Below are 144,179 nucleotides of genomic sequence, written 5' to 3'. Positions count from 1 at the left end.
GAAGCTTTCAGACCAACGAAGTAATGGCCATTACTAGTATGTGTGCCACAGACATCATTGGCCCAAGGGACTGTTCCATACTGTGCTCATGTACAGTATGTTCTAGGCAGTATTCCATTCTTTCTATCTTAACTCTATTAACTCCCTGGTGCAGTCTTTTCTACAAACATACGTGACACTCTGCCAAATCAACAGTTTCGGGACAAAGCAGGAATGGGGTCCTGATTTTAGATGATCAGCCAGTAGTTGTGGGCTCGAAGGGCCAAATGTCCTTGCACCTATTTTTCTGTTTCTAACATAGAAATATAGAAACTTAGAAAATAGGTGCAGGAGTAGGCCATTCGGCCATTCGAGCCTGCACCGCCATTCAATATGATCATGGCTGATCATCCAACTCGGTATCCTGTACCTGCCTTCTCTCCATACCCCCTGATCCCTTTAGCCACAAGGGCCACATCTAACTCCCTCTTGAATATAGCCATTGAACTGGCCTCAACTACCTTCTGCGGCAGAGAATTCCAGAGATTCACCACTCTCTGTGTGAAAAATGTTTTCCTCATCTCGGTCCTAAAAGATTTCCCCCTTATCCTTAAACTGCGACCCCTTGTTCTGGACTTCCCCAACATCGGGAACAATCTTCCTGCATCTGGCCTGTCCAACCCCTTAAGAATTTTGTAAGTTTCTATAAGATCCCCCCTCAATCTTCTAAATTCTAGCGAGTACAAACCGAGTCTATCCAGTCTTCATATGAAAGTCCTGACATCCCAGGAATCAGTCTGGTGAACCTTCTCTGTACTCCCCCTATGGCAAGAATGTCTTTCTTCAGATTAGGAGACCAAAACTGTACGCAATACTCCAGGTGTGATCTCACCAAGACCCTGTACAACTGCAGTAGAACCTCCCTGCTCCTATACTCAAATCCTAACATGTGGTTCCACAACATCAATTGGTTAAATTGTTAATAATAATAATGAATTGGGGAACACTATTTACATTATGCAGGCCAACACATAAACACAAAAGTGCTGAGTGTTAGGATTAATATAGAAAAGGTTGTTGGTTAGCATGGATATATGGGCCAAATGGCATGTTTACATGCTGTAATAATCTATAACTATTTCCAGGAGCTCCAGATGAAGTGCCAAAGATCTGAGTGGGTGTGAATGAAGTTGCTCAGTGATGGACAAGGTGTGTGGCCCCTTGTCATGTGAGTCTTGCTGCCCAGCCACTCACCACATTGTGGAGATAGCAGCAATGCGTTTGCTGCAGCAGTGGGTTCTTAGCTAGTTTGGTCCACCCACAGAGGGCCATGCAGAGATAGCTCCTTCCCTAGACACACGGCCACTGTGTGAAAAGCAGTGAATGAATATGTGTGGACTGAGTTTGAAATTGAGTTTAGTTTATCGTCATGTGTACCGAGGCACAATGAAAAGATGTTGTTGCTTGTTAACCTGTCAGTCTTCCTCTTCTTGCATATGGCATGCACAGCCTAAAGTTGTAGGTCAAGGGTAGATATCCAGGCCAGGACAGCATCAGTTTGTGGGTGGATGGCTTTGATGTCACCAGGGAAAATCTTCAGTGAGCAGTCATTCACGATGTGGGGGATGGTCTGGTCTGGTCTGGATGCCCGCAGTCGCAAGCAGGGCTGTTTGTCATCCCCACATGCAAGTGATGGGCTTTTCTTGCATGGAGGGTGCAGATTCTGTTCAGGGTTAGCCATTGCTTGCGATGGAGGTAAATCCCAGTTGTTCACTGTGGGGCCTGTGATGATCACTCCGTTGTCGGTGTTGGCATCTTTCCAGGCTCTGCACCCCTTAGTCTTGGAGTCGATGTCTTCCGGGGATTTGACTGAAGACCAGAAGGGTTTGCGGGACTTCAGGCGCATGTTGGGCAGATTGTTCAAGTCAGCATGGAGGGGAAGGTCAGGGTAAGCCTTGATGGTAGAGTCAGTGGAAAGACAGTACGTGATTACAATTGAGCTATCTACAGTGTACAAATACATGACAATGGGAATAGCGTGAATAGCGTTTAGTGCAAAGTAAAGTCCACTGACGTCCAATCAAAGGCAGCCCAAGCATCTCCAATGAGGGAGATATTAGCTCGGGACTGCTCTCTAGTTGTTGGTAGATGTGGCAGCTGCGGAAATTGGTGGAGGGTCTTTGCAAATATTCAAAGGACTTGGTGAGTAGATGAAGACAGGGGGTTAGTGATCTGCCCCTGTACAGCTCCAGTGCGTTCCATGGACTCTCTTGTCTAAACTTGGCAATTTAAGACATCTACCATTGTTTAATGCACAGTTCTTTAATCCCCTAACTCACTAGATCAAGTTGAAAAACAGTGCTGGAGGGTTAATCCCCCATTGCCATCCTAGTTCCTGACCCTGGGGGCTCCTATGTGAACTTCCCCCAGAAGAACCTTTCCCCTCCGGGAAGACGATCTCAAAAGGCTCCATGGCAATAGACTGCACTCTTCCAGCCATTGGAGAATTAACCAGGAAACTAGCACATGTTTCAGTGATGGGAGGGGCTTGGAGAATCAGCCAGGGAGACAGAAGAAGGTGTGTTGAAACAACTGGGACTGGCTTCAAAACAACCGTCAGCATAAGAGGAGGCCTCCTCATGCAATTGGCACCATTGCTAAGGTGTGTCCAGGCAGGAGTCCATAGTGCACTCTCTAGCTGCACTCTTTTGAGGTTGTTTTAATAGCAACACATTCTTTTTACGGCAAGCTAAAAATGCTAAAGACCGCAATAGACAATAGGTGCAGGAGTAGGCCATTCAGCCCTTCGAGCCAGCACCGCCATTCAATGTGATCATGGCTGATCATCCACAATCAGTATCCCGTTCCTGCCTTCTCCCCATATTCCCTGACTCCGGAATCTTCAAGATCCCTATCTAGCTCTCTCTTGAAAGTATCCAGAGAACTGGCCTCCACCACCTTCTGAGGCAGAGAATCCCACAGACTCACAACTCTCTGTACTCCCTTAATAGCAATAATGTTCTTCCTCAAATTTGGAGAGCAAAACTGCACACAATACTCCAGGTGTGGTCTCACTAGGGCCCTGTACAACTGCAGAAGTACCTCTTTGCTCCTATACTCAACTCCTCGTGTTATGAAGGCCAACATGCCATTTGTTTTCTTCACTGCCTACTGTACCTGCACGCTTACTTTCATTGACTGATGAACAAGGACCCCCAGATCCCGTTGTACTTCCCATTTTCTCAACTTGACACCATTTAGATAATAATCTGCCTTCCTGTTTTTGCTACCAAAGCGGATAACCTCCCATCTATCCACATTAAACTGCATCGATCCCGACTACGGGTGCCGTCTGTAAGGAGTTTGTACGTCCCACCCCCCCCCCCCCCCCCCCCCAGTATAAAAGGACTGGACAAGCTAGATGCAGGAGGAATGTTCCCAATGTTGGGCGAGTCCAGAACCAGGGGCCACAGCCTTAGAATAAAGGGGATGCCATTTAAGACTGAGGTGAGAAAAAACTTTTTCACCCAGAGAGTTTGTGGAATTCCCTGCCACAGAGGGCAGTGGAGGCCAAATCACTGGATGGATTTAAGAGAGATAGAGCTCTAGGGGCTAGTGGAGTCAAGGGATATAGGGAGAAGGCAGGCACGGGTTATTGATAGAGGGCAATCAGCCATGATCACAATGAATGGCGGTGCTGGCTCGAAGGGCCGAATGGCCTTCTCCTGCACCTATTTTCTATCTGCCCACTCACCCAACCTGTCCAAGTCATCCTGCATTCTCATAGCATCCCCCTCACAGTTCACAGTGCCACCCAGCTTTGTGTCATCTGCAAATTTGCTAATGTTACTTTGAATCCCTTCATCTAAATCATTGATGTAATTTGTAAATAACTGCGTTCCCAGCACCGAGTCTTGTGGTACCCCACTAGACATTGCCTGACATTCTGAAAGGGACCCGTTAATCCCTACTCTTTGTTTCCTGTCTGCCAACCAATTTTCTATCCATGTCAGCACTCTACCCCCAATACCACGTGCCCTAATTTTGCCCACTAATCTCCTATGTGGAACCTTATCAAATGCTTTCCGAAAGTCCAGGTACACTGCATCCACTGGCTCTCCCATGTCCATTTTCCTAGTTACATCCTTAAAAAATTCCAGAAGATTAATCAAGCATGATTTCCCCTTCGTAAATCCATGCTGACAGACCGATCCTGTTACTGCTATCCAAATGTGCAGCTATTTCATCTTTTATGATTGACTCCAGCATCTTCCCCACCACCGACTTCAGGCTAACTGGTCTATAATTCCCTGTTTTCTCTCTCCCGCCATTCATAAAAAGTGGGATAACATTAGCTACCCTCCAATCCACGGGAACTGATCCTGAATCTATAGAACATTGGAAAATGATTGATCATCAATGCGTCTACGAGAGCAACTTCCTTAAGTACCCTGGGATGCAGACCATCAGGCCCTGGGGATTTATCAGCTTTCAGTCATATCAGTCTACCCAACACCATTTCCTGCCTAATGTGGATTTCCTTCAATTCGTTCATCATCCCAGATCCTCTGGCTACTAGTACATTAGGAAGATTGTTTGTGTCCTCCTTAGTGAAGATGGATCTAAAGTACCTGTGAATCCAACTTTGGTCTTAACTAATTTTTTCCTCTTCACATACCCAAAGAAGCTTTTACTGTCCTCCTTTATATTCTTGGCTAGCTTACCTTCGTACCTCATCTTTTCTCCCCGTATTGCCTTTTAAGTTATCTTTTGTTGCTCTTTAAACGTTACCCAATCGTCTGGCTTCCCGCTCATCTTTGCTATGTTGTACTTCTTCTATTTTATTTTTCTACTGTCCCTGACTTCCCTTGTCAGCCACGGTTGCCCCTTACGCCAGCTGGAATCTTCCTTCCTTTTTGGAATGAACTGATCCTGCAGCTTCTGTATTATTCCCAGAAATACCTGCCAATGTTGTTCCACTGTCACTGTTCTGCTTGGGTATCTTCCCTGTCAACTTTGGCCAACTCCTCCTTCATGGCTCCATAATCCCCTTTGTTCAACTGTAACACTGACACCTCCGATTTACCCTTCCCCTCGAATTGTATATTAAAACGTATCATATTACGGTCACTACCTTGTAATGGCTCCTTAATCTCGTTCCCTTATCTAATCCAGTTCATTACACATCAAATCCAGTTCATTACACAACAAATCCGGTTCATTGCTTTAAATTAAGTTTACTTGCCATCGCTGGGGATCACTGGGGATCCCTGGAGAAGAGCTACGACCGCTGGCCCGTGGCCGATAACATCCTGAAGCCGCGGTCTGCGCGCTGTGGAGCTTCTAGCCGCAGGTGCGGCGGGGACTTACCAGTTGGAGCGGGAACCCTCACTGGGGATACCTGGAGAAGAGCTCTGACTGCCGGCCTGTGGCCTACGTCATCTTGAAGCTGCGGTCTTCGGAAGGGAAGCTCCGATTCGGGACATACCTTCTAGATGAGAGGGCCTGGACATCTGGCCGCCCGCAGCAGTGACTGCGGAGGTTATGGTTCCGATCACGGGGGAACAATGGAGGAGGACTGACTGCACTTTGTACCTTCCACCACAGTGAAGAATGCTGTGGTGGATGTTTGTGTTCAATTTTTATTTTGTATTGTGTGTTCTTTTTGATTGTACCGCTGCTGGCAAGTTCATTTCACTGCACTTTATTGTGTATGTGATGAATAAATCTGATTGATTGATTGAATTGCTTATTAGTTCCGGTTCAATTAAGTTTAATTGTTTATTAGATTATCATTTTACTAGTATCAGTAGAAGAGATTGTTTGTCAATTTCAAAGTTCTCATCTAATGAAACTGACAGGATAGAAACATAGAAATTTAGGTGCAGGAGTAGGCCATTCAGCCCTTCGAGGCTGCACCGCGTGTAACGGGTATAGCTTGGACCCAATAGCAGCACACAGGAATGGGTACACCGTACTCACTCAGAGGCTCAGGATTGAGCGAGGGTTCCAAAGAGGGGCAGGCAGGAGACGTAGTTGGGGTAGCGGAAGGTCCGGTAACCAGGAGATCCAACACACGATGCAAAGAAACCAGCGAGGGACAGACGAAAGGAGAGTCGAAGCCAGGCAGGAAGTCGAGGAGCCGTTGCAGGGATACACCAAACAGCCCAGGAGAGAGGCAGACAGAAACCAGGAGGTACGGGATGAAGGCCGTGGTCGGGGACAGAAGGCTGAGGTGATATCTGGGAAGACGACAGGATGGAATGGTCAGGGGCAGGCAGATTCGAATCCGTGTAGGCAGTCGGGAAATCGCTGGAGAATCTTGCATGAATGCTGAGAACAATCTGGCACTGTGTGAATGGTGAGGAGAGTCTATATACTGGGTTAATAGGTGATCAGAGGCAACTGAGTGCAACAAGTGAGGAGAGTTGGGCTGATGAGAGGGGAGTGGCAGGCAGGCAGGTGAGGAGAAGGTGGGACCGGTGGAAAAGTACTGGGAGGTGAAGTGGATGGGAATGAGGAGAGGGCAGACTGTGACACCGCCATTCAATATGATCATGGCTGATCATCCAACTCAGTATCCCATACCTGCCTTCTCTCCATACCCTCTGATCCCCTTTGCCACAAGGGCCACATCTAACGCCGACTGCAACATCGCTGAGCTGTGGCTGCAGAGCGTCCAGCCGCGGGCGGGCGGCACTGGATTTCAACACTGCGGGGCCTGGTGTCCGAGTTCGCCAGTGTCAGAGGTCCGGCCAGCGCGGCCTGAGATCTTTGGACATTGCAGTCTTCAGGGAGGAAGCGGCCGCTTCAGTCCAGGCTGCTGAAGAATGTTCACCCGACGCCGATGATCCAGCTTCGCGGCAGAGGGCCTGAGAACATCGAGTTGGCTGAGGAGGCCACATATAGACCCCGACCTCGGGTGGACTATGAGGGGGAGAACTGGATATCTTTAGTGCCTTCCCTCACAGTGAATTCTGCTGTGGGGGGACGTTTCATGTTGATTTCTATAGTGTACTGTTCTGTGTCTTTTTTTTCTTTTTCTCTTTTTTTGTTTTGTATGGATTTATTGACATTTGATCTGTTCAATTAATTTAATCAATCTCTGTAAAGCACTTTGGTTCAAATACTGGTTTTGTTCAAAAGTGCTATATAAATAAACATTATTATTAAATATAGCCAATGAACTGGCCTCAACTACCCTCTGTGATGTGGCCTGAAGAAGCAATGGCATCTGATTACTCTTGCTGGCTAGAGTGTGGATCAGATGTTTGATAACAGTTGGGAAGAAACAGTCGCTGATTCTACAGGTATGTGTTTTCAAACTTCGGTACCTCTTGCCGGATAGAGAAGTGGGAGTGAGTGGGGTGAGACTGGTCCTTGATTATGATGTGGCTTTGGCAAGGCAGCGTGAAATGGAGGTTGAGTAAATGGAATTGACTCACTTGTGTGATGGCCTTGGCTATGTCCACAACTATGCCAATGAATCATCATGTCCTAGATAGTTTCCCCCTTGAAATTCAGTGGCCAGACATGCCAAATCTAGGAACAGCAGATATAGTTCCACAGTCATCTCAACAGGCTGAAGTGGAGACAGCAGAAAGCACCTTACCCAGGTTTCTTACATCATTCCCTCTACCCAGCACTGTTGTGGGAACAATGTCAATGCATGCCACCATACACAAGCTTGTCCAATCACAGCTGTCTGCATGCATTGGAGTGCCACCTGCATTGGAGTGCATTATTTATACAGAGCGGACAGACAAACTTGAATTGTTTTCTCTGAAAAAAAGAAAGGCTGAGTGGTAATCTGAGAAAATTATGTAAAATTATGTGAGGCATAGATATGGTAGACATTCACGACTTTTTTCTCCCAGAATGTAAACATCAAATACTAGTGATCATAGTTTTAAAATCAGATTAAGAATGTTTAAAGGAGATGTGGGACATGGAACCCCTATGGACCCTTCTCTGCTTGGATCCTACTCTACCTTATTTACACTTCCCTCTGCTGAGACCCCATATAGACCCTTCTTTCTTCTCTTTGCTAGGAACTCTGTGGACCGTACCCTCTGCTGGAATCTTCCATATGGACCATTCTCTCTGCTCAGGCCCTTAGTTATCCTTCTCTCTGCCAGGATAGAAACATAGAAACATAGAAATTAGGTGCAGGAGTAGGCCATTCGGCCCTTCGAGACTGCACAGCCATTCAATATGATCATGGCTGATCATCCAACTCAGTATCCCGTACCTGCCTTCTCTCCATACCCTCTGATCCCCCTAGCCACAAGGGCCACATCTAACTCCCTCTTAAATATAGCCAATGAACTGGCCTCGACTACCCTCTGTGGCAGAGAATTCCAGAGATTCACAACTCTCTGTGTGAAAAAAGTTTTTCTCATCTCGGTTTTAAAGGATTTCCCCCTTATCCTTAAGCTGTGACCCCTTGTCCTGGACTTCCCCAACATTGGGAGCAATCTTCCTGCATCTAGCCTGTCCAACCCCTTAAGAATTTTGTAAGTTTCTATAAGATCCCTTCTCAATCTCCTAAATTCTAGAGAGTACAAGCCGAGTCTATCCAGTCTTTCTTCATATTAAAGTCCTGACATCCCAGGAATCAGTCTGGTGAACCTTCTCTGTACTCCCTCTATGGCAAGAATGTCCTTCCTCAGATTTGGAGACCAAAACTGTACGCAATACTCCAGGTGAGGTCTCACCAAGACCCTTTACAACTGCAATAGAACCTCCCTGCTCCTATACTCAAATCCTTCTGCTATGAATGCGAACATACCATTCGCTTTCTTCACTGCCTGCTGCACCTGCATGCCTACTTTCAATGACTGGTGTACCATGACACCCAGGTCTCGCTGCATCTCCCCTTTTCCTAGTCGGCCACCATTTAGATAATAGTCTGCTTTCCTGTTTTTGCCACCAAAATGGATAACCTCACATTTATCCACATTATACTGCATCTGCCAAACATTTGCCTACTCACCCAGCCTATCCAAGTCACCTTGCAGTCTCCTAGCATCCTCCTCACAGCTAACACTGCCCCCCAGCTTAGTGTCATCCGCAAACTTGGAGATATTGCCTTCAATTCCCTCGTCCAAATCACTAATTTATATTGTAAATAGCTGGGGTCTCAGCACTGAGCCTTGCGGTACCCCACTAGCCACTGCCTGCCATTCTGAAAAGGACCAGTTAACTCCTACTCTTTGCTTCCTGTCTGCCAGCCAGTTCTCTATCCACATCAATACTGAACCCCCAATACCGTGTGCTTTAAGTTTGTATACTAATCTCCTCTCTAATCAGTAACGCTACCCCACCTCCTTTTCCTTTCTGTCTATCCCTCCTGAATATTGAATATCCCTGGATGTTCAGCTCCCAGCCTTGGTCACCCTGGAGCCATGTATCCGTGATCCCAACTATATCACAGTCATTAATAGCTATCTGCACATTCAACTCATCCACCTTATTACGAATGCTCCTTGCATTGAGACACAAAGCCTTCAGGCTTGTTTTCGCAACACTCTTACCCCTTATACAATTATGTTGAAAAGTGGCCCTTTTTGATTTTTGCCCTGGATTTGTCTGCCTGCCACTTTTACTTTTCACCTTACTACCTATTGCTTCTACCCTCATTTTACAACCCTCTGTCTCCACCGTCAACCCTTTAAGAATCAATTGCCTGTCTATCTTGGCCAATTCACGTCTCATACCCTCAAAGTTACCTTTCTTTAAGTTCAGAACCCTTGTTTCTGAATTAACAATGTCACTCTCCATCCTAATGAAGAACTCCACCATATTATGGTCACTCTTGCACAAGGGGTCACGCACAACAAGACTGTTAACTAACCCTTCCTCATTACTCAATACCCAGTCTAGAATAGCCTGCTCTCTCGTTGATTCTTCTACATGTTGGTTTAGAAAACTATCCCGCACACATTCCAAGAAATCCTCTTCCTCAGCACCCCTGCCAATTTGATTCACCCAATCTATATGTAGATTGAAGTCACCTATTGTAACTGTTTTACCTTTGTTGCATGCATTTCTAATTTCCTGTTTGATGCCATCCCCAACTCCATTACTACTGTTAGGTGGCCTGTACACAACTCCCACTAGCATTTTCTGCCCCTTAGTGTTTCGCAGCTCTACCCATATTGATTCCATATCCTCCAAGCTAATGTCCTTCCTTTCTATTGCGTTAATCTCCTCACTAACCAGCAACGCTACCCCACCTCCTTTTCCTTTCTGTCTATCCCTCCTGAATATTGAATATCCCTGGATGTTCAGCTCCCAGCCTTGGTCACCCTGGAGCCATGTCTCCGTGATCCCAACTATATCATAGTCATTAATAGCTATCTGCACATTCAACTCATCCACCCTATTACGAATGCTCCTTACATTGAGACACAAAGCCTTCAGGCTTGTTTTTACAACACTCTTACCCCTTATACAATTATGTTGAAAAATGGCCCTTGTTGATTTTTGCCCTGGATTTGTCTGCCTGCCACTTTTACTTTTCATCTTGCTACCTATTGCTTCTGCCCTCATTGCTTCTGCTCTCTGTCTTTCTGCTCACATATTTAAGAAACCCACCACCTCTTATTTTCTGTTTATTATCTTTTTCTTCTCCCCCCCCCCCCCATGTTGGGTCTGAGTGCTTCCCTTCTCTGCCTCCTGCCTCACACACTGTCTACTAGCTTTCTCTATTTGTGTCCCTCCCGCCAACCGTTCTAGTTTAAAGTCTCCCCAGTAGCCTTGGCAAATCTCCCCGCCAGGATATTGGTCCCCCTCGTGTTCAAATGCAACCTGTCCTTTTTGTTAAGGTCACACCTTCTCCAAAAGAGGTTCCAATGATCCAGAAACTTGAATCCCTGCCCGCTGCACCAGTCCTTCAGCCACGCCTTTATCCTCCACCTCGCTCCATTCCTACTCTCACTGTCGCGTGGCACAGGCAGTAATCCTGAGATTGTTACCTTTGCAGTCCTTTTCCTTAACTCTCTTCCTAACTCCCTAAATTCTCCTTTCAGGACCTCTTCCCTTTTTCTACCTATGTCATTGGTACCTATATGTACCACGACCTCGGGCTCCTCTCCCTCCGATTTCAGGATATCTTGGACACGTTCAGACACATCCCAGACGCTGGCACCAGGGAGGCAAGCTACCATCCGGGTCTCCCGACTGCGTCCATAGAATCGCCTGTCTGACCCCCTAACTATAGAGTCCTCTATTACTACTGCCCTCTTCTTCTTTTCCTTGCCCTTCTGAGCAACAGGGCCGGTCTCTGTACCGGAGGCCCAGCCGCTGTCGCTACCCCCAGGTAGGCTGTCTCCCCCAACAGTGCTCAAACAGGAAACATCCTCTCCACATCCACTCCATCCACGTTTTTACCAGGCTGGGACAGACGGTAGCAGCTTCAAACTGTGTCCGAAAGCTCGTGTCCTGTCCTGCATCACCCAAGGCAGCAGAGATGTTATAGGAGAGGGCAAGCACCATAACAAAGTAGCTCACGATGGTTTGGGTAACATTCAGGAATGTCTATGCATGTCACATCATGAATATTACTGAAGAAGGGTCTTGACCCGAAATATAATCTATACCATTTCTCCAGAGATGCTCTACCTCACCCAATGAGTTACTCCAGCACTCTCTGACGTCATCTATCCATGTTCTCCAGAGATGCTGCCTGACCCGCTGAGTTACTTCAGCACTCTGTGAAACGTCGCCTATTTATATTCTCCGCAGATGCTGCCTGACCCACTGAGTTACTCCAGCACTGTGACTATTTTCCCTTCACCCATCTGCCCAAGCCCACTCTCCCCCCTCCTTTCCTATGTTTCTTTCCACCCATAAACCTCTCTCTGCCTTTACATTTCACTCCTCTTTCAAATCTGCTCTACTTATCTACATGCATTTTTCTTCTTATCTTTTTAGTCATAGAATGATGCAGTGTGGAAACAGGCCGTTCAGCCCAACTTGCCCACACCGACCAACATGTCCCATGTAAACTAGTCCCACTCACACACGTTTGGCCCATATCCATCTAAATCTGTCCTATCCATGTATGTGTCCAAATGTCTTTTGAGCAGTGGTATAGTCCCAGCCTTAACTACCTTTTCTGGCAGCAAAATAAGGCTCAGAATGCATCAGAGAACATCTAAAACCCCTGAGCCCGTTTAAGCGCCCTGGACCCCCACATCAAGGGACTTCACGCTTCGCGCTCGTGATGTGTGCAGCGCGCACATTATTTCAGATTAAATTTATTGTTATCCTGTCATGCCACCCCCCTTTCTGAAAAGCTTCGTACTGGCCTGATATGGACACACTGATATGTTCTGTATTCATGCCTACTATATTCTGTTGTGCTGAAGCAAAGCAAGAATGTCTTTGTCCTATCTGGGACACATGACACTAAACTCTCTTGACTTAACTTGATATTCTTAATTCACTTTGCTCAGTGCAGCCGCTTCCCTTGCTCATCTGGTCGGGGACCAAGTCTTTGGCGTTTGGGGAGTGTCACATGCTGAGAGTGACCGCCCCGATGAAAGTGAGGGCGTGCCCTGGAATCATTGAACTCTTGTTCAACGAGTGCCCAGAATTATTTTCATTGCAGTCTTAGAGAGACGGTGCAACACCTCCAAGCAGCCCTTTAAACAGAGGTGACGCCCTTGGGGAAATTAAGTGCCCTCTAAGGTAAGCTGTGCATTGTTATTCCAAATGTTGCCAAATTTTCCTGTGTATTAAATCCAACGGGTTACCTGCGAACAACGCAACACCCACTCCCAGTACTGGAAATCCATTTTAGACCTTTTTATTTCCGTGCAGGCACCTCCTGTACAAACCCTCTATGCGTGTCGGAACCTCCTCAGTGGACCTCCGGAGAGAACTGGTAGCTCTGCTGCCGGCTTTGTTACTATCTGTTCTCCCCAGTCACCACCGCATCTTGTATAACGGGGGTTCCTTTTAGATCTATCAAAATAATGACCAAGTTCAACATTACTCGGTGCAGCCGCTCGTTTGTGGACGCCGTATCCAATTCTGGAATCCTCCCTGTAGACCCCATCCCCGTCCCTCTATTGTGATACTTTCTAGTTCCCGGGATACTTTTGGATATTCTCACTGGCTGGTTTGCCTGAGTTTTGAAAGCGACGAGATATCTTTGACCACCACCACCACCACATCTCATCTTCCTGGAAAACCCCCTCGTAGACTCTTCTCTGTCTCTCTGTGCTGGGAGCTCCCTCCAAGGCTTCGTGTGCTGTGAACCCCCTCATTGACGCATCCCTCTGTGAATATCTTTGCATCCATCCCTGGCCACAGCGAGGTCCCGCACGACTGGGAGTTTCTAAAGTGTTTCTTTGTTTGAGGAGAGTAGAAGTAATCCAGGGAATTATAAACCGGCGAACATCACGTCAGTGGCATGGAGGCAATTATAGAGGGATCACGGTGATAGGATTTACAAGCGTTTGGATTAATTTGGAAATGGACCAGCGGTGACTTGGACATGAACGTAGATAGGTTGGTACATAATTCTGTGGACAACAGATAAGGGCTGAGAAATTGCAAATTAAGTTTAACCTGAACAAGAGTGGGGCGAAGCAGTTTGTGATGTTAAAAGTAAGCGACCAGGATACAGTTAATGGACGATCCTTTAACAGCATTGACGGACAGAAGGATCTTGGGATCCAAGATCTAAGAGAAGTTTATAAACCTGCCCAAGACATAGACAGGAAATCAGGATATTCTATCACGTTGTGGAAGTACGAAAGAAGGTGCCAATAGCTTTAAGACGCATGGTGTATAGGGTGATTTCACGAAAGGTCACTGGATCGTAGATCCTCACCAACGTGACCGCAAAATCCAACTGGGGTACAAGCGTCACTTCACACCCGTTAAAAACCGCGAAAACGGCCCGTTTTTGAGCTGTAAATAACTGTGCCAGTCTGGGTGACCGTGAGGCACAGTTATCTTACTTTACAGTCCAGAAGATAGATAAAAACGAAGGTAAATACAAGAGTGAACTGAAGGGGCAACAACAGCGGAAGTGGTTAGCGGACATTCGCCGTGGAGATATAAATATTGAAAATATCGGGAATTATCGCGTTTGCTCGCTGCAGTTCATCAAAAGTAAGGCATTATTGACGTTTTATCTTTATTCATTTTATATGAAAAGTGGTAAAAGTGAAAAATCCGTCAGTAAAATAAATAAGTAGTTTGGGTGATTGTGCAGGCTTTAAACAAGAAACATTGAGAAATATATTTTGGAAAATAATTAAATGTCCTGATTTTGTCCAATTAACAGCTGACAATTATCCCATTCCTTATGCATCTGAGTAAAATTTATTTCGAAACGCATTGATAGTTTAGGATTATTTAAATGGTAAATGTAGCTTCAGAAGCGTTTTCATTTTGCATGTTAAAACCCACCTGAGAACCATGGGCGATTTTGCAATTTTACTGATGGATTTTTCACTTTTACAACTTTTTATATAACAAATGAATAAAGATAAAACGTCAATAATGCCTTACTTTTGATGAAATGCGGTGAGCAAACGCGATAATTCCCGATATTTTCAATATTTATATCTCCACGGCGAATGTCCGCTAACCACTTCCGCTGTTGTTGCCCCTTCAGCTCCCTCTTGTATTTACCTTTGTTTTTCTTTATCTTCTGGACTGTAAAGTAAGATATCTGTGCCTCACGGTCACCCAGACTGGCACAGTTATTTACAGCTCAAAAACGGGCCGTTTTCGTGGTTTTTAACGGGTGTGAAAGTGCACGTTTTCAGCATCAATAACATGCACCGGAAGTGACGCTTGTACCTCAGTTGGATTTTGCGGTCACGTGGGTGAGGATCTATGCTCCAGTGACCTTTCGTGAAATCACCCTATAATGTTTTTTGATAGGCCGGAATTGAGGGCTTATGGATCACGTGTGGGCAGGAGATATTGTTCACATTGGCATCATGTTCGCTACATGCATTGTACGTGTTCCTGTGCTGAACTCTTCCATGCTCCATGACCTCAAGTTTACACCCCTCTTTTAGTGCTGGTACCCCCTCCAACACCACTCTCCCCCCCCCCCCCCCCCCCCCCCCACACCCATCTCCCTATGCTAGGACCTCCTCTGTGGACTCGAGTTCACCTCTATATGATAACCCCTGATCCTCCTGCGCTACGAGAAATAAAGCCCTAACCTGCTCAAGCTCTTCCCATACCTCAGGCCCTTGAGCCCAGGTAACATCCTGGTTCAAGTATCTTTTCAAGCTTGACAATGTCTTTCCCATTGCACTGTGACCAAAATGTGAAGACCATACTCAAAATGTGGCCTCACCAAGGCATTATATATTGATGACATGACCTCCCAACTTCAATACTGCTCTTTCAGCACTGGGACCACACACGCACAGACACACGCACACGCACTGCCATCGAAGGGATCTAACAGGAAGGGATCTTCAAGAAGGCAGTTAACATCATCAAAGACCCATACACCCTGACCACGTTCTCTTTTCACTGCTGCCATTGGGAAGAACCCTGAACTTTCAGGTTCAAGAACAGCTTCTTCCCATCAACCATCAAGTTCTTGAACCACCTTGTTCAATCCTAATCACAATCCTACATCAGCATCGAACCATTACAGACTTTGCACTATTAAAATTGCACTACATACTTTTATTTTTGCACAATCATGATCCAGTTTACTTCGAATAACTAATAATTTATCATGTATTTATCTTTGTTGTTGCATATAATGTGCGTTTAAACCTTGCCTTTCGCATGTAAGAATTTCATTATTCCGGTTCAAATGCAAATTTCAAATCCGGTTCATTTACCAACCAAAACAGTCTTGACTCGTGGATTTGAACTCTTAGATTTAATCAATTTAATTCCCTTTCTTCTCCAGAAAGCTGCAAAGCCAGACATGGAGACATTTATATGACTTTCACACACATGGCATTCATTGTTAACAGATTCCCATGGTAGATGATTAATTATTGGCAAGTGAGCTTGTCCTTCTGGTAAGCAGGGAGAGAGGGAGAGAGGGAAATCAGGGGATGTGGGAGAGCAGACACAGAGAGAGAAATAACATGGTAAGAGAGATACAGAGAGGAAAAGGGGGAGAGAGAGAGGAAAAAAAGATGCACACAGTGGGGACAGAGGGACACAAAGAGAGAGAACTGAGATGAAACTTAGGAAAGCATGAGATGGGAGGGGGGGGGGGTTGGGGTGAGGGGGGGGGGGGGGTGAGGTGAGGAGAGAAATCGGGGGATGTGTGAGAGAAGCAGAGACCAACAAATACAGAGACAAAGAGACAGAAATAAAACAGAGAGAAAGAGAAAGAGTGGAATGGAGAGAGAGAGAGAGCAAAACAAAACAAGATGCACACGATGGGGGACAGAGAGAGAGAAGGAGAGAGTGAAAAAGACAGTTTGCGGTGAATGTTCGATGTCCATCCACCATCTGGCCATCCGGACACAGGGCATCATCGGCAACTTTCCCTCCCTCACAATAAAGACACTTTCTTCTTTCAGTGAATGATGGCCGGTGCTGTACCCAATCTGTGTTACAACCGCAGAGATGTGTTGGACATGGTGGCAGCTTATCGCCGTGGAGGTATGCAAGGCCTTCAATTGGCCATCGATGACAAAAACAAACAGTTGAGCAACGTGCATGTTCGGATAGCGGTGATGGGGGAGTCTGGAAGTGGCAAGTCGACCCTGATCAACACTCTGCTCGACTTGGATGATGAAGAGGCTGCCCCAACCGGGTTTAAGGAGACCACCACCAAAATAACACCGTACTCCCACCCCAGCCTTCCTAACGTCCACTACTATGACTTTCCCGGGTTCAACACGCCCAATTTCCCAGTGGAAGCGTTCATGAAGAAAACTAAATTTGCCGAGTATGACCTGGGCATAATTGTAATTGAGCGGTGGACGGCTAATGACCAGTTACTGGCCAAGGCGCTGAAGAAGGCGGGCAAACCCTTCCATGTGGTGCGCTCCAAGATCGACCAAATTGTCACATCAGAGAGGGGCAAGAAGGTTTACAATGAAGACGTGATGTTACAGCGTGTGAGGAAAAACTGCTGTTCCTCGCTGGAGAAAGCAGGGATGGGGAAGACTCGTGTTTTCTTGTATTCCAAGTACAACTTGAAAGCGTACGACTTCCCCGAGCTAAAGAAGGCCGTGGTGTCCGATCTGTCGGACACACAGAAGCAGCTATTCCTGCTGTCGCTTCCCAACACAAGCGAAGATTCAATAAATGAGAAACGCGAGGTTCTGCGAGTGAGCATTGAATGTATGGCGGTCATCTCGGCGGCAACCGCTGTCATTCCCGTACCGGGTTTGTCTTTGGCTTGTGACCTGGTGCTCATTGCCTCCAATATCCTGGTCATGCGGAAGATCCTGGGCCTGGATGATGGGTCTCTCCGGAAATTGTCCCAAAGAGTGGGCAAAAGTCAGGATGATCTGCGGAGAGACACCGAGCACGCATGGGTGTTCGGGGAGATCAAACGGGAGCAGGTGATGCTGTTACTGCAGAGAAGCAAGGTGGCGGCGGCACTGACAGTCGCCGAGCTCGTCCTCGACTTTGTCCCAATTCTGGGCTCTGTCTTCGGGGAGCCAACGTCGTATTGGGTGACTCGCAGAATGCTGACAAATTTACTGGAAGAAATGGTGGAAACAGCTAAAATAGTCCTGAGAAACGCTGAGGCAGCAGCTTCGGCAACTCCTGGTGGAGCCGCGGGTTATTGACGGGCTTGACAAGGCGGCGCAAGTTACCCAGTCCTGGCAACTTCCTCGTGAATCTTCTCTGGACTCTCTCCAGTTTGACAACATATTTCCTATAACATCTCAACGCGGTCTCTCCAACGTCTTAAACATCTGTAACAAGATCTCCCAACTTCAATACGCAATACTCTGACTGATGAAAGCCAATGTGCCAAAAGCCTTTTTCACCATCTTATCTACCTGCGATTCCACCTTCGAGGTGCACCCGTACTAGATCCCTCTGCTCTACAACACTCGATCACTCACTGTGTAGGTCCTACACATGATGACATCCCAAAATGCAACACCTCATATTTCTCTGTATCAACCATTCCTCAGCCCATCTGACCAATCTATCAAGGTCCTGCTGCAATTTTTCACACTATTTTTGCTATGTCCAAAACCACCCACTTTCATATCATCTGCAAACTTACTAATCTTGCCATGCATACTCTCATCCAAATCATTGATGTTAATGACAAACAGTAACAGGCCCAGCACAGAACCCTGAGGCACACCACTCGTCAAAGGCATCCAGTCCAAGAAACAACCTTCCACCATCATCCTCTGCTTCCTTCCATGAAGCCAATTTTATATACGTTCAGCTATCTCTCCTTGGATCCTTTGTGAGATTTTCCAGAGCAGCTTACTTGCGGAACCTTGTCGCTAATGCCCATCTCCGGGATTCTTCTTCTTTATCCTCGGGAATTGCTCGTGCCCCGAATCCCTTCATTCCCTGCCCGCCCATTTGCCGGGCGTAAATGCCTCTTAAACACCACTATTGTATCTCCTTTCACCACCTCTTGGTGCGGTCCGTTCAAATTTGCCCGAAAATTTTATTTCGTAACATCCCACCTGCCTTGCATCTATTACCTCCAGATTATTTAATTTCCATCCAGAGTGAAAGATTCTGACTTGATACACTGGGAGTCACTTTGGAGCCAATGGTCGCCATGCTGACACCTTCACATGTTCTATTCCTGACCACTTCCCTCTTTAGATGTATCTGTGCCTATCTCGCGGATAGGCCAGCCGCCACATAATCCAACATTCGTCCCACCCTGCCACTTGTGTGTATGGACTCTGTGCCATCCTCCCAGTTCTTCCATCTTTGTCACATTTTCTCTGCACAGATACCTCATCAATATCTCCGTTCTTCCTGAACCATGGCTTCCTGTGTACCACAGTTGACCGCATCATCTATTTCCAGCACCTCTACTATCACCCCATCTTCATAGTCATAGAGTTATACAGTGTGGAAACAGGCCCTTCGACCCAACTCGCCCACACCGGCCAATAATGTCCCAGCTATCCTCGTCCCACTTGCCTGCGCTTGGTCCATATCTATCCCTCCAAACCTATCCTATCCATGTACCTGTCCAACTGTATCTTAAATGATGGGATAGTCCCATCCTCAACTAGTTCCTTTAGCATCTTGTTCCATACACCCACCACCCTTTGTGTGAAAAGGTTACCCCTTAGATTCTAATTAAATCTTTTTCTCTTCACCTTGATCCTATGTCCTCCGGTCCTCGATTCACCTACTCTGAGCAAAAGACTCGGTGCATCAATCCAATCTATTCGTCTCGTGATTTTGTACACCAATATAAGATCTCCCCTCATCCTCTTGCGTTCCATGGAATAGAGACCCAGCCTACTCAACCTCTCCCTATAGCTCACACCCTCTAGTCCTAGCAACATCCTTGAAAATCTTTTCTGAACCCTTTCAAGCTTGACAATATCTTTCCTATAACATGGTGCCCAGAACTGAACACAATATTCAATGTGGTCTCACAGACATTTTATACAACTGCAACATGACCTCCCAATTCTATACTCAATACTCTGACTGATGAAGGCAAAGTGCCAAAAGCCTTTTTGACCACCTTATCTACCTGCGACTCGACCTTCAAGGAACCATGCACCTGTACTCCTAGATCGCTCTGCTCTACAACACTATCCAGAGGCCTACCATTTACTGTGTAGGGCCTGCCCTTGTTCGACGTCCTAAAATGCAACCCCTCACACTTCTCTGTATTAAAATCTATCAACCACCCTCCGCCCACCTGCCAATCGATCCAGATCCTGCAGCAATCCTTCACAACCATCGTCCCTTTTCACAAAACCACTAACTTTTGTATCATCTTTTGTGATCTCACCTTCCATCCGCATATATTAGAATATCCTTTGCAATTCTGCCAGCTCCAATGTTCCACCACCAGACACACGTTCCTGTCCCATCCCCTTTCAACATTTCAAGGGGATGCCAACTCCCTTGTCTACCCTTGCAGCCCCACTAACCACCACTGCCTGTCATCCTCAGTTACAGGATTTGCAACACCTTTCCTTTCACCTCTTCCTTTCCCACCATCCAGCGACCCAAACTCATTTTCAAGGAAAGAGAGTGGTTCACTTGCACTTCCTCTGATCTAATGTGGTTTAGTTTAGCTTAGAGATAGGCGCAGTATCAGGCTCTTCGGCCCACTGAGTCTGCATCGACCATTGATTCTCAGACCCGGGCAGTATCCTGCACACTAGCAAAAATTTTACCGAAGCCAATTAACCTACAAACCTGTATATCCTTGAAATATGGGAGGAAACCAGTGCACGCAGAGAAAATCCATGAGGTCGCAGGGAGAAATTACAAACCCAGAGTGTTGTGAATCTGTGGAATTCTCTGCTACAGAAAGCAGTGGAGACCAATTCACTGGATAGATTTAGTTCGTAGGATGGGGTCAAGGAAAGATCGTTCACGTTGCGGCACTGTTTCCACCAATCTTTCCACCACCACGCACAAGAAGCCTGATCTGCATTGTGTTTCCAGCATTTTCAGTTTTATTTCAGATTTTTAACATCTGCAGGGTTTTTTTGATTTTCATATTCAAACTATTGGTATTATATTCTGAATATTCCCTATCTATTGATGTTGTAGTCATGTCATTTTATTAATATCAAGTGTTTGCTCTGACTTAATTTTGATTAAATTAGCAATTGTTTTGGTCTGTACTGCCAGTGACGAATAAATATTGATGTGTATCATGTTTTGAAATAATTGTTTTGCCTTTTTTTATTCTGGAACAACTTTGTAGACCCATCTCTTTCTGCTAGCATCTCTGCTGTTGATCCCATCTCTCTCTGCTGGGACCTTTGATTTGGTGCCTCCTCTCTGTTCTGGGATCTCTCTTGTGTCCTCCCCCCTTCACCCTCCCAATCATATGCTAGGATGTTGCTTCTAGACTCCTTTACCTGTTCTGGGGCTTCTTGTGTAACTCCCCTCTCTCTGTGTGCTGGAACGTCTCCTGTTCTGGGATCTCTGCTATAGTTGCACCTCTCTTTCCTGGGACCTTCCCTGGAGTCTCCTCTCCTTGTTCAGGAACATTCCCCTCTCGGTGCTGGATTCTCTCCTTCAGTCCATTCTCACGTTCTGAGACACTTTTGTTCTGGGACCTCCCCATCTCACTGTTCTGCAATTTCTCCTGGACTTCCACCCCATTCCCTCGCTATACCAGGGCCATCTCACACCCCTCTCCCTGATCTGGGACCTCCTGCAGTCCCCTCTTCCTGTTCTGAGACCTTTGTGTAAACCCTACACTCTGTGCTGGGACTTCTCAGGCATTCCACCCTCCCTGTTCTACCCCCTAATGTAGCCCCTGTCCCTTTTCTGGGCCCACTCCTGTTCTCCTTGCTGGGATCTCGTCTAGCCCCTCTCCTTGTTCTGAGACTTTCCTGTAAAGCCCCTCCCCCTTCCTGGTCTGGAACTTTCTGTGTACATTCTACTCTTTGTGTTGGAAGTTCACACCTCTGTCTGATCTGGGAACCCTTCTGAAGAACCCCGTCCATGCCACTCTTTCTGGGAACTCTGCAACGGTACCCTCTCTCTGCTCTAGGACCTCTTTTGCAGATTCCTCTATCTTTATATAATTTATATCCTGTAACCGCCCCCTCCCACTGAGACGTTTCAGCAGAGCCTTCTCTCTCTGCGCTGGGACGATGTTGGGACCTCCTCATGGACCCCTTCCCCTCTGGTTGCACCTCGCCGCCTGGCTCACTTATAGTTTCCTGTTATTCTGCACGCCAGTTGCTCAAAACCCCTCTGCGTTCCGGGAAACCAAACGCCAGTTTCGTTTTGCTTAGTGCAGTCAGTCTCTGCCTCCCTCTACTGGTCAGAGCTCAGATATATTTACAGTTTACAAATCAATTTTGTCTCAGAGGAATCAAGTGAGAAACAATTCAAATCATTATGCAGTACTCATTAAACCCGAGAGCTTTTAAAAAAAGTAAAATTCCAAGGCAGTTTTGCTGCAATCAGTTTCATGTATTGTATGTGGAATGGATAAGCACCTTGCTTACACTTATAATTACCAAAGGTGACATAAGCTCTGTTAACATCATGAGATTTCGATAACACAAAAATGACTCAAAAAATACATTTACATATGATGAGCCTATTTATCACTATTTCTCGCGAACCCCTATAGCGACCTCTCGGGGAACCCTAGTGTTCCAGGGAACCCCGGTTGAGAAACGCTGTTTTAGACCAATGAGGCATTACTAGACCATGCTTTGAGCGATACAGCTGGTCATGTGGAGGGAATGTCTGTGAGGGAGCATCTTGGAGACGGTGACCAAAACTGCATATTTCAATGTCGTCATGGATAACGATAGGGACTGACCAGAAATAAAGGCATCAAGGCATCTATCTATCCATCCATCCATCCATCTATCCCTCTGATTTTTTTAGCCTCCTTACTCACCGTTCCCCTCAATTCCAAGTGCACCAAGCTTTGTTCCGATCGATGAAATATTGCAAAAGTCATGAAGGTTTAAAAATCGCAAGACCAGCAGATTGGTCTTCTCTCCTGTCTGTCACCGGGACGGTAACTCCTCTTCCGGTGCTCACTGTCACTCAACGGAACAAGGAGAATTAAGCCCCAGAGGTCGGGCTGAGTCTGTAAACCGTCCGCAAGCCGTCCGCCCCAAGGCCGTCCAGATGCCGTGAGTGAATGCAGGGCAAAAGGGGGGGGGGAGGGGGGTTGCCAGGGGACACATATTCCACCCCCCCACCCCCCCATTTTTTGTAATCCGGATTTTAAAACCCGGTGAAATCTCCGCTTTCCGCGAAACAGTGGGGGTGGGACTGCTGAGCGATGGCGCAGATTGGACGAGAGAGTCATCGGTCAGCAGGCAATGGGGGCGGACATAATGATTCAGCGCGATCATTGGAGGAGGGAGGTGTCGGTCAGAGGCGGAAGCTTGGACTGAGGATAGGGCGCGGTGATTGGTGAAGGGAAACATGCAAAAACGCTCTCAGCAGCCTAGGACACAGACCTGGATCCGCAGCCAGGATCGATCCTGGCTCTCCGGTGCTGCAATCGCTGCCGAACCACCACTGGACCTTCCCCGTACCCACCCGAGTTCCCCACTACGCCCGGGGGTGGCCAGAGATATTGGGAGCCAGATGGGCGCTGTGCCTCCAGGCCCACAGCCAGCGCAGAGAAGCAGCGCTAAACCCAACTCAACTCTGCCTGTCCCGCCAGGTTAACCTACAGCCCTGCCAGGACTCACAGGAAATATGGCCCAGACTTACAGCCAGTGCAGAGAAGCAGTGCTAGCTCCACGACTCCAGGCTGGTGTCGCGTCAGTCCAGGCAGGGCTGTAGGTTAACCCGACGAGACAGGCAGAGTTGAGCTGCATTTAGCGCTGGATTGAGCTGTAATTACCGTTCACAGGGCCCATGGCTGAAGCTTCCGAAGCCTCGCGTGTGTGTGTGTGAGTGTGCGCATGTGCGCGCGGCAGCCAATAAATTGTGTCCCCCCTGATCCCCGGTCCCCCCCCCATATTTTGATAGAGATTTCCGTGCCTGAGTGAGTGATCTGTGAGTCCAGAAGCCGTGAGTGAACTGTTAGTCCAGAAGCCGTGAGTGAGTGGACTGTGAGTCCAGAAGCCAGGAGTAAGTGACCTGTGAGTCCAGAAGCCATGAGTGAATGAACTGTGGGTCCAGAAGCGGCCCAGTGCACGGAGGCGGTCCAGAGTGCGTAGCCTGCCTGATAGCTGCAAACCCGAGAACTGTCGTGTTACTTACGGACAACAATGTTCTCGCCAGAGGTCTACTGGGAAGGTTCCGCCCCCGAGAGAGGGTTTGTACAGGGTGTTCCAGCACAGAAACAAAACGGTCCATAGTTTACTCCCAGAACTGGGAGTGGGTTTACATGTGTTGTCCGTGGTTAACCCGTTGGTTACAAAACACGGGAAATCTTGGCAATATTCGGCACAAAATATTCAGCATAAAAAGGCAGATTACCTTAGTGCAGTGCTTCTTAAACTGGTGAATGGTTCACCCAAGGGCGAATGAAATTATTTTGGGGTGAATGAAATTAGAGGGGTGAATGAAGGGTGAATTACTTCATTTATTCAGATTTATATATATGTTTTCCATACTTAAATGCATTGCCATTAAAATGGTTAGTGAGTTCTTATTGGTCTCTCTTCTCTACCTATGGTTTTCTAATTTCAAAGTAGCATGATATTTCCCAAATCGAGAATATTACTGTCTGCCCTCTCCGGTCCTCACCCCATCTTGTATAACTGGGGTTCCTTTTATATTCTCCGTGTAGATCCCATCTCCATCCCTCTATTGTGCCAGTTTCTAAGGAGCCAAATTTCTTCAAGGTAAATTGCCGATATCAGTATTAGTTCCTGGGATACTTTTGGATATTGAGGGGGGGGGGGGGGGGGTTGCTGTTGGGCCATCCCCGTCCGCTCTAGCTGTGACCGACGACACCAGCGGCCCTAGCAGGGACGAGACGCCCTGGAGGGGATGGGGATGGGGAAGAATCAAAGCTGGAAAAAACAGAAGAAATGAAGGTTCAATGCTCCATTGTTTTCCAGGACTGTTTATGCATAGTGACCTGGGCATGTGCAGTTGGAAGAAGTCGGAATACCGAACTCGCTTATTTCAACAGGTTTCCTGTTTCCTGAGTAGACCGATGTCACTTTCCCCAGTTCCTCCAATGTATGGTGTTAATCCGCGTGTTCAAGTCATCAACAGGCGTGTTAGGGTCTCCACCATGGCCATCTCCACCATTTCTAAGTTGGATGATCAGCCATGATCATATTGAATGGCGGTGCAGGCTCGAATGGCCGAATGGCCTACTTCTGCACCTATTTTCTATGTTTCTGCAAGGAGGATTTATGTAATCCGATTAATCGACTTGCCAGACCCAGACCGCCCCTTCCCTCCGTCCCCCCGTCCCCCCTGTGCATGTGTGCCTCCAGCCCGAGGAATGAGTGGGGGGGGGGGGGGGGGGGGGGGGGGGGGGGGGGGGGGGGGGGGGTGAGTGTGATGGCTCGGGGTTCTTACCTTTAGTTCTAGTTTAGAAACAGGCCCTTCGGCCCACCCGCTAATGTTAAGCTCGTGTTAACCTACAAATTTGTACATATTTGGAGTATGGGAGAAAACCGGAGATCCCGGAGAAAACACACACAGGTGGGAGAACGGACAAACTCCGCACAGACAGCACCCATAGGCAGGATCGAACGAACCCAGGCCTCTGGAGCTGTAAGGCAGCAACTCTACCCTTGCGCCACCGTGCTCTGGCAAATGATTCACCTGGGTCTGGAACAGGGATCTGTTCTTGCATCATCATTGGTAAAGAGGCCACATGTTCACGCAGCCAACTGACCGTCTCTGCACTGTCCTATCTCCAAAGTAAACTTGCCTACACTTGTTTTAACAGTCAATCCTCAGAATACATTTATTCCCAGAATAGGGGGGGTTGCACGTAAGGTAATTGGGTCAAAGGGCTCGAGTCCCTGGCCGCGGATAGAGTGTATGCCCATATTCCCCTGCAGCCATTAGATTTTATAACACTGTATGGGGATGCTTTGCACTTTTAATAGTTATTTATTGGGTCTTTTTAAGTATTTATTGCTTTCATGTATTGTCCATATTTTAGTTTATGTATCTATGGTCTGCTTTCGTTCTGACTGTGTTGGCTATTGGACATCTGAATTTCCCTGAGGGGATCAATAAAGTATTTATCATCATCATTATCATCATCATCATCATCATACTCGCCAAGGACCAGACGGAGGCGTCTATCTAACTACCCCATCTCCTTTGGCCCTTCTGACCATCTTCTCCGCATCTTTGAACTGAGGATACAGTCCTTCCCTCCATAAATTTTTGGAGCAGAATTGGGCCATTCGGCTCATCGTCTACTCACACATTCAATCGTGGTTGATCTATCTTCACCTCTCAACCCATCACCCCTGACGCCTTTCCTCTGGCGATGGGGACGAGGGCTTAACCTGCTGCTTTTTTCCTCCTCCGTGTTCTTTCCATAAGGTGTGCATAATGCCTGTAGGAATCCCATTGATCTGTTCCCGGGTACTCCTGGGTTTCACGGGGCAACAGTGGTTTCCCTTCGAATTAGTGGCAGGATCCCGTCCAACCGCATTCTCTAATCTACCACATTCTAAAGTCTGCAACACCTCATTTGCCAATTTCCCCCACCATCTGTCCACCACCCGCTTTAACGATGGCTATACCCTCTGATCTAATCGCATTTGCATACCTGTACCCAATGCCTGTTGGCTGGACCCCAAATGTTCCTTATATATGCCAACCATCAGCGTCTGTTACCCCAGGTGTTATATCCCCTGCCCTACCATACACCGCATTTTATCAGCAACCCCTGCACACTAACATTATCCCACACACACTAATGAACCTTTTAGATCCTTTTAGAAGCTAAGACAAACTTCTTCACTGTCTACCCCCCAACAACCTTGGTGCCACCCGCAATCTTATCCAAATCATTAATATGCATGATAAATAACAGAGGATGCAACACTGATCCCTGGAACACACCACAGATCATAGGCCTCCAATTTGAAGTACAACCTTCGATCACCACCCTCTGATTCCTACCAGCAAGGAAATTTAATATCCATTGGATCACCTCACCCTGCATTGCATGTGATCTCACCTTCCAGGCTAGCCTGCAAGCACGACCTTGTCAAAGACCATGCTAAATTTCATGTAGACATTGTCTACCGCCATGCCCTCATCAATCTTCTTGTTCACCTCTTCAAAGGACTCCATCAAATTCATTAGTCACAATTTCCGGGGTGGGAGATTGCAACCTTCACGTGGTTTGCCCTGTTTCGACGAATGCAATCAACCTGGTGTGCACAATCAAATAAGATCAAATAAAACCTACAACTTTAGGCTGTGCACGCCAGACGCAAGAAGAAGAAGTCACAATTTCCATTGCACAAGGTAACGTTGAATATCTCTAATCAATCATTGCCGTTCCAAATGCAGGTAGAACATGTGTCTCAGATTCCTCTTCAGTAACGTTCCCATCACTAATGTTAAGCTCAACGAGCTGTCATTCCCTCATTTGTCCATGCAGCCTTTTATTTAAGGTACCCTTCAGTCTTCCGTCACCTCATCCATTCGTTACAGCCAAAGTACAGGAGTCAGAGGTCATGGGGCGAAGGCAGGAGAATGAGGTTAGAAGGGAGAGATAGATTTGCCACGATTGAATGGCAGAGTAGACTTGTGTAGGAAAGAACTGCAGGTGGTGGTTTAAATCGAAGGTGGGCACAAAATGCTGGAGAACTCCCCTGACATCACTCAACCCGAAAAGGTCCCCCATTCCTTCTCTCCAGAGATGATGCCTGTCCCACTGAGCATTTTGTGTCTACTGGCGGAGGAGACTTGATGGGCTGAATGGCCTAATTCTACTTCAATTCCTTGTGACCATATGACTTTATGACAATGATTGTCCAAATATCGCTGCCAGATATATTTAGCTAGGATACACTGGATCAGGCCTTAGGGATATATGTACTGTCATATGCTTTATGCATAGAAACAAAGAAAAATAGGTGCAGGAGCAGACCATTTGGCCCTTTGATCCAGCACCGTCATTCAATATGATCATGGCTGATCATCTAAAACCAGCATGGATGATTTTTCCCCATATCCCTTGATTCATTTAGGCCTAAGAGCTAAATCAAATTCTCTTTTGAAAACATTTGGAGAATTGACCACCACTGCCTTCTGTGGCAGGGAATTCCACAGATTCACAATTCTCTGGGTGAAAACGTTTTTCCTCATCTCAGTCCCAAATGGCTTACCCCTTATTCTTAAACTGTGACCCCTGGTTCTGGATTCCTCCAACATCCGACCATTTTTCCTACATCTAGTCTGTCCAATCCTTTAAGAATTTTGTATGTTTCTATTAGAACCCCCTCATCCTTCTAAATTCCAGTGAATACAAGCCCAGTCGACCCATTCTTTCATCATATGTCAGTCCCGCCATCCCGGGAATTAACCTGGTGAATCTGTGCTGCATTCCCTCATTAGCAATAATATCCTTTCTCAAAATAGGACACCAAAATTGCCCACAATACTCCAGGTGGTCTCACCATTGCACTGTACAACTGCAGTAAGACCTCCTTGCTCCTAAACTCAAATCCTATTGCAATGAAGGCCAACATATCATTAGCTTTCTTCACTGCCTGCTGTACCTGCATGTTTACTTTCAGTGACTGATGTACAAGCACACCCAGGTCTCGTTGCACCTCCTCTCTTCCAAATCTGACACCATTCAGATAATAATCTGCCTTCCTGTTCTTGCCACCAAAGTGGATAACCTCACATTTATCCACATTATACTGCATCTGCCAAGCATCTGCCCACTCACCCAATCTATCTGCCCACTCACCCAACACTATCCGTCACCGTGCAGCCTCATAGCATTCTGATGGCAGCTCACACTGCCACCCAGCTATGTGTCATCCGCAAACTTGGAGATATCACATTTAATTCCCTCATCTAAATCATTAATATATATTGTAAATAACTAGGATCCCAGCACCAAGCCTTGCGGCACCCCACTAGTCACTGCCTGCCATTCTGAAAAGGACCTGTTAATTCTTACTCTTTGGTTCCTCTCTGTCAACTAATTCTCTTTCCCTGTCAATACCCCACCACCTATACCATGTGCTCTAATTTTGCACACGAATCTCTTGTGTGGGACCTTGTCAAAAGCTTTTTGAAAGTCCAGATACACCACATCCACTGGCTCTCCCTTATTCATTGTACTTGTAACATCCTCAAAAAATTCCAGAAGGTTGGTCAAGCAAGATTTCTTTTTCATAAATCCATGCTGACTTTGACCACTCACTGCTTTCCTCCAATACCTCTAATACCTCCAACACTTTCTATTTCGTAATATGGGATATCCTTCAAGCCATCACTATCCCCTTCCCTAAATTCCCTGGCTTCCATGATCTCCTCCAAGGTAAATGTAAATGAGAAATGTCCATTTAGACCTAGCCCATCTCCTGGCTTCACAGAATGACAACAATATTGAGGCTTCAGGTGACTATTCTTCCCCTTGTGTCTATCTTGCTCTTAATATACATAGAATCTCTTAAGATTCCCATACGAAACTTTCTATCCTGGGCCTCCTCCATTGCTGGAGTGAGGCCACATGCAAACTGGAGGAACAACACCTCATATCTCATGTGGGTGGCTTGAAAACCAATGTTATGAACATTGAATTCTTCAATTTTAGGTCACAACACAAACCAACCCTACTGTAATTTCATACCCCAAAATCCCACTTTTCTCCCCTCTCTCACCTGGACATATCTATTTCTCCCCTCTCCCTCCTCTTCCACCTACATTCCTTCTTCTAGATTTAAAATTCGCAATTCTTAAATCATTTTGTCTTACACCTTCTGCCTTTTCACCTCTGGCCTTTGTCCAGCATCTGCCCCCTCACCTGATCTGCCTCCTCACCTAATCTTTTACCTGCCAAGCATTGCCTTGCCCCTCCTCTCTTCCAAATTTCTTGTCGTCCCTACAATCCATCTGAAGAAGGGTCCCGACTCAATTTGTCACCTATCCTGCCCGACCTGATTTACTCCAGCACTTTGACACTTCAAAAAAAATAAACCAGCAACTGCAGTTGCTTGTATTCTCTTGACATCCCAAGGCTCTTTGTTCCATGTGCAACATACAATTCAAGATGAGCACAGCTCCAACATATCTCAAGGATTTTAACAGTATCCAATGCAAATAGCTCGCTGATTTGGCACCCCTAAAGGGCTCCTTCCTTCTGCTTGCATTTTAATCTATCTACAAAGTGCACTACAGTACCTCACCTGGGTTACCCCACCATACCTCCCAAACCCATGACCTCCACCACTAAGAAACACAATAGGTTTCTCTCTGAGTCTCATTCTATTCTGACTTGGAAATCACTCTTCATCATCACTGGGCCTAATTTCTGGACCCCCATCACTAACAGACCAGTGGGAGCATCTTCACTGGAGGACTGCAGTGGTTCAAGGAGATGAACTTCAACTATCTTTCCAAAGGAATGTAGGGATGGTCTTGACAACAACGCTTGTAAATGAATACTATGTATTCCCAATATTAGATTCAAAACAATTTGAATTCTTGAACTTCTCTCCTTGGGATGTGGATTTAAATTTGATTGGATGATCAGCCCAGAACCCCGGATGACTAATCCTGGAACATAACTGCCAGGTTCATCATAACTATGTGACAAGAATAATGTGTTGATAGCTGAACTGTTCTCAATGAGAAACTATGATTGACAATACAATTGTAATAGAAATTTAAAAAAATAATAAAATCTTCAGGCAATCTGAAATTATGAAATAACCAGAAAATAGGGAAATGTTGAGCACCACAATTCAGATTCAGATTCAGATTCAATTTTAATTGTCATTGTCAGTGTACAGTACAGAGACAACGAAATGCATTTAGCATCTCCCTGGAAGAGCGACATGGCAAATGATTTGAATAAATAATAATAAGTGTCCGGGGGGGGGGGGGTGGTGATTGGCAGTCACCGAGGTACGTTGTTAGCCTGTACTTCACAATAGTAATGGGGTGGAAACCACATTATAATGCCTCATTGGTGATTAAGAGGCTTTTAGATAGACATGGATATGCAGAGAAGGGAAAGATATAGATCATGTTCAGATGGATGAGATTTGTTTATATTTGACATTGTGTTCAGCATAGACGTTGTGGCCAAAGTGCCAATTCCTGTGCAGTACCTTTCTATGTTCTGTGTTCTCTAGCAAGTGTTCCCAGATGGCAATGCCAAGCAACATCAAAGATTATAGAGGAACGTTCCTCTATAATCTTTGAGCAACATTACCAACAGCAGATAGATGCTAATTTCACCACCCTGCAGTTGCTGACATCACCGGCTGTCAACAATTGCCTGCTGACATCAGCATCAGCACATTATTATGCTCCCTGCACAGGCTCCCCGTGTGTAACTAAGAAGTCAAAATGGATTTTGAAAGCAAGCTGCATCGCAGGGGTGGGATGATTTACACGTTGTCGGCTCTGGAAAGGGATTCACCCAACAAGAGCCAAGTCCCGGCGGTAGGATGATTCCCTTCTTCCGTCTGCTTGCCATCTTGGTCACTGTGTACCAAGGTTACAGCTCGAAAGCAGGTGAGAGAATGCAGTGTGTAGGTGTGACAGGGGCATGGAAGAATGTGATTGTAAACAAATGTGAGTACAGAGATTGTCATGCTGCTTTAACCACAACGAGTAAATGAGGAACCATGATTCTAAATTAGGCTGATCCTATCTGCATTCACATGATCCACATTGTACCATTCCCTGTCTATTCACGTGCCTGTCTGAAACATATCTATTGTATGTGCTTCCACCACCACCTCTAGTAGTATGATCCAGGCACCTACCATTCTCTTTGCAATAAACATGTCTCTGTAAATTTACCCCTTACCTTAAAAGCTGCCAGCCAGTACAGGCAAATGTATACCGCTCAATCTGCTTGTGTCGCTCCTTACAGAGAGATCTTCCCCCCAATCCCTCCACGTGCTGAGCTGCTGCTCTGCTTCCCACACCCTGCCATTCTCCTGAATTGCACAAACAAACCCCAGCGAGGTTTGTCATGTCCTAACACTTCCTATTGATCCACGTTTGCCCCATATCCATCTAAATCTTTCCTATTGGCGTTTGTGCCCCTGACCCTGGGATCTGGTGTGAAATATTTCTGCGTCTGGTGTCTGTAGTCTGTGGTTTGTGTTTGGTGTCTCTGTGTTTTGGTGTCTGTTGTGTAATGCAGGCGACTCCCGCCTTGTGGAGGTTCGGGCGACAGGAATAGGCATTAATGGCATTTATAAATCATTACCAAACAATCAGATTCAGATTCAGATTCAGATTCAGATTCAATTTTAATTGTCATTGTCAGTGTACAGTACAGAGACAACAAAATGCATTTAGCATCTCCCTGGAAGAGCGACATAGCAAATCCTGGAAATAATATCTGGAAACAGGTTAATTCTTACGAATTTTGTGTGAAAAATAAACTTAATATTAAAACACTTAAAAAAAAATCACACATTGATGTACCTGCAAAAAATTAGGCTTTGTATTATGCAAAATGGCGATATAGATCTTTTTCTCAGAATGCAATCTCCCCAACCTGCCTTAACAGTTACAGTATGTGTTTGGTGTCTGGTGTGTGTCCTCTGTTTCTGGCATCTGGTGTGTCATATTTCTTTGCCTGCTGTATGTGCCCCTGCATCTGGCTGCCTGGTGTGTACTATTTCTGGAGAAAAGAGGAGGAACTGCAGATGCAGCTTTACAAAAAAAGGCACACAGTGCTGGAGTAATTCAGTGGGGTCAGACAGCATCCCTGGAAAAATATTTAAGAAGGAACTGCAGATGCTGCAAAATCGAGGGTTGACAAAAGTGCTGGAGAAACTCAGCGGGTGAGGCAGCATCTATGGAGTGAAGGAAATAGGCAACGTTTCGGGTCGAAACCCTTCTTCAGACTGGAAAAATAGATAGGTGACATTTCGGCTTGGGGAACTTCTGGGTCTGGTGTGCAATAATATTTCTGTGCCTGCTTTGTTACCTTTCTGTATCAGTGTCTGGCTTGTAATATTTCTGTGTTTAGTGTGTAATATTTTTATTGTGTAATATTTTTGTGTATGATGTGTAATATTTCTATGCCTGGTTTGTAATATTTCTGTGTCTGATGTGTAATATTTCTGTGCCTGGTCTGTAATAATTATCTGTCTGGTGTCTGTGTTTCACCCTGACTTCTCCCATGTGCTTTTTTCATTTCCAGGAGTCTTCCTTGTGGGGTGTGACAGTGAAAGCATGACACTGAGGGTGACAGAAGATCTGATCACATCCTGTTACTTCTATTCCCAGTCCGAGGCACAGCGTATTACCGTCCTGTGGGAGAGGTTTGATCCTCAGAGAGTGGTGTACAGTTACCAGATCAACCAGAGTCTCTGGCAAAACCAGGACCCCAGCTACCGAAACCGGACACAAATGTTCGAGAATGAGATTGCGGAAGGGAACGTGTCTCTGAAGTTGAGGAACGTGAGTCTGTTGGATGCAGGGATGTACAGGGTTAACGTCAGCGCGTCCTCAGGACAAGGCTTTAAGGACATCAGAGTCATGGTGGGAGGTAAGAGCACAATGTGGCCACTCTCAATACTGTCTGAACAACAATGGTGCCACACGATTTTTACAGCACAGTGTTCACATTATATCACTCCCATTCTTCCTTTTCCATTCAACCTACAAGCCCCAGTTTCCACCACTGGATTCAGCTTCTGGATCAAGTTGAGTTGAAGATAGACACAAAAAGCTGGAGTAGCTCAGCGGGACAGGCAGCATTTCTGGAGAGCAGGAATGGGTGACAATTCGGGTCGAGTCTTTTCTTCAGACTGGTTGACATCAAGTTGAGTTGAGTTCATTGTCATACCCGCCAGCATGGTGGGGATACAGCTACATTGAACATTTTGAAGTTTAAGAAAGAACTGCAGATGTTGGAAAAATAGACAAAAATGCTGGATAAACTTAGCGGGTGAGGCAGCATCTATGGAGAAAAGGAGTAGGCGACGTTTCGGGTCGAGACCTTTCTTCAGTCTTTGTGCAAGGAAATGTAGAATAGTTCATTGTTAGAGGAGGGGAAGGTGACAACGAGGCATACACTCAGTAAAGTTAAGCAGGAGGACAGTGAAACGAGTTGGAGAACTAGGGTGGGGGAGGGATGGAGGGATGGTTCCACAGGGCTGTGTGCTGAGCCCCCTCCTCTACTCCCTCTTCACCTATGACTGCACACCTGTACATGGTACTAACACCATCATCAAGTATGCAGACGATACAACGGTGATTGGCCTCATCAGCAACAACGATGAGTCAGCCTATTGGGAGGAGGTCCAGCTCCTAGCAGCATGGTGCACTGACAACAACCTGGCCCTTAACTCCAAGAAGACCAAGGAGCTCATTGTAGACTTCAGGAAGTCTAGGGGCGGCACGCACACCCCCATCCACATCAACGGGGCAGAGGTGGAACGTGTTTCCAGCTTCAGGTTCCTGGGGGTCAACATCTCCGATGACCTCTCTTGGACCCACAATACCTCAACTCTGATCAAGAAGGCTCACCAGTGTCTCTCCTTCCTGAGGAGACTGAAGAAGGTCCATCTGTCTCCTCAGATCCTGGTGAACTTCTACCGCTGCACCATCGAGAGCATCCTTACCAACTGTATCACAGTATGGTATGGCAACTGCTCTGTCCCCCCCACCCCCCTCCCCCGGACACTCCTCCCACAGGAAAAAAACACTATGTCTGTATACATGCTAATGAAATTATTTATTGAAATCATATTCTATGTCGCTGTTCCAGGGAGATGCTAACTGCATTTTGTTGTCTCTGTACTGTACACTGACAATGACAATTAAAGTTGAATCTGAATCTGAATCTGAGAGAGAGGGAGAGCAAGGGTTACTTGATGTTAGAGAAATAAATATTCATACCACTGGGTATGAAGCAATGCAGAGAGAGAACATTCGGTGCTGAATCCTAGGGGTATGTGACTGGACAATGTAGAAACATAGAAACATAGAAAATAGGTGCAGGAGGAGGCCATTCGGCCCTTCGAGCCAGCACCGCCATTCATTGTGATCATGGCTGATCGTCCCCTATCAATAACACGTGCCTGCCTTCTTCCCATATCCCTTGGCTCCACTAGCCCCTAGAGCATTATCTAACTCTCTCTTAAATCCATCCAGTGAATTGGCCTCCACTGCCCTCTGTGGCAGGGAATTCCATAAATCCACAACTCTCTGGGTGAAAACCCATGTTTATTTTAACCCACGTTTATGCTGAACTGTGTCTCTGACTGGATTATGTGTCGGGTGGAACTGCAGATGCTGGCTTACACTGAAGATAGACAGAAAATGCTGGAGTAACTCAGCGGGACAGGCAGAATGGGAGACGTTTTGGGTCCGAAGAAGGGCCTCGACCCGAAAAGTCACGCACTCCTTTCATCCAGAGATGCTGCCCCTGCCGCTGAGATACTCCAGCATTTTGTGTCTCTCTCTCTCACAAACTACAAACTGGACTATCAGAAACTTTAGAAATATATACAGCATGGAAACAGGCCCTTCAGCCCAACTGAGTGGACTTGTCAGCTGGCAGTTATTGATCAAAGTCTCTCCAGGGACAGGAGAATGTCCAGAACATGCATCAACAACTCACGAAATATGGATATCTCTTGTCTCCCCCTCCCTCACCCTCAGTCTGATGAAGGGTCTCGACCCGAAACGTCATCCATTCCTTCTCTCCGGAGACGCCGCCCGACCCGCTGAGTTACTCCAGCATTTTGTGCAAATGCACCATTTGTTTTTTTTTAATGTTTAATCTATTCTCGCCGTCAACTTTATCCACTTCACAGACTGCTATCTACAACAGACCCCCCACAGAAGATGTTCTGTTCACACAGATAATGCTGATATCAGCTCCTCATAGCTGCCTGAGGAACGGTCTGGACTGGAAATGTCGCCCATTCGTTCTCTCCAGAGATGCTGCCTGTCCCGCCGAGTTGCTCCAGCATTTTGTGTCTATCTTCACCAAAATCTCACTGTAGCACTATTTTTTCCCCAAAACGAATCCCTTTACATAGAAACATAGAAAATAGAAAATAGGTGCAAGAGTAGGCCAGTAGATGGAGGGATTTCAACCCTAGGAATATCTGAAGAGTGACCTTTCGTCGGAATCTAAGCCATTCAGTATTCAGCCATTGGTCTGTAAGATGGTTTAAGGTGTGCACTGGCTCTGCTGCAAGTGATATCCTTTTCTGAGCGAACGCATATGAGAAGAGTGGGTAGACTTTGCCATTGTCAGAACGCTACTTAGCTGGCTAGGTTTCAGATGATTTGGTTGTTCCTGTTGGTTTCATGGACGTTTCCCGTCCACTGTTCTTTCTCCTGCAGCCATCGGTCACTCCCCTCGATTTCACTCCTTCGTCACCAAGAGGAATCACTCGGTGTTGATCTGTGACTCTGCCGGATGGTTCCCTGCCCCCAGCGTGTCCTGGCAGAACTGGTGGGGCCTCAACATCACCAAGTACTCGCAGACCCACGAGACAGACAGCCGGGACGGACGGGTGCGGGTGAGGAGTGCCATGGAGTTCCCCACCGGCTCCAACGGCAGCTACACCTGCACCATCTGGAACCCTCTGCTCTACCAGGGAACCTCCGCCAACTACACCCTGCCCAGTGAGTAGCAGGCGGCACAGCCGGGGGGACTGGGTCACTGGCGGGCAGGCATTGGGTCGTGTAAGAAACAACTGCAGATGCTGGTTTAAACTGAAGATAGACACAAAATGTTGGAGAGAAGGAATGGGTGATGGTTTGGGTGGAGACTCTTCCTCAGACTATTGTAACTCAGGGTTGGAAATTAACTAACTGTTAGGGTTGGTAACACCATACTGTAAGGGTTGGAGTTCACGGATAGAGCCAGTTACGGTGAAGTAACGGTGATACATTTCCAAGTCAGAATTGGATGTAGCTTGGAGGGCAATGTCCTGTTGGTGGTGTTCCTATGCTTTTGGTGCCCTTCTCCTTTTTCCTAGTACAGGTGGCGGATTTGGAAGGTTCTGTCTAATAAGTCATGGTGATATTTATTAGGGAAGATTTATGTGTGTTCCGTCATCCCGTTTCATAGGTGATAATTCAATGTGTGTTCGACCATGGATGGTGAAGGATATTTAGCTCTAACTGATTCCATCCCGGGGCCTCCCTCCCTCATTGTAGGTGCAGGAAGTTCAAAGGTTCAAAGGGTTCAAAGGTTTACTTATTGTCACATACACCATGCTAGATATCAGATACCACTCAACCTCTGGCGTAGAACCATGTTTTGTGCGTAGGGCACCTTTACTGACCCATCATAAGAATTGTCAGACCACTCCTGATGCTGTGACACATGAGCTTCAGAGAGAATGGGAGAAAGAGAGTCACAGACCTGAGAGGAAAGGAGAGAGGGAGAGGCTTGGGGAGGGGATTACAGAGCTTGGGGACCCAGGGAGCTGAAGGCAGAGATGGTAGATGTAACTCCAGACTTGGAGGAGTGAAGATCAGCCGATAGAGATGAAGGTTCTGTAGAACAGGAAGGATGAACACATGGAGGGAGTTGTAAACGAGTTGTAAATGAATCTCAAATCTGGAATTACCCTGCACTGAGGAAACACACGAGATATAGAACTGATGTTTATAATGTGTGTGACTAACAATATATTGAGAGCAACTGAGGGGGTCTTGTGTCTTGTGAGGGGGTCAAGTAGAGCATGGAGAGTGTGGATGAGGTTGTGAAGTGCATGAAGCTCGGTCAGAGCTTTGATTGTGGAACAAGAGGCAACTTAGAACCTGTGGGATCCCACCAACAATGCAAGGGGATTGATGGATCAGTGCTTTATCTCTCTGACCTGTGATCTCCCCTTCCCAAGCCTCTGACCCCCAGCTCCCTGGCCAATGACCTGGAGCTTCCTAACCCATTTCTTTCACTACCCTGACCCGTGACCCTCCATCTTTCTGACCCATGACCACCTCTCAAGCCGAGTGAACTCCGCCTCCCTGAACTGTGACTTCCACCTCCCAGTCCAGTGAACTCTAACTTCCTGACCTGTGACCTCCACTTTACCGACTCATGACCTTCACTTTGCTGGACCATGACCTCCACCTCTCAGGCTTTGTGATTTCCACCTCCCTGTCCCATTTCCCAGACCCAAGATCCCAGCAGCTCCTTAACCAGTGACAACCATTGTCTGTCCTGTGACCTCCAGCTTATCTTCACCTCTCCAACCCACAATCACTGAAACCCCTGAGGTTACAATCTCCCAACACCTGCTCCTCTCCTGGACCTCCCACCCCAACCACCAAGACAAGGGCAGTGGGCAGAGGGAATATGTCCCGTTTCCCTTGACCAGAACCGTCTCGGAACTCCGTTACCAACAACACAGAGGGGTGCCTTCACCAGGAAGACTGGCGCGGGTCAAGAAGGCAGATCGCCACCTGCTTCTCAAGAGAAATAAGGGATGGGCAATGAATGCTGGTCTTGACAATGTTCCACTGCTCTTATGAGATGTGGTTGTCAGCATCTCTTCCGTCTTAGATAGAGACATAGACAATAGGTGCAAGAGTAGACCATTCGGCCCTTAGAGCCAGCACTGCCATTCATTGTGATCATGGCTGATCATCCACAATCAGTACCCCGTTCCTGTCTTCTCCCCATATCCCTTGATTCCGCTAGCCCTAAGAGTATCTAACTCTCTTTTGAATGCATCCAGTGAATTGGCCTCCACTGCCTTTTGAGGCAGAGAATTCCACAAATTCATAACCCTCTGGGTCAAAAAGTTTTTCCTCATCTCAGTTCTAAATGGCCTATCCCTTATGTGGCCCCTGGTTCTGGACTCCCCCAACATCGGGAACATGTTTCCTGCCACTAGCGTGTCCAATCCCTTAATAATTTTATATGTTTCTATAAGATAACCTCTCATCCTTCTAAATTCCAGTGTGCACAAGCCCAGTCGCTCCATTCTTTCATCATATGACAGTCCCGTCATCCCGGGTATTAACCTCCTGAACCTACGCTGCACTCCCTCGATAGCAAGAATGTCCTTCTTCAAATTAGACCAAACTGCACACAATACGTCAGGTGTGGTCTGACCAGGGCTCTGTACAACTGCAGAAGGACCTCTTTCCTCCTATACGCAACCTTTTTTTATAAAGGCCAACATGCCATTAGCTTTCTTCACCGCCTGCTGTACCTGCATGCTTACTTACAGTGATTTGTGTTGTGGGTGAGGGTGGAGGCTGAGGTCCCATCACTAACGTCTCTTGTGCCAGCTCTAGGGAACAGTCCTGACATCCACTCGATGGTGACAGGTGGTGGGCGCTCGGTCCTGACCTGCCTGTCGTCCGGCTGGTACCCAACCCCCAACCTCACCTGGCACAACGAGCAAGGACAAGCCATGACCAAGCTGTCCCAGACGGAGCTGACTGACGACACACGTGGAAGCGTCTCGTTGAAGAGCACACTGCGGCTGGAGGACGACTCCAACGGGAACTACACTTGCGCCATCTGGAACCCTGCGTTAAAGCAAGGACTGAGGTCCTCCTTCACCGTCCTGAGTGAGTATGGCCCACAGAACGCTAGGATTTAATGCACTCCTCGACAGAACAAGATCACACTGGAAGTGACCAGCAGTGATTGGCCTCTTTTTCTAAGCACATGCTGGGTCTGGAACTTCATGCTGAGTACAACCCAAGCCCGGAATTAGCTCAGTGTACATGACCTGGGCATAGTTCAGAATGATCATAGCCTCGGCGTTGGTCACAGTGATCATAGCCTCGGCGTTGGTCACAGTGACGACAGTTTGAGTCTAGAACACAGTGACCACACAGCCTGGGCCTAGCTCAGTGTGTGAGCACAGCCTGGGGCTAGATTAGTGTGTGTGCAGCCCGGGCGTAGGTCACAGTGACCACACAGCTTGGGCCTAGCTCAGTGTGAGCACAGCCCGGGGCTGGATTAGTGTGTGTGTGCAGCCTGGGCGTAGGTCGCAGTGACCACACCCTAGGTCTAGGTCACAGTGACGACACAGCCTGGGCCTAGCTCAGTGTGAGCACAGCCCGGGGCTAGATTAGTGTGTGTGGGCAGCCTGGGCGTAGGTCATAGTGACTACAGCTTATGCATAGAACACAGTGACCACACCTGGCTGGATTATCCCAGGTAATCTCATTAGGATAATGTTACCTTCACCCAGTGATTCTGGAAGGTTTCATGCTGGTGATGCACAGACCCCGACAGGATGGCACACCCTCTCATTGGACCTTACTTCCTTTCCAGTTTCCCGCTATAAGGAGATCCAGTCACACTGGATCGCAGTCGGCGCCATCATTTCCATGTCCATCGTCGTGGTTGCTGCAGTGATCAAAGCAAAGAGCGTCATCATGCTGATCAAGAAAGAGAGGAAAGGTATAGATGTCGCTGCACACACGCATGCACATGCACACGCACAAACACGCACAAACACGCACAAACATATGCACTAATCGAGGTGAACATATCAGCATGAAAAGGGACTGGCCGACAACCAGAAACCTGAGTTAGGATAAATGGCCATTTTCGGGTCTGAAAGTTGTTACGAGTGGGTGTCACAGAGCCTCAGTTGTTCAAAATCTATATTAGTGACAACTGAAGGGGGCCATGTGAAGCCAAATTTACCAATGATGCTAAGACAGGGGGGAAAGGAAGATGTGAGGAGGACACAGAAGGACAGCATAAGGATATAGATAGGTGGATAAACATTTGGCAGAGGGGCACAATGTGGGGAAATGGATGAGGGGAGGCTCCACTTCAATAGAACAATATATATGAGACACAGAACAGTAGTGTGTTGGTGCAGCAGGTAATCAGGAAGGCAAATAAAACTTCTTAACTTCAAAAAAGATTAAGGGAGGAATTCTTGCTTCAACTGTTGGGACCACAACTGGAGCAGCTTTGGAAGGATTTATTTAAGGAGGGATATGTTTGGCACTGGAAGTAGTTCAGAGAATTTCACCAGGTTGGTTCCTGAAAATGTCAGGTTTGTCTTCTCGAGGATAGGCCCAGCAGATTGGTCCTTTATTCAATATAGTTTCCTAGAAGGATTGATGATCATATTGGATCGCATTAGTTTCTTAGGGTTAGGGACAGGGTAATGCTGAGATGATGGGAATCTAGAATTAGACGGCTTTATAAATCTTTGCATTTGGAGTATTGAAGCATTGTCTGGCTGCCACATTACAGCGAGGATGTGGAGACTTTGGAGAGGGTCCAGAAGAAGTTTACCATTCTGATTATTAGCTAAAAGGAATGATTGGACAAACAGATTGTTTTCTCTGGAGCGTTGGAGGTTGCGAGGTTGATAGAAGTGTGTAAAATAAAAAGGCACAGATGGGTAGACAATCAGAACCTTTTTCCCAGGGCAAAAATCTCAAAGATGAGAGGGCATACATAGCTTTAGGGCCAAAGGAGGAAAGTTTAAAGAGAATATGCGGGGAAAGTTTATTTACACTGAGTAGTGGGTGCATGGAAAACACTGCTGGGAGTGGTGGTGGAAAGAGCTACAATAGTGGCATTTAAAAACATTTAGATAGACACATAGATATGCAGGGAATTAAAGTATATGGGCCTTGCGCAGACAAAGGAGATTAATTTAACTTGGCATCATGTTTGGCATAGATATTATGGACCAATGTGTCAGTTCCTGTGCTATACAGTTCTATAGTCTAGGAGGTATCATTTGCCCAGTCAAGACAGAATTGAGAGGGAATTTCCTGTCGTAAGACATTATGAATCATTGAAATACTCTACTTAAGAGACCTGTGGAGTCATTGAATATATTCAGACTCTGATGGACAGATGGTTAGTCAACAGGGAGTTGAGGGTATGGGGAACATGTAGAACAGTGGACATGCTAGGATCAGAGCTGCCATGATTTTGGCATTGATCTTATTGGATGGTGAAGCAGAGCAGGTGGGCCCAATGGCCAGACCTGCTCCTGTTCCTTGTGTTCTTACAGTGGCAGATGGAAAAGTGCTCCAGATGGAGAGGGGGAAGGAGGAGAGGGGGTGAGACTGGGCTGGAGTACGAGTGTGGGAGCGGAGGGTGAGCAGGGTGGGGCGTCACATGGAGAGGGTTTTGGAGGTGATCGGAGTAACGCTTCTTCTGCTGTCTGCAGGCCATGCTGCATTCTCCCCAGCAGAGTGAGGCTACCGGCAGACACGGGAGGTGCGAGGACAGAGCAGCAGGTCCTGAGCAATAGAGGCATCTTGTCCATTCTCAGCCCTGCCCATCTTCAGAATTAGAAACCAACGCCCGAGGCAAGTTTGCACGGTTGGTCTATAACGGAATAAATATTTATACTGAGCAACTCTCTTGTCTTGTTTGATGTTGGGAACCACAGCAGAGGATTGGGTGGCTGAATGTTAACCCTTGGCCCGCCAGACTGCAGCCGAGGGAAGGGCAGCAGAGGTCAGTGGGGGCACTTCCAGGAGTTTGACTGGAGATGGTCTTCCATTGCACATTGATTGGTTAATTGATTGATTGATTGATCGAAAAGGTACAGCATGGAAACAGGCTCATAGGCCCAGCGAGCCCACACCGACCACCATTTGCACTACATGTTCTCATCCACTCCATGCACCCCAAGGACACTTTGCAGTAGCCAATTAACCCACAAACCAACACTTCTTTTGTGATGTGGGAGGAACCCGGAGCACCCAGAGGAAGCCCACCTGGTCGCCGGGTAGACGTGCAAACTTCACACAGATACACTCCACAATCCCACGCCCGAGGTTTGGATCGAACCTGGTAGTCTGGCACTGTGAGGCAGCAGCACTAGCAGCTGCACCACATTGCCAATGTCTGAAGCACACAACTCCAGGTAGGAGTGGACAGCTAGACTGAGGGAGTCCTTTCCAAGGCACCCTCTGCTGCCTGACGTGGACATGAAGGATCGCATGTCGAATTCAGAAGTGAAGAGAGTTCTCCCCTGTCCTTCATAGATATTGGAACATAGACCATAATAAATACAGCACTGGATAAGTCCTTCAGCCCACAATATCTGAACCAATATTGTCTGTAAGCACATGATACATATCCCTCCATTCTGTGCTTATCTAAAAGCTTCTTAAATGCCACTATTGTATCTGGCTGCACCATAACCTGATAGTGCATCCCAGGCACACAGTGCCCTCTGAAAAAATCTTGCCCTGCACATCTCTTTAAATTTTGCTCCTTTCACCTTAAAGCTATGCCCTCTAGTCTTTTATATTCCCACCATGAGGAAACCTTTTGACTGTCTACCCTATCTATGGCTCATAATTTTACATACATCTATCGGATTTCCCCTCAACAATCTGACCTCTGCTTGTTGCTAATACCCGGGGATCTGAGTATTAGCCATAAGCCATTATTAGCCATAATTAACCAATTATGTCCAATCTCTGCATATAGCCAATACTCTCTAATGCAGGCAGCATTCTGGTAAACATCAGCACTCTTCCCAAAGCCTCCACATCCTTCCCTAAGGTAGCCATGAAAACTGAACACAATACTCTAAACATAGTTTAAAGTACTATAAAGGTGCAATGTGACTTCCTGACTCTTGTACTCAGAATCCTGACCATTGAAGGCAGGCATATTTTACACCTTCTTTTCTTTACCATGCCTGATGAAACACTGACTTTTCTGGAGTCTACCCTGTGGTCCCCTTTCTTGACCTCCTTTCAGACCCCTCTCATTCCTTTCTGATGTTCTGAGCCAGAAAGCCCATCTCATCTTATGGGCAATCATGTCCCAGTTCCACAGCTTACGCGGTGCCTGGTCTCTACTGCCCTCTGCTGGTCAGAATCCTGTGGAGCTGTTGCATTTTAATGCTCCATTGGTGCTTCACTTGTCACATACGCAACTGCAAAGTGAAATCATTTTTGGTACCATTTCCAAAGTTGAAAGTTCAGTGAGAAAGAGTGAGCAAAAGGGGGAATAAAGAGACGGCACTCTTCTCTGGCAATACCTTTCCCCTGAATCTGGTCCCCCCATGTCAAAGACCCTGACGTTGCCCTGTGACACAATACAATAGCAATATCAGAGAATGGAGGGATTATAGACCATGTTAAGGTAGATGGAATTGATAGCATCATGGCTGGCACAGACATAATTGGCCAAAGGGCCTGTTCCTATGCTGTACAATTCTATATTCTACGAAGGCACAGCAGCTAGTGATGGATAGATGGGTGTAAGGCATTGTGATGAGGATGGAGTGGATGAGGGCAGGTATTTTGGCACATTGTGTGGGTGCATGAATCATAGCTCAGCCACACGACCACTGTGCAGAAATAAGCACTTTTGCTGTTCTGCACAGTGCCCCAGTTGGCCAATAAAGAATCCTCATCCTTGCTTTCAAATCCCAAATGGATTTCCAGTCAATGATTTAAAAATCTGGAAACAAAAAGCAAATCCAGGAAAATGGCCATAAAACTGCAGGTTTGATATAAAAACCCAACCTGGTTTACTGAGAAGAAGAACATTGAGATCTGCCTCAATTACTACTGCCTGGTAGTCAGCACAATGGCGCAGTGATAGAGCTGCTGCCTCACAGCGCTAGAGACCTGGGTTCGATCCTGACTCCAGGTGCGGTCTGTGCGGAATTCGTTCTTTCTCCCAACGATCGCGCAGGTATTCACCAGGTGCTCCGATTTCCTCTCACGTGCAGGTTAGTAGGGTGATTATATAGTATAGGTATCCTTTATTGTAAAGTATCCTTCTGTAAATTGCCTCCAGCGTGTAGAATGCAAAAGTGGGTTAACAGAACTAATGTAGGGGAGATCGCTGGTTAGCGTGGACCTGGTGGGCCAAAGGGCCTTTTTCCATGCTGTGTCTCTAAACTCTAAACTCTGGTGGCACTTACATCTACCATAATGAAGGTTTTCAAAAGGTGGTTATGGCATCAATCAAGTCCTGTCTCAGAACTGACCTGATCATGCTTCAATTTACCGATCTCCACAACAGGTCAACAGCATGGTGGCACAGTGGTAGAGTTGCTGCCTTACAGCACTAGAAAACCTTGTTTGATCCTGACTAAGGGTGCTGTCTGTACAGAGTATGTACATTCTCCCTGTGACTACATTCCAGGTACTCCGGTCTCGTCCCGCACTTCAAAACTTCAAAAGTTAATCAAAGTCAAAGTCAAAGTCAGTATCCTTTATTGTCATTCAGACCTTTCGGTCTGAACGGAATTTCGTTGGCTTGCAGTCATACATATAATAAAATAACAAAACACACAATAAACACAAATTTAACATCCACCACAGTAAGTTCACCAGGCACCTCCTCACTGTGGTGGAAGGCAAAAGTCTTAAAGTCTTTGTCTCCTCTCTCCTTGTTCTCCCTCTGTGCTGAAGTGATCCAGGCCTCTGATGGTGTGACCCCACCGGGTGATGGTAAGTAAGTTCCGCGGCTCAACCGTGCTCCGCGATTGGAGGTTAATTGGCTTTGGTAGGTTGTAGGTTAGTATATGGGATGATCGCTGGTTGGTGTTGTGGGCGGAATGGCCTGTAAATCTAAAAAGCAGATGCCATCTCCATGCTCTCCACCCTGCTCTGAAAACTGGATGAAAAGAATACAAGGGCCAATCTACCATTCATCAACTACCATTCAGTAATCAACACAGTCATGACCTCCAAACTGATCATCAAGGTTCAAGTTTAGGGCCTCTGTGCCTCTCTTTGCAACTGGATCCTTGACTTCCTTATTGGCAAACCTCAATCACTGTGCATCGGTAGCAACATCTCCCCTGCACACGCCATCAACACAGGTGCACTTCGAGGCTGCACTTCTCTCTTTACACCCACGACTGTGTGGCAAAGCACACCTACAATGTCATCTATAAATTCGTCGACCACACCTCTGTTGTACCAAAACACAGGTGGTGTTCGAAAGAGGTACAACACCTGGTTGAGTGGTGCTGTAACAACAACCTCTTACTCACTGTCAACAAAGCAAAATAACTAGTCATTGACTTCAGAAAGTGGAAGTCAGGCGACCATGTGCCAGTTTTCATTGCTGTTGGTGGTGGTGAGGGGGGGTGGGGATGGAAACAGCTTCAAATTCCTGGGCATTAACAATGCAGATGACTTGTCCTGGGGCAAAAAGGCATGGCAGCATCTTTACATGCCTAGAAATTTAGAAGATTTGTTATTTCACCAAAGGTCTCCAGATACACTTTGGAGAGTATCCTAACTGGTTGCATCATGGCTGGGTATGGCAATTCCAATGCACAGGAAAGCTGGAAGCTGCGACGAGTGGTGGACTCAGCCCAGTCCATCATGGGCACAGCCCTCCCCACCTTCAAATGTATCTACATGAGGCACTGACTCAAGCAGGCGGCATCTATTATCAAGGAACCCCACCATCTGGGCTATGCCCCTTCTCACTGCTTCCATCAGGCAGGAGGTACTGAAGCACCACCAGGTTCAAGAACAGCACTTTTCCTAAAACAACCAGGTTCCTGAACTGACTAGGACAACTTTAATTCTACCTCAACAATGGAACACAATGGATCACCTCCTGCACTACAGTCATTTTTTAATTTTGTTATTGCACTAATGTCTTGTTTTCGCAGTCTTTTTCTTTTCATTGTCTGGCATTATTTATCTTTTTTCGTGTGTTGCCTGAGTCTATGTGCCTGTGATGCTGTTGCAAGCATTTTTTTCATCATATCTCTACCTCGCTGTACTTCTATATATGATATTAAAGTTGGTGTGATTTCATTCAAGGAGGAAGAGTCGGCTACTCAGCCCCTCCACCATTTAATGGCTGATCTGATTGTAAATTCAACTGTGCATCCCACCTGCTGGCATTGACCATTTATCCCCTTGCTTATCACATATCTATCCCTGTCTTACAAATATTCTGACCTTCGTGGAAAGGAATTCAAGATTTGTGGCCTTCTGAAAGTAAATAAAAACACGCCATCACTGCCATAAATGGGAGAGCCTTCATTCTAAACAGTAACCCTAATTGTACATTCTCCCACTGGAGAAAACATCCTATCCACATCCCCAAACCAAGATCTCAGGATCTTCAATTATTCAACAAGTCTCCCCTTCACTCTTCCAAACACCAGCAGATGGCAGGTCAAATCTGACACCTTACAGTGTGGCCAATATGTGAAACAGAACCAAAACAACCCAATAGATCACTCAATCAAGGACCAATAATGTATGGGTTATTAATCTTTGCTTTGATAGTTATATTTATGGACACAGAAATGGGTAAAAAAAAATCAGAAATGGAATCATCTGAAGTGCGGAAGACCACAGAGAACATAGAATGTAGACCAGTACAGCACAGGAACAGGCCCTTAGACGTACAATGTCTGTGCCAAACACGATGCCAAGACCATCTATCTGCTTGTACATGATCTATATTTCACCAGTCCCTGTATATCCATGTTCTATCCAAAAGCCTCTTAAATGGCATTGCTATCGTATCTTTCTCCACCAACATTTCTTGCACTGGATTCCAGGTGCCCACCACCCACTGTGTAAAAAATATTTACCCTGCACGTCCCCTTTAAGAGGTTGAAACTTTCAAGGGAGTTGGATAGAAAGACGAGCGTTGGTCCCAAGAGCCTGTGTGGGACGGCAAGTATGGATGAAGAGTTAGAACTGGTGAGTGTGGGTGAGCTGAACTTTATGTATCTTTGTGTCGTTCCAACTCTCTTCTTACATCTATACCTCTCCCGCCCACTTGGATTCTGATTTCCATATCTTAACCATCGAACATTTCCTGAAACATTTCAGCACTCCGGGTAAACCGGTACCACTTACTGTACTGTTGCTCGGCAACACTGCAGAGATTGGGTCTGGAGTAACGTGCCAGCGAATACCAATGAGCTCCCTGACCCGAGGGGGGGTGGATGAGTGAGAAAGGCTCCCTTGTGCGGTACGTTCGCTGAGTACAATGCAGGGTATTTGTGCTCATGTTGTCATTCCTATTGAAAGAGACGATCTCCTGCAGGAAAAGTGGGTGCACGAAGCAGACCGTGCAAGGATCAGGCAGCACGGTGTAAGGGGAGGCACAGGATGAATGCAGAGATGGAGTTCTCCCAGGCTTGAGAACCAGGGGTCACTGTCTCAGAATAAGAGTAGCAATGTTACAAAACTTTTAGATTTTAAAAATCAAGTCTGCAATTTATCCCATCAGATAAAGCATAAAAAGAAGTTTAATTTGACGCCTAATTCACTTTCATATCTTCAGTATTAAAACATTTATGGCCATTTTCATACTCTGAAATTAGCATCTTGTTCCCTATTGCTTTTCCATTGACTTAAAAGCTGTGATCGAGGAGTCAAAAGCCCATAACTTTCTTAAAAATTAAGAGAACTGAATGAAATTTTATGTTATTATTGATTGAAGCATTCTGAAACAAATATGAAACTATCTTACTTGGATGAGCTGAAATTAAAGCATATAATTAGTTAGTTACCTAATTGTAGCTAATTACAAAATTCAATTTAGGATGAACACGAGGAGAAATATCTTCACTCAAATCTCTGAAAACGTAGTTATTGAGTTCAATCCAAACGGTGATTGATACCGTACATATCTGAATGTTAGAGTATTGGTAGAGGTTTGTTATTGTGACACATACTATGATACAGTGATAACTGTTGCCCTGTGTGCTATCCAGTCAACTCATACTATGCATCATTTATCCTGCAAATCATACTATATATACTAAAGAGCAGAGGGGTGTGTGATAGTGCAGGAGGTAGAAGATCAGCCATGGTTTTGCTGAATGGTGGAGCAGAGTTGAAGGCTGAATTCCCTTCCCTGCACTCAAATGTTTGCAAAGAACTGCATGTCCAGTCAATTATCGGGACTCAGGCAGTTGAGGAGTGTCCTGAGGGCCAGGCATAAGGCAACCTTGGATGAGTTGCCAGGCCTGTGAAAACCTCCAGCATGATGGTAGGTTTCTGCCCCACAGATGCAGAGAGAAGTCTTCTCCACCATCATAGTGTAACAAAGTGTAAGGGTCAACAATTGGGATCAACCTCCACCCCAACAGATCCTCACTCCCACTTCCCAAGGCATCCTTTCCTTCCCAATCCACCACCTGCTGCCCACCTCATTGTCAACTCAAAACCCCTCCCCGTCACAATTTCACCTGTCAACAGCCCCTTTATCCCATTGAGCACATCTTGTCCCTGCAAAACCTTCTCATCCCATGGTGACAGCATTCCACACCAATCCCACTGAACCGCCCTCTCTACCTCCTCAGCCTATTTCCAGGTCACCTGGCCCATCATGACCTCACCCACTTCCCCAACATCTTCTTACCCACCTCCACAATCCAGAGTCACCCCCACACCCTTAGCACCAAAGAACCAGGGGCGGCACAGCGCTAGAATTGCTGCCTTGCAGCGCCAGAGACCCGGGATCGATCCTGACTACGGGCGCTGTTTGAACAGAGTTTTTACGCTCTCCCTGTGATCATGTGAGATTTCTACGAGTGTTCTGGTTTTCTTCCCACACTGCATAGACATACATGTTTGTAGGTTAATTCGATTTTGCAAAATTGTAAATTGTCTCGCTGGTCAGCAGGGACTCGGTGGACCAAAGGGCCTGTTTCCATGCTGTATCTCTAAACTTTAAAGTAAAAAAAGAAACATCCATCTGTCCTGTTGACACAAGATCACCCCGATCACCACAACCACACTTGGTCTTGGTTCCACCCACCCCATCACTTTTCCCCTCAAATTATTGAGTTGCGTTCCCCCGACACTGCACGAGAGTTAATATTTCCACTTGCTTGCTTTTGACAGGACTTATCTTGGGAATGGGGACATGTGCAGGTTAAACATGGAGAACAGGGTTTACCCAAGTAGTAGCTGAGTGACTTCCAAGAGGAAATTGGGTAAATAGTTTAAAATGGAGGATATTAATGAAGAGCAAAGCATAAAACTAATTTGAGAAGCGTGCAAGAGGCCAGCACAAACATGATGGGCAAAATGATCTCCCTTGGTTCTTTAAGCTTCAAGGATTGAAATGCCTAAGGAGGCCATTTTAAGGAGGTCAGTCATAAGGAAGGCAAACGCAATGCTAGCATTTATTTCAAGAGGGGCAGAATACAAAAACAGAGATGTATTGTTGAAGCTCTATAAGGCACTGGTAAGGCTGCATTTGGAGTATTGTCAGCAATTTGGACACCATATCTGAGGAAGGATCAAGAAAGGATCTCTCTGGAGAGTGTCAAGATGAGGTATACAAGAATGATCCCAGGAATGAGCGTTTGACGGCATTGGGCCTGTACTTGCTGGAGTTCAGACGAATGAGAGGGGGACCTCATTAAAACTTACCAAATTACCCCGTTCCTACTTTTTCCCCATATCCCTTGATTCCTTTAGCCCTAAGAGCAAAATCTAACTCTCTTGAAAACATCCAATGAGTTGGCCCCCACTGTCTTCTGTGGCAGAGAATTCCAGATTCACAACTCTCTGAGAGAAAATTGTTTTCCTCATCTCAGTCCTAAATGGTCTACTTTTTCTTAAACTGTGGCCCCTAGTTCTGGAGTCCCCCAACATCAGGAACACTTTTTTCACGTATCTAGCCTGTCCAATCCCTTAAAACATCTCTATGTTTCAATAAGATATCCTCTCATCCTAAATTCCAGTGAATACAAGCCCAGTCGACCCATTCTTTCATCATATGTCAGTCACTACATCCTGGTGGAACTATGGTGCATTCCCTCAATAGCAATAATGTTCTTCCTCAAATTAGGAGACCAAAATTGCACACAATACTCCAGGTGAGGTCTCACCAGGCCCCTGTACAACTGCAGTAGGACCTCCTTGCTTCTAAACTCAAGTCCTCTCGTAATGAAAGCCAACATGCCATTAGCTTTCTTCACTGCTTGATGTACCTGCATGCTTACTTTCAGCACACACAGGTCTCATTGCACCTCCATTGGCCTAATCTGACACCATTCAATGATCTGCCTTCCTGTTCTTGCCACCAAATTGGATAACCTCACATTTATCCACATTATACTGCATCTGTCATGCATCTGCCCACTTACCCAACCTATCTAATTCACCCTGCAGCCTCATAGCATCTTCATCGCAGCCCACACTGTGTAGTGTGTGTAGAATGGTATTTGTGTGCAGGGATCACTGGTTGGCACGAACTCAGTGGGCAGAAGGGCCTGTTTCCGCGCTGTACCTCTAAACTAAACCAAACTAAAAAAAGATAACTTGGAAATGCTCAGCAGGTCAGGCAGCATCTGTCGTGAGAGAATGTACAATCTAATGTTGCAGCCAGAAGTGATGCATCTTCCATCAGAATTGGTCCTCAGTTTGTGCCTGCTTGCTTTCTTGCAGGCTGTGTAGTGTGGCTGCTATGGAGTGCAGGACTGTGTGGACTTGTGTCGCCGTTAGCAGGAACTCGTTGCCTGCCACTTGCTGCTGAACATGTTCACAGGCCTCGACTATCAGTGGCACCAGTTGGTCCAGACTGTACAGGTTCTGGCTCTGAACATTCATTACCCTCAGCAACCCATGAAGGGTGGACAGGTACTGGAAACAGTTCCTGAGATTACACTGCATGCTGCCCAGTGAGATATGCAGCTGTCTGATCTTCGACATCTCTTCCTTCACCCTACTCAATGTCTCGGTGGCTTTCTCCACTTCCTTCTCTAGCTCCGGCACCCGCCTGTCAATTCGATTCATCTCCTCCTTGTTCTTCTTGATGCTGGCGGTCACTTGGCAAACCTCCTCCCAGGCTTCCTCCACTTCTAGCTTCCTGTACACGTGCTCTTTCTCAAAGGCAACTGCCATAGGGATACCTGCAAGAGAAGACATGTGGTCTGCTCGTGCTCATCGGTACGACATCGAGTATTAGACTCATGTTGCAGCTTTATAAAATATTGGTCAGGCCACATTTGGAGTATTGTGTGCAGTTCTGGATGCCCCTTTATACGAAGAATATGGACACTTTGGAGAGAGTTTACCAGGATGCTGCCTAGATTAGAGGGTATTACCCATAAGGAAACGTTTGAACAAACGTGGATTGCTTTCTCTGGTGTGTTGATGGTTGAAGGGAGACCTGGTGGAAGTTTATAATATTGTGGGAGGTATAGATGAGGTAGGCAGTCAGAACCTTTCTCTTGGGTGGAAATGTCAAAGATCAGAGGGCATGGCTTTAAGGTCAGAGAAAGTATAAAGGAGCTGTGCGGGACATGTTTTTTACATAGAGCGTTGTAGGGGCTTGGAATGCACAAAGGGATAGGAGTGGGGCAGAGATGATAGTGCTGTTTAAGAGGCTTTTAGATATGCACATAATTATGCAAGAAATGAAGGAATATGGATCACATGCAGGCACTTGGTATCATGGACATGTGGGCTGAAAGGCCTGTTCCTGTGCTGCACTGTTCTGTCAGAGTTACTGTTCTCCTCAACGTATAGTGGCAGAGAAGATCCTCTCCAACATAATCCAGTCACCACCCCTCCTAATAAATCAATTGGGGTGACCACAGGATGGTAGCTTTAAACAGAAGCATCGGCTTGTGATATGAGAGGCATTAATGGTCTAGACAGTCACAACCTTTTCCCCAGGGTAGAAATGTCCAACACTAGAGGTCATAGCTATAATATGAGAGGGGAAAAGTTTAATGGAGATGTGCGGGGCAAGGTTTTTTTTTTTTTTACACAGAGAGTAGTGAGGGCCTGGAACGCTTTTCCAGTGGTGGTGGTGGAGGCAGGTACGAATACGGCGTTTAAGAGGTTTTTGGATAGGCACATGGAAATGCAATGGATAGATGGATATGGGTCATGTACAGGCAGATGAGGTCAGTTTAACCTGGCATCATGTTCAGCACAAACATTGTGTGCTGTCCTATATTCTATTTTCTATAATGCCAAAAATCAATGTAGAGGGGCAGGAGCAGGCGATGGGTCACATGATATGGAACAAGTGTTGTGGGCTGTGGGGATTCAATTGGTCAAGTTTCCAGATGGTGGAGGATGTTTTCCAACCAGAAATGTATTGGATGAATCAGGACAGAAGGTATGGATGAATCTTTCAGCAGCTGTTGATGTGTGGTGGTGTAGAACAGTCTGCCAGAGTAGTCATACTCCTTCAGCCACAAGGATCTGTGGTGGCACCTGGCACAGCTGAAAGCGTTGCAGTCTCGTCGCACTAGCGAGCCCGATTCAACCTTGTCCTCTTGTACTGTCTGTGTGGAGTTTGCACATTCTTCCTCTTGGATTTCCCTCTGGTGCTCCGATTCCCTCTCAAGGGTTGTGGATTGGTGGGTTTAGTTTAGTTTAGTTTAGTTTAGATACAGCACGGAAACAGGCCCTTCAGCCCATGCCAAACAGTGATTCCCATATCCTTCGCACCAGGGATAATTTACAATTCTTACCAAAGCCAATTAACCAACAAACCTGTTTGGAATGTGGGAGGAAACCGGAGCTCCCAGAGAAAACCCATGCGGTGAAGGAAAGAACATACAAACTCCATACACACAGCACCCGCCGTCAGGATTTCTGGGTCTTTGGTACTGTCAGGCGGGAACTCTATGGCAGTGCCACTGTGCCACCCAATTAGTTGCTGTGTGATTATCCTCGGTGTGTAGGAGAACCTGGGGGGTGAAGGGAGGGAGCTTAATGGGATGTGGGGAGAACAGCTTCCATGGAATATTAGTGAATGGGGATGCTTTGAGTGCTGCTTGGACTCAATGGGCTGAATGGACTCCTATCTTGTTTTGGAAATGTGAACATTTGCATTCTGAGGTGCTGCCACTTACCAATACATGGAATAACGAAGGACAGACCAATTCCTATGTCTCTCCCCGTCCGCTTCTCTCCCCGTTTGGCCCTGGCTGCAGCCAGCGACTGCTTTGCTTGCTTGAGCCACACGGCGGCACTTTGGACCTGACCTTCAGCCTGTTCCCGCCGAGCGGCCAGGTCTTCCAGCTGCTCCTGTGTGGATGCGAGGTCGGCTTGCAGCTCATCCTGCCTCTTGCTCAACCTGCCCCGTTGTGATGTCAGCTCTTCGCAAGCCTTGTCGACGAGGCCAACGACAGTGCCGGCGGCCTCCTCTGCCGCCAGCGTCCCCGTGTGTGCACCTTCAACCTCGCCCTTGATGTCCTCACACATGGAGTCGCTGAGTTCCCCCGAAGGCGCGTTGACCACGAATTCCAGCAAGGACAACAAGTTAGAGATCCCTTTGAGGAAGTGGGGCAGTGTTGCCTCTTCAAAGTTCCGCTGGTACTTCTCATGGTCCTCCATTGGGCTTTGGGTTAGCTGAGTCTGACAGAAACAATGAATCTTAGTCACCATCGTTTGATCGCAGAAGCTAAATCTGCTGACATTGACAGCGCAGTTGCCAATCGGCACTTCCAAATATTCTTTCTAAATACGTCACCCTGCTCCCTGTTCACTGTCGAGAGCAAAGGGCCAGAACTCAGGGCAACAGCTTGCAATAGGAGCACCCGGACCAGGACACCCTGATAGAGAAGCAGAGAGGTAGGAGATAGGCAGGCACGACCAGAGTTAAAATCAAACGGATGAGGAAGCAGAGAAGAGGAACGGCCTATTCTTGTTATCTTCAGGAAACCAGCTGAGCTACTCATAGAATGTGAGCAGTACAGCACTGCTCATTTGGCCCACAATGTCTGTGCCAAATAATTTCTGCCCTCAGGTGATGTATACCATTTATTCCCTGCATATCCGTGCAACCATCTAAAAATCTCTTAAATGCTTCTATGGTATCTCAATCCACCACTGGTCCAGGCAGCGCATTCCAGGCACTCACTACTCTCTACGTAAAACAAAATTCGCCCCTCACATCTCCTATAAACTTTTTCTCTTTTCTTAAAGGTATGCCCCCCCAGTCCAAGACTGTCTACCCTGTCATTGCTGCACAGAATTGTGTATACTTTTATAAAGTAGTGCTTTTGTAGGGGCCTGGGTTGTACAGGGAAGGACTCGTGCTGCCTGGGACATAAATATTGCACCGAATCAGTTCTAAGGATCTGTTCCCCAAATCTCAAGCATGGTATCTAGGAGTTAGAGAGTTATGCAGCACAGAAACAGGCCCTTAGATTCAACTTGCCATGCCAAACAAGATGGTATTTCTGAGCAGGTCCCACTTGACTGCATTTGCCCCATAGCTACCAAAACCTTTCCTATCCACATCTCTGTCCTAATGTTTTTTAATAGTCTTGGTTGAATCCACTTTGACTGGAGCTTGACTAATGTTGTACCATTTTTTAGGAAAGAAGGCGAGGACAGAGCACAGAATAACAGGTCGGTGAGCCCGACGTCAGAGGTGGGAGATATTGGAGGGATTTTGAGGAGAAGGATCTATCAGGATTCTAGAGAGCGTAAGAAAATGAGAGGTGGTCCCATTGAAATGTACAAATTTTTCACCTGATTTAACAAGGGGAGATGTGGATTGACGTTTCCCCAGGCTGGGCTCTCAGAATAAGGGGTCTTCCATTCACAGAGTTGACACAAAATGTCATCATCCAGGGGGTGGTGAATTGGTCGAGTTCTCACCTCCAGAGGGTGCTGGAGGTTGTCACTGAGTGAGTTTAAAACAGATATTGATAGTTTTGGGGGATATGGGATTAGTGCAGGAATGTGGTGCTGAGATAAAACATCACATGATCATATTGAAAGGTGGAACAAGTGCAAGCAGCAGAATGGCCTCCTCCTGCTATTATGGGAGTGAGAAGAAAGAGATGGATTGATGGAGTTTTTCAGAAGTGAGAAAACTGAGCAATTAGGGCTGCACGGTGGTGCAGCGTTAGAGTTGCGGCCTTATTGTGCCAGAGACTCAAGTTCAATCCTGACTATGGGTGCTGTCTGTACGGACTCTCCCTGTGACCATGTGGATTTTCTCCGAGTGCTCTGGGTTTCTCCTACATTCCAAAGACGTACATGTTTGTAGGTTAATTAGTGTACGGGGTGATGACTGGTCTTCGTGGACTTGGTGGCCCCAAGGGCCTGTATCTGCACTGTATCTCTAAAGTCTAAAGCCTAAAAGCAAACTGACAGAGGTGGAGACACAAGAGACCGACACAAGAAACTGCAGATGCTGGAATCTGAACAAGGGTACCGACCTGAAATGTCACCTGACCATTCCCTCCCCAGATGCTGCCTGCACCACTGAGTTTCTGCAGCTTTTTGTGATTTGAATCTGACTGAGGTGTCTAGTGAGGAAGAGACAGCATGGTGACAACTACCCTAGTGGTGAGAGGATTGAGAATAAGCGACAATAGATACAGGCCAATTGTGGAATAGTATGAAGTGAAGGGGTTTCAGTTTTACCATTGACCACAAAAGAGTTTTACAGCTGTTGGCATGTCCAAAATTTTTTTTATATATAGGCTCTGGGTCTGGTTCGCTATATATACTGTGTTGATCAAAAGGGGAAACTGAACCTCCGGAAACTTATAAGTGCAGGTTCTGGGTTGGCTGGTGGAAGAACCAGGAATCCAGTGGAAATCAGCTCGAGCAATGGTAAATGAAGAAATGTCTTGCTCCCAAAATGTTAGTTCTGTTTCTCTTTCCGCCTGTCGAGTGTTTCCATCATTTCCTGCTTTTATGGTGGGCTGAGTGGCTACTGTATGATCAGGGGGTTGGGGTGGAGGGGGGTGGGGGGGGGGGTGTAGCAGGAGAATAGGGGTGAGGGGAGAATTGGGGGGGGGGGGGGAGGGGGTAAGTAGATGGTCATATGACGGAGAATGAGGGATGGGACTAAGGGTTTACTGAGAGCTGGCAAAGACTGAAAAGCCTCTTTCCACCTTGTATGGAAAATATGAAAGGCATAAATGTGAAAATAGATCAAAGAGATAAGTGAACTAAGTGTCCATTAATGAGTTGGTTTACAGTAGACCGCTGACTATCCAAAGGCATGGTCTCAGTGTTGTTGGTGGCATGGTGACACCGCTGGTAGTGCCAGTGTCTCACTGCTCCAGAGACTTGTTGGACCTCTGGTGCTCTCTGTGTGGGCTTTGCATGGTCACCTTGGGACCATGTGGATTGCCTCTGGATGCACCAGTTTCCTCTCAAAGGAATAGGTTTATGTGTAATTGGCCACTGCATAATGTCCCCAGTGCATAGAATATGGACAGCTGATAGGAATGTGGGGAACATATAATGGAATAATATAGTCCAAATTCAATATAAATGGCTGGTAACAGCTCAGAGGTCTGAAAGGCCAGTTTCCACACACTTTGACTTCAATACTGACCATCACATCCTGTCATCTTAGACCTTCCAAGCACAGAGGATCATGCAATTGGATGGCTAATGGTCGACACAGACACGTTGTGTTGAAGAGCCTATTTCCGTGCCGTGTCTCTCCATGACTATGTTATTTTCTGTAATCACTGACCCTCATTAAGCAGCCAAATGCGTGATCCATTCTGTGTCTGCCCTTCGCCTTTTGTCACAAAGATTCATTCTGTATCCAACTCTTAGTCACCCACATAAAGCAGTCTTTGTGTGACAGTCCTTTCTTGTCTGCAACAAGTCCCAGTCTCCCTGAATGAGCCTTTATGTTGGACAAGTTTTGCCAGCGAGAGAGATTTTCCCATCATTAGTACAGTGCAATGAGCGTGCATTTTTCATCCTGGCCTGGTTTTAGGGTTCCATTTAAACCCGACTGTCACTCGCCATTGATTCTATCCTGTGAGTCTCAATCAGCAGCTAAATGTTCAGACGATAAGTGCCGCTGTTGGAAAAGGCGGGAATACTCGCTGACCAAACCCCAGGCCGCGGAAAGCAGCAGGATTACCAGCATGGACAAATTGGGCTGAAGGGCCTGCCATTGGGCCTTCCGACTGTGACATTGCAGAGAAAGCGGAGCAAAACATAGCTGGAAATAAGCTGGAAATACAATCCTAACATCTTGGAAATCTGCAGCAGAGACTGGGAAGAACTAACATTCTCATCAATCAAATACAGAATTGTCAGGGTACAAAATAAGGCCACTCAGCCTTGCTGAGAATGTATTCTGTGGACCGTTCCCACTTCCTTATTCAAGGGCTGTAGGTCTAAAAATCTTGGCCCTTTAAATGCTCATGCAAGGATATAGAATATAGAACACTACAGCATAGGAAAAGCCCCTTCGGCCCATGCCATTTATGCCGACTACGACGTCAATTTAAAATGCATACGGTCTATATATAACTCTCCATTTCCGGTTTGATCAAATCTTTGACCAAAAGTCTCTTAAACATTGCTATCTATTCTGCTTCAACCATCACCCCTTTCAGTATGTTCCAGGCACCTACCACTCTCCCTGCAAAATACTCCTGTTTGTCCATCTCATTTAAACTTTTGTCCTCTCACCTTTAAAGCTATGTCCTCCCATATCCGAAGCATTTCTTATTTGTGGTAATGGTCCCTGCCTCCGTCAGCTGTCTGACAGAGAAATCAAGGTCACCACAACTCATTGAGTGAAATTATTTTCATTGCCCCGAGTTGTTTTTCCAGTTCCCTTCCGTCTGTATGACTCCTATTCCCTAGTTGCCACCTAACCTAACAACCCAACTCCAACTGGCAACACTTTCTCCTCCTTTACTCCAACAAATCATAGAACATAGAATAATACACCACATGTATAGACCGTTTGACCCACAATGTCTGTGCCAAACACGATAAACCATAAAATAAAACGAACCTGGACTTGAACCAAGGTCTCAACACAGATGGGGCAGGAGGAGATTGACTCTACAAGAGGCGGTGATGAACTACTTTCTCTACTCACACGGGGACTCATATGTGCTTCTGATTCATGGCTTCAAGTTTCTCAATGCCACCCTGAACACGCCTTCTCCACTTTGAGTGGTCTCGGCCAGGGATTCCCCAGAGTAGGAATGCTGCTTTTCTTCAAGGAAACTTTCAGAGCCTGCCTGAATTTTTCCTGTATCCTATGAGAGAGTTTGGAACAGAATGTTCGTTCTGGAAGTCATTGGAACCGCATATCCTGCCCGACATATCTGACTATGTGGAACTACAGGCTCAATGCTGAGTGAAGACACTGATGCTAGTATCATGATCAAAGCACAAAGTGCTGGAGGAACTCCGCAGGCCAGGCAGCATCTGGGGGAACGAATGGACAGACTATGTTTTATGGCCGGGATCGTCTGATGACCAGACACGTGTATCCATTTCCCTCCAGAGATGCTGACTGACCCCCGAGTTGCGTCCTGCATTTTGCGTGAGTTTTCAATTAAAATAAGAAACACCATTCACCCTAAACGCACAGAAAATATCTATCAATCTCTGCCTTCAAAATATCAATTGATTTGGACTCCGCAGCCGTCTGTGGCAGGGAATTAACAGATTCACCACCCTCAGAAGAAATAAATTCCCATATCTTTCTAAAAGTCCCAGGGTTTTCTCCCTCCCCTCCCTTTCTGTATGTCTCTCCCTCTTTTTCTGTCCAGTGTATATGTATATGTATATCATATATATACTCTCTCTCGCGCGTCCATGAAGTGCATTCCGCCATTCAATCATGACTGATCTATCTTTCCCTCTCAACGCCGATCTCCTGCCTCCTCCCATGACCCATGACACCCGGACTCAAGAACTCCCGTTCAGTTAGGTTTATTGTGACATGTAGAGTGAACATTTTTTTGTTGCGTACTGTGTGTCCCTATCCGTTCCAGGTGTCCCCCTATCATGGGGTTCTGCCCCAGTCTGTGTCCCGGTCGAACTCTTTCGCTGTACGGGGCGCACTGGGTTTTTGGCTCGGATGGATTCCACTTGTCACGGGCGAGCTGTAGATCCCTGTGTCCCGGGTGAACAATATCCACCACTGTCTGGCCTGGCCACACTGCATTTCTATCAGTCTCCCTACCTGCTTCCACTACCTGCAACCTCCGACAACCACCTGCAACCTCCGGGAACCGCACGGAAACCTTGGGTGGGGCGCAAAGTCTCCAGAGGTTTCCGATCAGGTTTCCTACGTGGGACAGGGGCATTAGATGACAGGATGAGATGGTCAGTATTAACGTCAAAGTGTGTGGAAACTGGCTTTTTAGACCTCTGAGCCCTTACCAGCCATTTATATTAAATTTGCACTATAGGGAGGTTTCACGGCAGTCGGGTCACCACCCATGACCCGTACTGTTGCTACGCTACTCCAAATGGATTATACGCGATGAACTGCAGGTAGGCACTTACCATTGTTTCCAGCGTAGCGGGCCCGTTAAAACCCGCTGAAATTGTCAATTGTTGCGCTGTAAATAATTATGGAAATCGGGATAAGCGTGAGAGACATTTAGCCTACTTCAGAATTCCAAAAGTGAGGAGAAATGACGGCAGATAGAAGCGAAAGCTGAAGGGACAACAACAGACAGTGCTGAGCGAACATTGGCCGTTTGCTCACTGCATTTCATCAACTAAGGTGTTTTTTCTTGATTCCTTTGGCATCTAAAAAGTTTCAGAAGTGATAAACCTGGCTGTAATTTTTTTAAATCGCCCATGGTTCCCGTGGATTTTTACATACAAAATGAAAACGCATTTGAAGACAATTTTACAGCCAGATTTATCACATCTGAGAATTTTTAGATACCAAAGGAATCAAGAAAAAACACAAATAATGCCTTACTTGATGAAATGCAGTGAGCAAACGCTATAATTCCCAATATTTTCAATGTTTACCAAGCACTTTAGCTGCTGTTGTCCCTTCAGTTCTCGCTTCTCTACACCTTCATTTCGCTTCACTTTTGGAATTCTGAAGTTGGGTACATGTCTCTCACACTTACCCCGACTCCCACAATTTTTTTCAGCGCAAAAATTCAAAATTTTGGCGGTTTTTAACAGGTAGGAAAGTACGCGTTTTTAGCATTAATAACATATACCGGAAGTGACGGATGTCCTCCAGATGGATTTAGCGGCTCCGTGCGTCGAGCCCTCTGACCCAGTGACCTTTCGTGCAACCTCCCGATATTATCCCATTTTATTTTCCCCACATTCCTATCTAGTCCGGATTCTATGCATTGGGGTCAATTTTCAGTGGTCAATTTGCAGTGGCCAATTACACACAAACCTATTTCTTTGAGAGGAAACTAGTGCATCCAGAGGAAACCCACATGGTCACAAGGAGATCGCGCAAAGCCCACACAGAGAGCACTAGAGGTCCAACAAGTCCCTGTAGCTGTGAGACAGTGAGTGGCACTACCAGCTGTGTCAATGTGCCACCACCAATACTGAGACCATGCGTTTGGATAGTCCTTTCCATCAGCGGTCTACCGTAACCAACCCATTAATGGACAGCCAGCTCACTTATCTCTGATCTATTTTCATATTTATGTCTTTCATATTTTCCATACAAGGTGCAAAGAGGCTTTTCGGTCCATTGAATCTTTGCCAGCTCTCGCGCCAATAGTGCACTCCGCCATTCAATCATGACTGATCTATCTTTCCCCCTCAACCCCGATCTCCTGCCTCCTCCCCTGACCCCTGACACCCGGACTCAAGAAACCCAGTTCAGTTAGGTTTATTGTGACATGTAGAGTGAAAAACGTTTTGTTGCGTGTTATGTGTCCCTATCCGTTCCAAGTGTCCCCCTATCATGGGGTTCTGCCCCAGTCTGTGACCTAGTCGAACTCTTCCGCTGTCCGGGGCGCACTGTTTTGTTTTTGTCTCGGATGGATTCCACTTGTCACGGGCGAGCTGTAGATCCCTGTGTCCCGGGTGAACAATATCCACCACTGTCTGGCCTGGACACATTGCATCTGCCTGTGTTCAGGTCAAACTGTGTCGCTGTACTGGGCGGGCTATGTCTCTGTGTCCCGGCCGGACCGTAGCCCTCAACGACTTTACCGATCCCAGGCATCGAGTCTCTCCCTTTTCCGAGAGGATTGTGTTCCCTGCCGTCCATATACTTCTCTGTGTCCCTTTTTTGATTTTTGTTTTAGAGATATAGCGCGGAAACGACAAGCGAGCACTATCGAGCCTCCACACTGGGGACAATTTACAATTCTTACCTTAGTAAATTAATCTACAAACCTGGAGTACGTGTGGGGTTAGGAGGGGAGGGGAGGGGGGGTCCGAGCACCCGGAGAAAACCCACGCGGTCACAGGGAGAACACACAAACTCCGTACAGATAGCGCCCGCAGTCAGGATCGAACCCGGGTGTCAGGCGCTGTAAATGCAGTAAATCCACCGCTGCGCCACTGTGTTCCATATCCCAAACCTATCGAGATATTCACCTGACCCGTGCACTATTGAACTTCCCGGGAATTGTGCCTGGAAAATAACCGTTAGATCGAGGAGTACAGGCAAAGTTTAGAGAATATAGCGCGAAAATAGGCACCTTCGGGCCGCAGAGTCCGCGCTGACCAGCGATCCCCGCACATTAACGCTACCATACACACACACTAGGGACAATTTACATTTATACCAAGCAAATTAACCGACATACCTGTACGCCTTTGGAGTGTGGGAGGAAACCGAAGATCTCGGAGAAAAACCAGGCGGTCACGTAGAAACTCCGTACAGACAGCACCCGTATTCTGGATAGAACCCGGGTCTCCGGCGCCGCTGTAAGACAGTAACTCTACCGTCGCCCAAAGAACGAGGCAGAGGGACAGAGAGGACGGGAGCTAGGGCGCCACAGGGGACGAGTATCTCTCTCACCTTGATTACAGCAGTCCAGCGGGCAACAGTGCGAGCGATGGGTCAGCGACTGGAAGCCAGAACACGGTCAAGGATCCCGTCAAGCGAAGTGTGGTCGAAGTGGTCTTTTGCAGAGGGCGCTGGCGCCAGGGGCGGAGTTTGCCGGAAAAAACAGCGACCGAAAATAAGAGAGAACCAAGAGTAAAGTTAGGGAACTATTGCAGTTTCACAGCGATGGGGGCTGGGGCTTTAATAGAAAGCGCTTGCTGCCGACTGTGCAGCTGAGATAAGCCCGGAGCGGGAGGAGGGTGCGGGTGGGGCCGGGAGGAGATTGGTCAGAGGGAAAGAGTGTGAAGCAACGGGCTTCACAGTCAGTGGTAAAGATGTCTGCGGACTTTGGCATCTGGGATAGACACAACATTTTGGAGCAACTCAGAGGGTCAGGCTGCATCTATGGAGAAAGGGAGTATGTGACGTTTCGGGTAGAGACCCTTCTTCAGACTGAGAGTCAGGGGAGAGGGAAACTAGAGATATGAAAAGGCACAGAGAACAAATTAATGAAAGGTACGCAAGATGTCAGAAGAATGGTCTCGACCCGAAACTTCACCTATTCCTTATCTCGGGAGATGCTACCTGGCCCGTTGAGTTACTCCAGCATTGTGTGTCTATCTTCGGTGTAAAACAGCATCTGCAGTTCCTTCCCACACATTCTGAAAGCTGGAATTGGGAGTGGGAACGGATGGGAACCAACAAAGGGGACTTTACGTTTTTAGCAGGATAAAATCAAATGGCGAAAGTTAAATTACTTACACCGGATTCAAATGTCGTGGGGTTGATAACGAAGACCCACGCTGGCGTGGGAGGGTGGGTTAGTTGGTTGTCGCGGTGTTGCAGGCTACACAGTAGCGCTGCGGCACAATGCCAGGGATCCGGGATAGTCGAGACTAGAGTCATAGTCATACACACAGCATGGAAACAGGCCCTTCGGCCCAACTCGTCCATGCCAACCAAGATGGCCCATGAGGCTGGTCCCACTTGCCTGCGTTTGGCCCATATTTCTTCAGAAGGTGGTAAATCTGCAGATTTCAAGCGGAACTGGAGGACGTCATTGGGTATGTTTAAGGCATCGATTGCCAGGTTATTGATTGGGTTGTTAGTGGTTATGGGGAGAACACATGAAAATGTTAAGGAGGAAAGGTAGATCAGCCATGATTGAATGATGGCATAGGCATGATGGGCCGAATGGTCTAATTCTGATCCTATAACTTGTATGTCCTTCAAACCTTTCCTATCCATGCACCTGTCCAAATGTCTTTTAAAATGCTGTTATTGCACCTGCTTCAATTAACTCTTTAGGTAGATAGAGACAAAAGGCTGGAGTAACTCAGCCGGTCTGACGGCATCTCTGGAGAAAACTAATAGGTGACGTTAATAGCCGAGACCCTTCTTCAGACTGAAAAGCAGGGCGAAGGGAAACGACAGATAAAGGCAGTGATGTCTGGAGAGAAAGAACAAATTAATGAAAGGTATGTAAAGAAGTAACAATGATAAAGGAATCAGGCCATTTTAGCAGTGGGCTTAGTGAAAACGAGTGATATTTCTCGTTTCCCTTTCCCTTGACTCTCAGTCCGAAGAAAGGTCTTGACATAAAACCATATAACCATATAACAATTACAGCACGGAAACAGGCCATCTCGACCCTTCTAGTCCGTGCCGAACACATATTCTCCCCTAGTCCCATATACCTGCTCTCAGACCATAACCCTCCATTCCTTTCTCGTCCATATAACTATCCAATTTATTTTTAAATGATAAAAACGAACCTGACTCCACCACCTTCACTGGAAGCTCATTCCACACAGCCACCACTCTCTGAGTAAAGAAGTCCCCCCCTCATGTTACCCCTAAACTTCAATCCCTTAATTCTCAAGTCATGTCCCCTTGTTTGCATCTTCCCTCCTCTCAGTGGGAAAAGCTTATCCACGTCAACTCTGTCTATCCCTCTCATCATTTTAAAGACCTCTATCAAGTCCCCACTTAACCTTCTGCGCTCCAAAGAATAAAGCCCTAACTTGTTCAACCTTTCTCTGTAACTTAGTTGCTGAAACCCAGGCAACATTCTAGTAAATCTCCTCTGTACTCTCTCTATTTTGTTGACATCCTTCCTATAATTAGGCGACCAAAATTGTACCCCATACTCCAGAATTGGCCTCACCAATGGCTTGTACAATTTTAACATTACATCCCAACTTCTATACTCAATGCTCTGATTTATAAAGGCCAGCACACCAAAAGCTTTCTTTACCACCCTATCTACATGAGATTCCACTTTCAGGGAACTGTGCACAGTTATTCCCAGATCCCTCTGTTCACCTGCATTCTTCAATTCCCTACCATTTACCATGTACGTCCTATTTTGATTTGTCCTGCCAAGATGTAGCACCTCACACTTATCAGCATTAAACTCCATCTGCCATCTTTCAGTCCGCTCTTCCAACTGGCATAAATCTCTCTGTAGACTTTGAAAATCTACTTCATTATCCACAACCCCTCCAATCTTAGTATCATCTGCATACTTACTAATCCAATTTAGCACACCATCATCCAGATCATTGATGTACATGACAAACAACAGTGGACCCAACACAGATCCATGTGGCACTCCACTAGTCACTGGCCTCCAACCTGACAAACAACCATCCACCATTACTCTCTGGCATCTCCCATTCAGCCACTGTTGAATCCATCTTGCTACTCCACCATTAATACACAACCATTGAACCTTCTTAACCAACCTTCCATGAGGAATCTTGTCAAAGGCCTTACTGAAGTCCATACATACAACATCCACTGCTTTACCCTCATCAATTTCCCGAGTAACCTCTTCAAAAAATTCAAGAAGATTAGTCAAACATGACCTTCCAGGCACAAATCCATGTTGACTGTTCCTAATCAGACCCTGTTTATCCAGATGCTTATATATATATTATCTCTAAGTACCCTTTCCATTAATTTGCCCACCCTGACGTCAAACTAACAGGTCTATAATTGCTAGGTTTACTCTTGGACCCCTTTTTAAACAATGGAACAACATGCGCAGTACACCAATCCTCCGGCACTATTCCCATTTCTAATGTCATTTGAAATATTTCTGTCATAACCCCTGCTATTTCTACTAACTTCCCTCAATGTCCTAGGGAATATCCTGTCCGGACCTGGAGACTTATCCACTTTTATATTTCTCAAAAGTGTCAGTACTTCCTGTTCTTTGAATCTCATAGTTTCCATAGCTACTCTACTTGTTTCCCTTACCTCACATAATTCAATATCCTTCTCCTTGGTGAATACCGAAGAAAATAAATTGTTCAATATCTCCCCCATCTCTTTTGGCTCTGCAGATAGCTGTCCACTCTGACTCTCTAATGGACCAATTTTATCCCTCATTATCCTTTTGCTATTAACGTCACCTATTCCTTTTCTTTTCTCCAGAGGTACTGTCTGACCACTGAGTTATTCCAGCTTTTTGTGTATTTCTTCAATTTAAACCAGCATCTGCAGTTCCTTTCTACACAACTCTTCGGATAGATAGTTGCATATACCCACCACCATCTGAGTTAAAAAGCAGCCCCTCAGTTTCATATTAAATCTTGCCTCCCTCACCGTAAATATACATTCTCTTGTTTTTTTAATTCCTCTTCCCTGGGTAAAAGATTATTTGCTTTCACCCCATCAATTTCCCTCATGATTTTATACACCTCTATAAGATAATAGACAATAGTCTATTATTGTCTATTGTCAATTGATTTTTTACACCTCTATAAGATCACCCCTCATAGTCATAGAGTGATACAGTGTGGAAACAGGCCCTTCGGCCCAACTCGCCTACACCGGCCAACAATGTCCCAGCTACAATAGTCCCACTTACCTGCAGTTGGTCTATATCCCTCCAAACCTGTCCTATCCATGCACCTGTCGAATTGTTTCTTAAATAATGGGATAGTCCCAGCCTCAACTATCTCCTCTGGCAGCTTGTTCCATACACCCACCACCCTTTGTGTGAAAAAGTTACCCCTTGGATTCCTATTAAATCTTTTCCCCTCCACCTTGGTCCTCGATTCCCCTACTGTGGGCAAAGACAGTGCATCTACCCGATCTATTCCTTTCATGATTTTGTATACCTCTATAAGATCTCCCCTCATCCTCCTGTGCCCCATGGAATAGAGACCCAGCCTACTCAAACTCTCCCAATAGCTCACACCCTCTAGTCCTGGGAACATCCTCGTAAATATTTCCTGAACCCTTTCAAACTTGACAATATTTCTCCTATAACATGGTGCCCAGAACTGACCAGAATATTCTAAATGCGACCTTACCAACGTCTTATACAACTGCAACATAACCTCCCAACTTCTATACTCAATCCTCTGACTGATGAAGGCCAAAGTGGCAAATGCCTTGTTGAGCGACCTGCGACTTGACCTTCAAGGAACCATGCACCTGTACTCCTAGATCCCTCTGCTCTACAACACTACCCAGAGGCCTACCATTTACTATGTAGGCCCTGTCCTTGTTCGACATCCCAAAATGCATCACCTCACACTTTTGTGTATTAAATTCCATCAACCATTCCTTCACCCACCTGGCCAACTGGAAGCAATCCTGAGATCAATACCCTGCAGGTGCTGCTTTTCAGTCTTCTACCCAATTCCGTAAATTTTTGTTGCAGAACCTCCTTCCTCTTCCTACCTATATCATCTGTGCCAACATACACAACAACCTCTGGCTGCTCCCCCTCACTGGTGAGGGTACCATACAGCCGCCCTGGGACGTCCTGGACCCTGGCACCAGGGAGGCAACACACCATCCTGGAGTCTCGCCTGCTGCAGCAGAATCTCTTATCCGCAACTCTGATGATGGAGTCTCCCACCACTACGGCTCTGCCTGATGTCACTCTTCTCCATTGAGCCTCGGCACCAGGGTTGGAATCACAGCCCTGGCAACCACTCAATCTTGCTGTGTCATCTGCACCCAACCTGGTTACAATAGGTACAGCCACCTGGGGTCTTCTGCACTTAATGTTTCTCATCGTCACCACCCTTTGCTCTTCCTGTATCCTTGGTGAGAAAACCTCACTGAAGATTTTCCTGAGGTCATCCATCCAGCTGCTGCTCCAGTTCCCCAACACGTTCATTCAGGAACTGCACCTGGACTCAATTTATGCAGGTGTAGATGTCAGAAGCTCCAGCAGTGTCCCTGAGTTCCCACCTCCTGCAGGAAACACACTGTACCAAGTCGACGGCCATTTTTTCAGTGGACAAAAAAAATCACAAATTTCGAATCAAGTGTGGCATCCTTGCCTCAGCCTCCTCGCCGAAGACTCTTGAGCCAAAGACTCACACTTCACCTCCCATAGCACTTCACCTCAGCAAGGCCGTTCCCAAAAAGTCGCTGCACCACAGCTGCGCTTATTTTTATCTGCTACCTTATCAAATACTTTAGGACTAATCTGTGAGCTACTTGAACCCTCGGCCTTCAGTACTCCAAGGAATAAAATCCTAGCCTGCTCAACCTCTTCCCATAGCTCAGCGCCTCAAGTCCGGGTAACGTAATTGTAAATCTTCTCTGCATTCTTCACAGCCGAATGGCATCCTTCCTATAGCAGGTGGATACAGTTGAGACGCGTTTTAGTTGGCAGATTAGTGGACAAAGGCTAGAGATGAAAAGGAATGTCAGATAAGAAGAGGGAAATGTAAAGCTAGGAGGGATATAGGTGGAAGGGGACGGGTGGGTGAGTGAGTGGTGGAAGGAAGCAGGATAGTGGTAAAAGTGGGTGATCACCAAGGTGTGGCTCAGGCTAGTTGGATCTCCGGGTAGCTAATCATTTTAACTCACCCTCCCATTCCCATACCAACCTCTCTGTGCTGGGACCTCTCCATTACCAGAGGAAGGACACATACAAATTGAAGGAACAGCACCTCATATTCCGCTTTGCCGACAGAAATGCTGAAGAAACTCAGCGGGTGAGGCAGCATCTATGGAGAGAAGGAATATGCGACGTTTCGTGTCGAGACCCATCTTCCGACTGATATCGGGGGGGCAGAGGTGGAGGCAGTAGGCTTGTAGGAGAGCTGGGAAGGTGAGGGGGAGAAAGCAAGGACTACCTGAAATTGGAGGTCAATATTCATACCATTGGGGGTGTAAGCTACCCAATCGAAATATGAGGTGCTGTTCCTCCAGTTTGCGCTGGGCCTCACTCTGGCAATGGCGGAGGCCTAGGATAGAAAGGTCGGATTTGGAATGGGAGGGGGAGTTGAAGTGCTGAGCCACAGGGGAGATGGGATTCTTTATCTCCATAGATGCTGCCTCACCCGCTGAGTTTCTCCAGCATTTTTGTCTGCCTTTGACTTTTCCAGCATCTGCAGATCTTTCTTAATCATATTCCGCTTGGGTACTTTATAACATAACAGTATGAACATCGAATTCTTCAATGTTATGTAACATCTTTCTTTGTGTTGAAAGGAATAACAGATGCTGGGATATACCGAAGATAGACACAAAATGCTGGAGTAACTTAGCAGGTTAGGCAGCATCACTGGAGAAAAGGGATGGGTGACATTTCGGGTCTGAGAAAGGGTCCCAACCCAAAACATTACCCATCCTTTTTCTCCAGAGATGCAGCCTGATCCTCTGAGTTACTCCAGCACTATGTGTATATCTCTCTTCCCTTCTCTCTTTCCTGTGCCCCCCAACCCCTCCTTCACCCCTACCCTAACTCCACCACCCCTCCTCTTCTTCCCCAGCCACCCCCCTCCATTTACCCCATCAGGCATCCCTACAACAAGTGTATGTTGTCGTCTGCAGAAACAAAAACAAATTGCTGGAGGAGCTCATCGAGTCAGGCAGCATCTGTGCAGGGAAGTGGACTGACAACATGTACAATGAATGGAGGGTTGTGGTCTGAGTGCAGGTAGATGGGACTAGCGGAGAATAAGTGTTCGGCACGGACTAGAAGGGCCGAGATGGCCTGTTTCCGTGCTGTAAAATTGTTATATGGTTTATATGGTACTCTCACAGTTCTGAGGAAGGTTCTTCTCCACTTGACTCAGATCCTCTTCCCACAGACGCTACCTGACTTACCGAGTCCTCGAGTATTTGCTGGGTTTTTTTAATTTTAATTTCCAATAAACTCAGTTTTTAAATTTAATTTCCAGTATCTGCATTTGTTTTCCATTTTGACGAAACATCACACCCACTCTCCCCAAGAACCCAATTTCGAGGAGAAGCGGAACGTTTCCCTGGGCTCTGGAGCATCATTTCATGTTCAGCAAGCAGCGCCTTGCCGCAGCTTCCCCGGGACAGCCCGCGGTCCCGGCGCTGGGACCCCGGCGCTGCTGCACCAGCTGAGACCCCGGCGCTGAGACCCCGGCGCTGAGAGCCCGGCGCTGCTGCACCAGCTGAGACCCCGGCGCTGAGACCCCGGCGCTGGGACCCCGGCGCTGGGACCCCGGCGCTGCCGGCGCTGAGACCCCGGCGCTGAGACCCCGGCGCTGAGACACCCCGGCGCTGGGACCCCGGCGCTGCTGCACCAGCTGAGACCCCGGCGCTGAGACCCCGGCGCTGAGACCCCGGCGCTGCTGCACCAGCTGAGACCCCGGCGCTGGGACCCCGGCGCTGGGACCCCGGCGCTGCTGCACCCGCTGAGACCCCGGCGCTGCTGCACCAGCTGAGACCCCGGCGCTGAGACCCCGGCGCTGAGACCCCGGCGCTGAGACCCCGGCGCTGCTGCACCAGGGCGGGACCGGGCGGCTCAGACAGGGACCGAATCCCCGCCAGTGCCCGGACCGCATGTCCGGCTCCGAGCATTCGGCGACCCGTGCTCACTGGGACACCGACTGAGGAGGGGAGACGGGTTCAGGGACGGACCTGCTTCCGGTTATCAGTTTCTATGGTGGCGGAAGCCGGTGGGTGATTCTCACTCAGGTCCATGCAACGGGGGGAATGGAGGAATGTGAATAATATGATGGGGGGGAGGGGTGGGGGACAGGGAGGGGGTGAGGGGGGGGGGGGGGGGGTTGGTGAGGGGGTGGGGACAGGGGGGGTGAGGGGGGGAGGGGGTGAGGGGAGAGGGGGGGAGGGGGTGAGGGGGTTGGGGGACGGGGGTGTGAGGGGGTTGGGGGGAGGGGTGTTGGGGGGGGGGGGGGGTGTTAGGGGGTTGGGGGGAGGGGTGAGGGGGTGGGGACAGGGGGTGAGGGGGTTGGGGACGGGGTGGGGGGTTGGGGACGGGGGTGAGGGGGTTGGGGAGGGGGGGAGGGGGTTGGGGGGGGGTGAGGGGGTTGGGGAGGGGGTGAGGGGGGTGGGGGGGGAGGGGGTGAGGGGGTGGGGGACAGGGGGGGAGGGGGTTGGGGACAGGGTTGGGGGAGGGGGTGAGGGGGTTGGGGAGTGGGGGGGGTTGGGGACGGGGTGAGGGGGTTGGGGACAGGGGGTGGGGGAGGGGGGGGGTGGGGGGGGACGGGGGTGAGGGGGTTGGGGAGGGGGTTGGGGACGGGGGTGAGGGGGTTGGGGACAGGGGGAGGGGGGTGGGGGAGGGGGGAGAGGGGGTTGGGGACGGGGGGTGAGGGGGTTGGGGACGGGGGAGGGGGTTGGGGAGGGGGGTGAGGGGGTGGGGACGGGGGTGAGGGGGGGTGAGGGGAGGGGGGGGTGAGGGGGTTGGGGACGGGGGGGGGGGGGTGGGGGGGGGGGTGGGGGGGACGGGGAGAGGGGGGGGGGGTTGGGGACAGGGGTGTGAGGGGGTTGGGGACAGGGGTGGGGTGGGGGGTTGGGGAGGGGGGGAGGGGGGGGTTGGGGAGAGGGGTGGAGGGGGTTGGGGACAGGGGTGAGGGGGGTTGGGGACAGGGGTGAGGGGGGGGGGGGGACGGGGGTGAGGGGGTTGGGGACGGGGGGTGAGGGGGTTGGGGGAGGGGGGTGAGGGGGTTGGGGGACAGGGGGAGGGGGTTGGGGACAGGGGGGGGGTTGGGGGGGGGGTGAGGGGGGTGTGGGGACAGGGGGGAGGGGGTTGGGGACGGGGGTGAGGGGGTTGGGGAGGGGGGTGGGGGGGTGTTGGGGACGGGTTGGGTGAGGGGGGTTGGGGACGGGGGTGAGGGGGTTGTTGGGGACAGGGGGTTTTTTTTGGGGGTGTTGGGGGGGGGGGGTGGGGGGGGGGGACGGGGGGTTGTTGGGGACAGTGGGGGGTGGGGGGTGGGGGGTTGGGGACAGGGGGGGTGGGGGTTGGGGGGGGTGGGGGGTGGGTTGGGGGTGGTGAGGGGTGTGAGGGGGGGGGGGGTTGAGGGGGTTGGGGGGGGGGTGAGGGGGTTGGGGACAGGGGTGAGGGGGTTGGGGACGGGGGTGAGGGGGTTGGGGACAGGGTTGAGGGGGTTGGGGACAGGGTGTGAGGGGGTTGGGGGAGGGGGTGAGGGGGTTGGGGACAGGGTGTGGGGGGGTTGGGGACAGGGGTGAGGGGTTGGGGAGGGGGGGTTGGGGACAGGGTGGAGGGGGTTGGGGACAGGGGTGAGGGGTTGGGGGGACAGGGGTGAGGGGGTTGGGGAGGGGGGTGAGGGGGTTGGGGACGGGGTGAGGGGGTTGGGGACAGGGTGTGAGGGGGTTGGGGAGGGGGTGGGGGGGTGGGGGACGGGGGAGGGGGTTGGGGACAGGGGTGAGGGGGTTGGGGACAGGGGTGAGGGGTTGGGGGACAGGGGTGAGGGGGGGGTTGGGACAGGGGTGAGGGGGTTGGGGACAGGGGTGAGGGGGGGTTGGGGACAGGGGGGAGGGGGTTGGGGGGGGGGGGTGGGGGGGTGAGGGGGTTGGGGACAGGGGTGAGGGGTTGGGGACAGGGGGTGAGGGGGGTTGGGGGTGAGGGTGTTGGGGTTGGGAGGTTGTGGAGGGGTTGGGGGGGTTGGGGGGTGTGGGGGGGGGTGAGGGGGTTGGGGAGGGGGTTGAGGGGGGTTGGGGACAGGGGTGAGGGGGTTGGGGACAGGGGGGTGAGGGGGTTGGGGAGGGGGTGGGAGGGGGTTGGGGACAGGGGTGTGAGGGGGTGGGGTGGGGGGTTGGGGAGGGGGAGGGGGGGGGACGGGGGTGAGGGGTTGGGGACAGGGGGTTGAGGGGGTTGGGGACAGGGTGAGGGGGTTGGGGACAGGGGTGTGAGGGGGTTGGGGGACAGGGGTGGGGGTTGGGGACAGGGGTGAGGGGTGGGGTTTGGGGACAGGGGGTGAGGGGGTTGGGGACAGGGGGTGAGGGGGTTGGGGAGAGGGGGGAGGGGGTTGGGGAGAGGGGTGAGGGGGTGGGGACAGGGGGAGGGGGTTGGGGAGAGGGGTGAGGGGGTTGGGGACAGGGGTGGGGGTTGGGACAGGGTGTGAGGGGTGGGGACAGGGGTGAGGGGGGGGAGGGGGGACAGGGGGTGAGGGGGTGAGGGGGTGGGGAGAGGGGTGAGGGGGTTGGGGAGAGGGGGTGAGGGGGTTGGGGACAGGGGGGGGGTTGGGGAGGGGGTGGTGAGGGGGTGGGGGGGGGTGAGGGGTTGGGGAGGGGGGTGGGGGGGGTGTGAGGGGTGGGGGAGGGGTGAGGGGGTTGGGGGACAGGGGTGAGGGGTTGGGGACGGGGGGTGAGGGGGTTGGGGACAGGGGAGGGGGTGAGGGGGTGGGGGGAGGGGGTGAGGGGGTTGGGGAGAGGGGGTGAGGGGGGTTGGGGACAGGGGTGAGGGGGTTGGGGACAGGGGTGAGGGGGTTGGGGAGAGGGGGTGGGGGGGGAGGGGTGAGGGGGTTGGGGACAGGGGTTGGGGGTTGGGGGGGGTGGTGAGGGGTGGGGAGAGGGGTGAGGAGGGGGTTGGGGAGAGGGGTGAGGGGGTTGGGGGTTGGGGTGAGGGGGGTTGGGGAGGGGTGAGGGGTGGGGAGGGGGTTGGGGGGGAGGGGTGAGGGGGTTGGGGAGAGGGGTGAGGGGTTGTGGGGACAGGGGTGAGGGGTTGGGGACAGGGGTGTGGGGTTGGGGAGGGGGTGAGGGGGGTTGGGGACAGGGGTGAGGGTTGGGGGGGGGAGGGGTGAGGGGGTTGGGGAGAGGGGGGGTGAGGGGGTTGGGGACAGGGGGTGAGGGGGTTGGGGACAGGGGTGAGGGGGTTGGGGACAGGGGTGAGGGGGTTGGGGGACAGGGGTGAGGGGGTTGGGGACAGGGGTGAGGGGGGGGGTGGGGGGGGTTGGGGGGACAAGAGGGGGGGGTGGGGGGGGGGGCAGGGGGGGGGGGGGGGGGGGGGAGGAAGGGGGGGGGGGGGGTTGGGGTGAGGGGGTTGGGGGCAGGGGTGAGGGGGGGGGGGCAGGGGGAGGGGTTGGGGGCAGGGGTGAGGGGGTTGGTGGGGAACAGGGTGAGGGGGGGTGGGAACAGGTGTGAGGGGGTTGGGGACAGGTATGAGGTGGTTGGGGAGAGGTTGATAGTGTAGGGTAGGAAGGAACTGCATATGCTGGTTTAAACTGAAGATAAACATAAAATGCTGGAGTAACTCAGTGGGACAGGCAGCATCTGTGGAGAGACGGGATGGCCGATGTTAAGGGTCGAGACCCTTCTTCAGTCTGACTCTCTTACCAACGATCAATTTCAGTACCACAGTTCGCCAAGTTTTAACATTAACCGTGTGACTTTATGTTAAATCTTTCCGTAGGCAGAGATGCAGATAACCGTCCGACACACAAAGCCACTACTGCAACTGACACTGGCTGTAATCAAACCTGATGGAGTGGCACATCCACTGATCCTGCAGGTAGAAATCTTTGATCTATTACTACCAATTCTCCCCTCTTGCCTGTGTCCACTGGGCGAGAAACATAACTTATCGTACCACTGAACCTGTCCAGTGCCACCCCTAGGTATACAAGGGTCATGGCCAATAGTGAAAAAAAAACTTGGCAGTGAACAGGTTAATGACCTTAGCACACTCATGCTTTTGGTGTTGGTTTATTATTGTCTTGTGTACCAAGCTACAGTGGAGTATCACAGTGTGACACGATGAGCACAACCTTCGTCCTTCCACTCAGGGCAGCCCTTGGGATCGAGGGAGGCTTGCTTCCGCTCAGGTGTTCTGGGTTCTGAGGCAGCTGATGTGGAAGGTATGTTTGGGGCAGGTGATGCTTGGTGGGTCAGCAGGACAGTGGGCACAGTGGTGCAGCAGTAATGTTGCTGCCTTACAGTGCCACAGACCCGGGTTAGATCCTGACTAGGTACGCTGTTTGTACTTTCTTCCCGTGACTGTTTGGGTTTTCTCCGGTTTCCTCCCACACTCCAAAGACGTCCATGTTTGTAGGTTAATTGGCTTTGGTAAAATTGTAAATTGCCCGAAGTATGTAGGATAGTGTTAGTGTATGGGGTGATCGCTGGTCGGTACAGATTCAGTGGGCCAAAGGACCTATTTCTGTGTTGTATTTCTAAAGTCTAAAGAATTAGCCATAGCTTTCCTTACAACAAACAAGCGGCACTCTCACTCAGTGCTGAAGGAGTGGCTGTAGTAGCCAATATTATTTGTTGTTGTATCCCACATCCTTTCTGTGTTGGGGAAGTTGGATGGGGTCCAGATCTCTTGAAATTGTTGTGGTGGTCATCCCCCACCAAGAGAGGTCCATCTCCCTTATCTGCTTTTATTAATCATCTAACTTAATTAATTGTCCAACTTCAACTTTTTGAAAAACAGGTAACATTGTTTACGATTTTTCTAGCAACAAGAGTTTTAGACCTTTCTAAATAATTATCCAAACCTACAATAAATCCACGACTAAACTGCAGGAAGCAGCAAATAAGCCGAGTCTTGCACGTTCTTTAACAGCTAACGTTTGTTGGGATCTCTTCCTTACCACAGCTGTACCTTAAAGTCTGTAAGTCCTGGTGTGTTCTGAATCATGGCGAAGTTGAAGTCCTGTGAGCTCTCTCAAAGCATGCACTTAAATAATCCATAAGCCTATGCTTCTACCCTAATCTATAAACAGTTAACTATGTTTTGGAACCAGTTGTCCTTGGTGCTGAAAACAAAGATTATTTGTTACATTGGGCGTCAAGCTATTCTCGAATGTCTCAGAGAAGAAAATATTCATCTTATCTTTCCTTACTAGGTGTCCTTGATCAGAGGCCTCATTGTTTACTGATTCTTCGAAGTGAGCCAAAGTATTTTCCCAAGCTCCTAATTTCCAAGTGAGCCTACTTGCTTATCGTTTAGTGCTGTTAGCAGACAACTCTATCTTGGGTAAAAGATGGGCAGCGCAGTGGTAGAGTTGCTACCGTGCAGAGCCAGAGACCAGGGTCCGACCTTGCCTACAGGTGCTGTCTGTAAAGAGTATGTTCACCCTGTGACTGTGTGGGTTTTCTCTAGGTGCCACACTCCAAAGACGTGCAGGTTTGCAGGTTAATTTACTGGTGTAAGGAGTGATCACTGGTCGGCGCTGACTCAGTGGGCCGAAGGACCTGTTTCCATGCTGTATCTCGCGGATACAGTCTTAGATTTTAGACTTTTTAAGGTTTATAAAGCCTGTCTAACCCTCGCATTACACTATCTTGCCTAACACTAACTGTTGGTTGCAGGCAGTCCATCAGAGGATTCTGGACAACAGCTTTATCATCGTAATGCAGAAGTACTTAAAATGGAGCCAGGAGGAGTCTCGAAGGTTTTATGTAGAACACTCAGGTGTGGGTCTATCTTATTGAAGATGTTGATAGATGTATTCAAACTTACCAATTTCATGGTAAGGCATTGCAATGCTGAAATAATTTTGAGTGCAAAGTGAGAGACCCAGAGGAATTAAATGGAGGAATTAAGCCCCATTTTGTCAAAACACGTTGACCAAGTTGGATTGGGAGTCTGTTGTACAATATTTACACATGGATGGATAATGGAAGCCTATCAAGAAAAAATATATATTTCCATAGTTATAGAGCTATATGGCATGGAAACAGGCCCAACTCGTCCATGCCGACATAGTTGCCTAACTGAGCTAGTCCCACTTGCTGACACCTGACCCATCTACTTTCAAACCTTTCTTATCCAAACAATAGACAATAGGTGCAGGAGTAGGCCATACGCCCTTCAAGCCAGCACCGCCTTTCAATGTGATCATGGCTGATCATCCACAATCAGTACCCCGTTCCTGCCTTCTCCCCATATCCCCTGACTCCGCTATCTTCAAGAGCCCTATCTAGCTCTCTCTTGAAAGCTTCCAGAGAACCAGCCTCCACCGCCCTCTGAGGCAGAGAATTCCACACTCACAACTCCTTGTGTGAAAAAGGAGACCTTGCCTATCCACGTAGTTGTCCAAATGTCTTTTAAATGCTGTAATTACGCTTTTCTTTCCCACATCCTCTGGCAGCTCTTTCCATGTATGCACCACCCTCTGTGTGGAAAAAGTTGCCCCATGACTCCCTTTTACTCTTCCCCCTGTGCTTAAACCAACGCCCTGAAGTTTTAGATTCCCCTAATCTGGAGAAATAAATATTGTGAGAAAGGTGATCCATCATTGTTAACTAAAGAGGAAAAAATAGAAGGATCTCAACCCAAAACGTCACCTATTCCTTCTCTCCATCGATGATGCCTCCCCCGCTGAGTTCCTCCAGCATTTTGTATCTACTTAGGATAAAAATGTTCAAGAAGGAACTGTAGATGCTGGAAGATCGAAGGTACACAAAATTGCTGGAGAAACTCAGCGGGTGCAGCAGCATCTATGGAGCGAAGAAAATAGGCGACGTTTCGGGCCGAAACCCTTCTTCAGACCCTTCTTCAGACTTCTTCTTCAGATAAAAATGTATTAGTTTAAAGGAAATGACACAGTGGCTGAGGAGACAGCTGAGGATTAGGAATTTTTGGGGGGGGAATCAACAATAAATACATAAAATATTGATAGCGATATGTGCAGGTTAAACTAGTGGGAAGGTGGCAGCTGGTGAAATGAGTTTGTCCACTTTGGCATGAGGAATAGAAGAATAAAATAGTTTGTTAATGGTGACCAACGGGAAAATGGTGCACCAACATGGCTGATGTATGCGACACTGGGCAGTTGGGGAGATAAATCGAGCAATGTAGATTAGAGTACAAAAAGGAAACCTGATTCCAAGTGCAAAGTGCTGAAGAAACTCTGAGGGTTAAAAGGTATCTGGGAGGGAATGGACAAGTGACACTGGGTTGGGACTCTTCTTCAGCCCTGAAGGAGACTCCAAATTAGGTTCTCCTATACTCACTGCAGCTTAGAAGAATGAGAAGGTGATCTCTGAGTCGTACAGGTTTCTGAGAGAGGTGCACAAGATGAATGCTGATCACACGAGGGAGCATTATGCAGTGGGAGGGGTGGTGATGAGAAAGCGTTGCACTACGGGAGGGGCGATACTGAGAGAGTCCTGTGTTGGAGGGGCAGCATTGAGAGAGCACCGCACAGTGATAAAGGGTCAGCACTGAGTGAACACCACACTGAGTGATCCCTGCACTCAGGGCCGGATTTAGATGAAGAGAGGCCCTAAGCTGTCCCACTTGTGAGACCCCTCCCATACCCCCACCATCACGACCGGTCCACCAGATTGACACCGATTTGCAGCCAAGCTTGGCCAACAAAATAAGGGGCTGGAAAGCTGCACTTTTTATTTATTTATTTATTGCCAGTGCTAGTGTCGAGTTATCTGCTTAAAACACTATTATTCTGAAATGGAGGGCAAGGAAAGGTACTGAAGGGTTGTTTAGAGACTACAGTGTGTTGTGACAGCATATGTAAGAAAGGCCTATGACGGTGTACACTTTGCAGGGCTTTCACTTAACTTGTTTTTTCTGTTGTCAGCCGGGCAACCTTGGCAACTTTTTAGGTTGCCAAATGACAGTTTAGGTGGTCATTTAAGACAGTTTGCATGATGCGTGCGATAATGTGATCGGACAAAATGCGTGGTTACCAGTCGGAATTATGCTCAATGAAACATTCACATATTATTTCTGCTTCAAATAAAGTCACAAACTAAACATATTCACCAATCAAGACATGATATATACCACATGTGCAGGGGGGAGGACGTGCTGGCCGTAGTTGTGCGTATGTGCAAGGCGGGGGGGTGTTCTCTTAGCAATTATTTCTCCCTGATTAGATAAAATTGATCTTCTTGTGCAAAATATAGCTGCTGCTGTTCTGAACGATACAAATGTTTGCATGCTTCAAGATAAGCAGATTAGTTGTTACATACTAATATGTAGGACCATCCATTGGTGGAGGCACAGTATTTCAGTTAAGTAAATATTGTAAGGTCTAGATCCTTTGGGTTTTGTCACTGATGAAAGCATGTTTTTTCCTGACTTGCTGTCTCCAGGTAGATTCTTCTATCAACGAGTGGTGGAGTTCATGGCCAGGTGGGTTTTATATTCATTGCATATCTACTATATATCCAGTATTCTGACCATGTTCATCTTTTCACGGGCATGCATGCAGTTGTTTTTAATCCCGGCGTTTCACCTCCATTCTCCTTGGCAGTGGGCCCATGAGAGCATATATTCTGGCTCACGAGGATGCAGTGACTCGTTGGCGGCAGCTGATGGGGCCCACCAGGGTGTTCCGCGCACGCTACTCTGCCCCCCACTCGATCCGTGGAGACTTGGGGTTGACAGACACCAGGAACACCACACATGGCTCAGGTGAGCTACCCAGACATGGGATATACTCCAGCTCAGCCTTGCTGACATTAACATGGAGCCATTCCCAGAGGCTTGTAACACTCTCTCAGATAAAGCTCTTCTGTTTGTCATGGACACTGGTTTACTAAGGTCACTGGGACTTGGAAAGTGCCACACTGCTGCCTTTATGTGCGAATGAGCCTTGTGTCATACTCATAGAGTTATACAGCATAGAAACAGGCCCTTCGGCCCAACATTTCCACAGTGACCAAGATGTCTTCCTGAGCTAGTCTCATTTGCTCGCATGTAGCTCAAGTTCCTGTAAACCTTCTCTCTCCATTAACCTGTACAAATATATTTAAAATATTGTAATTATACCTGCCTATACAGCTTCCTCTGGCAGCTCGTTCCACATATTCACCATCCTCTGTGTGAAATCCACGTACCTCAGGATCCCAGTAGATCTTTCTCCTCTTAGCATAAACCCATACCCTCTGGTGTTTGATTCCCCTACCCTGGGAAAAAGACTGTGGCCATTCACCTATCTGAGGGGTGAGGGGTGACCATATAGGGATTTATAAACCTTCATGGTTTTATAAACCTCTATATGGTCACCCCTCAGCCTCTTGCATTTCAAGGGTTAAAACCCCAGCCTATAGAGCCTCCCCTTGTAGTTCCGGATGGCGTAACATCCTCATGTATCTTGTCTCCATCCTTTACAACTTAAGCACATCCACCCTATACAGCTAATATAGCATGGAAACCAGCCCTTTTGCCCTACTTGTACATGCTGATCAAGTGCCAACCAAAATAATCCCATTTTCCTGAGTTGTCCGACATCACTCTAAACCTTTTCTATCCATTTACCTGTGCAAGCGTCTTAAGTGTTATTAATGCACTCACCTCAACTACTTTCTCCAGCAACTCATTCCATATATCCACCCCCACCTCTGTGAAACAGTTGCCCCTCGGGTTCCTATTAATTATTTCCCTGCTCACCATAAATCTATGCCCTCTAATTCTCGATTCTCCTTCCCTGGGATAAAGACTATGCATTCAGCCTGTCTATGTCCCTCATGATTCTATACACCTCTATAAGATTACCCCTCAGTTTCCAACTCTCCAAGGAATTGGGCAGCACAGTGGTCGAGCTGCTGCCTTATAGGGACAGAGACCTGGGCTTGATCCTGACTATGGGTGCTGCCCAAACAGAGTCTGCATGTTCTTCGTATAACTGCGTGGATTTTCTCGTGTGCTCCGGTTTCCTTGCACAACCCAAAGACGTGTGGGTTTGTACGTTAATTGGCTTTGGTAAAATTATAAATTGTCCCTAGTGTGGAGGAAAGTGCTCCTGTATGGGGTGATCGCTGGTTTGCGCGGTGTGTCGATGGGCCGAAAGGCCTGTTTCTGCACTGTATTTATTAAAGTCTAAAGTAAAAGAATAAAGGACCAGCCTGCCCAACTTCTGTCCAAATCTCTGTCCTCCGATCCTTGACAACATCCCCATAAATCTTTTCCGTACTCGTTCCAACTGAATGGCATCTTGCTAGTGGGGTCTCCAAACTAAGTATAGTGTTTAGTTTGCCCAGCCCTCTCACTGGAGGCTGTGTATTGACACTGGATTTTCATTTCTCCATTTCAGACTCGCCTGAGTCGGCGGCGAGAGAAATCTCCTTCTTCTTCCCCGAGTTCCAGCAGCAGCAGTGGCTGAGCACGGAGGAGGAGCTCTATCGTCAGGGACACTACTACTACCACCCACACCAGCAAGTTCACCTGATCCGTGCCCCGCAGACACCCTTGGTCTGGGGACAAGGGCAATGACCACAAACCGGCATGGAGCGAGGGAGCTGAGGAGAACAGACCAGGCTCTGGGGCCTGGGAACTGATTGGGGTCAGGGGTGACAGGCACTGACTACAGACAGGGGTCGGGGGTGGTGGGGACTGACTACAGACCAGGGTCAAAGGTCAGAGACACCGACCACAGGCCAGGGTCAGGGGTGAGAGGCACTGACTACAGGTCGGTGTCAAGGATGGCAAGCAGTGACACAGGTTGGGGTCAGGGGTGATGATTGAGAAAGAGTTGCAGCAGTCCCTGCAACTCCAAGCACTGTCATTTATAAACCAGCTTCTTGTCAGAAGGAGACACATTTGTATGTTACAGTTAGAAGCCTCTGACCTTTCTCTCAGAGACGGAACACTTCCAGAGTTGACCTACTCACTGTGATCACTTTGTTTTTACGACTTAAATGGTCAATTAAATATTTGTCTATTTTTATTAAATGAATGAATTCATTCCATGTAATTCTACACATGCACCTTCCTAGATTAATTAAGACTTAATTGAGTATGGTTTATTTTCTGGGTGCTGAAGAAACTTTCTTTCCTCAATCGGCTCTGGTGCCCCGTACTTTGATTCTCCTCTGGGGCAGTATTTCCAGAATCCATTCCATTCATCCACCCTATTCCACACGCTCCTCCCTAGCATTTGAAGGTGTGTTCCTCTTGGAAGTTCACAGTGGCACAGTGGTAGAGTTGCTGCCTTACAGCACCAGAGACCTGGGTTCGATCCTGACTACGAGTGCTGTCTGTTCTGAGGTGAAACAGTATTTCCAGCTAAGCTTTTGATCGGTAGTAATCTAGCATCCTTGATGATTATGAAGGCAAAATCAATGGTAATTGATCGGACGTCCAGAACTAATACCATATTTATGACATACAGTTACAACCGTGATGTTCAGTGGAGATGTCAGCTTGTTTCCCTGTGTGATTTTATAAAGGCTCATGACTATCTTGGGAAAAATAATTTGCATTCATCTTATCTAATCCCATGATTAAATGCATCTCTATAAGATTCCCTTATTCCCTTATACTCCCAAGGAATAAAACCCTAGCCTGTCCAACCTTTCCCCACAGCTCAAGCCTTCAATCCTGACAACACCTTTATAATTCTTCACTGTACTTTCCAGCTTGAGAACATTTTTCATACAGCAGGATGACCAAAATTGACACAATTCTCCCACGTGCGGCATAACCAGCCTCTTATAACCTGTCACATAATGTCCCAGCATCTGTACTCAATTCCATGACTCATGATGGTCAGCGTGCCAAAAGTACCTATCTACCTGTGACACCACTTTCACATCTGCATTGCCAATCTTTTTTTCTTACCGAAATGGAAGGGTCTCGACCCAAAACGTCACTCCAGAGATGCTGCCTGTCCCGCTGAGTTATTCCAACTTTTTGTGTCTATCTTCCATTTAAACCAGCATCTGCAGTTTCTCCTTACACACTAAATCTTTATACACAGTGTACTGTATCTGCCTTGTGTTTCTCCACTCAGTCATCTTGTCCTCTTTGTGTGCCAACTTAATTTATATCGCGTTCTTATATTTTCGGTTTTCTGGCAAGGCTGGCTTAATAAGAGCTGCACTTGGTCTGTGATGAAAGATGCAATGCTCCCTCAGTATCATACTGAATCATCAGCTAGATATTGTGTTCAAGTCATAGAGCATAGAAATAACCACTCGTGCCCACCATGTCCATGCTGACCATTCCCTACCCGTCTGCACTAAAGATAGACACAAAGTGTTGGAGTAACTCAGTGGGTCAGGCAGCATTTCTGGGGGTAAAATGGATGCCATTTTGGTTCGGGACCCTTCTTCACATTGGTAAGTTGCTCCAGCACTATATATCTATCCGGTAAACCAACATCTGCAGTTCCTTTCTACACACTCCATCTGCACTAATCTAATTTTTCAGCATTCGATACAGCTTTCTTTGCCTTGTTAATTGAAGTACTTGTCTAAATACTTAGACAAATACGAATTGCTTTCACCACTCCTTTAGGCAATGCATTCCAGGTTCCAACTACAATCTGGATGAAAATAAATTTTCCTCCAATTTCCTCTAAATTCTTCTCCTTATACTAAAGTTGCTAAGTCATGTGGTAGCTTTATAAAAGTTTTGTTTATGCAGCATTTAGAGTATTGTGTACAGTTCTGGTAGTTGGATTGCAAGAAGCATGTGGAGGCTTTGTAGAGAGTTCAGTGGTTTGCCAGAATGCTGTATGGATTAAAAGGTATTAGCTAAATGGAGATGTCGGAAAAACTTAGATTATTTTCTCTGGAACAACAGAGGCTGAGGGGTGAACTGATAGAAGAATATAAAATTGTGAGAAGTATAGATAGAGTCAATAAAATATTTTTCTCAGGGTGGAAGTACCATATAGTATAAAGTGTAGCAAGAGAGAAAGAGTCAAGGAGATTTACGAGTGGGGTTTATTTACATAGAGTGGTAGGTGCCTGGAACGCACTGCCAGGATAAATGGTAGAAGCAGATATAATGGCATTGTTTAAGGAGAATTTAGACACGTGAACAGGCAGGGATGGAGGGAAATGGATCATGTCCAGTTTAAACTGGTATGATGGTTGGCTCGGAATGGTGGGCTGAAGGGCCTGTTCCTATGCTGTGCTGTTCCAAATTTTATGAAAGAGCAATGGCGTTGGACAGATTAGGCTGTTCTTGTGGATGGCTGTTACAGGGTCAATGGGATGAGTGGCCTGTGTATAAATATTAAGGCATTCAGGAATCCTGTGTGAGGCAAGGCAATTAGCATGTTGGGTCAGACTTGGTGAGTGCAGGCAGAATGAGGGACATGGGTGGAGTAGATAATGGAGGGAATGAGCAAGTTCATTTCTGACCGTAATTGTATTATTTTGGGGTGAAGTGTCAGACCACCAGATGGTGATGGAGCCGTAATAAGTAGTATATCTAGGGAATAATACTGCGTGATCGTCAACCTGAAATGTGAGCTCTAATATTTCTCCAAACCACAGATACTGCTTTATCTGCTCAATGTTTCCAACATTCCCTGTTTTAAATCTGTCCATGTAATATGCCACAGGTCAAACATTAGCTGGCCATCTTAAAGAGCATGAGAGGAAACTCTCCCTCTGCCCTGCCCAGCCCCCAAATCCATGTTATGTCATAGATGTACATTGAAGGTACTGGTGCTTCCAGTCATCACACCAGAGGACAGTATATATCAGAGAGACACAGAGGGCAGTCAGCCCCCCCTAGTGCATGACAATCAGCAAGAGGGACAAGTGTCCCTGTGTGATATGTGCAGAAGCAGTGAAATAAGATGATGCTTCAATTATCAGCACACTGACCCATTGTCAGGAAAAGAAAGGGACAGACTGTATTCACCCATGGGACCAAAATTCAGTTTAGTTTAAAGATACAGCGGGGAAACAGGCTCTTCGGCCCACCGGGTGAACCCACCGAGTTAAAATATAATGAGCGTTTGACAGCACTGGGCCTGTATTCGCTGGAGTTTAAAAGAATGAGGGGGGAACGTACAGAGTAGTGAAAGGCTTGAATAGAATGGATGTGGGGAGGATGTTTTCACTTGTGGGAGAGTCTAGGACTAGAGGTCACAGCCTCAGAATTAAAGGAAGTTCCTGTAGGAAGGAGATGAGGAATGTATTTATTCCAGAGTGTGGTGAATTTATGGAATGGAGGCCAAGTGCACTGTAAATGGGCATTTTTATGGCAGAGATAGATTCTTGATTAGTACGGGAGTCAGGTTATGGGGAGATGGCAGGAGAATGGGGTTAGGAGGGCGAGATAGGTCAGCCATGATTGAATGGCAGGGTAGACTTGATGGGCCGAATGGCCTAATTCTGCTCCTACCACTTATGAGTCCATGCCGACCAGCGATCCCTGCACACTAACACTATCCTACACACACTAGGGACAATTTACAATTTTATCGAAGGCAATAAACCTACTATGTCTTTGGAGTGGGAGGAAACTGGAGCACCTGGCGAAAACCCATGTGGTCACAGGGAGAACGTACAACCTCCGTACAGACAGCACCCATGGTCAGGATCGAACCCGGGACCCTGGCGCTGTAAGACAGCAACTCTACCGCTGTGCCGCTGTGCCGTGCACTGCAGGTTTGAAATATTTCAAAAACTCACTTTCAAGTGTAGCAACTTGTAATTTAGTACGCAGAGGACTTTGTGATCATTTGATGAATTGTTGGAGGTCACACCGGCATTTGCATTTGAAGAGTAGAATTATCACTTGATAAATATCTGCTGTCTCAGCGCTGCTTGTTCCCCCCAGCTATAGTAATTACAGAGAGGCAAGGGGAACCTGAGGTTTACAGCACAGGCAGTGTTTAGCCTGCCCTCTTAGAAATACACAGCATTGAATCAGGCCTTTCGGCACACCTAGTCCATGTCCATCATCAACCACCCATTTATACTGATCCTATTTGTAAAATTCCCTTCACATTCCCATCAACTGCCCAGCTTCCACGTATCGCCTAAAAATCAGGTCCACTTTACAGTGGCCAATGAAGCAAATTTCTGGGACCAGTGCACACAGGGGAAACCCATGCTATCACAGGGAGAACGTGCAAACCACACAGACGGCAATGGAGGTTAGAATTGGACCTGGGTCAATGGAACTTCATGACAGTAGCTCCAGCATCTATGTCACTGTGACTCCCTCTCCACCCTCTCTAGAACAGCCGTCCTGGGAATAGGGAAGCAGATCTGTGGGAAAGTGAGAGGGGCGTATCCTAGGACAGGAGCCGGAGGCCAGGTGACCCCACATTCTGTCTGATGGCAGGATATTTGTTCACTGGAAAATAACACTTAAGTTATGTACATGATCGGTACTGACAGGGGAGATTGTATCTCACAATGACTCCAGTGGTCCTGCGGAGAGGCAAAAGCTGAAAAATAATATCCTGCTGGTGAAGAATAATATCCTTCTTCTGACCTGTTGTTTCTGTTTTGGTCAGGTCACCATTTATCACCAGTCCTAACTGCCCTTGAGAACGTGGGGGTGCCAACGTCTTGATTTGCTGCTGTCCTTCTGGTGAAGGTGCTTCCACAGTGTTGTTGAACAACAGGTTCCAGCATTATCCAGCATTTCAATGGTTTATTTATTGTCACAAATATCGGGTACAATGAAACACTTTTTTTGCATACAGCTCAGCAAGACTATCATTGTAAATACACCAGTAGGACTGCAGGCGCTCAGGGCAGTTTGCCACCTTTAGGGGACAAACAGGAATGGGCAAATGTCTTAAGAAACATATTCATGGAGTCATACAGTACAGAAAACAGGCCCTTTGGTCCATCATGTCCATGCTGACCATTCAAACACCCATCAAAATTAATCACAATATCCAAATCTGAAAGAATAAATCAATAAAAACCCATCACAAAGTCACCAATAACTTCATTTATTGATGGAGAGAGGATAAATGTACATTCTTAGAAAAAGGCCTTTTCCAGGAAGTTGTTAAGGAACATTCCCAAAGGATCCAGCTTCTCTCGGATGGAGCAGAAATTTTGGAAAGCAGGATACATGTTTTCAAAGTCCTTGTGGACACAGCTGTTGGCCTGGATTATCAAGACAGAACAAGGATTAGATCAAAAGCAGCCATTTCTGCACATGCCCAGCATGCCTGGCAGCGTCCATCGAGAAAGGTGCACATTCAACCTTTCAATGGCACGCAGTTTTAGAATAGAATAACCTTTAATAATCCTTTACAGGAAATTACAGTGCCACAACAGCTTCAAGACAGACATAACACCACACATTTCAACAGATATCTTCAATACATAATAAGTTAAAATTTTTGTGCATTATAAAACCTTATAGCAGCTGGTATACAAGACTTCCTATGTCTCTCCGTTTTGCACATTGGTGCAATCAGTCTCTGACTGAAGATGCTGCACTTGATCACCTTCAGGGCGTGGAGTGGGTGAGTGGGGTTGGTCATTATTGAGCCTAGTTTTTTCAGAGTTCTGGCCTCTGCCACCTGCTTGACCGTTAGTTGCTCTGCCCCAACCACTGAGCCGGCCTTCCTGATCAGCTTATCCAGTCTGTTTTTGTCCGCTATTCGGGCGCCTTCTCCCCAACAGGCCACAGCAAAAAACAGAGCACTGGCCACCACTGAATGGTAGACACTGCACAGTAGGGGTTGACAGATATTAAATGACCTTAGCCTCCTTAAAAAATACAGTCTACTTTGTCCCTTCCTGTACACCGCCTCCATATGACTCTTCCAGTCCAGCTCACTGTCAAGCTGCACACCAAGGTACCTGTGGTTGGCGACCACCTCCACCTCAGTGCCCCTGATGGTGATTGGTGTTGGTTGAGTCCTCCTCCTCCCCCTCCTGAAATCCACAACTATCTCCTTCGTTTTTTTGGTGTTGAGATGGAGGTTATTGTGTGCACTCCACTCCACAAAGTTGTTAATTGTGTCTCTATACTCCTCCTCATTGCCCCTTTTGATGAGGCCTACAACAGCTGTGTCATCTGAAAATTTCTGCAAAAAGCAGCTGTTGGTGTTATATTGACAATCCGCTGTGTAGATGGTAAACAGGAATGGAGCCAGCACAGTTCCTTGTGGAGCCCCGGTGCTGCTCATGATGGTGCTTGAGACATTGTTCTGTAGGCGCACATACTGTGGTCTGAGGAAAAGGTAATCCAAACACCACAGTACCATTAATGGATCTTGTAGGTGAATTGGCTTCTGTATATTCTTCCTAGGGTGAAACTAGTGCAAGGTTTGGTTGGCACAGCCCCAGTGGGCCGAAGAGTCTGTTTACGGGCTGTATCTCTAAGATGTTCAGATGGATGGGTTTTCAGCACCAAAGGTTGAGGCTGTAGGAAGAATTGAATAAATGGCCTGTTTTTTTCACATTGAGTGAACTGAGAAGTGATCTTAGTTTAGTTTAGAGATAGAGTGGAAACAGGCCCTTCAGCCCATCGAGTCCATGTCGACCAGCGAAGTCCATAGCCCTATCCAAAGCCAACTCGAGTAAACCTGTACATCTTTGGAGTGTGGGAGGAAACCGGAGCACCCGGAAAAACCCACGCGGTCACAGGGAGAATGTACAAACACCATACAGACAGCACCCATGGTTAGGATCGAACCTGGGTCTCTGGCGCTGTAAGGCAGCAACTCTACCACTGCCCCACTGTGTTATTTTAGGATCGAAATCTTGTAATGAAGGCCCTCGCCAAGTTCCTCTCTCCTAGTAGCCGGTTGTGTTTTACTTGGTAAAGCATAAGCAATGTCACTCACCTTGGCCCAGTGTGGTCTTCCCCCATTCCTCCTCATGATCTCCTCGTACTTTGCCCAATACCTCTTGCGGGGCACCTCCTTACCGTAGGGTCTGCGGGAGATACAGGGATCACACCAATCAACAGGGAGACACACAGAGGCAGGGGAGCAGCATATTTACCCCGGACTCTGGGACAACAGATGACTTTGACATACAGTAAGTGTTGGCCCTGTTCCATTCTAGAACCATTAACAGACTGTAAATCAATCGCAATAGCACAAACATGAGGTGTACAGGAGTTCACAGTGGCTAACCCACATGGAATGTACAAAGGCTGACCAACCTCAATCACAGGGATACAAAAGTCAACATTGGGACACACACAAGCAGTGTACAGTGTCTGTCTGACACAGGGACAAAGATAAGCATGTACAATGGCTGCTTTTAGTTTTAAGTTTTAGTTTTAGAGATGCAGTGTGGAAACAGGCCACCAAAACTGTGCCGACCAGCGATCCCCGTACACTCGCACTATCCTACAGACTAGGGACAATTTACAATTACCGAAGCCAAATCAATCTACAAACCTGTACGTCTTTGGAGTGTGGGGGGGGGAAACCGGAACATCTGGGCAAAACCCAAACGGTCACAGGGAGAACATGCAAACTCCATACAGAGAGCACCCGCCGTCAGGATCGAACTTGGGTCTCTGGCACAGCAAGGCAGCAACTCTACTGCTGCACCACTGTGCCGTCCACTGGGCTGATACTGGAACATACAGACACTGAGTGTTCAGCATCCAACACTGGGGCATGCACGCAAGGTGTACAGTATCTGACGCATGGACACATACAAGGGGTGTACATCAGCCGATACTGGGGCACATACACAGACAGATACACGCACTGTGGGGGTGTACAGGGAAGATAGACACAAAATGTTGGAGTAATTCAGCGGGTCAGGCAGCATCTCTGGAGAAAAGGAATAGGTGACCTTTCAAGTCAAACCTTTCAGTCTCAGAAAAATCCTTTCTTCAGAAAAAGGTGAATCGACTTGAAACATCACCTATTCCTTTTCTCAAGAGATGTTGCCTGACCCATTGAGCTGCTCCAGCATTTTGTGTCTATCTTTGGTATAAACCAGCATCTGCAGTTCCCTCTATGCCCGTCCCATTACCTGTACATGATGATGTTAATAAAGCAGCTGTCTTGCTTGTAGCAGGGGCTGAGCGGAATCTCATCAGCACGAACAAACCGCACCTCGACTGGGAAATGGACCCGAACGTCGGCATTCCTGTCCAGCCATTCCTTCAGCTGAGCCAGCGCGATGCCTGTCTTGTTGCTGTACCAAGCAACCACAGTGTTGATTAGAAACCTCCCCCATTCCTCATCTTGCCCAGGCTCGGTACCCGAGAAGACGCCAACCCAATAATCCTGGGAATACCATGTCCTAGTTTCATAAAATCAAGCCCAGATGACATTGAACCAGTAGGCAGTCTTATCCAGAGGGGGGAGAAAAGGTGTAATTGAGGAGCTTGTGAGCAGGAGAGAGGTTAAGCAAAACACTATATCTTTCATGGTGAAAGCATCGGGTGGCACAGCTGGTATTGTGCTGGTGCACACCTTCAGTAGCCCCAGGTTTGATCCCGAGCTCCAGTGCTGTCTGTGTGGAGTTTGTACGTTCCCTCTGTGAATGTGTGAGTTTCACCTGCTTACTGGGGATTCCTCCCACACCCGAAAGACCCGCGGAAACGGTGGGTTAATTAGTTCCGGTAAAGACCAGGCCCTGTGTTAATGGGAATGAGGGGAGAATTTAAAACAAAATATTAGTGTAAACGGGTGTCTGCCAGTGGGCGAGGAGCCGGGTCAGAGGGCCTGTTTCTCTATTCTACCCACAGAAGAGTTCTTTGAGGGCCAATACAGGGGAAATAGTAGATAATATATTTGGATTTTCCAAAATGTATTTGACGAGTATCTACGGAAATCTCACTCTGAGGGTTTATGGGGATAAGGATAAAATGTTAACAGAAGTAAATGATTGGATAACTGCCAGAAAGTAGAAATAAAAGGACCATTTCCAAATTGGTAAGCTACAGATAGTGTTATACCTGTCAGTGCAGCCATGAGAGTCTGTATTAATGACCTGCATGAAGAGTTAGTGTAAAGAGTTATAGTTTGCTGGTGATATAAGAATAAGAGAGACAGTGAATGGTGAGGGGATCATAGCAACCTTGCATAGGGTTGTAGGCTGTGAGAGGGAAAGATAGTTGGCACAATGCTGATTATAATGATGCCAGATAATCTCCTCTCTCTGCACATGATCCATATCCCTCCAGTTGATGCATATCCATGTGTCTATCTAAAAGCATCTTAAACACCACTATCATATCTGCTTCCACCACCACCATTCATGGCACATTCCAGGCACCCGCTGCCCTCTGTAGGAAAATAGACAGTGTCAAGGATCAGCTGTTAAATAGCACAACTGCCTTAGGGATGGTGTAGCCAACTCATGCTCCTCATATATTCTCATTAGGCTTCAGGCAGTAACCTTGTGGGGCACAAACTGTGGGTGGAAACCCTGCAAATACAAATTCCACAGGAGGCGGAGAGCAGACTGGATGAGATGGGGAGACTGAGAGAGTGAGGGAAGAGATGGTGAGGAGAATGAGAAATTCAAGAGGGAAAGTTGCATGGTCTGAGAGATGCGAGGGGTAAGAAGTCAGAGTGGAAAGGAAGGATGATAAGAAGTGGCTTAATGGAGAGAGGTTGAGAGGATGGAGAAACAATGAGCGAGGCTTAGATGTTCCAACACCCCTCTCCCTGCCTCCCCACCAGTCGCACAGAGGGGAGAGGCTGCTTACATGGGGATGGCCCAGTCTGACACGTGTTGCTTGAAGAGGCACTCAAAGTTGAAAGCTTTGTCACTCCGTTTCACCTGCGTGACCTTTGCCGAATAAACAAGCCAATAGAAAAAGCGAGTGACCCAGGGCACCAGGCGGGGGAAGAGGGCGCTGCAAAATAAAAGTCAGTGGTCAGGATTGGACTTCAGTGAGCCGGGGTCAAGGTGCGAGGGTCAAAGCTCAAGCGGGAACATATAAATGTTAGCCTTATCGTCTAGACCATCACCTCAGCATCTAGAATGTGGTCACATTCAGTTGGCAGGGCCCCTTGTTCGCACATCTGATGCCAAAGTCCAGTGCAAACACCCTCAACACAATAGTGGCAAGGGATTACCATCAGCAGGGAGAAAATGCTTTAACAACAAGCGCACAGAATCGTTAAAAAAAAGTTAACAGCCCCATCCTGTCGTGGGAATTCGTGGCAAAACTGAGGGAAGTTTCAGGCAGACACTGAGCACCTCAAGTAGCTCAGATCATGGATGTCAAATAGAAACAGCAACTCACAGCCCAAACATACTGTCTGTTTAGTTTAAGAAAGAACTGCAGATGCTGGAAAAATTGAAGATAGACAAAATTACTGGAGAAACTCAGTGGGTTAGGCAGCATCTATGGAGCGAAGGAATAGGTGACGTTTCGGGTCGAGACCCTTCTTCAGACTGTTTTGTTTAGTTTAGTTTAGAGATAAACAGCTAGTGCATTGGGGATCGCTGGTCAGCGCGGAGTTTTTCCGCGTTCTATCTCTAAACTAAGCTACACTTCTTGTTTAAGAAGGCACTGCAGATGCTGGAAAATCGAAGGTACACAAAAATGCTGGAGAAACTCAGCGGGTGCAGCAGCATCTATGGAGCGAAGAAAATAGGCAACGTTTCAGGCCGAAACCCTTCTTCAGACCAAACCAGCTACACTTCCGTCTGAAGAAGGGTCTCGACCCGAAACGTCACCTATTCCTTCGCTCCATAGATGCTGCCTCACCCGCTGAGTTTCTCCAGCATTTTTTTCTACCTGCACTAAAAAGGATGCAGGTTGTGTGCATGGTGTCATACTGTGATACTCCAGCAGAGGGCAGTGCTCAGCCAATATCAAATCCGCAGATTTGCTTGATAATGGATGAGAGGAGCCTCTTGTTTTACCAACTTCTCCCCTGCCTACCTTCCCAACCCTCAGCTCCCCGAGGCAACTCGATTTGTTCTCATAACTCTAACTCTGACCAAGTTTTAACCCTGACAAACAGTAAAAACATCAGACACAACCCTCCTCACCATTGAGATCGTGACGCGGGGAGGGTTGTGTCTGATGTTTTTACTTGAGGTTCAGCCTCAAGAAAGTGGCATCCATCATCAAGGATCCCCACCATCTCAGACTATGCTGCGAAAATGGGGCAGGAGGTACAGAATCCTGAAGTCCCACTCCACCAGGTTCAAGAACAGCTACTTTCCCTACAAGGTTTTTGTAGAACACAAGTGCTGGAGTAACTCAACAGGCCGGTCAGCATCTCTGGGGAACATGGATAGGTGATATTCCGGGTTGAGACCCTTCCACAGACCTCATGTTCACCTATCCATTTCCTCCAGAGATGATGCCTGAAGTTACTCAAACACTTTGTGTCCTTTTGTGCATTAACCAGCGTATGTATTTCCTTGTTTCTAGGTTCTTATACTGACCTGTACAACTCTAATACTAACTCAGTAACTGAACTCTATGGCCAACTTCTTGCACTAATATGGACTCACCTATTCTGATTGTGTTTCGCACTAATGTCTTGTTTTTCTTTCGTAGTCTTTTCTTTTTACTGCCTTGCAGAATTTTATGTCTAATTTATGTATTTATTTGTTATGAGTGTATATGCCTGTGATGCTGCAAGCAAGATTTTCACCGTACATGTACCTCACCATACCTGTGCATTTGACAATAAAAAGGATAGACACCAAATGCTGGAGTAACTCCACAGGTTAGGCAGAATCTCTGGAGAAAAGGAAAAGGTGACGATTCGGGTCAAGGGAAGAAGAGTATCGACCCGAAACATCACCTATTCCTTTTCTCCAGAGACGCTGCCTGACCTGCTGTCACTCCAGCATTTTGTGACTATCTTCAGTGTAAACCAGTTTGTTCCCACACATATGACAATAAACTTGACTTGAAACCTACCTTTGCACCACAGTGTCCAAATTACCCACGCCAATTGACTGGAAAATGCTTGAGGTTGGTTCATGTGCAGAGATTTTAAAGATCACATTGAATTTAGTTTAGTTTAGAGATACAGCGCGGAAACAGTCCCTTTGGTCTACCGAGTCCGCACCGACCAGCAATCCCCACATATCAACACTGCCCTACATTTGTACATTTAAAACCAAGCCAATTAACCTACAGTACATATTTGGAGTGCGGGAGGAAACCTAAGATCTCAGAGGAAACCCACGCAGGTCACGGGGAGAATGTACAAAAGCTCCGTACAGACAGCACCCACAGTCAGGATCGACCCCGAACCTCTGGCGCTGTAAGGCAGCAACTCGACTGCGACACCACGTCCTATTGATTAACACTTGAGATGTTTGTGGTTATCTTAAATGTGGATTAAGGAGTCGAGGTTGAAACTGGCTCTTCTGGAGCATTAAGGCTGGGCCGCTGAGGTTGTGGAACGGTTGGCTGAGAGGTTAACAACAGGAAACATCGGGAGGATGGAACTGGAGGAACGCAGGATTGGGGAAGGTCCCAGAGAGCAGGGGGCGAAAGACCCGGAGATTTTTCAGGTCGGTGAAAGGGCAGCACGGTGGTGCATAGGTAAAGTACTGTACCACTGCGTGACGGGACTGTATCACTGTACCACTACGAGATGTACATAGGCCAATTGGCTTGGTATCATTGTAAATTGTCCCTAGTGTTTGTGGGATAGTGTTGTGTGCGGGAATCGCTGGTCGGTGCGGACTCTGGCTTGAAGGGTCTGTTTTCACGATGTATTTCTAAACTGAAAATGAAACTAAACGAGGGAGGAATTTGAAGATGAGCACAAGGAATTTAAAGGTAAGGTGTTGTTGAATCCAGAGCCAGGGTGGGTGCTGGGGACAGATGTATGGAGGTTTTGTGCAAGGTCACGGGCAGCCGTTATCAAGATGGGCATTAACTGTTCCTTGAACTGCCACTGTTTCAGAGGGCAGTTTAACATCAGCCATGTAGGGCGGCGCAGTAGCGGAGTAGCGCTGCCTCACAGCACCGGAATTCCGAGTTTGACCCTGACTACGGATGCTGTCTGTACAGAGTTTGTACGTTTTCCCCGTGACCACATGGGGTTTCTCCGGGTTCCCTGTTTTCCACCCACATTCCCAAGATGCGCAAGTATGTAGGTTAATTGGCTTCTTTAAATTGTCCCTTGTGTGTAGGATGCGAACCTGGGATAACATAGAATTTAGTGTATGGTGATCGATAGTCGCCATGAACTTGGTGAGCTAAAGGCCCTGTTTCTTCGCTGCATCTTTAAAACTAAAACTAAACAAAACATGTTTGTGATCAGAATTCACACACAGGCTAGACTGGGGAAGGTGATATATTTTCTCCCCTGAAAAACAAATGGATTTTCCATAAATCTATTTTCCTTCCAAAATTGTTCAATGAATTTCAGATCCCTGGGTCTCTGTGATGGAATTTGAACTGTCCCTGGGGCATTGGTCCAAACCTTTGGGAATTGGACGGATATGGAGGGCAGATAAAGGGAGTGTAGCCAGGGGTTTGCAATGGCTATATCTTGGTGTGTGATCTTCAACCTGCACTCCAATGGGCTTGGTGCTCCCGGGTTGGGATCGGAGACCTGAGACATTATCCAGTGAGTCTGGCGATTTAAGGGTTGGGAGTTGACCATTGATCCCAGGCTGGTGGGCTGGGCAATTCTCTGACTGACCTGATCCACAGAAGCAGCTCCAGCAGATAGTAGCCAATGGCGTAGTCCCACAGCCAATTGGAGGTGGTCTTGATCGGCTGTTAGAGACAAACCACAGCGCGGATGTGAGAGAGAGAAAGAGAGAGAGCGAGAGGTAATGGGGGGAGTGCGAGAGAGAGATAGGGGGAGAGAGTGAGAGGGGGGGAGGGGATGAGAGGGAGAGAGAGAGGTGGAGTGAGAGGGAAAGAGAGATGGAAGGGTATTGAGGGAGAGACAGGGAGAGAGTGAGAGAGAGAGAGAGAGAGAGAGAGAGGGGGAGAGTGAGGGAGAGGAGGAGTGAGAGAGAGAGAGGGGGTGAGAGAGAGAGAGAGAGAGAGAGAGAGAGAGAGAGAGAGAGAGAGAGAGAGAGAGAGAGAGAGAAGAGAGAGAGAGAGAGAGTGAGTTGAGAGAGCGAGAGGGGGATGTGAGGAAGAGAGAGAGATAAAGGGGGGGTGAAAGGAGGAAAGAGAGAGAGAGAGAGAGAGAGAGATAGGGGGAGTGAGAGATGGGGCAGTAGATCCACACCTCGGAAAGGTATCTGAGGGACCTTCCCTGTTATCCCTCGTGCACAGAATGCCCGGGTCTCTTGCATCTAATGTCCACAGTATTGAATCCTTGTGGATCCCTTCCCCATCTTGAAGCAATTATTGATAGTCACACAACATGGCAACGGACCATTCAGCTGTCCAAGCTAATCCCATTTGCTCATGTTCAACCCATACCCTTATAAACCTATCCCATCCATGTACCTGTCTAGATGACTTTTGAATAAACTCAAATTGTTTTCTCTGGAGCAACAGAAGAGGAGACATGTTGGAAGTGTTTAAAACTATTAGAGGCAATAATAGCATGCACTGTCAGAATCTTTTTCCCAGGGTGGAAATGCCATAGAAGGCATAGGTATAATGTGAAAGGAGGAAAATGTAAAGGAGATGTGCGGAGATGTCAATGGATGCCTAGAACACATTGCCAGAGGTGGAGGTGGAAGCAGATTAGGTTGGGGCATCAAGAGGCTTTTAGATGGGCACACAGATATGCAGGTAATGGAAGGATATGGATCATGTGCGTGTAGAGGAAATTAATTTAGCGTTGGTGCAGATATGGTGGGCCAAAGGGCCTATTCCTGTTCTACTTTTTATATTGTTAATGTTGTAATTGTACCCACCTACAATGCATTCAGAAAATATTCAGCCCCCTTCACTTTTTCCATATTTTGTTACATTACAGAGTTATTTTAAACTGGATTAAATTCATTTTTTTTTTAAATCATCAATCTACACACCGTGAAGAAGCGAAAACAGGTGTTTAGACATTTTTGCAAAGCAATTAAACATATCACATTTACATAAGTATTCAGACCCTTTGCTATGACACTCCAAATTGAGCCTAGTTATCCTGTTAGACTATAGACAATAGGTGCAGGAGTAGGCCATTCGGCCCTTCAAGCCAGCACCATTGATTATCCTTGAGATGTTTCTACAACTTGATTAGATTCCACCAGTAGTAAATTAAATTGATTGGACATGATTTGGAAAGGCACACACCTGTCTATATACGGTCCCACAGTTGACAGTACGTCAGAGCAAAAGCCAATCCATGAAGATGAAGGAATTGTCTGTAGACCTCCGAGACAGGATTGTGGCGAGACCCAGATCTGGGCAACGGTATAAAAGTATTTCTGCAGCATTGCAGGTCCCGAAGAGCACAGTGGCCTCCGTCATGCTTAAATGGAAGAACTTTGGAACCACCAGGACTCTTCATAGAGCTGGCCGCCCGGCCAAACTGAGCAATCGGGGGAGAAGGGCCGTGGTCATGGAGGTGACCAAGCATCCGATGGTCACTCTGACAGAGCACCAGAGTTCCTCTGTGGGGATGGGAGAACCTTCCAGAAGGACAACTATATCGGCAGCACTCCACCAATCAGGCCTTTCTGGTAGAGTGGCCAGACGGAAGCCACTCCCCAGTAAAAGGCACATGACAGCCCGCTTGGAGTTTGCCTAAAGGCATGAGAAACAAGATTCTATGGTCTGATGAAACCAAGATTGAACTCTTCAGCCTGAATGCCAAGCGTTATGTCTGGAGGAAACCAGGCACCGCTCATCACCTGGCCATTACCATATATACGGTGAAGCATGGTGGTGGCAGCATCATGCTGTGGGGATATTTCTCAGCGGGCAGGAACTGGGAGAATAGCCAGGATCGATGGAAAGATGAACGGAGCAAAGTACAGAGAGATCCTTGATGAAAACCTGCTCCAGAGCATTCTGGATCTCAGACTGGGGCGGAGGTTCACCTTCCAACAGGACAACGACCCTAAGCACACAGCCAAGACAACGCAGGAGTGGCTTTGTGACAAGTCTGTGAATGACTTGTTTTCTCTTTTTTATTATGGAGCATTGTGTGTAGATTGGTAATAAAAAAATGAATTAAATCCATTTTAGAATAAGGCTGTAACGTAACAAAATGTGGAAAAAGTGAAGGAGTCTGAATACGTTCTGAATGCACTGTATACCACTGCCTCTGGCAGTTTGTTCCACAAACCCATCACCCTCCATGTGAAAATGTTGCCACTCAGATCTTCTTTAAATCGCCCCCCTCTCATCTTAAAGCTATGCCCTCTAGTTATAGAATCCTCTATCCTGAGGAATGACTGTGATCATCCACCTTATCTATGCTCCTCATTATCTTACTAAACTGTGACTAGGTCACTCCTCAGTCTCAGTTCTGTCAGTTCAGTTTAGTTTATAGTCACGTGTATCGAGGTACTGTGAAAAGACTCCTACACTGCAGAGAAATCAGACCTAGCCTATCCAGCCACCCCTTGTAACTAAAGCCCTCCCGTCCTGGTAACATCTTTGTGAATATCTTTGATGTTCTATCCCCTGCTCCCCCTACCCACATTATGCCTCAAGTCTTGTCAGAGGGCACACGCTCCTGTTCAGTAGAAAAGCCACACTCACACCCAAACTCTTGCTTGTACATTGGGAGGGTGGATTGAAGCTGGGTTAGGTCTGCGTAGGGAGGATGGAGGGTCATTGTAGGAAGGATGTTGAGAGGTTTCTAGGTGGTGGATTGTTGCTGGGACAGTGCCTTCAGAAGGAATTCTGGTCATGTCACAGCCTTCTGTAAGACCAGCACTCTGAGTCTAGCCCAGTCAGAATAAAATATGGGAAACTCCCAAATGTAGTTTAAGAGTCTTTCTTTTTCCTCCTTGTCTCTCTCTTTCTCCTACTTTGTCTTTACCCTGTTAATTCACATTCTCTCTCTCTATCTCTCCCTCTCCCTCTGTTTCCCTGTGTATTTATGACTCACTATTTCTGCCCGTCTCTCTCTCTCTCCCTTGATTTTGCTGCCTCTCTCTCTCTTTCTGTCTCCCATGGTGTATATTTCTTTTCTCCCTATCTCCCTTTCTCTCTCTCACTGTTCTCTCTGTCTCTTTTCCACTGCGTATCTTTCCCTCTCTATTTTCTCTCTCTCCATTTGTTTCTGTTTCTCTCTCTCTCTACTTCTCTCCCACACCCCGAATATCTCCTTCCCTCCTCCCCTCTCTCTCCAGCCTACTCTCTTTATTTGTCTCTGTCGCCGTCTCTGCTTGTCTGTCGGTATGTCTTTCTCTTTCTACCCCACCCCTCTCTCTGTCTCTCTCACATTCTTCCCCTCTCCTTCTCTATGCATGCTTTCTTTCTCACTCTCTGGCATTCTTTCTCTCTGCCCCTCAAACTTCCCTCCCTATCCTTTCACTAAAAAAATATTTCTAAGTAGACACCAGGAACTGGGCATTTTGTTGAATAATAAACATTGATGGTGTTGCATCCACAATGTTTGTGTAATGAAGCAACAAGGGAAGCGAGCGATCTCATCAGGTGGGCTGTTTTCAATTTATCTCTGATTCTGGAGAATTGTGATTGATCTCGAAAAATATCATGATTCATGAGAACAGCAGCTGAGATGTTTCAGCACTAGGCATGACTCCCTCGGTCACACATCGCCCAGTGCAGCACGTTTCAGGTCATCAGGGAGTGGGACGTATTACTGTCATAGTCAGAACTATAAAGCACGGAAGTGGACCATTCGGCCCAACCTGTCCATTTAAGGTCCCATTTGCCCATGTTTGACATTTCCCTCCAAACCCTTCCCATCCATGTACCTGTCCAAGTGTCTTTTTAACATTGTCATTGTATCTCCTTAACTATTTCCCCTGGCAGATCCCTCCATATATGCCGATCACTCCGTGTGAAAAAGTTCCCCTCAGCTTTGTACTAAATCTTTCCCTTCTCACCTAAACTGATCTGCTCTAGTTTTTGATTCCCATTCCCTGGAAAACAATATTGTGCGTTCACTTTATCTATGTCCCTTGCGATTTTATACATGGACGTCACTCTCAGTCTACTAGTACTCCGAGGAATAAAGTCCAAGGCTGCCCAACCACCTCCTATAACTCAGTCCCTTGAGTCCTGGCAATATCTTTGTAAATCTTCCTTGCCTTCGTTCCAGTTTAAAAACAGATTAATCAAAACTGAACACAATGCTCCAAATGTGGCCCCAACAACGTTTTGTACAGCTGTGATAGAATGTCCCAACTCCTGTTTTCAATAACTTGAGCGATGAAGGCCTGCATGCCAAATATTTTTTGCACCACTTTGTCAACTTATGATGCCACTTTCAGGGAAGTATGTACTGGTACTCCTCGGCCCCTCAATTCTATAACCCTACCGCTCACTGTGAAGGTCCTGCCCTTGTTTGGCTTCCAAAAAGCAACACCTCATACTTATCTGAAGTGAACACCATTTGTCTTTCAGCCTCCTTACCAAGCTAACTAAGCTATAGCTATAACCATTGACAACCTTCTTTATTGTTTACAATACCTATTTTAATATCTTCTACAAACTTGGTATTGCAGTCTTGCACATTTTCACCCATTCGTCACAGACCTCCAGTCCAAAAAAACAAACTTCCACCATCATACTCTGCTGTTTACAATCAGATCAATTATGTCCAGTTAGTTATCTCTTCCTGGGTCCACGCGATTTGACCTCCCAGACTAGCCTACCTTATCAAAGGTATTGCTCAAACCCATATAGGCGATGTCCACTGCTCTGCTCTCATCAATCCTCCCAGTGAGCTCTTCAAAAAACGTGCATAGATTTGTGAGATAATATTTCTTCATACAAGGCCATGCTGATTGCTATTGAGGGAGTGTAGCGTAGGTTCACCAGGTTAATTCCCGGGATGGCGGGACTGACATATGATGAAAGAATGGATCAACTTGGCATATATTCACAGGAATTTAGAAGGATGAGAGGGGCTCATATACAATTCTTAACGGATTAGACAGTCTATATGCAGGATAAATGTTGGGGGAGTCCAGAACCAGGGGTCACGGCTTAAGAATAAGGGGTAGGCCATTTAGGACTGAGATGAGGAAAACTTTTTCACCCAGAGATTTGTGAATCTGTGGAATTCTCTGGCACAGAAGGCAGTGGAGGCCAATTCAAGAGAGAGTTAGATATAGCTCTTAGGGCTAATGGAAGGTATATGGGAAAAAGCAGGAACAGGGTACTGATTCTGGATGATCAGTCATGATCATATTGAATGGCATTGCTGGCTCAAAGGGCCGAATGGCCTACTCCTGCACCTACTTTCTAGGTTTCTGATTATCCCTAAAAATGTCCTTGTCTCTCCAAATGCATGTTGATCCTGTCCCTGAGGAATCCCCCAGGATCTGACCTACCACTGGCTTATAGTCCCCTGACTTCTCCTTGAGTCTTTCTTAAATAATAATACAAAGTTAGCCAACCTCTAGTCTTTTGGAATGTCACCAATGGCTGAAGATGAACCAAATGTCTTTGCAGGGGACTTGCAATTTTTCTTCCCTAGCCTCCCAGAAGTTGCAAGAATGGATTTGGCCAGGCTGTGGGGATTTATCCACCTTGATTTGCTTTAAGATAGCCAACAATTCCACTTTGCTAATTCGTAAATGATCCAAGACACCACATTTCATAAAACCATTCCTTGTCTCCTTCTTTGCCCTAATCAGAACGTCAATATATCTCATTAACCACTGCTCCCTTCACCCTAACAGGAACATGCTGTCTCTCAATTCAAACCATTAGCCTTCTCCCTAATAGGTACATGCTGTCCCTGAGCTCCTGCGATCAATATCATACCTGTAAAAGCCTTCCAATTGCCACATGGTCCTTTACCTGCTAACAGTCTCACCCCGCCCTAATGTAACTTATTCGACTGTAATCATGTATTGTCATTCCGCTGATACAACAAAAAGCTTTTCACTGTACCTCGGTACACGTGACAATAATCTGAACTGTAAACTGCGGGACCTTAACTTGTGGACCAGTCCTATCTTAGTCCATAACTATTTTATAATGAATAGTATTATGGTCACTGGACCCAAAGTGCTCCCCCACAGACACTCAGTCACTTGCCCTACCTCGTTCCCCAAGAGGAGGTCCAGTTTTTTGCCCTCTCTAGTGTGGCCCTCTGTACATTTATTGCAGTGACTAGTGACACAGAAACTCAGAGAGCAAAGGTATGGAGCACTGCACCTTGTCCGTGTGGTTGCCGTAGAATACCGTGGTCTTCTCCGTGTGAGGAAACCAGAGGAAGCGGAAATACTCCGACTGTTTCAGGTGAATGTCCAGATCATTCAGAACCTGCAGGTGTTCAAAGACAGACACAAAATGCTGGAGTAACTTAGCGGGTCAGGCAGCATCTTTGGAGAAAATGAGAAGGTGCCGTTTCAGGTCGAGACCCTTCTTCAGACCTGTGTTTACAGACAATTGTTCAGATCTCTAACAAGTCCCTGCACGCAGAGATAATCATTCACACCACATCCATTCTAGCTGAACAAATTGTCAATCTCATCGCTTTTTATACGAGTTTGCCATACACAAATTGGATGCATTCCAACATTACAGCACTATCTATATAACAAGACCATTCAGGCTGAAGATACATTGAGATTGAAGAGAATGCAATGGAGAATCCGTGTGAAGAAATATTCTCTTTTTCCCTAATGTTATTCACTCCAAGGCAAAGCCGCCCTCTAGACTGGCACCCCATCCACCACCCTGACCATTCACTCCCTCCACCACTGGTACACAGTGGCTGCAATGTGTACCTTGTACAAAATGTACTGCAGTTACTCACCCAGCCTATTCCCACAGCACCTCGCCTCAGACACTGAGGATAAGGACAGCAGGTGTAGAGGAATGCCAAGCACATCAATGTAATCTGAGGAAAGCCCATCAACACCTCCACTACCTTAGAAGATCCAAGAGTTTTGGTATGTCGACGAATACTCTCGTGGACATCTACAGGTGTACAGCAGAGAGCATGTTGACTGGATGCAACGTGACCTGGTTCAACAACCCGAACGCCCAGGAACAAAGACATTTGCAAGAAATAGTCAACACTGCCCAGTCCATCACGGGTACTTACCTTCCTACCACTGAAGGTATCTACAGGAATCGCTGCCTCAGAAAGACAGCCAGCATCATCAGAGAACCTCACCACCCTGGCTACACTCTCATTTCACTCCTGCCATTGGGAAAAAGGTTCAGGAACCTGAATACAGTAATGTCTAGATTTACAGGATACTATGTTTACATATCTGCTGTGCTGCTGCAAGTAAGAAGTTAATTGTTCCATTTCTGGACATATGACAATAAAACACTCTTGACTATTCTTGGAGTCCCACACCATCCCAACTAGGAAATATATTCCCACTCTGTTGTAGCCACGGGTCAAATTGCTGCAACTCCCTCCCCATCAGCAGGAGCCCCTTCACTAGAGGTTTAGAGAAACAGCGTGGAAACAGGCCATTCAGTCCATGTTCAACCAATGATCACTCATACACTAGTTCTACCCTACACACTAGGGATAATTTACAGAAGCTAACTAACCTGCAAACCTGCATTTCTTTGGAGTGTGGGATGACCCACGTGGTCACAGGGAGATCAGAGAAAACCCATGTGGTCACAGGGAGAATTTACAAACTCCATACAGACAATGTAGTTAGGATCAAACCCGAGTCTCTGCTGCTGTAAGACAGCAAATCTACTGCAGTGCCACTGTGCTGCCCCTTGCTACCACTGTAGAAAGACTACAGCAGTTCACCAGCACATTCTCACCTGATTCTCGAGGGCAGTCAACAGCGAACAGTGAATGATGGCATTCATCAATGCCTACATCTAAGAAACATAGGTTATTTTGTACTTCTACATAGTGGATATGTGTCATAGAGGGTTATAGAGTCGTACGTTGTGGAAACAGGCCCTTCGGCCCAACTTGCCCACACCGACCAGCTTGTCCCATCTTCACTTATTCCATCTGCCTGCATTTGGCCCATATCCCTCTAAACCATCCTATCCATGTACCAATCTAAATGTGTAGGAATGAATTGCAGATGCTGGTTTTCACCAAAGATAGACCCAAAATGCTAGCGTAACACAACGGGTCAGGCAGCATCTCTGGAGAAAAGGAATAGGTCTGAAGAAGGGACTCGACCCGAAACGTCACATATATATTTTTTTCTCCAGTGATGGTACTTTTTTCTCCACTGAGTTACTTCAGCAATTTGTGTCTATCTACCAGTCTAAATGTTCCTTAAATGTTGTGATAGCACCAGCCTCAACTACCTCCTCCGGCAGCTCGTTCCATAAACCCACTACCCTTTGTGTAAAAAAGTTACCCCTCAGGTTCCTATTAAATCTTTTCCCCCCTCACCTTAAACCTATGAAATGTGATTAGCTGCTGGGTCAGGGGGTTCGAAGCTCTACCAAGAGTGTTGGGCGGAGTGGCCGGTTGCATTGTACACTGAGAGACGCAGATTGACTGTCTGATTTCATTGCAAGGAAGGATAACGGATGCAGGCTTTGGAAGTTTGCAGTAACAAGAGCTAAACTCTCAGAGAAATAGAGCAGAAGCAATTTAATGGAAGAGTCAGACTGCCTGCTGCAGAATCTCACAGCAGTCGTAGCCCGAGGCAGACGGAGCTCCATCAGGTTTATGTGGGTCACTGGCCTAAGGTTGCACATGACTATAATGCACAAACGAGGACAATGAAGGCAGGAGAGTGTAACTAACTAGGAGCATCCACGAGACTGTCTCTGCCTCACACTATTTATTCATGTGTGCTTTGGGAATACAGGCACAGTGCTTATTGACAGTGACGCTCTGGAAAGGCATCCTCATAGATACAGATGGAATGGCATTACTGTGCTAATGTACATGCATTTGCACCTTATTTATACACCTTATCTATACATCCTGCCACACTCAAACACAACATCTATACATCCTGTCACACTCAAACACAACCTTTAGTTCACCCTCATTGGGACCTTTATGTAACGTGTGAAAAATCACTTCTTCTGTTTGTGCTTAGTGTCATGGCTTCATACAGCATGGAAACAGCCCTGCAATCCACCGTGTCTGCAGTGACGTTGATGCCAATCTAAATAACCACATCTGCCTGTACATGATCTGTATCCCTCCATTCCGTGCCTATACACATGTCTGTATAAATGCCTCATCTTGTTTACAAACTGACCCTGCAGCCATAATCCTACCTCAGGATTGGAAGCATGGCAGCATCCTGGGTTCCACATTCTTCCTATAGTATGGTGAGCAGAGCTGTAGGCAATGCCCTAGGTAGTGATTTAGCTGCTGTTTTATACAGGTGCAATATGATTTATTGACTTTTACACCCATTGCACTGATCATTGAAGGCAAGCTCGATACACTTTAAGCAAGCAAATGTCAGCACCCTTTAACACACAGACTCCCGAAGCAGACTTTCTATTCCAAGCTGTATCTTGGGAAGATGTTCCCAGGTGAACAGAGGAAAGGATTCAAGGAGACACAAGAAACTGCAGATATTTGAATCTTTTGAACAAAAGAACAACTGCTGTGGGACTCAGTGGGTCAGGCAGTTTCTATGGAGGGGAATGATTTTAGAATTTAGAGATACAGCGTGGAAACAGGCCCTTCGGCCCACCGAGTCCATGCTGACCAACGATCATGCCCTACACTAGCACTATCCTATACACACAGGGGACAATTTTACTATTTTACCAATCCAATTAACCAATAAACCTGGGGGGGGGGGGGGTGGGGAGGGGTGCACACAGACACATACACACTCACTTGCACAAACCTATATACATGTATTTGCACACACACACTAACCCAGGCATGCTCACACACACACAGCCAAACAAACAAACACCCACATACATGCAAGCCTACATACACGTATTTGCAAACAAATGCACACACACATGTAGGTGTAAGCCTACATACATGCATTTGCACAAAAACACACACTAACACATGTGCACACACACACACACACACACACACACACACACACACACACACACACACACACACACACACACACACACACACACACACACACACACACACACACACACACACGTAAGGGGTCGCACTCGAACTGATGACTCCAGTTGATGCTCTGGCTGTGCTAGGCTGATCGATGCAGGGTCAGTGCACTGGACCAGTCTGGCCGCAGTCATGTCTCCCAGCAAGTGGCAGTAAGCAGGTCATTATTAATGTGTAACCAGCCGACGCCAGGGCCCTGAGAGCTGCTGGAGGAGTGATGAGGATGTTGGCAAGAGACAGCGATGATCAGCTCCTGGTCTCACTGCAGGGATGTACCTGCCCAGATCATGCAGGAAGCGACCTGCAGGATGTGGAGCCATCTCATTAATCAGCCTGCTGACAGCTCAATAACACCATTCATCAGTGAGACTGACTCTGCCGCTGCCGGTCCTTTACAGCCTCACACTGGCCCTCAAGGATGGAGCTCAGATATTGTATGTAATTATATGAACACTGAATTTTCCTATTTTGATAATACCCCACCAGTCCACCTTCACTTCACCCCCCTTCTTCAACACTTCTTCCAATATCTCCCACCACTCCAGTCACTCCGTTCCTTTTCCCTCCGCCTTACGCTCAATTCTCTGTCCTGTAACTTCTTCCATCTCCCTGTTTTCCCCCCTCTTTCCCCTCCCATTATTCCATTCCACCCATATCCTTGTCTCTGGCTTTACATTTCACTCCTCTTCTTTCCTTTGCTTTCCTTGAATCAAAGGCCAAATGGAGGCATGAGGAGACAAGAGACTGGGGATGTTGAAACCTTGAGCAAAAACAAACTGTTGGAAGAACTCATAGGAATTGCAGATGTTCGTTTACCAAATAAAGACACAAAGTGCTAGAGTATCCCAGCGTGGAGAACATGGATTGGCGACATTTTATGCCGGGACCCTTCTTCAGGCTGCTCAGTCCCAACTTGAAATGTTGCCTTTCCATGTTCTCCAGAAATGCAGTCTGGCTCACTGAGTTATTCCAGCACATTGTGTCTTTGTTGGAGGAATTCGTCAAGTCGGGCAGTTTCCGTGAAGGAAAATGGACAGACTACATTTTAGGTCAAGATCCTTCTTCTTCCCCAATTTCTGGTAGCCCTTGCTGTCTCCTCCACTTCTCAGTTCTCCTCTTCCTTTTTCCTTTCTTCTCCCGTTTAGAAGGATGTGGGGGGACCTCATTGCAACTTACCGAATAGTGAAAGGCCTGGATAGAGTGGATATGAAGAAGATGTTTTCACAATTCTAGGACCAGAGGCCACAGCCTCAGAATAAAAGGACGTACCTTTAGAAAGGAAATGAGGGGGAATGTCTTTAGACAGAGGGTGGAGAATCTGTGGAATTGATTGTCACAGACGGCTGCGGAGGTCAAGTCATTAGGTATTTTTAAGGCGCTGCTTGATAGATTCTTGATTAGTATGGGTGTCAGGGATTATAGGGATTAAGCATAAGAATGGGGTTGAGAGAAACAGATAGATCAGCCATGATTGAATGGCGTAGACTTGATTGGGCCGAATGACCTAATTCTGCTCCTCGAGCAGATGAGCTGTCAGTATAAGGAGATGTGATGATGTGATGATGATCTGAAACTCACTGCTTGAGTGTCAGCGTTTTGCTCGAGTGTGGATCATTTGCAGGGCCAGGGAACCAAAGACAAGGAATGGGACTGACAGAATTATTCCACCAGCAGCCAGCATTGACTCAAAAGGCCAAATAGTCTCTGCTATAATAACATAAAAAATAGAAAGTGCCAATGAGCTGAACGATGGCCATGGTGGCAGAGTGGGACCGGGCTGTTCTGTGATAAATTGGGCTTCTCACTCTCTCCTGAACTCTCCTCATTTTAAACCATGATTGAGTTTCTTTCTCCAGCATTTGAAATTCATCCTTAACTTTTGTAAGAAAGTGTAATTCATTTTTTTGATTCAGCCCAAATGGTAAATGAAAATGGATCGTAAAACAGTGGCAATTAATCCTTTCTATCAACAATTGCCTTGTCACAGTTCTACTTTGAAGAGAAGCTTCAATGATTGTAAATGCCACACGCCCGGGTTTGACCCCGACTATGGAAGCTGTCTGTACGGAGTTTGTACGTTCTCCCCGTGACCATGTGGGTTTTCACCGAGATCTTCGGTTTCCTCCCACACTCCAAAGACATACAGGTATGTAAGTTAATTGGCTTGGTGTATATGTAAATTGTCCCTAGTAGTAGGATAGTGTTAACGTGTGGGGTTTGCTGGTCGTTGTGGACTAGGAATGCTGAAGGGCCTGTTTCCATGCAGTGTCTCTAAACTAAACTAAACTAAAGTTGAATCTGTAGTAAAGAAATGCTAGCATTCATTTCGAGAGGGCTTATATGCAAAAACTAGGAAGGTAATGCTGAGGCCTTATAAGGCGTTGGTCAAGCCGCAGTTGGAATATAGTGAGCAATTTTGGGCACCATATCTGAGAAAGGATGTGCTGGCTCCAGAGGAGATTTACAAGAATGATCCCAGAAATTAGGTTAACATAAGATGATCGTTTGACGGCACTAGGCCTATATTCGCTAGAGTTTAGAAGAATGAGGGGGGGATCTCATTGAAAAGTACAGAATAGTGAAAGGCTTGGATAGAGTGGATGTGGAGAGGATGTTTCCGCAAGTGGGAGAGTCTAGGACTAAAGGTCATAGCCTCAGAATTAAAAGATTTTTTTAGGAAGATGAGGAGGAATTTCTTTAGTCAGAGGGTGGTGAACCTGTGGAATTCTTTGCCACAGAAAGCTGTGGGGGCAAAGTCAGTGGATATATTTAAAAGGCAGAAATTGACAGATTTTTGATTAACATGAGTGTCAGAGGTTACGGGGAGAAGGCTGGAGAATGGGGTTAGTAGGGTGAGGTAGATCAGCCATGATTGAATGGCAGAATAGACTTGATGGTCTGAATGGTCTAATTCTACTCCTATCACCAAGGCCAGGTGGTCGGTGACTTGGAGGAAACCTGTGAGGATAGGTGGCTGGACTCTCACTGGATGGAGATGGTAATCGCTTGGCACTTCACCAGTGTAAAGGTTGCTTGCAACTTATCAGCCGATGCCTGGATGTTGTCCAGGTCTTGCCGCCTGCAGGTACGGGCTACTTCATTTGCTGATGAGTTGGGAATGGAATTGGACTTGTGCAATCATCTGCAAACTCCTCCATTTCTTATGACCGAAGGGAGGTAATTGATGAGGCAGCTGAGGATGGTTGGGCCCAGGACACTATTTTTAGTTTGTCTTTGAGATACAGCACGTAAAACAGGCCCTTAGGCCCACCGAGTCTGCTCCGACCACTGATCCCCGTACACAAGTTCTATCCAACACACCTCCTCTTGCCCATTCATAAAGCTCTATGATCTTTGATCTGTTCTCCCCTCAGTGCTGCCCCCATTGGTGATGGAGAGTACTGTACCTCTGTCAGCGTTTGTGGAAATTGCTGGAGTTCGATGTGGAAGGCGGGCACACACTGGATGGTGACAGACAGAATCACCCCCAGCGCGCCAAGGTGCAGTCGGGCGGCCTGGAATATCTCGCTGTTCAAGGACTCCGAGCATTCGAGGATCTCGCCGGCAGCAGTCATCAGGGTCAGAGCCACCACCTGGGGAGCAGAGGCGAGTTAGATGAACTGGGTTAAAGCAGCCAGAGCACCAGGGACGGGAAGTGTGTGGTGACCTCAGGAAAATACCTCACCAGCTTCGAGCGTGACCTAATGAGTGAGCCGCTGCTGGTGTCTTGGTCTTCTAGAGGGTGTAGAGGAGGGGCAATAGCATGAACACACTCTGCTGGGTCAGGGTGGGAACAGAGGAACGGGGTAACTCTGGACTCTAGTCCAGCTAACCTGGCGTACTGGTCTGGTAGCTTGAATGCCCAAGTACGAAGGAGCCTATAGTTAATTCATCACCTGGTGCTGACTTTGCCACCATCAAAGGGATCTACGGGAAGCACTGCCTAAAAAACGCAGCGGATATCAACAGAGACCCGCACCACCATGGTCACGCTCTCCTCTCGCTACTACCATCGGGAAGAAATACAGGAGGCTAAGACCTGTAGGTTCATGAACAGCTTGAACCACCCTGCACAAACCTAACTATAAACCTCCCTCAGCAATGGACGACTATGGACTAGGTTGCACTCCACACTTCAGCTTGCATTTTTACAGTCTAGTTGCCCAGTATGACTAAAAATGTATTGTATACATTTGTCGTGTTCTTGTATTTAATGCCTGTAAAGCTGTAGCAAGTAAGAATTTAATGTAATTGTTCCCTGGTGCATATGATATTTAAACACTCTTGGCCAGTACACATTTTGTAGACAAAAGGCAAGGTGCATGTCAATTAAAAATCAAGCTACATTTATCAACAATGTTTCCATCAATATAACCCGACTTGTTTTGATTTTGTGACCAATTAACTGCTAATTGACTGATAATTTAAAATTGAATATCAAAAATTTTAAAATCTTGTTTTTTTAACTTTTAAGAGGTGCCAATACCTTATACCAGTACATACCGTCATTAAAAGAATAATTGCTGTGAACTCCTGACTTGATACATTGAAGGCAGTCAATAAACTCTGTCTTTAATCTTAACCAGCGAGTCTGACTGAGACTCAAGCAGGTGCTGTGAAAACCCCCACTGAGGGGAACAGTCCTGGTGAAAGGACAGCAACTAGGAACATTAACTAGCAATGTTACAAAATTTTGAGATTTTAAAAATCAAGTCTGCAATTTATCCCATCAGATAAAGCATAACAATAAGTTTAATTTGACACCAAATTCACTTTCATATCTCAAGTATTAAAAAAGTTATGGCCATTTTCATACTCGGAAATTAGCATCTTGTTCCCTATTGATTTTCAATGGACATTACAAAATGCTGTGATCTTGGATAGTCAAAAGCCCATTTCTTAAGGAAAGATTAACATTTTTAAATAGCCTAAGTGTCCAAAGATTATTCACAAATAATTCACAATATAACATGATTTTTATATCTAATTTACATTAATTTATAGGCCAAATGGAAGGAATTTAGTGTTCAATTGCTGTAAATAAATGCCCATTTAAATCGGCTTTCTAGTGGGTTCCTGTGAACGCGCTGGTTTAGAATGTTCACATCGCGCTGGATTAGTGCCCTCAAATGCCGAGAAAAATACTGCGGGATATAAAAAGCCCAAAATGAACTACTCGCTATAGATAACTTTATATACAGGGTTATATACATGCCCCATTTAATGTAAAAATAAGGTACATACCTTTAATTGTTTGCTTTATAAAACCCTGGGGCTGCGAGAGGTTGCGGAGTGAGACAGTAATTTTAAAACTATTATAACTATTATTCGAGGCCTATAAAACTAATAATACCTTTTGCGACCGGGTCTTGCAGCGAATTTTCGTTAATGATTTACTAGGCTGAACATCTGCGATTGGAACAGCCTAGTAAAAATCACGTTTTAAACCCGCCCCCTCCAAACAGCGCCAAAATTGCGGAAATGGCTTTGGGCAGATTCCCAATGACGATTCAGGTAGGTTTTGTAACATACCTACATTAACTGCTTCTCTCTCCACAAACACTGCCTAACCAACTGTTATTGTTTTAAGAGATTCCAGTGCAAAGGGAAAGGCTGTGTGAGGGGTCAGGTCTGGTGGGTTTATCCAGCCTGGGTTTTAGTACACATCCCATCGAGAAGCAGTTGGTGCCCCAATCGCCCATGGGCAGAGCTGGTACCTGGGTTGCCAGAATGCCATGCTGGATGCCAGTGCTGTGGGTACCAGTTCCAATCACTCCTCCTAGGGCCACATCCGACACCGCGCCAAGACTGTAGGAGCAAAAGCACGTTGTTAGTATGAGCATTTCGGCACAGGATCAGTCCCTGGTGCAGATAAGGTGATTAGGCAGGTGGAGAGAAATGGACAGTAAATGTGATAGATTGGGACCTTTCCCACTTCCTGTGGACTGAAGGAGTGGAGGGGAGAGAGCCAGTACAAAGAGGTGAAGGATACGTGTCAGGAGCTGGCAATGATATGTGGATCCAGGTAAGGGCAGATGGAGTCAGGGTGAGGGAGTGAGTGATGGGGATAACAGAGGCTGGGACATGATGCTGGAAGTAACCAGGGGTTGTGGATGATGGAATATGATGGGAAAGATCATTGGAGATTGGGATCAAATAAGGGAGATGGGGAGGGCAGATGGATGGAGGGGTAGGAACCCAACAAGTGGAGTATTTGAGTGATGGGCAATTGTTGTTGGTGAGGAAGAAACTGGGTAAGAGAGGTACTATCTAATGGGTAAGAAGGGTGGTTGTTGGAGAGACAGTAGGGAGGGTAGGGGTAGGCACCGTTACCTGAAATTGGAGAAATCAATGTTCATGCCATTGGGTTGTAGGCTACCCAAGCAGAATATGAGGGCTATTCCACAAGTTTGCATTTGGTCTCACTCCGGCAGTGGAAGAGGCCCAGGACGGACAAGTCAGTGAGGAAATGGGAAGGGAAATTGAAATGGTGAGGAAACGGGAGCTCCTGGCAGACAGAGTACAGGTGCACGCACAATGCAAACAGCGCACACAACACACAGCATACAACACACACACACAATATACACAACACAATCATAACACACACAGCGCATTCAATGTACACAACACAATGTGCGCAACGCACAGAATACATACAATACACAGAATACACACAATACACTTAATGTATATGCGTATGTATGACAGCTGTAAATTCATCTAATGTCCCTCTGCCTGTGTCTGAGACATGCTATAAAGAGCTCCTTGGTGTAGCCAGCCCTCCCCCTCCCACACCCTGGCCCAACCCCTATCCATTCCCAGAGATGGTTGGAGCTGGTTCTGTGCCTATGTAATCTGCCCTGTTTGTGTGGAAACTGATGAATAGCACTTTTATCGAGACTGATCAGCATCCAAGGATTTTAATGACTCAGAGAGAGCAGAAATCAAATCTTGTCAGATTGCATTTCAGGTCCTGTTCAAAAGGCTTTGCGCTGCTTTATGAGACTGACAATTAAATAGATTGTGTTGCAGGGCTGAAAGTAGGAGTTACGGTAAATTTTCATCCAAGACTGGGAGTAATGCAGAGGTGCTAGTGTTACTTTCTGGTGTTCCTCTCACTGGGCCCCCTCAACGTCATCTGGATTAGTTTTCGGTATTGGTTTATTATTTCCACTGTGCTGAGATACAGTGGAAAGCCTTTATTTGGGTGCAATTTAATTGAATCAGAAAATATTATACATGAGTACAATCAAGCCATACATAAGTGCACAGCATGGTACACTGGCCCTTGAAACAGGCCCTCTGGTCCACCGAGTCCACGTCAACCAGCGATCGCCATAGAAACATAGAAAATAGGTGCAGGAGTAGGCCATTCGGCCCTTCAAGCCTGCACCGCCATTCAATATGATCATGGCTGATCATCCAACTCAGTATCCCGTACCTGCCTTCTCTCCATACCCCCTGATCCCTTTAGCCACAAGGGCCACATCTAACTCCCTCTTAAATATAGCCAATGAACTGGCCTCAACTACCTTTTGTGGCAGAGAATTCCACAGATGTTTCACATTATGTGAAAAAAGTTTTTCTCATCTCGGTCCTAAAAGACTTCCTTCCCTCTTATCCCTAAACTGTGACCATATAGGGTGTCAGAGGTTTTGGGGAAATAGCAGGAGAATGGGGATAGGAGGGAGAGATAGATCAGCCATGATTTAATGGCGGAGTAGACTTGATGGGCCTAATTCTACTCATATTACTTATGATCTTATGATCTACACCCACTATCCTACACACTAGGGATAATTTACAATTTTTACAAAACTCAATCAACCTACAAACCTGTATGCCTATGGAGTGTGGGAGCAAACCGGAGACCCGGAAAAATCTACGCGGTGTCGGGGAGAACGTACCAACCCTGTACAGACATCACCCATATTCACGTTCGAACCCGGGTTTCTGATGCTCTAAGGCAGTAACTCTACCGCTATGACACCGTGCCACAACTGGCATTGGCTGTAGTGGCTTTGCTTTTGCAATGGCGCAGTTGAAATGCTCTGTTAACTCGACAACACGCGATGTTGCACAGATCTGACACAGCAAGCGCATGGTGAACTATTAACATATTTAATAACCTCAGTAACATACTGATATTTGCTGAATGCAGACTTATTTCTCGTGCTGTGATAATTAATTGCCAATGTTTCATCGGGGCAGTGTCATTTAATCATTGAGGTCTGTACATGATTCACTAGCACTCTCTGTACAGTAAGGTCACGAACCTGCAAGACTGCTGTGAATATATACAAGTAATTTATACATTATACATCACTCTTGCATTCTGATTAGGCTGAGTGGTTCATTGAGACTGGTTAACATGGTTGTTTGACCCCTGACCTCTCACGCAGGCATGAGTGCATGGATGCACGTCTCTTTGCCCAGTGAGGGTGAAAGGTTAATGTCTGCCTGCAAATAAAGAAGGAAGAAAACTCAGGGGGAAAGGCTTTAGTCAGGTCTCACCATATTTGTTAATTAAAGATCCTCTGGGGAATAGTGATCACAACATGGGATAATTTGGGCAATACAGTGGCGCAGCGGTAGAGTTGCTGCCTTAGAGAATTTGTACGTTCTCCCCGTGATTGTGTGTTTTTTTACGGTTTCCCCCCAAAGACATATAATTGTAGATTAATTGGCTTTGGTAAAAATTGTAAATTGTCCCTTGTGTGTAGGATAGGGTTAGTGTACAGAGTTTACTGGTCAGCGCACACTCAGTGGGCCGAAGGGTTTGTTTCCTTGCTGTGTCTCTAAACAAAATTAAACTAAACTAAATTAATTCCAGATCCAGTCTGTGCAAGAATCTCAGTTACAAAACTTACTGGGCAATTACCAAAGTATGAAGGTGGAGTTGTTTATAATGGCCTGGGGAAGTAGGTTAAGTGAAAAGAGAGGAGATGAGGAGTGTCAGATATTTAAGCAATCATTTCATCATGATCAGCAGAAATGTATCCCCTGTTAGAAAGTGGGACTCGGTGAGAGTAATGAACCATTTGTACTTAACCAAGGAGGTCAATAAAAATACTAAAACAAATGAAAGTGGAAGAGACCAGAGTGGCAGACAGGAGGTATGAGAATTTTTCAGGAACCAGATATGAGAGATCAAATAGCAAGAAGGATAAAATATATTTTAGTTAATTTAGTTTAGATACAGCGATGAAGCAGGCCCTTTGGCCCACTGAGTCTGCACTGGCCAGCAATCCCTGCACACTTGTGCTATCCTATACACACCAGGGACAATTTACAACTATGCCAAGCCAATTAACCTACAAAGCTCTATGTCTTTGGAGTGTGAGAGGAAACTGGAGATCACGGCGAAAACCCACACAGGTCACGGGGAGAACGTACAAACACGATACAGACAAGCATCTGTATTCAGGATTGAACCCGGGTCACTGGCGTTGTAAAGCGGCATCTCTACCTACCGTTGCGCCACCGTGTTGCCAATTATAATTATGAGAGAAAAAATGGACAGCACAATGGTGCAGCCAGTGGAGCTGCTGCCTCAAGGTGCCAAAGACCCGGATTTGATCCTGACTTTTGGTGCTGTCTGTGTGGAGTTTGCATCTTTTCCCTGTGACTGTGGGTTTCCCTTGTGTACTCTGGTTTCTTCCCACCTCCTATGCAGGTTTCTAGGTTAATTAACATCTCTCAATTTCCCTGGTTTCCCTGATTTGTAGGGAGTGGATGCGAAAGTGGAATAACATAGACCCAGTGTGAATGGGTGATCGATGATCAGCATGGATGTAGTGGGCTGATGGATGGATATAGATAAAAAGGAGGACGGTAGCCAGAGAAAGTGTGGGATCCATGAGGGATCAATAACGAGAAACAGAAAATGGTAGATAATTTGAATCAACACTTTTCATTAAATTTTAATAAACCAATACCAAATTTCATGGTTGAGGACATTGCAAAGCTTTTCAAAGCACCTTTGGCTCTGGGAGTGTACCAATGGATTGGAAAACCAAATATGTGAAAGGAGGAAGAAAAAAGATAGGGAAACTACTGTTTAGGTTTATGTTTGACTTGGGCAAGATGCTGGGGACTGTAACCAAGAAAGAAATAGCTAGTTATTTAGCAGGCCTTAATCGAATTGAACCAAATCAACATAGTTTTAGGAAAGACCTGAGATAGATCAGTCATATTGAAAGATGGGTCAGGCTCGAATGGCATAGTCGCCTACTCCTGTTCCCTTCCTCTCATGTGTTTTCAAGAGTCAAGAATCAAGAGTGTTTTATTGTCACATGTCCCAGATAGAACAATGCAATTCTCACTTGAAGAAATGTTCCCTTTCTCTCTATTTCTTCCCGCCCATCCCCCGAATGTCAAAAACTGAGAGTTAATGTCTGGCAAAATACACAGGAAAGAAAATGACACTGCAGACAACATTTCGAGAAATCATTTCGACATCTCAGGAAGAAGACAATATTCTTAAAGGGACTAGAACAGAGATGAGTGAAAATCTATTGGGGCAGGAAGAGTTAACCTGTTCAATGCCTCCCCCGGGTATACTCAGATCATGGCCAATAGTGTAAAAACCCCAGCAGTGAACAGGTTAAGTTACGATACGATAGAACTTTATTTATCCCAGGAAGGAGATTGATGGGTTGCAGAGAATATTGAGGGGATCCAGTTGGGGGCTGATGCATTTTGGGGTGAATGATCTCCCCCTTAGTCTGTTGGCTATTTCTTCCCCAGCCCAGCCAGTTCGACCCGGAATGATAGGTTGGAAGTTGCATGGGTAGATTGTGCAGGTAACCCCGCAGTTTGCACACTCACTTGGACAGAGCCAGTCCGAGGGAAGCCAGCTCTTCATTCAGGTCAGACAGCAGCATTCCTGCCTCGACCGTCACTTGCTGCTTCTCCTTATCCACCTGCCAAGGAAGAATATCCATCAGTATTGCCTCACTGAAGGGCAGCTGGTAGGGGCAACCAGAACACAAAAGTAGGCATGGGAGAAGGCCATTTCACTCCTCGTTCCTGCTCCACGACTCAATAACATGATGCCTGGTCTCCCATCCCAACACCATTTTTTTGCCAAATGCCCAGATCCCTTTGTTCACTTATTTCACTCTTCGAGGACAGCCTGGGTACGATGTGCAAGGGGACTGTGCTGTGATATGAGCACGTGTTCTCAACCTTACCTTGAGCAGCTTGTTGAGGTGGCTGAGCTGGACGAGATAGTCGTCAGTGCAGACGATGTTGGAGGGTGAGTGCCCACAGCCCACGATCTTCACCCGCTTGCTGCGTTGCTGTGCGATCTCCAGGATCTGTGGACAGGACACAGGCAATGAGCTGGCTCACTGCACTTGCCTCCCTGGCACCTTGAAACAGGAAACGTCCCTCAGTGGGAAGATTGCCGTCGATAGGAACTGGGCATATAACTGGCAAAATACGTTACATACTGGTACATTGTCTACGTCACTGTTCCAGAGTTACACTCTCTATCTCACTGTCCCAGTGTGTTCACTCTCTTCCTCACTGTCCCAGTGTGTTCACTCTTTACTTCACCGTCCCAGTGTTACACTCTTCACCTCACTGCGCTGGAGTTACACTCTCGACCTCACTGTCCCAGTGTCCACTCCCTACCACACTGTCCCAGTGTTACACTCTCTACCTCACTGCCTTCACTCTCTTCCTCATTGACTGCTCCTACTGTGTATCAGTCCATCAGGTCAGATTATACTGCATTAAAGCAGGATCTTCCTCTCGTTAACTTTACTCTCCTCCCTCACCTCTCCATGACCAGTAACTGTACCTGCCCTCCAAGCTGGCTCTGTGCATTGCCCCATTACTACCCCCCGCCCACGATACCTGCAGGACGTTGTGCGATTTGCTCACCTGCCGCATCTCTTCCACGGACAGCGGCTCGAAGTACAACTCCGGCTGGCAGGTGTAGGTGTTTGCCCAGTTCCGGAACCGGTAGCCCTCGATGCCTTGGACCTGAATAAATGTCAAACAGGAAGTGGGTGACAGGGTGGTACAGGGCAGCTCAAAGTAGTTACACAAACTGAATGTACCTTGGGCCAACCCAATGGCCATATTGGGGCTGGCATTGCCCATTCCCCTGGCAGCTCTGCCTTGGAGTGATTGTATAGACATGTTTCCTGAAGTGATGAGGAGACCCTGTTGCTGGAGTCTAATGTCCTTGTCCCACTTAGGCGATTTTTTCGGCGACTACAGGCGACTCGGCTGTTTTCACATGGTTGCGGGGTGATGCCTGTATGGTCGTGAATAGTCTCCTCAAGTCGCCTAAAGAGTCGTAACGTTTTTCTGGTCGCCGCTGGATTTTTAAATGTTCAAAACCTTTTGGCAACTGATGTAGCTTGTCTTCCCCTGCCGTAGGTGCTGTCGTAGGTTGTCACCAGGATGACGCAGGTTGTTGCCAAGTAACGTTGGTTGTCGCCGGGTGCTGCCTTCGGTGAATTCCATTGGCGACAACCTACGTCAACCTACGTCAACCGGCGACAGGTACCGGCGACTGAATTATCTTTAGTTGTCTTCAGTTGTCACCGACAGGGTCGTTGCTTGTCATAGCTTGTCGCGGGTGGATGTAGGTGGGCTTTGGTTGTTGTAGGTTGTCGCCTGTGTGGTTGTAGGTGGACGTCCTAATGGGTTGCCGGCTGTCGGTAGCTTGACGTCGACAAGGTGGTAGGTTGTCGTCGATTGTCAGAGACATTGTCGTAGGGGGGGTCCAGTCGCTGCTTTTTCGGCGATCTGTTACGACTGTGACAGTCGCTGGCTGTCGCTGAAAAAAATCACCTAAGTGGGACAGGCCCTTAACTCACCAGGAACGCACAGTGTCCCCCCTTCTGAGGCATGAGGAATTTTTGAAAAGTCATACCTGCCCTTCAGCCAACTGAGTCTAACCTTACCGACATCCACCCCATCAACCACATTTATGGATCACCCCACATTCCACAAGGGCGGCACTGCAGATGCCGTAAAGCTCCAGAGACTCGGATTCGATCCTGACTATGGGTTGCTGTCTGTACAGAGTTTGTATGTTCTGCCTGTGACCACGTGTGTTTTCTCCGGGTTCTCCGGTTTCCTCCCACACTCCAAAGACGTACAGGTTTGCAGGTTAATTGGCTTCTGGTCCCTAGTGTCTAGGATAGTGCTCGTGTACGGGTGATAATTGGTTGGCTCGCAGTGGATCGAAGGGTCTGTTTCCACGCTATATCTCTAAACTAAACTAAAATCCCATCTATTCCCCCCTGACCCTACCCCTCAGCCAAGCAACAGCAGCCAATTAACCCGCAGTGAATAGAACTCATGAGTGCGGAGGGCGCAGCTGTGGTGAAGCAATCAGCAAGAAGCAGAGGGAGCTAAGAGACATCTACAGTGGGTGGGTGGGAGTGAGGTCACAAAGTCAACACTCAGCATTGGAGCTGCAGATGGGAACCGTCTTATCTCGCCAGTTGAAGAATGTGCGTGTGGCCCAGGCTAACTGCGTAACCAAGCGAGTAGGAAGGAACTGCAGATGCCAGTTTATATTGAAGTCACATAAAATGCTCAATGGGCAGCATCTCTGGAGAAATAGTTTAGGTGACGTTTTGGTCAGAACCCCTTCTTCAGATTGAATGATAGAGGTGGAGATGGAAAGTGGATGGTGTTTTGGGTCAAAACGTCACCCCCCTCTCCCTCCCCCACCTCTAACTTTCAGTCTGAAGAAGGGGTTCTTCAAAGTGTCACCTATTCCTTTTCTCCAGAGATGCAGTTTCACCCGTTGAGTTACTCCAGCATTTTGTGTCTATCTGTGTGCAACACTCGGTTACAGCAACTGAGGTACTTCAGAGATCTGAGACTGTAGTAGTTCAAATGACTAGTAACTGTTGTAACAGTAGTGGGAGCATTGCTAGGGTGTGAAGAAGATCTAACACAAGGATACAATGAGTCAAGACACTCCTTCGCGTCTCCGGCGACTCGGGTTCAATCCTGACCTCAGGTACAGTCTGTGTAGAGTTTGCACGTTTTCCCTGTGACCGCAAGGGTTTCCTCCAGTGCTCTAGTTTTCTCCCATGTCCCAGGGCCGTGCTTTTGGTAGGTTAATTGGATGTTGTAAATTGCCAACAGTGTGTGGGTGGTGGTCGAAACAGGGGGTAGTTGATGGCAATGTGGGGAGAATAAAATTGATCAATGTAAGTTGATGATCGGAGCTGACTCGATGGACTGAAATACCTGTGTCCATGCTGTATCTCCCTGTAACAAGTGACATTAATATCATGTGTTTAAAGGGGTTCTACATGTTTGTCACAGCCTGGTATACTCATGGTAAGGAGGGCATAGCTGGCAAAGGTCAAACTCTCCAATATTTCCTGGGCATATATGACCTAAGTCTCATTTGCCTACATTAGGTCATCTTCCCTTCCTCGACAAAGTAACTATCCTAAAACCTTCGAAATGCTCTAATTTAATCTGCCTCCACTCCTTTCTGTGGCAACTTGTTCCAGATATTCACTGCCCTGCGGAAAACGTACCCCTCAGATATCCTTTACATATCTCCCCTCTCCACTTTATGCCTGTGCCCTCTAGTTTAGGCTACACTGCCTTGGGAGGGGTACCTCTGATGATCTGTCTTACCTATGTCCCTCATAATATTATAGACTTAAAAGGTTGTTTCTCAGCCTCCTACATCCAGTGAGAATCAACCCAGTGTATCCAATCTCTCGTGTTAGAGCCACTGCCTCACAGCACCAGAAACCAGGGTTTGATCCTGACCTTGGCTGCTGTTTGAGTGGAGTTTGCACATTCTACCTGTGACCTCATGGGTTTCCTCCGGGTCCTCCGGTTTCCTTCCACATCCCAAAGACGTGTAGGTTTGTAGGTTAACTAGTGTGTAGGGAGTGATATAGAAGTGAGATAACATAGGACTAGTGTGAACAGGTGATCGATGGTTGGCATGGACCCGGTGGGCTGAAGGATTTGTGTCCATGCTGTACTTCTAAAACAAATACTACTGCCTTACTTTCTAGGCAACATAAACCATAAATCATAGAACAGTACAGCAAACAACAAGTCGTTTGGCCCACTATGTTTGTGCTGAACATGATGCCAAGTTAAACTGATCTCATCTGCTTGTACATGATCCATATCCCTCTATTCCCTGCACTTCCATTTGCCTATCTAAAAGCCTCTTAAATGCCACTATCATATCTGCTTCCACCACCACCCCTGGCAAAGTGTTCCAGGCTCCCACCAGTCTCTGTGTAAAAAAATATCTTGGTGAATCTCTTCAGTACTCTCTCTATTGCTACCACATCCTTATTGGTGACCAGAACTGTACACAATACTCCAAGTGCAGTTTAACTAATGTTTTGTACAGTTGCAACATAATGTCAAACCTCTTACACTTAACAGCTCAGTGTATGGAGGCAAACATACCAGATGCCTTCTTCACTACCCTATCCACTTGTGTGAACACTATCAAAAAGCTATACTCTTGCCATTTACCCTCTATGTTCTGCCAGAATGTAACTTCGCAAAGTACATTACCCTGTACTTTTATGAATTAAATACCGTTTGCCACCATTCTGCCCAATCTTCCAGTTGATCCATGTCCCACTAAACCCTTGGAGGACCTTCTTTGTTATCTACAACTCCACCACTTGCTTGGTCGATCTATGTTCTCTTTCAAAAACCCAGCACCGACCCCTGAAGTACACCCCTGGTTACAGATTTCAAGACAGAGAAATGCCCAAACCACTACCCTCAGGAGACGGAGGTGGTTTTAGATCTAATTTGCCCAGTTTCCGGAGCTCTGAGAAGCTCTTCTGTAATCTGTTTATGGGGAAGTTATTAACAGGGACAATGAAGAGGACTGTAATATTTTGAATCCTTTTCGAGATGCGAAGAGCTTTGATAAGACCTGTATTTAATGTGTGGGATTAATTTGCCTTCACAATGCTGTTCGGCAGGGAGTTCTTGGATTGAAACTGAGCAGCAACTGTAATATATTTCCGAGACAGGATGATGTGTGGTTCTGTGATATTGCATAGGAAATGGAAGATGGGAAAGTGGAAATGGTTATTTGGGTTTATAAATCAGGTTCAGTGCATGATCAATCTTCGAATGTGTAATTAAATGAGAGACAGAGTCGTCTGGGATGCAGCTCATTGAGACACTTGTTTATTTCACTTATGTTTCCGCTACAATTTCAAATTCATGAGCAAGGTTATAGAAAACTGGGACAATGCTCAAAGGTGACTCAGAGTGAGATAAACAGCAATCCCATTGCACTGAAATTATTTCAGTTCAACCCAGGAAACAAATCCAAATTCACAACTTTGAGTTTCAGGTTCAATACTTTCAATTTAAGCCGAGAAGCATCTTGACTAAGACATACAACAATGTTGCGTTACATGCAGAGTAAAGCTCTCTCTACACTGTCACACACTCCCTGGGTCAGATATTGTCCATGCTCGCGTGTCCCTGGAGAGGGAACATGCGGTGTCCACGGGGGCTCTGGGGACATTCCATGAACACTGGTTGTCGCAGGGTGTCGAGAACATTGTGGATATATATGATAACATTGTAATCTGATGACTGATTGATTAATGTTTACAAAATGTTGGATGGTTTTGATCTTACCAGTATTCTGTAACTATGATTAATAGAATGAAATTTGATCGTTAAGGAAAATAAAAAGAATCGGATGCAGAATTAATCTCCCTCTATACTATTCCTTCACACACTCTCGGGGACAGATACCGAGTGAAACTCCCTCTTCACTGTTCCAACACACACTCGCAGGACAAGTGTTCAGACACTTACAGTATATGAGGCCCCATTTTCCCTGAGCTTGGAGACTAAAATGCTATTCTGGAGCACATGTACCAAGGCGTAGTGAGAAACGTTGCATGTTATCCCAGTCAATCCTACAACATATGAGTACAATCAGGCCATACACAAATACAGAATCGAACCTGAACCCCATGGTGCTGTAAGGCAACAACTCTACTCCTGCAACACCATGCCGCCCTTAGTTTAGTTTAGTTTATTGTCATGTGCACCGAGGTACAGTGAAAATGTTGTTGTTGTTAAGTAGTCAGTGTAAAGACTGTACATGATTTACAATCGAGTCATCCACAGTGGATAGATACATGATAAAGGGAATAGCGTTTCGTGTAAGATAAAATGAAGTCCAGTTCAAGGTAGTTCAATAGTCTTACATGAGGCAGATAATAGCTAGGACCACTCTTCTAGTTGCTGGTAGGACAGTTCAGTTGCCTCCTTAAATGTCATTTGAAACATTGAGAAATAAATCAACAATTGGGGCTAGAACAGTGTCTGAACTTGGAACTACAGTAACTGACACTGAGCCCAGTGTTACCAATAAAATCAAGAGTTCACTTGATTTACAAAGCATTAGATATAAAATGCAGTAGTGTTATACAGTGTCTCAACAGTGCTGATAATTACTTTCATGCTTACAGTCTGAAGAGATTTTGCTATTTCCAATCCCTGCTCCAAAAATCAAATCCAGATTCCAACCACAAATTCCCAGATCCTATTCCCAGATCACAGTCCCAAATCCCATTCTAGATCCAAGTCCATATCCCTACCTATGGTCCCATTCTCAGATTTCAACCTGGATCTTAATCCTAATCCCTTCCCTATTTCCAGTCCCAGATCACTGTCATTCCCTGAAAGTCTACTTCCTTGGGACGCCATCTCTGGAAGCAGCTTCTCCATGTTTTCTCAATCAAAATCCCTCACAACTTTAAGCTTCCCTCAACATCCTCAGCCACCGGGGTGATTACCTCAAATCCTCTCCTGCCCAACCCGATATCTTGTAACATAATCCATGTGGATCTGAGGATCGATTCTACATGTCACACATTCTAACTTTCCTGATGCTACATGCAGTCTCATTCTGTCCCAGACTAGGCAGGATGAACCTTACCATGGTTGCTCAATGTTCGATCGGAGCCAGGAACACGATTGCAGGAGAAAGGGAGAGAGAGCCTGGAGACAAGCAAACTGTCACCCAAATGAGAGGCAGTCCCTGGTGTGACTGCTCTCTTGTTGCAGGAGGAATGCTCCTGACATTCCTGATGACGATAATGGAGTTAATGAATAACTGTCCGGCTTAACTCAGTGCTGGGTTTACTGCTCCAGAAGGCGTCACGTGACAGACCAATTGAGGATGAGGGCATTCACCAGATGGGCACTCAATTGTCCGTCATGTACTCTGGCAACAAAGCCCTGTTCCATTTTAGCATGTCTGTTTACATTTCTTCACTGAATATAGAACATAGAACAGGCCCTTCATCCCACAATGTCTGTGCCAAACATGATGCCAGTTTAAACAAATCTTCCTTGTCTGTACATGATCCATATCCCTTCATAATCCCTAATCCCGTCATATCCATGTCCCTATCTAAACAAGTCTTAAATGTATCTACTGCCACCACCTCATGGCAGAGCATTGAAGGACACTCTCGGTGTATTAAACTTGTCGCACACATCTCCTTTAAAATATCCTCCTCTGACTGTAAAGCTATGTTCTCTCCCCTTTGTTATTTCCACCCTTGAAAAAGGTTTTGAGTGTCTACTCTATCTCTGCCTCATCATTTTATATACTTCCATCAGGTCACCGCTTAGCCTCTGACCCTCAGAGAAAACAATGCAAGCTTATTTAACCTCTCCCTATAGCTGATACCCTCTAATCCTGGCATTGTTCTGATGAACCTCTTCTCCAAAGCCTCCACATCATTTATGGATTTCCTCCAATGGCAGTGTATCTCTACACTGTACAGTCTCAGGAGGGACAGACAATTTGGAAGCTGAGGAACCACAAACATCCTCAGTTAACCAAAGAAGTCTAACAGAGCCATCAACTCTTGAATGCCTCCACATCTTTCCTGTAATGAAGCAACTAGAATTGAGGAACTCAGGGAATTCCACCATGAGTTCAACCCTAGACAGTAGAGGCTTCCCTGAACTGAAGGAGACCACAGCAGGGTCTCAACCTGAAACACCACCCAGCCATGTTCTCCATGGATGCAGCCTGACCCGCAAAGCTACTCCAGCACTCATCTTTTTGTAAGCTAGCATCTGCAGTTCCCTATTTTTATATGTTTCCACAGAAAAGTTTTTCCCGTTACAGGCCATGTACAAATAAATGGTCCTTGTTGGGTCAATATGGTCAACATGTTGACCTGATCTTACTCAACATGGGAAAGTTGGGCCGAAGAGGCTGTTTCCATGCTGTATGACTCTAATTCTCTGTGAACAGCTGAAGATATTGGGTCTGAAGTCATTCGAGTTTAGTAAGATGAGTGGTGATCTTATCGCAACATATAAGGTTCTTGACGGGCATTAGAGGGTAGATGGTGAGATGCTACAACTTGCTGGAAAGCCTTGAATGAAGAGATTTGGAAGTGATCCTTTGACACTGAGGTGCGTAGAAACATTTTGCAGATGGTGTGGAGTTTCTGAAATTTTCTACCCTGGAGGATGGAGGCTGGATCATTTGGAGGATTTAAAAAGAAGGGAAATAAATCTTTGAAAGATCGTGGAATTGAGGGTGATTGGGAAATGGCACAGAAGAGGAGATTAGGTCTGAGGCACGTCCACTGGTGCAGTGAGAGTTCTAAGGTCATTCCCTTTGTTCTGATTTTGGGGGTTGTCAGTACTTAACTTTTCAATAATGTTTTAATAAGTAATTTATTTAATGGTGTTTTCAGTGTTAAATGGTTTTCGAGTGATTTTGCATGTTTGTGACTGTTAGGATCACTCCATCTCAAGGGGTGGGGTTGAATAGTCTCCGATCACGGCTCAGGGTTTTGCCAATGTTCCCAAGGAATAGTGACCTTGGATCCCAGCCTGGCTTGGGATCTGGGCAACTGGGCAGATGTAATGAGGCAGCAGGGTATCATCGTCCTAGTCATAGTCAAACATCACAGAGACAGGCCCTTCGGCCAAACTTGCCCATGCCGACCAAGGTGCCCCATCTATACCAGTCCCACTTGCCGTCATTTGGCCTATATCCCTCTAAACCTTTCCTTCCATGCACCTGTCCAAATTCCTTTAAGATGTTGTTATAGTACCTGCCTCAACAACCTCCACAAGCAGCTCATTCCATATACCCACCATGTCAAAAGTTACCCCTTTAAAAATTTTCCACGCTCACTTTAGGGTTGGACAGGCTAGATGCAGGAAGATTGTTCCCGATGTTGGGGAAGTCCAGAACAAGGGGTCACAGTTTAAGGATAAAGGGGAAATCTTTTAGGACTGAGATGAGAAAAACATTTTTTACACAGAGAGTGGTGAATCTCTGGAATTCTCTACCACAGAATGTAGTTGAGGCCAGTTCATTGGCTATATTTAAGAGGGAGTTAGATGTGGCCCTTGTGGCTAAAGGGATCAGGGGGTCTGGAGAGAAAGCAGGTACGGGATACTGAGTTGGATGATCAGCCATGATCATATTGAATGGCGGTGCAGGCTCGGGGCCGAATGGCCTACTGATCCTATTTTCTGTGTTTCTATGTAAACCAATGTCCTCCGGTTCTTGATTTCCCGACTCTGGATAAAAGACTTTGTGCATTCACTTTACCTATTCCACTCATGATCTTATGCACCTCTATAAGATCACTCCTCATCCTTTTGCGTTCCAAGGAATAGTCCGAGCCTGCCCAACTTCTCTCTATAGCTCAGGCCCTCAAGCCCTGGCAACAGTCTTGTAAATCTTCTCTGCACTCTTTCCTGCTGAACAACAGCCTTCCTAAGGCAGGGTGACCAAAACTGAACGCAATACTGCAAATGTGGCCTCACCAGGTGGGATGGGAGCAACAGCTGATAGAGTAGGTGTGACAGAGTGGGTGTGATGAGTGTGAGGGGACGGCTGTAGTGTGCAGGTGTGTGTGGCAGTGTGGCAGAGGTGGGTGGGGGAGGCTAGTGTTACGTAACAGAGTGGGATGCAGGTGTGCACAGCAGTGTTAGAGATGTGGGTAAGCAGGGTGTGTGGCAGCTGAGTGTGGGGTCGGGTGTGTGTGTGTGAGTGTTAGTGTATGATGGCAGGAGTGTGAGGGCCAGGTGTGCAAGGGTTATATGTGAAGCCAGGTGCATGCGTGTAGCAGCTTGGGGCATGCGTGTGTGTCAGGTGTGAGAAGATGAGTGTGCAGGCTAGTGTTCTTGGTGGTGTGAGCACGGCTGTGCTGTCCTCAAGAAGAGCTGAATGGTGAATTCTGGGAGTAGGAGCCACTGAATGGGAGAGCGTGAGAGTGTGGGAAGGCCAATCCATGCACACTTAAACCCACATATACACACTCACACTCCCCTGTATATACCCCTTACACACACTCACACAAGCATCACACTCACTCCCCCAGCTACATCCTCTTTCACTCACACACACACACACACACACACACACACACACACACACACACACACACACACACACACACACACACACACACACACACACACACACACACACACACACACACACACACACACACACACACACACACACACACACACAAGCAGCACACACACACTCCCTGCATAAACCTTCTTACACACACACACTCCCTCTCTCACACACACACGAGCATGATACACTCACCTCCCCACATACACCTTCTTTCACACATGCATCATCTCTCTCGCGCACGCATCACAAATCATTTACCCATATACACCCTCTTACATACATATACGCACACGCACACGCATACACACGGGCACATACACATATGCATGCACAAACACATGGGCACCTACACACATGCATGCACACACACACACACACACGGGCACATACACACATGCATGCACACACACACAAGCACACACACGCATGCACGCACACACACACACACGGGCAAATGCATACATATGCACGCACACACATGCATGCACACACACACACACACACACACACACACACACACACACACACACACACACACACACACACACACACACACACACACACACACACACACACACACACACACACGCACCTGCATTAATAAACGTGCACTATTTCTATCTGTTGGACTGGTCAGGGTCCAGTTTGCTCCCGGGTTCCTTCCTTGAATCGGGTTAACTTGAAACTAGAATTTTCCTGTTGTGTAATCATCAAATGAAAGGGATAACAATGGCTGTGATCGGCTGTGGAATGTGACTCTAACTGAGAGAGTTACTGTGTAACTGCAGAGCCATGTTCTCACTCATTCACTTCAGGCACTTCAGCCCCAGTTTAGGGATGGGTCCTGCTGATCTGGGTAGATGGTAGAAGAGGAGGTTTCATCGACCACCCTCTCCATGGGTCTAATTCCCTGTGCTGTCCTCCACATGAGCTTCTGCCCTCAAGTTAGGGTGTGCAGGGAAGCCCCTTGATGGGATAGGGGATTCATTCATGGAATGTGTGCAATGGCCTTTCCATATTCAATCATTCCCAACTCCCTACTTCGGGAGAGGGGGGTATTGAGAGAAGAAAGTACTGGGGCTGGGGTGGGTAGAAGGATTATTAGTGACTGGCATTGGGCAACAAGAGGGACAAGAGTCTCCTGGCTAAGTGGAATGTACAATATAAAGCCGGTAAACAGAGCCAACACATCAGGGTAGGCCGATTGCCATGTTGGTCAAGTTGACCCATTAAACTTCTGGTTAATGTTAATCTACTGGTGACCTTAGTTGAAGAATAATTAGCCCATGTTTTCTTTCAACTTTGGAATTAATTAACTTGATTGAGGTAAAGGGTCTGCACATCTTTCCACACACCATGTTACTCATTAAACCGCCTCTGGTTGTCAGGATGTAACTTAATGCTCATTACCCGAGACTATCTGGGGTCGGGAGTGTGAGAGACGTTAGTGAGCGGGATCACCATGGTGAACAAGGTGCAGGGGAACACCGCCACCTTCAGGTTCCACCACCCTTCGTATGTAACACACCATCCCGACCTGGAAATTATATCGCCATTCCTTCTTCGTCACTGGATCTAAATGCTGGAAGTCCCTCCCCAACCCTACCGTGATAGCATCTTCACCAGAGAGATTGCAGTGATTCAAGAAGGCAACTTAATACCACTGCCTCCAGGGTATTTAGGGATAAGTGATACACGCTGACCTGATCATTGATGTCTACATCCAAAAGAACAAGAAAATTATGAACTTTAGTGAACAAGTTGATATTTTACAACTGTAACATACTGTCCCAACTTTATGTACTTAATTCCCAGACTGATGAAAGCCAGTTTGCCAAAAGCCATTTTCATCATCCTAACTACCTACGACATCACTTTCAGGAAACGATGTACTTGTACTCTGAGATCACTCTGTTCTCCAATACTCCCCATGGCCCTATCATTCACTGTGAAGGTCCTACCTTGGCTTGACTTCCTAACACCCTACATTTATCTGAATTAAACTTAACTTATCATTCCTTAGTCCATTTGCCTAGCTGATCAAAAGCCTTCTATAGTTCTTGATAATCAGCTTCATTCTTTACAATACCGCCTATTTTGGTGTCATTTGCAAACTTACTATTCATGTCTTGTACATTCTCATCCAAATCATTGATATAGACTCCAAACAGCAATGGGCCCAGCGCTGATCCCTGAGGCACACCTCTAGGCCCAGATCTCCAGTCTGAAAAACAACGTTGCATTGCAACCCTCTATTTCCTACTATTATGCTAATTCTGTATCATTAGGTATCTCTCCTTGGATCGTATCTGATTTAACTCTCCAGACCAGCAGCCTATCATGCAGAGCCTTATCAAAGACCTTGCTGTAGTCCATATAGACTACGTTTACAAACCTGCTCTTATCCACCTTCTTGGTTACTTCAAAAACAATCACATTTGTGAGGCAAAATATATTGCTGCCAATCTCAACTCTGTGCCTGTCTTTCCAAATCCATGTATATCTTATCCCTCAGGATTCTCTCCACTAACTTTTCTTCCATAGATGTTAGGCCTAGTGGTCTCCAGTCCTCAGGTTTTTCTTGGCAGCTCTTCTTATTTACAGGTACAGTATTAGCAATCCTCCAACCTGACCCACTGAGTTTCTCTAGCAGCTCTCCCATTTTGCCTCAGATTCCAGTATCTTCAATCTCTTGTACCATGCATTTAAATAGTACATGGAAACATAGTAATCCATCCCACAGTGGTGCATGGGGTTTGACACATAGGCTGTAAATGAGATATTAGATGTTTGGTTAAAGCAACATTTCTTAGGGACTGCATTAATGAAGGAGAAAGGCATAGAGGTTGAAGGAAGGATTCCTGAGCTTTGAGCTCCGGTTGCTTAAGGTCCAAGTGACAGCGGTGGTGGCGGGGATCGCTGGTCAGCGTGGACTCGGTGTACAGGAGAGCCTGTAACCATGCTGTATCTCTACACTAAACTAAACTGATTTCTGAATCACAGGCTACAGGATCTTGTCTCACTCCAGTGATGGAGGAGGATGATACAATTGCAGTGTTTGTAAAGCATTCGGAAAAGTACCTGGACTGGCAAGGTGTAGGGGGATATGGGGCTAACATGGGTAAATGTGAATGAAGTAGATTGACATATATGTATCAGTCATCGTGGGTGAAGAGCGCCAATTGGGGAAGTTTCTGTGCCATGGGGATGTTTCTGTGCTATGCAATTTCACAATGATTCAAGGTGAACACTCGAGGGGTTTTGGACATCTTACCTTTACTCAAGTCACCAGTTCAAGATTCTCCTGCTCTCTCTGGAGAATATTAAAATTCCATCACTATTCCAAAAGAGGAGCTGCGGAGATGATCAGGCCAATCCCATTTACTCTCCTTTTTTACATAAGTTCTTGCGTTCATAAGTTATAGGAGCCGAATTAGGCCATTCGGCTAATCGTCTACTCCACCTTTCAATCATGGCTGATCTACCTTTCTCTCTCAGCCCCATTCTCCTGTCAATCTGTCAATCTCCATCTTAAAAATATACATTGAAGTGCTCCACAGCCTTCTGTGGCAACGAATTCCACAGATTCACGACCCTCTGATTAAATAAATTCCTCCTTATCTCCTTTCTAAAGGTACATTCTATTATTCTGAGGCTATGTCCCCTGGTCCTAGAATATTCCAAGTGGTGGAAACATCCTCTCTACACAAGCCTTTCACTATTCGCTTAGTTTCAATGAGGTCCCACCTCATCCTACTAAACTTCTTACCAGGTCCAAAACAGTTGTGACATTGAATCCTTTCCACCTCCCATCTCTCCCTGTCTGGTTCTACATTTCACTCCTCACTGTCCTTTCTTATCACCGTTTGCACCCTCCTGTCTTCTTCACTTACCACCTCCAGCCTTGGTTACTACCCCTACCCTTCTTGAGAGTCCTGGACTCTCCCACATTTTGTGAGTGTGCATGAGTGCACTGAGTGTGAATTGGTTCAGTTAGTAACCCTGACCGAAAACAAATGGCTGTAAGTTGGTTGGAAGTTGAACGATTTTTTTGGAAGTGCATGTGCCCGTCTCTAGACTAGGATTTCTTGACCGTGCTTTATTTTTCTGTATTTTAGGTTCCAGCTGTCAATATTAATTACACTTTGCGGCACTGAGCAGGCTGCCAGCGTTCGTTGAAGCGTGACATTTAATCAACTCTTCAGTTTATTTATATTTCATTCAGACCCTCGCTCAAGCTGATTGGCACATTTGTAACCATGGCTGAGCGTTGCGGCCTCGGGGTCATGTGTTTCGAGCTCCTCTCCCCAGAGTCTCCATATCAGCCAAGTCACGGGCTAAACAATCTCTCCCCTGTCACTTCCTTTCCATCACCATCAGCAGATCCTTCATTTCAGCCCCCGAGAGCGGACGGGGAAAACTTAACCATCAGTCGGCCTCTGACAGCCCGTCCTGTCTGTGACGGAAAGTGACAGAGGTTATGGGGATAAGGCAGGGGAATGGGGCTGAGAGGGAAAGATAGATCAGCCATGATTGAATGGCGGAGTAGACGTGATGGCCCTAATGTTGCTCCTGTCACTTCTGATCTTCTGATCTTATGGAGGCAGTGAGCCTAAATATGTTTAAGGCAGAGGGGGTTAGATTCTTTTTTAACGGGATATATCTGAGGACATTGTGGGAAACACGAGAGGATATTGTGGGAGCCCTGGTTGAAATTTCCGAATCATCTTTAAATACAGGAGAGGTGCTTGAAGACTGGAGGGTGGCAAATGTTGTGCCTCTATTCAAGCAGGGCTGCAGGGAACATGCTGGGAACTATAGTCCAGTGTGCTTAACATCTGTAGTTGGAAAGTTACTGTAGGATATTCTGAGGGATAGGTTATATAGGCATTTAGATGGACAAGGGCTGATTATTGATAGTTAGCATTGTTTTGTACATGGGAGGTCGTGTCTCACAAATCTGATTGAGTTTTTTCAAGACGTGACTAAAAAGATTGATGAGGGCAGAGCTATAGATGTTCCATAAATGGTCTTAAGCAAAGCATTCGACAAGGTTCTACATAGTGGGTTGCTTTGGAAGGCTGAATGGATAGAAAATTGGCTTCATGGAAGGAAGCAGAGGGTGATGGTGGAAGGCTGCTTCTCGGACTGGAGGCCTGTGACTAGTGGTGTGCCTCAGGGTACAGTTCCGTTTGTTACTGTTTGTCATCTGTATATCAATGATTTGGATGAGAACAGACACGGCAAGATTACCAAGTTTGCAGATGATACAAAAGTGGGTGGTTTTGCAGATAGTGATGATGGTTGTTAAAAATTGCAGCAGGATCTTGATCGATTGGCCAGGTGGACTGAGGAATGGTTGATTGAATTTAATGCACAGAAATGTGAGGTGTTGCATGTTGGGAAGTCTAACATGGGCAGGACATACACAGTGAATGGTAGGGCTCTGGGGAATGTTGTAGAGCAGAGGGATCTATGAATGCAAGTGCATAGTTTCTTGAAGGTGGAGTCGCAATAGATCGGGTGGTGACTAAGGCCTTTGGCACATTGGCCTTCATCAGCCAGAGTATTGAGTATAGAAGTTGGGAGGTCATGTTGTATTTGTATAAGAAGTGGGTGAGGCCGCATTTAGAGTATTGTGTTCAGTTCTGGGCACAGTGTTATAGGAAAGATGTTGTCAAAATGGAAATGGTACAGAGAAAATGTACGAGAACGGTGCCAGGACTAGAGAGTCTGAGCCATAGGGAGAGGTTGAGTAGGAGCTGGGACTCTATCCCTTGGAGCCCAGGAGGGTGAGGGGTGATCTTATAGAGGAGTATAAGATAATGAGAAGAATAAATTGGGTAGATGCACAGTTTATTCCCCAGAATAGGTGAATCAAGGACAAAAGAGCATAGGTTTAAGATGACGTGGAAAGATTTAATAGGAATCTGAGGGGTAACCTTTTCAAACAAAGTGTAGTGGGTGTATGGATCAACTGGAAGAGGAGGTTGTTGAGGCTGGGACTATCCCAACATTTAAGAAACAGTTAGGCAGGGACATGGATAGGACAGGTTTGGAGGGATATGGATCAAATGAGGGCATGTCCCTCATTTAACAGGGGGTTTTCTTAAATGTGCATATTTTAATGCTAGGAGCATAGTAAGAAAGGTGGATGAGCTTAGAGTCTGGATAGACACCTGGAAGTATGATGTTGTGGCGATCAGTGAAACGTGGTTGCAGGAGGGCTGTGATTGGAAACTAAATATTCCAGGATTTCGCTGCTTCAGGTGTGATAGAATTGGAGGGGCAAGAGGTGGAGGTGTTGCATTGCTAGTCAGGGAAGATATTACAGCAGTGCTTTGGCAGGATAGATTGAAGGGCTCATCTAGGGAGGCTATTTGGGTGGAATTGAGAAGTGGGAAAGGTGTAGCAACTCTTATAGGGGTGTATTATAGACCGCCAAACGGGGAACGAGAATTGGAAGAGCAAATATGTAAGGAGATAGCAGATATTAGTAGTAAGCACAAGGTAGTGATTGTGGGAGATTTCAACTTTCCACACATAGACTGGGAAACACATTCTGTAAATGGGCTGGATGGGTTGGAGTTTGTAAAATGTCTGCAGGATAGCTTTTTGCAGCAATACATAGAGGTACCTACTAGAGGAGGGGCAGTGCTGGACCTCCTGTTACGAAATGAGATGGGACAGGTGGCGGAGGTATGCGTTGGGGAGCACTTCGGGTCCAGTGATCACAATACCATTAGTTTCAGTATAATTATGGAGAGGGTCAGAACTGGACCTAGGGTTGAGATTTTTGATTGGAGAAAGGCTAACTTTGATGCGATGCGAGATGATTTAAAAGGAGTGAACTGGGACATTTTGTTTTATGGGAAAGATGTAGAAGAGAAATGGAGGACATTTAAAGGGGAAATTTTAAGAGTACAGAATCTTTATGTTCCTGTTCGGTCGAAAGGAAACAGTAAAAATTGGAAAGAGCCCTGGTTTTCAAGAGAAATTGGACATCTTGTTCGGAAAAAGAGGGAGATCTACAATAATTATAGGCAGCATGAAGTAAATGAGGTGCTTGAGGAGTATAAGGAATGTAAAAAGAATCTTAAGAAAGAAATTAGAAAAGCTAAAAGAAGATATGAGGTTGCTTTGGCAAGTAAGGTGAAAGTAAATCCAAAGGGTTTCTACAGCTATATTAATAGCAAAAGGATAACAAGGGATAAAATTCGTCCATTGGAGAGACAGAGTGGACAGCCATCTGCAGAGCCAAAAGAGATGGGGGAGATATTGAACAATTTTTTTTTCTTCGGTATTCACCAAGGAGAAGGATATTGAATTATGTGAGGTAAGGGAAACTAGTAGAGTAGCTATGGATACTATGAGGTTCAAAGTAAAAGAAGTACAGACACTTTTGAAAAATATAAAAGTGGATAAGTCTCCAGGTCCTGACAGGATATTCCCTAGGACATTGAGGGAAGTTAGTGTAGAAATAGCCGGGGCTATGACAGAAATATTTCAAATGTCATTAGAAATGGGAATAGTCCCCGAGGATTGGCGTACTGCGCATGTTGTTCCATTGTTTAAAAAGGGTTCTAAGAGTAAACCTAGCAATTATAGACCTGTTCCTTTGACTTCAGTGGTGGGCAAATTAATGGAAAAGATACTTAGAGATAATATATATAATCATCTAGATAAACAGGGTCTGATTAGGAACAGTCAACATGGATTTGTGCCTGGAAGGTCATGTTTGACTAATCTTCTTGAATTTTTTGAAGAGGTTACTAGAGAAATTGACGAGGGTAAAGCAGTGGATGTTGTCTATATGGACTTTAGTAAGGCCTTTGACAAGGTTCCTCATGGAAGGTTGGTTAAGAAGGTTCAACTGTTGGGTATAAATGCAGGAATAGCAAGATGGATTCAACAGTGGCTGAATGGGAGAAGCCAGAGGGTAATGGTGGATGGCTGTTTATCGGGTTGGAGGCAGGTGACTAGTGGGGTGCCTCAGGGATCTGTGTTGGGTCCTTTGTTGTTTGTCATGTACATCAATGATCTGGATGAAGGTGTGGTAAATTGGATTAGTAAGTATGCAGATGATACCAAGATAGGGGGTGTTGTGGATAATGATGAGGATTTCCAAAGTCTACAGAGTGATTTAGGCCATTTGGAAAAAATGGGCTGAAAGATGGCAGATGGAGTTTAATGCTGATAAATGTGAGGTGCTACACCTTGGCAGACAAATCAAAATAGGACGTACATGGTAAATGGTAGGGAATTGAAGAATACAGTTGAACAGAGGGATCTGGGTATAACCGTGCATAGTTCTTTGAAGGTGGAATCTCATATAGATAGGGTGGTAAAGAAAACTTTTGGTATGCTAGCCTTTATAAATCAGAGCATTGAGCTTAGAAGCTGGGATGTAATGTTAAAATTGTACAAGGCATTGGTGAGACCAAATCTGGAGTATGGTGTACAATTTTGGTCGCCCAATTATAGGAAGGATGTCAACAAAATAGAGAGAGTACAGAGGACATTTACTAGAATGTTGCCTGGGTTTCAACAACTAAGTTACAGAGATAGGTTGAATAAGTTAGGTCATTATTCTCTGGAGCGCAGAAGGTTAAGGGGGGACCTGATAGAGGCCTTTAAAATGATGAGAGGGATAGACAGAGTTGATGTGGACAAACTTTTCCCTTTGAGAATAGGGAAGATTCAAACAAGAGGACATGACTTCAGAATTAAGGGACAGAAGTTTAGGGGTAATATGAGGGGGAACTTCTTTACTCAGAGAGTGGTAGCGGTGTGGAATGAGCTTCCAGTGGAAGTGGTGGAGGCAGGTTCATTGATATCATTTAAAAATAAATTGGATAGGCATATGGATGAGAAGGGAATGGAGGGTTATGGTATGAATGCAGGCAGGTGGGACTAAGGGGAAAAAAAATGTGTTCAGCACGGACTTGTAGGGCCGAGATGGCCTGTTTCCGTGCTGTAATTGTTATATGGTTATATGGTTATGTCACTGGGACATGTTGGCCGGTGTGGGCAAGTTGGGCTGAAGGGCCTGTTTCCAGCACTGGCATTGATTTGATAGTTGGAATGCAGTAATGATGCTTGAAAATACCGTGCAAAGGAGCCAACGCAGCATACTTGCATTTGTGCCTACCGTGTAATGAAAGAGCAGATGATTCGGAGACTCATGGAGTGTTCCTTCAGAGCCAGAAGAGCCACGATGGGTCAAAAGGCCTCTCCCTCTTCTTGCTGGAGACCTTGCTCAGAGAGAAATGAACTGAATGGGTGGATGTTTATTTAGAGAGTGCTTCGTTCCTAGATCAGACTTGGTGTGTTCTTTAATAGCTGGGCACTGATGGGTAAGAATATTACCATTAATAACATTGTGCTATTATTAACATGCTAATTAAACCCGTGATTGGCCGCGGGGGAGAGTAAATCTATGTATCCTCGATGCATGAATTATTCACTGCACTGCGGAGGGTTTTGCGTGGTGATGGGTGGGGAGGGATTTACAGCAGGTGCCAGGCTGCAGGGCCAGACTACTACTTGCGGTGAGGGGGATGATGAGGGGGTGCCCTCTCCTCTTCAAACGCTAAATATTAACCACACGCACGCCTCCAGGGTAAACACTGCAGAATGCAGTTGGCAATTTTGCATCTCCTGTATGGAAGCCCCGACGTGTCTCACTTCACTGGATCGACAGACTAGGAACGTCAGCCACCGGTATCTGACTGATAAACACCTGGGTTCCAGATGCTGCCAGAGGGACAGAAAATCAGGGACAACTTTGTTCCAGAGACAACTCCTGGCTCCTCTCCAAACATCCAGGAGAGAGGGCAGGCTAGGAGGAAGTGGATGGTGATGGAAGGAGGGCCACAAACTTTGAAGGACGGAGTGAGGGGTGGCATGTCAGTGGTGTTGGAGGACAGGGCCCTCCGTGTGTGGAAAGTTGCCTGTCATGTTCTATGAGAGAGGGGTAATGGTCAGGAAGCCTGGTGCAAAATGGGAGAGTCTAGGACTGGAGGTCATAGCCTCGGAATTCAAGGACGTTCTTTTAGGAAGTAGATGAAGAGGAATTTCTTTACTCAGAGGGTGGTGAATCTGTGGAATTCTTTGCCACAAAAGGCTGTGGAGGCCGTCAGTGGATATATTTAAGGCAGCAATAGATAGGTTCTTGATTAGTACAGGTGTCAGAGGTTATGCGGAGAAGGCAGAAGAATGGGGTTCGTAGGGAGAGATACATGAGCCATGATTGAATGGAGGAGTAGACGTGATGGGCCGAATGGCCTAATTCTACTCCTATCACATGATCTTATGATCTTATAATTTAATGACAAAAACAACCATTCTGTGAAATTACCGAACAAGAGACCCACTGTACCCATTCACCACACCAACAAAACGGACCCCACTCCATGCCCTGTACCACCATGACCCCAGACATACTGTACCACCCCCTGCCCCACACACTGTACCACTCCCTGCCCCATGACACTGTTCTACCCCCTGACCCAGACACACCGTACCACCCTATACCCCAGACACACTGCACCACCTTATATAGTAAGACCTAATCTGAAGCACTGTGGGCAGTATCAGTTTCCTTATTTAGGGAAAAATGCAACTGCATTGGAAGTAATTCAGGGAAGGTTACCGAACTTCACTGGAATGGGTGTTTTTTCTCCTGTGGGGGGGGGAGGTCAGACAGGCTAATCTACCATTTGTTGGGACTCAAAAGAGCAAGAAAGGACTGGTTGATACATTAGATCTAAGAGTGTGGACAGGGTGGAATGTGGGGAGGTAGTCTCCTATGGGGAAATCTAGAAATAGGGGAGAAGGTGAGGCTTTATTTTGGTCTGTCCACATAAACCAACATCATGCACCCGTGGCTCTCCTTGGTGGTGAGGCCATATTCCTTCTCCAGTCCAATATCCTATGGCAATTGTTGACGTACCTACTGTTTTTGAATTTGTCTTGCAACGATTATTATCTCAATCCAAGTTCTAAATCAGTCTCATATTGAAGCCCCACAACTAGCCACACCACAGCACCTCTCCAATGTCTCCTGCCGCATCACAATGCCACAGGAGGAAAAAAGGCTTTGGTTCTGTGTGCTGCCTGACCCGCTGATTAATCCAGAACTTTGTCTCTTTTTTGTTTAGTTTAGTTTGGTTTATTGTCACGTGTACCCAGGTACAGTAAAAAGCTCTTGCATGCTAACCTGTCAGCAGAAAGGCTATACATGATTGTAATTGAGCCATCCACAGTGTACAGATCCTTGATAAAGGGAATAATGTTTAGTGCCAGATAAAGTCCAGTAAAGTCTGATTAAAGATAGTCTGAGGGTCTCTAATGAGGTAGTTATAAGCTCAGGACTGCTCTCTAGTTGGTGAGAGTATGTTCAGTAGCCTAATAACAGCTGGAAAGAAACTGTCTCTGAATCTGGAGGTGTGTTTTACACTTCTGTACCTCTACCCTGATGGGAGAGGGGAGAAGAGTGAGTGCAGTTCCTTGTTTCTGCAATTTTGACTACTCCACTGTAAATTCTCCTCAAGGTATGCCCACTTTGAAGTTCTCCCCTTTGAAGAAGGATCCTGACCCAAAACATCACCTATCCAGCTTCTCCAGGGATGCTGCATGCTCTCCCACCCACTCTCTCTCATCACTTTTTGCCCTCTCTCATTTCCACTTTGTATCTCTCTCTCTCTCTATTTTATATCTCTCTCTTTCTGTTTCTGTCTCTGCTTCTCTCTCCCACATCCCCCCCGATTTCTCTCTCCCCCTCCTCCCTCTCTCTCTCTCTCTCTCTCTCTCTCTCTCTCTCTCTCTCTCTCTCTCTCTCTCTCTCTCTCTCTCTCTCTCTCTCTCTCTCTCTCTCTCTCTCTCTCTCTCTCTCTCTCTCTCTCTCTCTCTCTCTCTCTCTCTCTCTCTCTCTCTCTCTCTCTCTCTCTCTCTCTCTCTCTCTCTCTCTCTCTCTCTCTCTCTCTCTCTCTCTCTCTCTCTCTCTCTCTCTCTCTCTCTCTCTCTCTCTCTCCTCTCTCCCTCTCTCTCTCTCTCTCTCTCCCTCTCTCTCTCTCTCTCTCTCTCTCTCTCTCTCTCTCTCTCTCTCTCTTGCCTATAATTAATCATCTACCTTGGGAATCTGTTAACAATGAATGCCATGTGTGTGAAAGTAATATAAATTTCTCCATCTCTGGCTTTGCAGCTTTCTGGAGAAGAAAGGGAATTAAACTGATTAAATCAAAGAGTTCAAATCCAAGTGTCAAGAGTGTTTTTTTGTCACATGCACTGGATTTGAACCGGAATAATGAAATTCTTACTTGCTGCAGGCAAGGTTTAAACGCACATTAGATGGAACAACAAAGATATTTACACAATAAATTATTAGTTATTCTAAGTAAACTGGATCATGATTGTGCAAAAATAAAAATATCTAGTGCAATTATAATAGTGCAAAGTCTGTAATGGTTCGATGCTGATGTAGGATTGTGATTAGGATTGAACAAGGTGGTTCAAGAACTTGATGGTTGATGGGAAGATGCTGTTCTTGAACCTGAAAGTTCAGGGTTCTTCCCGATGGCAGCAGTGAGAAGAGAGCGTGGTCAGGGTGTATGGGTCTGATGATATTAGCTGCCTTCTTGAAGATCCCTTCCTGAAGATCCCTTTGATGGCAAGAAGGTCAGGACCCATGATGGGATGAGCAATGGCAACCACTTTCTGCTACTACCTTTGTACTCAACTTTATGTTTCATCTCAGTTTCACTCCTGTTAATTGTTACAGTTGTCCGCTGTACTAATATCTCAGAATGTGACATTAGTTTGTGTTTGCTTTATCCAACTCTCAATACACCATGTTGTCTAAGGGGCCTTGTGGGAACAAGTTGATCACTACACTATAGAGACTACACAATTGCAGTAGAGAAGGTGCAGAGGAGATTCACCAGGATGTTGTTGGGGTAGAGTATTTCAATTTTGAAAGATTGAAAGAGTTGATTTTTCTTGGAATGGACGAGGGTATGGGTTTGGGCAGTAGGTGGGTAGATCCTGATATACAAAATTATTGGGAGCACAGACAGGGTTGATAGTCTGTGTTCCTGTTGCAGAGATATCTAGAATTAGAGGGCACAAGTTTAGAGTAAGGGTTAAAATGTTTGGAGGAGATAGATAGATAGATAGATAGATAGATAGATAGATAGATAGATAGATAGATAGATAGATAGATAGATAGATAGATAGATAGATAGATAGATAGATAGATAGATAGATAGATAGATAGATAGATTTTTGAGGAGGCCAAATAACTTACAAACACCTACGTGTTTGGGATGTGGGAGATAACTGGAGGAACACTGGTGGAAGAAAAGGAAACAAAAGCAGTCACAGAGAGAGCATGCAACTCTACACATAGAGCACCCGAGGTCAGGATCAAACCCATGTCTCTGGCGCAGTGAGCCAACAGCTTTACCCCAGGTCTGAAGAACAACTTTTTTACTCAGAGTCTGGTTGGAATCTGGAACACACTGACTGAGGAGGTGGTGGAGGCAGAGATTCTGACAACATTCAAGAAATACCTAGACAAACACTTGAATCACAAGGTATAAAATGTTAAAGACCAAGTGCTTCAATAGGATTAATACAGATGGGTCAACATGGACAGGGTGGCTGAAGGGCCACTTTTTGTGCTGAATGACTATAATTCTACATTCACCCACAACCCTTTGAATGTCTCCCATTGCTCCAAGTTCCATTAAGTCATTGCTCTCATTCCAATTGTGCTAAATCACTTCTCATTTTGGCCTTAACCCAAAGAAGAACCTTTCTTCTATTACATTCCTGTAATTTTTCATAACTGTGATAAATCTAAGTGAATTATTAACACTGGCACAGAAATGCTTCCCCTCCAGCCAACTGGCTTCATTCCAAATAACTAAATCCGGAATTGCAGCGGTCTTGTTCGGTTTGCTGCATACTGGTTAACAACCTGCTGGCGATAGTTTAGGAATGCTATATCCTCTATTCCTTCACACTGATTGCAACCCAGCGAATACTCCAGTCATTAATCATCCTTTGTTGCATCATTTGCACTTTTACACCTGACCAACAAAGCTGCGTTTCTACCGCCCATGTGGGCCTATGCCACATTCCTCCTCCTGGTTTACTCCCACACCCTAAAGATGTGCGGGTTTGTAAGTTATATGATCCCTGTAAATTGCCCCCAGTAATTAGGGAGTGCACCCTATCTCAATTCCATTTGCTCACCTTTATTCTGAATCCTCAATAACTGCCTGGAAAAGCTGGTAGATCAGTCCAAATGGTGCAGCTTTGTGGAGTCACTCTGGATAATGCCATGAAACCTGGTCCATTGATCGAGAAAACATTTCAAATGCATCTTGACTGCTGATGTCACACACCATCTGGACTTGGAAAATAAATCGCTCGTCCTTCATCAACGCTGGGTCTAGTTCCCAGAACTCAGTGTCCAATAGCACTGTGGGAATACCTTCACCACAAGACTCGGCTTGTACTCGCTAGAATTTAGGAGATTGAGGGGGGATCTTATAGAAACCTACAAAATTCTTAAGGGGTTGGACAGGCTAGATGCAGGAAGATTGTTCCCGATGTTGGGGAAGTCCAGGACAAGGGGTCACAGCTTAAGGATAGAAGGGAAATCCTTTATGACCGAGATGAGAAAAACATTTTTCACACAGAGAATGGTGAATCTCTGGAACTCTCGGTTACAGAAGGTAGTTGAGGCCAGTTCATTGGCTATATTTAAGAGGGAGTTAGATGTGCCCTTGTGGCTAAAGGGATTAGAGGTATGGAGAGAAGGCAGGTACGGGATACTGAGTTGGATGATCAGCCATGATCATATTGAATGGCAGTGCAGGCTCGAATGGCCGAATGGCCTACTCCTGCACCTATTTTCTAGGTTTCTATGTTTCTAAAAGGACATCCGCAGGTCAAGAAGCCCGAATGTGTTTAAGAAGCAGTTAGACTGGTACATGGACCAAAGGGCCAAACGCAGGCAGCTGGTACATGTTGGTCAGTGTGGGCAAGATGGGCTGAAGGTCCTGTTTCCACACTGTATGACTCTATGACTCTATGGGCAATAAACGCCAGAACTGACATCTTTCACATGTTTCCATCTGGCATTAGACATCATTCAGCCGATCAAGTCTATGCCAATTTACAGAGCAATCCCATTCACCACTAAGTTTTCCTCCAATTACAAAACTGCTGGAGGAACTCAATGGGTCAGGTAGCATCTGTGGAATAAAATTGACAGATGACGTTTCAGGCTGGGACCCTTCTTCAATCTAGGTTTCTGCAGCAGTTTGTTTTTTGCACAGAATTCCAGCATCTGCAGTATCTTGTGTCTCTGGATTTTCCTGCAATCTACTTTCCCTACATTTCTGTTAATTCACCCACCAATTCTACCACTCTCCAATGCAATGAGGGCAACTTACAGCAGTCATTTAATCGACCAACCTGCATATGTTTGAGATGTAAGAAGAAACCAAGGAACCTGGAGTAAACTACATAGCCTCGTGAAGAACATGCAAACTTCACTCAGATAGCAGTCAAATGCAGGATTAAATTAGGATTGGTACAACAGTTCTACCAGCTTTATGACCACCCATTGGATCTTGCTGTGTCTGCTTTCCAAAGCCATCATAGAATAGAATGCCTTTTATTGTCAGCGTCGAGGCGAACTGAGGCTCCCGATGTTAAAGCCCCCGGCAGGCGATGGTAAGTCCTGTGGCCGTTTAAGCCTCGCCGGGCGATGTTAGGCCCCGGTCCGAGTCCTGTAAACCCCGCAATTCCAGCGGGAGAAGTTGCCGTTGCGGGAGCTCCGAAAAGCGGTCTCCCACCAGGGACCTGCGAGCTCTCGATGTTCCTGTCCACCGGGCCTGCGGCCGGAGCCTCCGAAGCTCCGAAGTTGGGTCGGGTCACAGCCGCACGCCACCACAACTTTCCCCGCTCCGAAGATGGCCAGCTCTGCGATGTCAGGAGCCCTCAGGTTGGTTCCGGTTGGAGGCCACCACCGACTCCACGATGTTAGGCCCAACGACACCGGAGACCCGACAGGGAAAAAGTCGGGTCCCCAAACGGGGAAGAGATTAACGGTTTCCCACCCCCCACATATACACAGCTAAAGAAAAATAATAAAAACTAGACTGAAGGCATACATTTAACAAGACAAAAATTAAAAAAAAAGACAGACTGTAGTCGAGCCGCTGCTGATAGGCACCGCCACACCATCATCTGGCTTTAAATGAGCGCTCCCTCAGGCAGCATAGCTTGGGTCTCTGGATTTGAAAGTCAAACTCCTCCAATTGCTAAATGGAAAGAAAGAGGTGAACAAGGAACACCAATCATTCGGATAGTGTGTGAACCCACTTTACCATTGCTTAAGATGACCTTCCATGGAACAGGCCCAAGGCAAAGCTGACAGTCTATGTAACGCTCAAATTCTGTAAAAGTTCTCTTTGAGCTCTTGTAGGTCATCAAGAGTTGCCTGGATCCTAGATTACCATAGCAACCCAACGTCAAAGCGTTCATTGGCAGTGACGCACTTTGGGATGTCCTTAAGTTAAGAAGGATGCCATGGTAATGCTGACCCCAATTTTAACGCTGTCTGCAGCTTTTGGGGAATCGTCTACCGTGTAAAAAATTAAACTTTGCTGCTTTTGTCTTTCCATTCTCCTCCTGGCGATGACTTTCACTGCAATAAGTTTGCCTGCGATAAGAAAGCCAAATTGTTGTAAATAGGTAGGAAGCAGAGGATGATAGTGGAAGGTATTTATTTGGACTGCAGACCCATGTCTCGGTGATCAGTGTCGGGCCCATTGCTATTTATCATCTCGGCTTGTACTCGTTAGAATTTAGAAGATTGAGGGGGGATCTTATAGAAACTTACAAAATTCTTAAGTGGTTGGACAGGCTAGATGCAGGTAGATTGTTCGCAATGTTGGGGAAGTCCAGAACAAGGGGTCACAGTTTAAGGATAAGGGGGAAATCTTTTAGGACCGAGATGAGAAAAACATTTTTCACACAGAGAGTGGTAAATCTCTGGAATTCTCGGCCACAGAAGGTAATTGAGGCCAGTTCATTAGCTATATTTAAGAGGGAGTTAGATGTGGCCCTTGTGGCTAAAGGGATCAGGGGTATGGAGAGAAGGCAGGTACGGGATACTGAGTTGGATGATCAGCCATGATCATATTGAATGGTGGTGCAATCTCAAAGGGCTGAATGGTCTACTCCTGCACCTAATTTCTATGTTTCTATGTTTCTACCCATATCAATGAGTTGAATGAGAATGGGCAAGGCATGGTCATTAGTTTGCAGATGATACTAAAATTGCTGCTAGCATAGACAGTGAAGAAGATTACCAAGAATTGTAGGGGATCTTGAACAGCTGGGCAAGTGGGCT

General features: G+C 46.7%; 5 protein-coding genes across 6 annotated transcripts; 3 read left to right on the top strand and 2 right to left on the bottom strand.

The window, feature by feature from the left end:
* Window positions 1-10,679: 10,679 nt before the first annotated feature.
* On the top strand, window positions 10,680-21,469 carry LOC129699375 (interferon-inducible GTPase 5-like). Its single transcript, XM_055639096.1, has 2 exons — window positions 10,680-12,675; window positions 16,518-21,469. Exon 2 carries the CDS (start codon window positions 16,521-16,523, stop codon window positions 17,739-17,741), a length of 1,221 nt encoding a protein of 406 aa, XP_055495071.1. The 5' UTR covers window positions 10,680-12,675; window positions 16,518-16,520; the 3' UTR covers window positions 17,742-21,469.
* Window positions 21,470-30,916: 9,447 nt separating this feature from the next.
* LOC129699374 (butyrophilin-like protein 2) lies at window positions 30,917-43,338 on the top strand. The gene is made up of 6 exons (XM_055639095.1): window positions 30,917-31,278; window positions 32,930-33,277; window positions 36,091-36,375; window positions 39,001-39,285; window positions 40,001-40,129; window positions 41,877-43,338. The coding sequence occupies exons 1-6, from the start codon at window positions 31,212-31,214 to the stop codon at window positions 41,903-41,905; spliced, it is 1,143 nt and encodes a 380-aa protein (XP_055495070.1). The 5' UTR covers window positions 30,917-31,211; the 3' UTR covers window positions 41,906-43,338.
* Window positions 43,339-44,582: 1,244 nt separating this feature from the next.
* LOC129699373 (ribosome-binding protein 1-like) lies at window positions 44,583-62,585 on the bottom strand. Of its 2 annotated transcripts, none has more exons than XM_055639094.1 (3): window positions 62,369-62,585; window positions 53,508-54,006; window positions 44,583-51,545 (listed from the first exon to the last, which is right to left on the bottom strand). In XM_055639094.1, the coding sequence occupies exons 2-3, from the start codon at window positions 53,989-53,991 to the stop codon at window positions 51,040-51,042; spliced, it is 990 nt and encodes a 329-aa protein (XP_055495069.1). In that variant the 5' UTR covers window positions 53,992-54,006; window positions 62,369-62,585; the 3' UTR covers window positions 44,583-51,039. The 2 variants fall into 2 exon arrangements, with proteins under 2 accessions (XP_055495069.1, XP_055495067.1); XM_055639092.1 differs by having other exon boundaries at window positions 53,508-54,012; window positions 62,369-62,584.
* A 7,579-nt stretch (window positions 62,586-70,164) lies between these two features.
* On the top strand, window positions 70,165-81,257 carry nme6 (NME/NM23 nucleoside diphosphate kinase 6). Its single transcript, XM_055639091.1, has 6 exons — window positions 70,165-70,308; window positions 74,022-74,120; window positions 75,926-76,028; window positions 78,677-78,716; window positions 78,838-78,998; window positions 80,620-81,257. Exons 2-6 carry the CDS (start codon window positions 74,028-74,030, stop codon window positions 80,796-80,798), a joined length of 576 nt encoding a protein of 191 aa, XP_055495066.1. The 5' UTR covers window positions 70,165-70,308; window positions 74,022-74,027; the 3' UTR covers window positions 80,799-81,257.
* A 4,963-nt stretch (window positions 81,258-86,220) lies between these two features.
* LOC129699371 (L-gulonolactone oxidase-like) lies at window positions 86,221-123,418 on the bottom strand. Its single transcript, XM_055639090.1, has 12 exons — window positions 123,269-123,418; window positions 117,205-117,306; window positions 116,508-116,633; window positions 116,143-116,237; window positions 111,027-111,117; window positions 108,717-108,902; window positions 101,445-101,552; window positions 94,864-94,940; window positions 90,936-91,085; window positions 89,249-89,413; window positions 88,096-88,186; window positions 86,221-86,401 (listed from the first exon to the last, which is right to left on the bottom strand). The coding sequence occupies exons 1-12, from the start codon at window positions 123,269-123,271 to the stop codon at window positions 86,273-86,275; spliced, it is 1,323 nt and encodes a 440-aa protein (XP_055495065.1). The 5' UTR covers window positions 123,272-123,418; the 3' UTR covers window positions 86,221-86,272.
* Between the last annotated feature and the right edge of the window lie 20,761 nt (window positions 123,419-144,179).

This window comes from Leucoraja erinacea, chromosome 8 (assembly GCF_028641065.1).
Source record: "Leucoraja erinacea ecotype New England chromosome 8, Leri_hhj_1, whole genome shotgun sequence".
Taxonomy (NCBI): domain Eukaryota; kingdom Metazoa; phylum Chordata; class Chondrichthyes; order Rajiformes; family Rajidae; genus Leucoraja; species Leucoraja erinaceus.
Note: the sequence above shows the minus strand (reverse complement) of the source record. Positions and strands in the feature narration are given on the sequence as shown.

Bases quoted from the DNA above. Each gene is read 5' to 3' on its own strand.
- LOC129699375 (XM_055639096.1), top strand. From the start codon at position 16,521: ATGATGGCCGGTGCTGTACCCAATCTGTGTTACAACCGCAGAGATGTG.
- LOC129699374 (XM_055639095.1), top strand. From the start codon at position 31,212: ATGATTCCCTTCTTCCGTCTGCTTGCCATCTTGGTCACTGTGTACCAA. The intron at 31,279-32,929 runs GTGAGAGAATGC...TTTCATTTCCAG, and splicing joins AGGTTACAGCTCGAAAGCAG to GAGTCTTCCTTGTGGGGTGT. The intron at 36,376-39,000 runs GTGAGTAGCAGG...CTCTTGTGCCAG, and splicing joins CGCCAACTACACCCTGCCCA to CTCTAGGGAACAGTCCTGAC.
- LOC129699373 (XM_055639094.1), bottom strand. From the start codon at position 53,991: ATGGAGGACCATGAGAAGTACCAGCGGAACTTTGAAGAGGCAACACTG. The intron at 51,546-53,507 runs GTAAGTGGCAGC...CTTCTCTTGCAG, and splicing joins CTTCGTTATTCCATGTATTG to GTATCCCTATGGCAGTTGCC.
- nme6 (XM_055639091.1), top strand. From the start codon at position 74,028: ATGCAGATAACCGTCCGACACACAAAGCCACTACTGCAACTGACACTG. The intron at 74,121-75,925 runs GTAGAAATCTTT...TGTTGGTTGCAG, and splicing joins CACATCCACTGATCCTGCAG to GCAGTCCATCAGAGGATTCT. The intron at 78,717-78,837 runs GTGGGTTTTATA...TCTCCTTGGCAG, and splicing joins GTGGTGGAGTTCATGGCCAG to TGGGCCCATGAGAGCATATA.
- LOC129699371 (XM_055639090.1), bottom strand. The intron at 116,238-116,507 runs GTAAGGTTGAGA...CTTCCTTGGCAG, and splicing joins ACCTCAACAAGCTGCTCAAG to GTGGATAAGGAGAAGCAGCA. The intron at 86,402-88,095 runs GTGAGTGACATT...TTGATAATCCAG, and splicing joins GAAGACCACACTGGGCCAAG to GCCAACAGCTGTGTCCACAA.